Source organism: Podarcis liolepis (genome assembly GCF_965112155.1).
Source record: "Podarcis liolepis genome assembly, chromosome: 9".
In the NCBI taxonomy this organism is placed as follows: domain Eukaryota; kingdom Metazoa; phylum Chordata; class Lepidosauria; order Squamata; family Lacertidae; genus Podarcis; species Podarcis liolepis.
In genome coordinates, this window is record NC_139564.1 from 29039962 (window position 1) to 29184140 (window position 144179).

A 144179-nucleotide genomic window follows, 5' to 3' on the forward strand; every position below is an offset into this window, starting at 1 on the left:
ACCCTGGCTACCAATTTGTTTCTGAACTCAACTTAAAATGTTATTGATCCCAAAGGTTAGGCCACATAGGAACCTGCCTGAACCCTGAGATTGTCAATGCTGTCCCAGCTGTCTGACCAATTCAGCCTTTTCTGTCATAGTACTGCCAAGCCCCTCCTCTTCCAGTCCATAAATAAGCTCTGAAAACATTTTATTCAGATAAGTCATATTATTCCCTCCCCACCCTACTACTCTTCTTGTGCTGATGTACTTTTGTTTTCTTGTTTGGCTGTTTTAATTGTTCTGTAACTTTGTGAGTCACTTTGATGGGAATTTTTTTTGAAAGCAGGATATAAATTGAAACAGAAGCTATATTGCTTATTTATATTTGTTTTGTAGAACATTTCAACATTATGAATGTTTATGTCAATTTGGATGTCTAAAGGAACTTTTTTGTTTGTTTTAACAGGAAAGAAGGAGGGAAATTTGGATTTGCAGAATCTATTCCCAGCCAGAAAATAACAGCTTTTAAGATAGATCAAGCCCCAATTGATACTAATGATGTACAAGAGCAAGCTGAAGAAATAATCTCAAAAGCATTTCCACCTTCCGAAGTGTATCCTTTTTATTGCCTCACATCAGTGTGTTAGGTGATTGATGTTAAGTGCTAGAGCTATTCTTTTACAATTGAATACATTTTCACAATTCTAGTTTCAATGGCAATGCCTACACAATTTTTTATAAAAGAGTGTCCAAGAACCGCATGAAGATTCACCACAGCAGGAAAGAGCATATAGCAATCAGGGTTGTGGTTATCCCACCAAGGGAAAAGTTAACTAGATGTTGAAAAAAATCGCAAATGTCCTAAGAAGGAACCCTAGCAAAATGTTGAGGAAAAACGGTATCTGAAGCTTGTGCATCATATTGCTAACAACACACTGTGCTAAAGACTATTGTGCAAAAAGGTATCAGAGTAGGTATCACTGTTCTGTGATCCTAAGTAGCCCTGTTTAGGGAAGTTTTTAATGTTTAATGCTGTATTATGTTTTTAATATTCAGTTGGGAGCCTCCCAGAGTGGCTGGGGAAACCCAGCCAGATGGGTGGGGTATAAATAATACATAAACCCAAGCAGATGGGTGGGGTATAAATAATACATTATTATTATTATTATTATTATTATTATTATTATTATTATTATTATTATTATTCATTTATTATCTATACATTTTTGTCAAAAAATTATGGAGAATTTATACCATTGCTGCATTGCATGCAAGTGTTGAGGACAGACTGAAGCCTGTTTCTCCAAAATAAAAAGCAAAATGTGGTAAAATGTCAGGTCTATTTCTGAGTCAGAAAGCCCACCAAGTCCCTCATACTATAATGAAATCTGGATAATGTTTTGCTTAATGAACCTAGCTTGGCCAAGCCCATTTTATGGGCTTCTGGCACAGCCCAGATTGGAGAAGGACAAGAGAGTTCTTGGGGAGATTTTGAGGAATCTGAGAAGGAAGAGGAGGAAGATGAAGTCACCCCAGATGAACCAATAACTGTAGAAGACCAGAGTATGGAAACAGGAGACACTGGTGTTCGAACCAGAAATCAGAAAGGTTGGTACCTTTAGCAGCAGTGCTTCACGAAAGATCGTGGGGTAATATCAAATGGGAAAACACAGCTTAAAAGTTGTAAATTAGTGTCTGCAGATGTTTCTGCTTTAGTGCATGCTAATTATAGGTAAGCAAGAATTCTTGGCCACAACAATAGACAGTTGAATATGCAGAGGGGACAGTTTAAATATTGTCTTGAATAAAGTCTGTTTATTGCCAACCAGGCTGGGCCAGATCCTGAGCTCATTGCCCAATGTGGGCCAATTTCATAGCACCTGTCAGTCACATGATGTCACTGTGACATCTGATGACCCAGCTTCAAAATTGTACTCTTAAGCGCACCCACAGTATTCCCTTTCTTCTTTGCAGCCTGGCTTGAACTCGAGATGGGTTGCAAAAGGAAGATCCTTGCCAAAAGCACGGTTTGCAGGCTGATCAGCCGTGGTTGCAAGCCAGGATTAATTTGGGAGCTCAGGAGTCAAAACTAATCCCAGGAGAGTTTGCATTTGGTCCCAGATTTAAAAGGTCCTGCATATAAGTCCTGCTTTCCAAATAATTATTGAGAGAACACTTTGAGGCTCATGATGGTTCCTTTGCAGCTGTGTCTTTACCCACCCACCTAGTGTCACACCCATTGCTTGGCCTGTGGGCCAAAGATTTTGTCTGTTTTCTGCACTACGTTGCTGTTGAATCAGAAGAGTTAAAGTTTTAGCAAACTGATATTTTCCAATTAGTGGGACGGGCCCTTTCCTCAACTCACAATTAGTTAGAAACATGAAAGTCTTTGAAGTGGAGTTTTAGAGTTGGAAGGAGAGCAGTTGTTTTTAGGATTGTAGTTGGGGATGATGTGGCCTGGAGGGAAAATAGTTGCAGGCTGTAAGCATTGGCAAGCTGGAGAGAAAAGTGGCAGGCTGTTAAACACATCAAGCTATGCAGAGGGACATGACTGACTTCTGCTGGCATCCAAGGCTGTGGCCGTGGGAGAGGCAATAACCTTTTGGAGTGTTAATGCTTTGAACCCCTCGCATCGTATGCTCAGGTTGTATATATGTGTATATAAGTCATATATGCTAAAGGAAACAGACCCTGGGTTCTGGAACCCCTGGAATCTTATGCCACTCAGAGATTGGTGTGGCATGTAACACAATTCAGGATTAACTGTGGTGCCAACACACACATTTCAGTTGCCATCGGCCTGAAATGGCACACCCTTTCTGCACTTCTGCTACAGCGTATCGTTTACCATGTTGTTCCAGATGAAACCCATGTACCAATGAATAATTTTCTTACATTTTTAAGATGAGACAATCGTGTTGTCTGACAGTGAAGAGGAAGATGTTGTTATCCTGGAGCCAGAAATTGCACTCAGCAGGTAATCACAAGGACATTTTCCTGTTTCTATAGCTGGCTGTGTTTGACTGAGACTTACTGCTAGTATGGAAGGGGACTCAGATCAGCTTGGCTGCTTTGAACCACATGGAGCATGGTCAGGAATCCACACGTTGCTTGTGAGCAAGGCACTTAGCACTGCTCCCCACCCTGGCGGTCTTACTTCCACTAGTTTTATTGAACAGATGAGAAATTGGAGTCACTTCTGAGCAGTGTTCAAATTGCAGGACTAAATGCCCACCCTAGTCCATAGCATATCTGTAACTCAGGTGGGATATAAAATAGGGGTCAGTGAGGCATAAAAAAACTAATGGATTAAAAAAACCAAATAGCTCTGTATTCAGAGATGTTCCTTTAAGATGAACATGAAGAAAGGTAAGAGTTTGAGGCTGCAGTACCCCAAAGATACTGTATGTTGATGGAGTGGAAGCTTGCATGTACGACAGCAAATAGTTATGGGCAGGATTGCTACAGACCTACTAGGTTGCTCAAATTGTAGCTGCTTCGAAGTTGTGCCTTTGGAGGAAAGAGGCCCAAAATCCACAGAATGAATAAATGTGTTCTGTATCTAGGCCACATGATCTAAACAAAATAAGTTCATTTTAACTGAAAGTTAGCTATGGATTCAAAGAGAAGTTTTTGTATCTGACTCAGGAAAAGATATTGGTGTTCTGGATGTGTCTAAGCTTTTCCACCTTGTGAAATGTCTACTTAAAATTTTATGCTAAGGGGGAAGAAAAGGGTATATTTCTATATTTGTATGTGCTTAGCTGGAACTTGAAGTAAAAGAAATCTAAATATTGCATTATAATTGTTACCTTTTTTTTACCCATGTAATGCAAGTTAAAGGTGAATTCTGAACCCAAGGAACAAGTTCATACATCTCTTCTATAGTTCTAGACCCATACTCTTCCACTACAGAAATGTATTGGTCATAGCCAAAGTCCCATGGACATTGAATTGTCTATTGTGTATCAGCAGGTTTAAAACCTTAAGGCTGGGTAGTGCCCAATAGCAGTTTCTGAAACTGGGGGTGGTGGAGAGAGCATGCACATAAGGGTTCAGTACTGTGCAATTCTTAAGTGATGAGTGCAGCTTATTCCCTATAAACATGCCTGTGGTAAGGAGTACAGCCTTCATAGCTGTTTTCAGATACAATGCTAATCTTTTAGAGACCTGGGCTCACCCACCATTCCATTTGCCCCATTGCTTCCTTCCCCTCAGGAAAACCCAGTTCACACTGAATTGGAACAAATGGCAGTTGGATTTTTCGTGGATTGCTGTTTGTTCCATCTGAGCACCAGAGTGTGGTTTTTCCAGGGGAAAGGCAAAACCACTCTGTGGAAGTGCAAATGAGCGCATATTTTGTATAATTGAAAATTAATATAGTGTAGTTTGATGAAATGGACAGACTACTGGGTTTTGCTGTAACTTCCCTGCTTTTCTTCCCTACAGACCTGAGTCTTCCCCAAAGCAGGACATCAATAAAAAAACAGCTGGCAAAAAGAAGAAAAAAGCTGTCTGAAGTTTTATTGTTTATATTAAACTTTCTTGCTCTGTATTCTGTAACTTAGTGCGTATGTGCACATGCAAGGAATTGTCATGGTGTGTTCACTTGCCTAAGTGCAGTATCTTTTTCAAATAAAGTTTAGGCAGAACTGGACTAGGGCTCTATTCTGTGTAGCTCTTTGCTAAAGGAAAGGTTGTGAGGATCTGACCGGTTACTTGATTTCTGCTTTCTGTTCACAGGGTAATGATAAAAGATCATCTTTCCTCCTCTTTGACACCCAAACCTCTAGGTCAGTTTTAAAAGTGACATTTTTAGAAATACAGTGGTGCCTCGCAAGACGAAAATAATCCGTTCCGCGAGTCTCTTCGTCTAGCGGTTTTTTTGTCTTGCGAAGCAACCCTATTAGCGGCTATTAAAACCTTAGCGGCTTAGAAAAAGGGGGAGGAGCGAAAAAAATTGCAAGACTTGCAAGACGTTTTCGTCTTGCGAAGCAAGCCCATAGGGAAATTCGTCTTGCAAAGCGCATCGAAAAACGGAAAACCCTTTCGTCTTGCGGGGCACCACTGTAGCCCTATAAAATGGTATTGAACTTGAGAAGATCCTATGGAGCGCTTATATTGAAAATAGGTTAAGTTAACACAAAGGCAGACAAGTCCTCTTTCAGGATTTTATTGACCAGCTTCAAGATGGTTTACACGTAGGTCTTTACATGCAATTGGTTTGCTGTGAGCACATGTGAAGCAGTATTCTATCTTACAGAAAATCCTACTTAAATATGAATATAAAAGTTAGCCACCCTTACAAATATAGAAAACCTTTCAAACCAGGGCTTAGTTTGTACAGCAGACCCACTACTTCCACCCTGTATCACTACATATCACATTTGAACAGCTACCCAAGCCTAGGACCTTTGCTAGCTGCAGTTGGGTTGCAGAGCAGTATGCATGAGTTGAGATCACTGTTCAGCACTGCGACCTCTAGCACCAAATCCATGGCCTTTACGTCTAGGTTATAGTTTGGCATGCTCAAATAGGCAACACATTAAGTAGTTTCAATTTGTGACCTCAGAGTACAAGCCAAGACAGTTTTCAGACAGCAATAGCTGTCTATATAGCCTTCCTGTGACAAAAATGCTATTTCTTGCCCTTGTTTTCAAGACTCCCTTTCTGTGGGTTAGAGTGAAAATCATTAATGCAGCGTTTCATAAGCTACTGTAGCAGCATGAACTTAAGTGGCACTACTGCCACCAGCAGGCACAAACATCTAATAACCAGTCAACATTCTTAATGGCTACTCAGAACTGTAAAAAGTAGCGTCACTCTTAAATTATTGTTAAGCATTAGTTGACTTTCCCAAATATACTGTTGCAACTTAATTGTATATAGGAGTCTGAATAGACTGAACCTTCCTTCGTATTAGTATTTCAAGTATGCAGACAGACTCTATTGAATTTTCTTGATTTGACATTTAGAGTCAGAATCCCTACTTACATGCTCTTATTTTTAAAAAAGGGTCAGCAGTACTTAAGTGGTTGACCTGCATGGTTTAAGTCTGTTTCAACAGAACTTTTAAAGGCGCGTCACCTAAGTATTTAGAACAAGATTGCATGTACAAAAGTTTACATTAAAACATTATAAAAGTAGAAAACTTCACAATTTTCTATGGTAATATACCAGAGTGATTGAAGTCTAAATAAAAGTTTAAAACTGTACAGTTGCTATTACAGGTAATATACACCTTTGAGATGTCAAGTTTGATTGTTATGATAAGATTAGTGTCTCTGGCGGGTCAATGAGCGATACTGCATGGTACCTGAAAAAGATAAGTTAGACAAACACTTAACTTCTGCTCTCCAGCACAGTATTTATATTCCATCAACTGTATTTGTATAGAAAATGACAATATATTCTAATGCAGCAGCAGTCAACATGGTGCCTTCCCTGCCGATATTAAACTACAGCTTCTTTAATCCCCGACGATTGTCTGTGCTGGGTGGGGCTGTTCCGTGTTTAAGTGAACAAGATCCGAGGGCATCATGTTTGCCACCCCTGTTCTAGTGTACCCCCAACTCTTTAGACAAAAAGCATAGGAAAGAGTCTTACTTTACAGCCTTGTATTTCTCTCGTATAGACTGTTGCGTATGCTGTGCCGCTGTCTGGTAGGTCTTGTGGAGGTCCAATATACAAGGCTTAAGACTTTCAATTGTGTATCCCGTAACTTCAGCAAGAGAGTCAGTCTGCCAAGGAAATTGTCAGATGGTTATTCAACTCTGCCTTTCAGCATTATTGCTGGAACACTGTTCCTATTTTCTTAGGCTTTGTCCTGAATCTGAAATTTGGCATTATCAAAGGAAGAGTTGGGGTTGACATGGGATGAACGGTAGGGAAAGATTTTTTAAAAGCATAGTAGGGAAGACAGTTCTTTCTCTACTTTTGTGGATTTATCTCCATGGCACATAAAAGCAAATCTGATTACTAGATTAAATGGCAAAGTCTGTTGTGTTAAGAGAGCCTGAAGATGATAGTAGTCCCGTTGTTTATTGCCTAAAGAACCTAGGCATGCTATGCACGCAAGTGTCCCAGAGGAGATTATCCTTTTCAGTACCCTTAAGACCAGAATTTGCCCCGGAGAGCCTGTATGGTTGTAGACGGTGGAACGTCATTTAAATTTAATGATGAAGGAATAGCATCAATGCTAATCATGGGTCAAATACTTGTAGGTTGTACAGAAAGTGTCATACTTAGAAGTACAGAGCAGTTAGATATTATGGCCTATGAATCCTTGTGTGCACATTTTGCAGACTTTCATTTGAACCTCCCAAGTAACAACTGTGGAATTGGATCATTGAAAGTGCCCAGCAATCGTTACAGGCCACCAAGCAACATACTATATACCACTGATACTGTGTTCCTATGTGCCTCAAGGCGAAACACCTACTCATCTTCTCCAGTAATGTCAACTGAATGTCATATACTGCCCCATAACAGTTAGCTTTCAAGGCAGTTTGAAAGAGAATAGATTTCAAGATACAAGGCTGGGAAAAATCAAGGTTTTTGCCTGGTGCTGGGAAAGAATGTAGGTAACCAGGCAAGTCTTCACAATTTTCCAGGCAGGGCCCCATAACTATGGTGGCCGCCTTCCCACTTGCCTGACCTGATGGCCAGAGGATACAGAAGAGGGCATCTGATCTCAGTGTACAGGCAGGCTGAGGTGCAGGTAGACCCTTTGACGCTACAATATGTGTATTAAGGCAAGTATTATACATACCCAAGTTTTTCCAGAAATAGTATAGTTTGCTGTATGAAATGCTGCGGCAGCAATTACTGATGGCAAATATTTCAGGTATGTCTCAGCATCAATTAAACTCAGTTCTCCCAAGTACTGTAGAGAGAGAAAACATGCTTAAACCTGGCCCGCTGCATTTTTGTCATACAGAAGCTGCACTTTCAAAACAGGCAAACAAACTGTCTCTGTACATTAACAGACTAACAAGCTGTGAGTGGCATTGGCTAAACCAAGCCAGCCCCTTCCTGTCCTACACGACACAAGTACATGGAAATTGTGCCCTTCAAGTAGCACAAACGCTTCTAATAAGCACCTGGAAAATACGCCATTCAGTTGGACTCATGCTATGCCCTGTAGCCACATTAGCTGGAGAAAGTTTTACCCCCCTGCCAACGATGGTTAAGAGTTGGGATGGTTCAATCGGTACAGCATAAGACTCTTAATCATAGGGTTGATTCCTGCCTTGTAGGGGATTGGACTAGATGACCCTCGTGGTCCCATCTATGGTTCTAACACATGCCTCAAACAAAGCTCTTCCTTAAGAGAAGGCACCTGGTTCCCACAGGAACTGAAGGAAAAACCAAAACCTTATGTGCAGAACCAACACTTACCGTTGCCAGGTTTTCCACTTGGGAGCTGGCTGGCTGATGCAAGAAGTATTGAGAAAGGAACTGGTTTATAGTAGGCGCTGCCAGATCAAATGAAAGGACTTTCAGAACTAAGTGCTCCATCCTGAGGACTTGTTTCTTTGTGTAAGTGTCATCTGTGATATATACAAATTCTGCTACTTCAGGAGGGTAGATTTCTTCAAACTTTCTAGGGTAGAAAGGAAAGCACTGCTGTAAGCATCAAGCTGCATTTGTCTCCATCCCTTGTACCATTTCATCCCAAAGTATGCATTAGGATAAGCAATGTATCCAGTAAAGATGCTGTTTGTTTTTATCCTACTTTGTATATACTGTACTCTGCCCTCCAAGCACTTTGCTGCAACCAGCTTGGGAACTCTCATAAGTAGAGAAGGTCCCTGGTTTATATGGTGTATGCATCAGGCAATGGTGTAGAACACCAACAAGTTGCAATAGCATCTTAAAAAGATTTGTAGACCCAAATGTTTATAGCTCAAGATTTGTATTCAAAGAGCAATGCACTGGATTCGTGTTTTTAAGCACAGAGTGCACTCCCTCTGAAAGAGGAGGCATGCAGTTTGGAGTGCTCATTGACCAGACTTTGTCACTCAATGCTCAGGTGGCCTCAATGGCTAGGAGCACCTTTTACCACCTTCAGTTGGTAACACAGCTAATGCCATTCCCAGACTGAGACAGCTTTGCTGCTTGGCATGCTAACCTCAGGTCTGAAATACTGCAATTGACTATGTTGGGTTTCCCCTGGGCTTAACTCAGAAGCAGCAACTGGTACAGAATGCAGCAAGCAGCTAGGTTGTTGAGTGAGGTACAATAAACCCAGAACTTATCCGGGGGTTACAATCTGGGGATTATACCTAAAGCCAAAATTGTGGATAGTCAGAACACATTGGGTTCAGTGGCAGGTGAGATTGGCAGTCATCTTTATCAGAACCCCCTCCCTTTTATTTGCCATGCACGTAAAGCTGAATGCACAGAAGTTAAATATATGTATGCTGCAGGCTTACTGTATTCCACCAACACCATATAACACCTCTCCTAAGCGAGCTGCACAGGCTGCCAATATTCTACCAGAAACAGTTCAAGGTATTGCTTTTAGCATTTAAAGTCCAAAGCAACTTGAGACCAGGTAACCAAAGGGAACAACCCTCCCCATATACCCATGCCTGGCAACTGTACCACTCAGATGGGCAGCAAGAATACTGTGCCACTCCAGCTGAAATTAGACAGACACCCAGAATCATGTTTAGATGTCTATAGACTTTCCCAGAGGTGTGACAAAATGATTTATGGAACAGTAATTCTAGCAATAGCTTTTACAATTTGTATTTTATTCTTTTCTTGTACACTGCTTTAATGGCCTCAGGCTGTGAAAGAATTTACACATTTGTAAAACAATAAGCACATTTCAGCAGTACTTTGCCCAGATACATATTTCCGATATGGGTGTCAGCACTGTACCTGGGAAGTGTTGAATGATTTTACCTGTCTCTGGATTCCCAGAATTGGGAGATATTGGTTTTTATGAGACAAAACATAATATTCCAAAGTAAAACAAATATAGAATACAATGGATATTAAGTTTACTTACGATGCCAACAGCATGGCAGCAGTTCCCAGAAGTTGAAGTTTCCCTCTTAGCACTGACATTGAGGACAGAAACCTGTCAATGTAGTTTACCGCCAAGTGCAAAGTTTCATTTTGGAGCTTGTACTCTTCACCAACCTCCACTAGCCAGTCCACAAGAATAGCCCGCATATTGTTTGTGATGTCTGGCTGCTTCTTCATGTAACCTGCTTTGGGCTTGCATTTCACCTATAAAGAGGTCATTGTTAATTACTTCCTGCCACTTTTTGATGGGCTTTGGGCTGCTATGCAATTTGATTTTCTGCTGGGAGACTGCAGGCACGCTTTACAACTCTGGGGTGGGGGAGTCATCAGGTCACCACTGTTTTGCCCCAGTTTAAGATTTTGAAAAACAGGGAACCTATATTTTAAAGTCACTTGCTCACAATTGATGGGGAGCCATCTGTGTGAGCAGATAACAAATTGAAAAAGGACAGTTATCCTGTTTGGATACATTTGCTCAGAGCTCCTTTTGATATTAAAAAAGTGGTCAGACCTATTTACTATTAGATGCAAGTTTCCAAGAAATATGCTACCCAAGTAGCCTGGAGAGTCAACACATTGTGTTGTAAATCAAACTGGAACAAATATGCCTCATATCTGAATTAGCACTTCTACTTGTGCTCACAACTGATCTAGTTCCTTGCCAAGTTCATGCCAGCATGGTTTTATGACTGCAAGCCTCAATTTTTCCTTTCTACAATCAAGAGAGCTAACCAAAAGAGATAAATGTTAACACTCACAATAGTAGCTATCCATTCTCCACTTAACTGGCCCCCATCACCCACCAGCTTTTTATACAGCATCTAAGTCAATTGTCTGCAATTGCTATCACACCAGACAAGTGGCAAATTGCAAAGATAGATGCAATATTCACTTAGAATAGATTAAAGGAGTGGTGACAGGGCATACAAGCCAGAATTGTATTACATAGGGGGACTTGACATTCTTTAACCTAGTATGCATTTTACAAGGGAACCCAGCAGAATTGCGACAGCCAAACCCTTCATATGAACATCCCAAGATAATCATCTCTGTGCAGTTAGAAGGGACCCAAACTCAATTAGGTAGAATTCCTCCCTCCAAAAATAAAATGTCTAAGCTGTATTCTCACCTCCATTTCCCTAAGATACTTATAGATATCTTCAATGTAGTCTGGTACATGGTTAACATTAATTCTCTGCTCCGTTTCTTGGACTATTGACATATCCATAATACTTGGAGATCCTAAAATGCAAAATATAGGGCAATGTAAAACAATTTTCATTCTTATGAAGCAACAATTTAAGGTCAACAGTGAATGCTATAAAGCAGGCACATCCAACTCCCAAGAGACTGCGATCTACTCCCACCATAAAAAAACTGGCAGTGATCTACCCATTGGATTGATCCTTTTGGGGAGGATTGATCAGTTGTTGAGCTTCTTTTGGGGGGGGCGATCGATCAGGATCACGCGATTGCCCAGGGACCCCCTGTGATCGACCAGGAGATTGCGAGCGGCCAGTTGGACACGCCTGCTATAAAGCAACTGAAGGTTTAGTTCTTTCAAGTCCAGAGTAGTCCTTGCTTGTGTGCCGTTGTTTTATGATTTAATAAATTAACTTGCGAACATTTCAGAATAACTGTTTCCTTTTTTAAAAAAAAACAGCGGGGACAGCTGGGTCAGCACGGCATGAGACTTTTCATCTCAGGGTTGTGGGTTTGAGCCCCACATTAGGCAAAGATTCCTGAATTGTAGGGGTTTGACTAGATGACCCTTGTGGCCCCTTCCAAGTCTATGATTCTATGCCCTTAGTAGCAAATATAACCATGTCCACTACTCCTTTACTCTGGAAGACTAATCTGTGTTGGGACACCTGGAATGCACCCCCATATGACTAAAAGCCAGGATTTCTTTAAACTTTGGGCTATTCTTACCCTCACCGAAGCTCAGATCCATTGGGTTATCTATAGGTGTCAGAGGTTTCCTGATTCCCATTGAAGCGACTGCCGTCTTCAAGCCTAGGGCCTCTTCACTTGAAGACATCCTTCTTGACATCATACGTTTTTTCTGTCTGGTGACATCAGGCTCATCCATATGGATGGTAAAAGCGGGCTGCTTATTCCCCATTTTGCCCAGGGGAACATCGAGGCAGTTTTCATCATTGGTACTCCATGGAATTTGGCTGAGGGAAGCCTGTAACACGAAGTTCACTGTTAGCAATCACGCACCCAATACCTGGCAATGGCCTTTGAAAACTTTTCCACTGATAGAACTCAGTTTTCTTTTCTTTTTGAAATAAAACCCTGAGTAGTGTAGCAGTTCAAGGATAAGAGACTGAGATCCCCAGGTTCAACAGGAAAGCAGAAAACAGTGCAGTCACTATTTCCCATACTCACAGGAGAGAAGCGAAGGTTGAGTACCCTGACCTTCTTGGGGAAAGCGTGGGATATACCTGTAGCGTGAACCAAGATGCCCTGCGGGTGTGTCCCCATGATGAGAGGCCACGCTGCGGCTGCATATCGCGTCCGCCTCGGAACGAAGCGGGAGGCGATGCTCGTATGCATCGTGCACCGAAACCATCGGCGAGGGCAGGGCGGTCAGAGGCGCGCCGCCCAAATTGGCGCCCTCCCTCCAGGCGCCCTTTCTGGGACCCGCCCGCGGGGAGCGCCCCCTGCAGCTCTCCCGCCACTGAGCCCCGAAAGGAAGCTGCTCTCGCTTGCACGAGCAGCAGCAGCAGCAAGGTGGGCGCCCAGAGGTTGGGGTGGGGGACATCCCACCCCTCTCCTCCCCCCCTACCCCAAATGCAAGGAGCATCTCCGCCGCCTCCTTCTCTTTTCTGCCCCGAGCTCTAAGATGGCGGATGCGGGGTCTGGGGCAGCTGCGACCGGCCCAGGGACGCGGGAAACGGCTCCCCTTCCCCTCCGGCCCTTTACCTGCGGCTGGGCGAGGGGCTCCCGGTTGGGCCGCAGCAGCCCCAGAGCGACCCGCGTCCCCAGCGCAGCGCCCGCCAGCCGAGGGTCGCCCTTGACTCCCGGAGGCACGTTCTCCTGGTTCTCCCGAGCCAGGGAGGCGGCGGCGGCGGCGGCGGCTCCCGTCAGCATGGCGATAAGCGCGGCGGTGGCGGCGGCGACTGCAGAACCGGGGAGCCTCGAGCCGAGCTGCTCTGAACGGACGCTCGCTCGGCGGCTTCGCTCTCGTTCTCTTTCGGGCCCGCTCCGCTTTCGCCGTTCAAGTAGCCCGCGACGATTGAATCCGCCAATGGCGAAGCGGCTGCCCTCGACGTCACGTCGCGGCACGGAAGCTGGCGAGGGTCAAACAGCCGCAAGACGCGCTGGGAGGCGGGGCTTGGAAACTGCGCCCGCCGCCCGCGGAGATGCTGTTGCTGATCGACGGGACGGCCGCTCAGGGGGCGAATAAGGACACCTTCGAGCTTTAGGTTTAATTCGTACGCAGAGGATTCTGCGAAGGGTCACATCTCTCTCAACGTCCCTGATTTTAAATGTCCTCGCGTAAGATCCCTGCCTGGAAACTTGGGAGGGCAGGAACAGCACGAAACGCCTCCGCACAAGACACACGGCTATATTTATTTATTGTCTATTTATTCACCCTTAATCAAGAACTTGTGGTTGAGATTGCTTTTCCGCATCGCAGTACCTTTAGACTGAGAGCACAGACCGTGCCTGCAGCTTACGCGGAGTTAAGTTCCACCGGTCGCAGCTAAAACCAAATTCGTGCAAAATAAATCTTTTCTTTCTACCACTTGGAGGAAGACTCTCTTTTGGAGCCTCTCCCAAATAACAAACATTTGCACACCTCATTCTCATATTTGTCATGTTTAAGATTGATAAGACCCAACATGGTTTCCCTAGATTAAAATTTTGAAGCAAGCTTGTAATTTAAAAACTATGTGCACCTAAGAACATAGTCTGTGGATGCTGAAGCCAATGTAAACACAAACCCTTCAAATATTTCTAAACCTTTGAGTACATCTCTTATTCATTTATAGAGAAACTAAGATCTCTAATGCGTGGGCTCTCATGCTGGGTTATTATTATATCTACTGCCTTCTGAGCACCATTAAGTTTACGGTTTCATGTTCTGGCTTTAGGTTATAGTTTAACAACACAAATTTGATGTGCTCAGCTCTCCCTAAGGGTTCACACCCTGATTTTATTGAAGGATCCCTGAGGTGGCCGCTGTGCCCTGGGTTTCAGGTGGTGGGCCTAAGCCACCCACAAAAAGTTACAACGGTCTCACAATTTGGACTTGGAAAGACCATTTTGTCCCTTTAAATTTTTTTCCCCCAGTTGGAGATGACAAACTGGAGGGGCGTATCAGAATCCTCTCCAGGGCAAAAAGGCTTCACGGAAGCTTTGTTGCCAGGAGGAGTCCAGCTAGGGTGTTTAGAAGAGTGAGCTCCCATTTCCCTTTAATACTGGGGGGGGGGGGGTTGCTTGATAACAAGCTACACAAGGAGATACATAAACAGAGATACAAGAGAGGGACAAACAGGGAGGGGAAGAGAAAAGAATATCCTATCAGTTTTATTCAGTCAAACACTCAAGTGCCCCTCTCGGCCCTTTCTGGGCAAAACTCCAATGGATCAGACCGGAGAAGGGTAGTAGAAATCCAAAGGCAATCCCTGCCTACAACTAAAACCACAGGCAACTAGCCTGGAAACCACGGGTCTCTTAATCCGGAAAAACCATGGATCCAGAATCCACTCAGCGCTGCTCACAAAACTAATCCTAGTGCGGGGCCCTGTCTTCTTCCCGAACCTCCTGCTCTACTATCCATGACAGCCTCCTGCCTGATCTTAGAACTATGTTCAGAATTCCCTGCTGGACGCTTGCACAGTGCAATGCAGGATTGGGGTCCGAGAAGACAAAGGTTTGAAAGGAAGCAAATGACCTTGCGTTCTCACGTACACGAGTCATCCCCAACAAGGGTCATCATGCCAGAGGTACAGCTTCATTTGTTTTTAGGGTTTATTTTTTTAGGGACAGGAGAGAGATTTTCCACGACCCTTCTGGCCACGCTCCAAGAGAAGGCGTCGAGGAGAGAAAAAAAGAGATTTTCCACGATCCCTTTGGCCACGCTCCGAGTAAGGGAATCGGGAGAGAGAGAAAAGGACTTCCACGACCCTTCTGGCCATGCTCCGAGAGAAGGCGTCAAGGAGAGAAAAAAAGAAAAGTTCAGCTGTTGTGGAGATGTTATCCTTCCACCCTCCTCCCAATGTACTAATTTCAAACCATACTCAGGTCCTCGAATGTCCCTCGTGGATCCCGGGATCCTTTTCTTTGGCTGTCTTGACCTTGCCTTTGCTCCCCTGGTTGAGCTTTCTGGTGACGATTGATTACCGCCCACAAAGAGGAGGCAGGGAGAGGAAAAAAGATCCCTGGGCTAAGGTTGCCCAGTGGTGCCCGATCCCCTTTATCTCCCCCCTCACCTTCACAGGAGAACCAAGAGTCCCTGAGCATGGTCGCCAAACTGTTAACGGAGGAATCCAAGGGCTCCCTTGGGCAAAAAAACAAAGACACCAACCAGGACAATTTGGAGCAAAACAGCAGCCTGTAGGCTTGGCTTTTATTGGAAACTGTTGTAACAGGACTCCCACCAACAAGAAGATGAAGCAAAATGAAAGCCCCGAACAAAAGAAGACCCTAACTTTTATTAGTTACTAATCCCCCAAACTACACCCCTAAGACTACATCACAACTACCATATTTTTTGCTCTATAAGACGCACCAGACCACAAGACGCATCTAGTTTTAGGAAAACAAGAAAAAAAATATTCTGAATCTCAGAAGCCAGAACAGCAAGAGGGATCGCTGCACAGTGAAAGCAGCAATCCCTCTTGCTGTTCTGGTTTCTGTGAGAGCTGCGCAGCCTGCACTCACTCCATAAGACGCACACACATTTCCCCTTACTTTTTAGGAGGGAAAAAGTGAGTCTTATAGAGCAAAAAATATGGTACACCACAAAACGGAGGGGTTGAGGGAGGAGATGTGGAGGTAACCTGAGTATCTTGTCACCTGGCTGGTTCCTCCTTTCCCCCCTCCCTATGAGTACTTTCCAGGCGACAAAGGGGAGTTTGCAGTTTCCTGCCCCCAGAGGGAAGAGCTGATTATTGTCTTTTGTTCCAGTCCGTGCTGAATCCACTCCCATATGCATGTTCTTTGTGACCTTGATGGTCTTCTGTCTAGGGCCATCAGGGTTGGAATAGCAACTGGGAAGGGCTCCTGTGTATGTGCTGGTATGCTCAAGGGATTATGGCTGCCCTGTATCCCACCTTCCCCATTTTGTAGTCCTTCCTTCATGGAGTAAAATAAAAGTGGAACGGTGCAGATCTGATGTATGGTTGATTTTCTATGAATTTATAACAGAAGCGTAGCGTATTTAGTGTGTTTGAGTGTGAGAGTGTGTGTGTGTGTGTGTGTCTGTCAAGTTTGTACAAACTGAATGATTTGGGGGGGTTGTTCCTGCAACAAAAGTACAGAAGGCTGTTAACATACTGTATGCAGTGTGAATGCTTTACTTTTCCCTTTCTCTGCAGATACATATGCAACTTTCCTCAGAAACAATTTTTCCCCTGGTTATTTTGCTGGAATGAAAATCAGGTGTTTTACAAAATGTGTGTGTTGCCTGCCCAGCCCTAAGGTACCTCAAAGTTACCATTTCCCATTCCACCCTCCCCAACTACCACCCCTAGATATGGAATGTTTCTCAGAGGCTCCTCCTTAATCCAATCCATGCATTTAATTTCCTCAAGTTCAAAATCACCATTTTCAAATTTTGTTCAGCAACCAAGCTACTGAGTAAGCATTTTTGAAGCTATTACTTGATTTATCTTCCTTTGTAATACTACTACAACCTTAAAAAAATTAGATCACTCCACATCTGTCTAAAGCCCTTTGCAGAGATTCAGTTTTTAGTATGTGCAGTAAAAGTATGGCTGCAGCATCTTTGAAAAAGCACCTTTCCTCAAGGTTTTCACTGCTGCTGCTCAGATTGCACTTCCTCAGCACTGTATTTTCCATCTGGGAAATAAAGACTCTTATCCTATGGAATTCATATCCTACAAGTGCAGCTGGCATAAGGTTGCGTTCAGTTGTAACAAGCACCTATTGCTGTAATACGAATAGTAAGCAATACACCTCCACCCACAATGCAAACATAATGTGACTTTAAAACATTTTAAATGCTCATTGTATCACATCTGATGTATTTCAGAGACTTGTGCACACACGACATTTAGACATTCTATTTATCAAAATGATTATGAATTAGACTAGAGCCATTAATATAGTTTTATTTAAAATAATTTAGCAATTTCCTTCTTATATACATAATTGCATATAACGTACAACATGTACAGTACTGTACACATACACAGTGCCCAGCAATTTGTGTATTGTATGTAGGATGGGGTGAGGAGGGGAGAATTCAGGAATCAAAGATAGCCAGTTAGTCATTTCTTACTATGATCATGTCAACTAACAACAGTAAACAAAATGGGGGGGGGGAGAGACAAAAATGTGCAGGAAATAAACAATGCAACAAAGGAATAAAGGTATTATGACAAATCACTCATCCAAAAGACCACTTCCCCTCTCCATGTGAATACATGGTTTAAAAAGAGTACTTTCCAGATTTTCAATGGCTAGTTAACTCTCACAAGCTCTAACATAGATGCTCTTTTCACTCTACGCTCTCAAGGACCAGACTGACACTATACTTTGCTTGAGGACAGGTATGCCTTTCTCCTTCTCACTTTTAGTGTGGGTTTGTTGCAAAATTGTCACACTCCCTTTAGGCTTTTGGAGTAGTTAGGGATGATTTTACTCTTTAGATCAAGGTGTATGTATGCTGCCTGCTTATATTATATTTTTACTGCCTTACCCTATCATTTTCATTTCAAGTAAGCAATGTTTTTTTATTCCTCTTGGATGTTAATTTCTTGGGGCATAAAGACACATACTCATAATGGGTGCATATTGTAACCCAAAAAAATACCCTGAACTTCTGGTAGTGTGGAATACTACAAGAGCTGGATGTGCATGTGGGTTCAGACACAGACCCTGTAACCACACTTCCATGGATGCTAAAGGTATACCTCTACTTTGCGTATTTTCCTGCTTCCTCCTGTAATGGACAAGTATAAGCTACCAGGTACACCAATGTTGCAGTGGTATATATGACCTGCCAGGACAGCAGAATCATGAGATCGCTCAACTATTTACATAAAATACTGTACACAATTTCACACGGCTATATTCAAAATTTTCAAGCTTCAAAGTTTGCTCATTTAATAGCTAAAATAAATTAGAATCCAATTGTATATTATTTAAAAGCTAAGAATCTGGGAATGTTTTACATAAAACTAATTTGGACTGTATATACCTGATCTCACTGCAAATTAGCAAACTATAACAACCATTGTTCAAGAAAAAGGGGGGGCTATGATTTCATATACCGTATGTTCTTGACATCAGTCATTTTTTTTAAATAACAGGTACAAGACACTGATAAAAATCAATAAAATAAAGTATAGTAACATATATTTAAAAATGGATGTAAATGAAGATCCAATATGCATGGTCTATGTCCACTACTTTATCTTCAGATTGCTGGTCCAATTCTTCCCATTTAAGCAGCGCTATCAAAAAAGGCAATCAATGCTTTTTGATCATAACTTCCCAAAATTTCCAGGAGAAGGGGAACTTTGGTTTTCACATTAGTGCCTTTGAATTTAAATTTATCTATGAACAGATCTGTAATCATACCTGGAAGAAAAATGCAAATACTTATTATTTTGACAAATTGGTGTTTCCTTTTAAATTGAGAAAAGTAATATTTATGACAGAAGACTTTGGATATTTAGAGTCTGTGTTAATAACAAGTATTTATTTTAGAAAGCTTTGCAACACATGCAGCATGTGGTAAAATATCTAGTGATATGGAGCTGGGTGTCAGAAATCTGAGTGAAATCAAGAGTAATAGAACAAATGAAATCAATTTTTTTGTTTACTTCAAGACAAGGTGTTCTGTAGCCAATATTCCCATAGATTTATTGGTACATCTCTGTGCATCTGCAGTCCTTGCTGCATTTATTTTTATTAAAATCTATCTCAATAATCTATAATTGTGCCCCTGTAGTGCCAAAGGAGAAAAACGTATTTAAAGGAAACACACATAAATATGTGTTTCTCCTTTGGCACTACAGAGGCACAATAATACTTTTGAATTAAAATTACACACGTAATTCACTGACACAGTCATTCAGAGTCTGTGTGCAATTTGCTATCTGGGCTTTTGCAATCATTTTCATTCAGGATAAGATCCGTATATGAAATATATGCATTATAGGTGGTCTGAGTCCTCCTTAGAAATTAAAGGTAAAGGTGATTGTACTAAGATCATGTGCACATCAGAGCTTTTGCATGGGAAGTCTCTTATGTTGTACAGAACTACCACCCTAGAAACAGACCTCTCTTTTCACAAGATAAAATTTAACAAGAATGGAAAAACAATACTACAGAAAATTAGGAAAACTGTGTTAATGAACCAACCATAAAGTCTTTCAAGAGATGTAGGTTGTTTTTTGTGTTCTTTGAGCAGCTCCTCTGCCTCCTCCAAAATGCTGCGGTACTCTGGAATCAGGAAGTCTGTATTTCCTTCATGAGCCTGCAATTCCTTAAATTGATGTTCATAAAATGTTAAGACACTTACAAACCCTCTAAACCTGACAGAAAAGTTGAACATTGGGAGCTTAAAGATGCATGGCTACACAATGACATATAAAAGAGATAGGTTAGATTTTCACCAGCTTTTAGCCCAGGTGATGTTCATAATCCTTTGCTAAGAGCCTCCATCTTTAGCCACAAAGAGGATTTCCTTCTATTACTGTCCTTTGCTACAACAATTAAATAAAAATCAACTTTCCACAAAAGCATATTCAAATTCCTTTCTGTACAGTTCAATATAATTTATATCTGCATGCTATTACTTATATGGTTTCTAGTAACTGTGTGCAGGGGAAAATGTCCCATTTGGCCTCTTCTATGGGGATGGGTAACTCCCATAATCTCTGAGCACTGACCATTCTGGCTGGGGTTGATGGAAGTTGAGAATCCAATAGGTTCCCCATCCCTGATTTAGAAGTAGATTTGGTCTGCATGAGGGTGAGCAAATAGATTTCATGTTCCGATAGGACGAAAGTGCTACTGACTGGAAGTTCAGCTGATCTAAGTGTGATTATTAATCTTGGGTCCCGTAAAACCCTCCTTAATAGAGTTCAAAAGCAAACAAACATGAAAAACCACTACAGTGTCCCTTCATAGTACTTGTAATTTTGCAACTGACAAAAGACTTACTTTTAAAGCATCCAACAGTTCAACCTTTTTAGCCAACATTAGCTGATATTCTAATTTTGGGTGGATTAGCTTTAAGGTGTGGTTCACAGATACTTCATTTATATCTAAAAGATCACCACAAGAAAGCAACTCATTAGTTTGTTAACTTTTATGCATTTCTAAGTATCCCAAGAAGAAGAGAATTAAGAATTCTTACCACATGATATATTGAGATTAATTTTCCTTTTAGTGGCTTCTTTGGAGAGCACATCCTTTAGAATGGATATTGTGGATATATTGTCAGATTTGAAGTAGCCCTCACCTTTCCTATATAGAAGATGTTAGAAATTAACAAGTGGTAAAAACTGTGCCAGCCTTTACTTCTTACAAGGTTCAAACTCGTCCAGAGATATTAAAAATACACAATCCCATCTTTCTAGTTTCTCCTCATACACTTCCACTATAAATACCCTGACTTATATTTGGAGGACTGAACAGAATTATACTACCGTATTTTTCGCTCTATAACACGCATCTGACCATAACACGCACGTAGTTTTTAGAGGAGGAAAACGAGGAAAAAATATTCTAAATGAAAACAGTGGATGTATGATTTTTATGGTTCATGCTGTGGCCACAGACATGTGATCTGACAGTGAGTTTGGGGTAGCCCAATGCAAAAATCCTGAGGATCCATGTGGATCCGTGCTTTGTAACCACGTTTTAAGTGGGGAGGGAAGGAAAAGAACTCAAGGGACAAGGAGCTGTTCCGCGGGGAGGAGGGAGGGAAAGAGCACTTAAGGTATTTGCCCTGTGCCTGGGTTTTTTTTCCATTTAACAGTTTGCAGCCTTTTCCTTCCGCTCCTTGTTTTGAGGCGGAATAGATTTGACCAAGTGAGGAGGACTTGGATTGCAGGGGATTCGCCATTAGCTGTGTAAAAGTGCTCCTCCTTGCAGCCTGAATGATAAGCAGCCACCAGCAGCAATAGAATGGAGCACAAAAAAGCGGTAGGGGCACTAGGACCCAGACAATGCTCAAATCTATGCTGCCTGAAAACAAGCTGCTCCATCCCAGCCGATCAGCTGAGACGCGGGGGATTTGCGAAGTTTTCCCCTCTCCCTCCTGCCCTCCTCAGCCTTTTTTTTTACTTCCTGGTTTTCACTGCGCTGGCTCAGAGCTCGAGGTTGGTTTTATTTTGCTGCTGGTTGCTTAAATTTTATCTTTCCTGCCATCTCTCTGCAGCCTCATTGCTCTGTTTAGAGAGAGCGCAGACCTTTGCTAGCGTCTGTCCCTCCTCCCGTGTAAGCGGCTGCTGCCGGCTTTGCTGCTATGGCTCTCCTTCCCTCCCTCCTTCCTGGCTCCAGGTCGCTTTAAAGAAAGCAAAGTGAGAGCCTCGTAGAGCGTGTAAGTGGCTCCCGCTTTGCTTGACTGACGGCAGCCATGGCTCTGATCCGTGCATTCTCTCCTTAACACGCACAGGCATTTTCCCTTACTTTCTCGGAGCAAAAAAGTGCGTGTTTTGGAGCGAAATTTACGGTAATTCTAAACAGTTTAAATACAGTGGTGCCTCGCAAGACGAAAATAATCCGTTCCGCGAGTCTCTTCGTCTAGCGGTTTTTTCGTCTTGCAAAGCAACCCTATTAGCGGCTTAGCGGATTAGCGCTATTAGCGGTTTAGCGGCTATTAAAGGCTTAGCGGCTAAAAGGCTATTAGCGGCTTAGAAAAGGGGGGAAAGCGGAAAAAAATCGGAATACTCGCAAGACGTTTTCGTCTTGCGAAGCAAGCCCATAGGGAAATTCGTCTTGCGAAGCAGCTCAAAAACGGAAAACCCTTTCGTCTAGCGGGTTTTCCATCTTGCGAGGCATTCGTCTTGCGGGGCACCACTGTAATAAGCTGTTGAATTTATCTCTGGTAATTTCTGTCTTATCCTAGAAACCTTAGACAACTCTCACTCACAAAGGTAAGGAACCTGTGGCCCTCTAGATGTTGTATACTCAAAAGTTCTAGAGAATTCAAAGGGGCTTATTACCAGGTAAGTGAGATTACAATTGCAGCCTAAAGATGTTTAGGGCTAAGTTGTACATAAAAAAAGGAAATGTCTTTTCTTAAGTGAAAAGAAAAAGCTGGACATTTTTGAATGCAATGTCCTGAACAAGCATGCTCTACTGGGATCTACTTTTCAGCATTTTATATATTGCCTTTCAAATGAAACCAGCATGTTTCAGGAACTGTGTTTCATTTTACCGGTAAGTACATTCAAGTTGTGTATCCAAAAAGGTGTTCTGAAAGTAGAAGCTGACACTCTCCCCCACTGGTGTCTTGTCGGGAACTTCAGGCAAGCAAAACACCACCCAGGAGTGAACTTCAGCAAAGCTGAACTGGCCTTTGAGGGTTAGTGTATTCATGGGTCTGAATAAAAAAGAAAAAGAAGCATTTTGTTACAAAAGGGCATCTACCATCAGAAACAAATGCTACTTTCTAATGGTACAGCAAAACAATATGAGGTTTCTTTGGTTTGATCTGTGAGAGCCATAACCTTCAAGAACTAACTTGGAATGTCAATCTTTATACTTTTTGCATTTTGCTACGTTTTAGCAGGAAGATGTTCTCCCTACAAAGATAACACCCAACATCTACACAAATTCCCATTTCCAGGAGATCCATCAAATCAACCACCTCACTCCGATAGAAGAAACTCCTTAGTTTGAGAAAACTCCTCTAAATCCAGTCCCTGTATTTTCATTGTAGATGCTGCAGGTGTGCTTCTGGGTTCTACTAAGCACTGCCTGGAAATGCAATCAAATCCTCTATTCAAATTTAAACAAGCCAGTTGTTCTCAAAAATACCTGTCACGATCAATACAATGCGTCCTCTGATGAAGTGAAAGTGGCTTAATCTGATACTGCCGAACCTGACAGGTTTTTGGTTGAACTCTTGGAGTTACATATGCTTGCAGAGTCCCATACCGACCTTCAATTGATAGAATCTGTCCAAGGAAGGGGGGAAAGAAAGGGGAACTAACTTTCATTTTTGATGACTTCATAATTACAGTTCTAGCAGATGGGTACCACCTTTATCCAGCAAAACACAAAGACATTTTCAAAACATCTATTTAACCATCTGTAAAATACTAAAATTAAACCCAAAAGCAGTCCCAATGAATTCAGTGAGTTTCTTCCAGGTAGACGGTAGCCTTAACAACCATCACATCCAACTTTATCTCAGACTAACACTGGAAAAATGCCATGTAGAAGGCTTACGACTCCTATGGTGTGAGCATTTTAAAGTGTGCTTCATGTGTTTCTGTTATCTCACTGGTAGATCTGAGTGCTATTCATCTTTCCTATGCAAAAAAGAAAGCAGTCAGCAAGCCTCAAACTTCACTCCCTCTCTTCAACTAGAGGAGGGTTGAGTGAACCACAACAGCTTAAAGGTGGAGCTGCAGCCTGCATTGTCATTCATGTAAACTGTACTAAAAGAGGCTTTAGAATTTATACTGTACTTTAATGTCATCATAATCACATCTGCAATCTCCCTAAATGAAGATGTAAAACTGATTTTTTAAATTAACTGTGCTATATTCTAGTAAACCTTCTATTGATTTTGTTAAAATTTATCTTGAAATCACTGTGTTCTCAACTCCATTTTCATCTGAAATGTGAATACTGAAAACATACTCAGAACACTTTTCATTGTAACACCACTGTATTACCCATACCTTCCTGAGAAATTTAATGACCTGGGTGTCTGGCAAACAGCCATAAAGAATGATGCTACATCAGCAGCCTACACTTGGCTAATATATCTTATAAAGAACTAGTCATTTGAAAATTGCAATGTGGGAACTTTATGACAATTCACCCACGCCATTATAAAATGGGAGTACTTTCAGAGGTCATCTTGGTATCTCTCACTGCACTGAAAAGGGTTTAAACTTTTAATAATCTATTTTTAATGCATGTTCAAATTATTTTATTCTTATTACAAATTGGTTGGGGACTTTTTGTTGTGCAAAGCAATTCATACACTCAATAAACCTATCCAATGGGTTAAACCTTATTTCTAAAAATACAAATTTATTACAAACTATCCTATAGTGCAATCCAATGCATATCTACTCAGTCCTCTGGGCTTCATCTAAGTACAAGGGTACAGGATTGCATTCAAAGACTTCCATTTTATATATATCTCATTGTTTAGTAGCTTGTGACAAGTCATCATGGTAAACAATTTCTCTCCACACCACAACAGTCTATAATTGAAAATAGAAATATAATTTATGAATCAAAACAATCAATACTTGTTTCTATCTTCCTTTAAAGAGAAATATCATTAATCTCTGTTTTCACAGATGTTCCTACCCAGGATCTTTACCACCACTGTTGCTCTTTGGATAGGTTTTAAAGTTCACACACTCAACAATATGTACAATGAACATGTTTAATCATAATTTATATTTAAAATATATAAGCATTCCTATATTTTACCTTAAGCTCCAACCTTGTGGTATTTACTTGACAGCGATATGTGGCAAGGAGGAAGTTGCCATTTGGCTGTGGAACATGAAGATTGTGAAATAACATACTGAGAAACAGCAATAAAGGCTCAATTTTTTATTTTATTTACAACTAAAGCAGTTTAAGTCATTTTAGTAGTAGCTGTTTTCTACAAGAATCAGTAGAACATATTCTGTATGATTACAATACAGGCATATGTATTGCTACTCAAAAATAAATCCCACTGAGTTCAATGGATTTATTCCCATTGAGTAAAAGCTTGCAGCCTTACTTACAAATCTTAAAACTAGGAAAGTTGTTCTAAAATTTGTTTTTTTTTAAAAAAAAAACAATGCACCCTGTGCTCTATGTGAGAAAGGAAGAAAAAATAAAGTAGCGACAACAATTATCATCATCATCTTAACTCTCTGCAATATGCATTCAGGGCCAAAGCAGAAAACCTATAGCTGGATGGTCATTGAGTCAAAAAGTTACAAAAATGTTAAAATCATAAATCTGATATAATAAATTAGGTTGCAATCTTATGCAAATTTACATGGAACCAAGCACCATTTGACACAACTGGCCTTACTTCCAAGTGAACATACATAGGATTGCTTAAATCCTAGGCATGTTTATTATTTAGTAAGGGATTTTTATCCCACTCTTCCGAAACGTCCTGTTTGTCAGCTTCAACAATCAAACTTCACTAGAATACACTCCATGAAATTAAAAGCTGATATTCAGCTTAATCATTTGGAACTATGTAGAAAAGATCTGGCATTTTACATACCTCTGATTCGCAGTCAACAACACTAACAACAGCTGAATTTTTATCCACATCCTTTAGATCTATTGGAACATCACACTATGGAGAGAAACAGTAGCAGGTAATAGGAAAGGTCAATATGCGGATGTTTCAAATATACTTTCTCAATTTAAATAAGTTATCTTCCCTGAGAAATTTTACAGTAAAAATAATATTATGGTAAAAATAAGTATTAGGTAACCATACATCCCATGGAACACTTCAGAACTCAAAAACAATGCACACAGTAGTAAGGAAAAGGTGTATATGATGTAAAAGCACAAAAAGGAGCTGGTGTCAAAAAAGGAATTGACTGTCATCAAAACAAGTCCTAACCACACAGATTACTAGCAAATGCTTAGTGCAGATATAGTTTGAAATCCTAATCATATTGTTCCCTTGGAAGTAAATTGGTGGGATAAAAGCATGTATTAGTGATGCATGACTGCAGCCAAAGAGCACAATCTGAAGAAAGTTAAGTGCATCCAGATCTGATTGTTGTTAGCCGCCCTGAGCCCGGCTTTGGCTGGGGAGGGCGGGATATAAATAAAAATTATTATTATTATTATTATTATTATCTCACTGAAAAATATTTTAAACATCCTTATGGTGTACTCAACTTTCTGCACATTGCACCGATAACTTCAGCATGTATCTTTGAAAAGTTAGTGCTTGTGTTGACTTCTACATTGCCTGAAGGGAATGAGCCCATCTCACCCAGTTACAGTCATTCTGCACAAGTGCAAGTTTCAGAGAAAAGTTAGTGCATACTACTAAATGGTATTCCACTTAGTGAATTATCTAATTTAATATAAAAACAAGCTAACACATCTTTAATTTTAAAAATAAAATCAAAGTTTCCAAATACCCAAGTCTACAAAGTTATTCTAAATAATGCCTCACCTGAAGCAAGACAGTATCAATTGCTGCCTGGACTTCTAAAACAAGGCTGTAGCTTGCATCATCTCTATTTAATGTAAACTTATCATTTATGCTGAAGGTTGGGACTGCTGACACAGCAGTGCTGGACTGAGAGGACTGCTGGTATTTTTCACGCTCATGAAGTACCTTGATCTGTAGCTGTTCCAATTCATTCCTATGGCAAACAACAGAATGGTAGGCTAAAAAAGCTGCTCTAGATAACAAACTGATGCCTGGAAAACAGTTTTTCCTTGATATTTTCCATCTAGACTGAAAAAATGTTTTCAGAAATAATTCCACAAATACTGGATATAAATGAACTTCATTTTCTATATTTTCCCCCTAATACTTGTTTTCCCTTACTTCCTTACTTAGACACCATCTTTCAAAAATTGTTCAAGTCAGTGGACAGAACAAATATATTTTGGTAACATCTATTCAGTTCTACAGCTTACTAAAATTTATCTGAGGTAACATTATTTTGATTTTTTGCTTTATTTAAAAAACAGGGTCTCTTCCTATGAAATGTCACAAAGGGATCAAGAAGCCCAGTCCCAGCAGAATGTCAGTTCACAGGTCTCCACTAACTTACCAAACTGGCACTGCAACTTATATAATATCTATTTTAAGTCTGAAAAAGGCAGAAAGCATCTCTTTCAGTACATCCACATAGTAACAATTTTGCACTAGAAAGGTGAAAATTACGGGGATGCTTACAGGAAACCAAACAATGTAATTAAGTGCACATAGCTGAAACTATGATATTATTAATGAATTGCTGTACTATCACAAAGATTCTACTGGAAATTTTGTAATTTAACTGATGTATAGTTATAACCCAGCAGGTAAGGTTAGATATCTGCTCCGGATATGCACCAGCATAAGGCAAAGATTGCTATAGGATTTACTCTTTTGCATTGTAATAAAACAATTTATTACCTTAAGGACAAAACCTTGTTCTGCATTTCGTGAGTCATCTTTAAGCCATCCCCTGATCCACATTCTCTGTGGGTAGGCTCTGTAGTCAGTCCTGACACCCAACCTAAAAGGAAGATATGAACAATTATGAAAAAGTTTTCCAGATGGGTTATGAAGGTAACACTGTCAGAGGCTCTAACCAGGATCCTTAGGGTCTGAAACTGAGAACCAGCCCAGTGAACTATCATAGAAACCTGGAATAGCTCACTTGGTAGAATACGAGGCTCTTAATCTCAGGGTTGTGGGTTCGAGCCCCATGTTGGGGGAAAGATCCCTGCATTGCAGGGGGTTGGACTAGATGACCCTCGTAGTCCCTTCCAGTTCTGCAATTCTATAATTCTATGGACTCTTCATATGCAGGGATAAAAACCTCCATCAAGTTGAAAAGGACATACAACACCAGCAACTGGTATGCAGATGAAGCCCCTTCAATGGCCCCAGGCCTGGTCAGCAGAGCACTATACTATCTGATTGCTGTGCATCCAGGGCCCATATTCCCAAGTTAAGCTACTGACTTCAGGGAATATGAGCCAGAGAACACATTCTATGACTCCATTGTTATTTTTTTTTAAATTCCTGTTAAATGTATAAAAAATTCAGATATTTAGAAACATTTTAAAAAAGAACCTGAATATGTTGATGTTATGATCTCATCATAGCCCTCTTTCCCAACACAGCCACCTTGAACAGATGTGACACTTTCTGACAAGGCCTAAAAATAAGACAGAAGAAGACTTGAGGCATAATACGTGTGTTAGATTCTATTTAATCTTTAAAAATGGTATCTGTTGAGAAAAAAATATACTGTATTTTTCCGTCTATAAGATGCCCCCATGTATAAGACCATGTATCTTTTCTGGGACTCCAAATTCTCTCAAGGGACAATAAGAATAGCCTAACATGACTGTTACATGCAGAGATCTGTCCCACCTGCTTCTGACTGCATTCTTGTGAGATATAAATGCCTGGTGCACTTCCTAGAAATTTATCATTTTAACTGTCCAGGGATAGGTTCTTAGGGCACACTATACAGCTCCATTGCTGAAGATATGCAAGTCTGTGCCTGGTCAGTGCATGGGCAGAAGAGCTGGAAACCCAGGTGTCCTGCTTTAAGTTCCATGCTGGTAGAAAAGTGAAATTTAAGTGTACTAAATAAATGAAAACCACTTCCCAGCTCTTCTGTTAGCATAATAGGAAGCATCACAATGGGACTTTACATAATTCTCAGCACCACATGTGGCTCATCTCCTCTCCTGGGAATAATTTTATGACTCTGCACTGTTCAGCAGAAAGAGTGGAGGGGGAATAAGAGGAGGGTTTGAGGTTATCTCTCTAGTTAGGCAAGCTTCAGCTCTGCTGTAGTGCTGCATCACAGCCTGAATCTCTGATATTTATATATTTCTATTAGTTTCTGAAATATTACATTGGCCATCACCCTGTACCTGTGGGATCCTGGACATAGACTTGTGCAGTTCTGTCCCAGCCTCTCTATTACAGGGCTGGAAAATCTGTTGCTCTTCAGATGTTATTGGACTCCAGTTCCCATCAGTCCAAGCCAGCATGGCCAACAGATAGAAATTATAGTAGTTGTAGTACAAAATAATCTGAAGGGCCACAGGTTCTCTATCCCTTCCCTATTCTAACATTGGCATTCAGCCTTTACCGTACTTGCTAGTAACACATATGGCTCAGTATATGTGAAAGCAATATTTGACAGAATTTTGTTTATTTAAAAGAAAGTATACTAAGAAAATTCCTCCTACATAAAGTAGTCATTAATAAACTTACATATTCATATCTAAGGATGGGGCTCTTTGCATATTCAAAGTTATAGATTTCTAACATTCCATCATCGCGACCGATGATCAATTCTTTAACTCCATCTCCCAAAATGTCAAAGCTATCCATACATAAGATGCCTGAAAAAAAGGACAGGAAGCATGTATCTACATCCAACTGACTAATCATATCGCCTTGTAAATCTCACATGCAGTTTAGGAACCTAGGAAACTTTCTTAATTATACAGAGTCTGGTCATTTATCCATCTAACTCAGTACGGACTGGTAGCAGCTCTTCAGGGTTTCAGACAGGAGGCATTCCCAGGCCTACCAGGACATCCAGGGAATGAACTAAAAACCTTTTTCAAACCAAGCAGATGCTGTACCACCGAGCTATTGTCCTTCCCCTTTAACAAAATAAATAGAACTGTGTTAAGAACTATCACCCAATACAGAATGAAATCAACTGAATGTCCTCACTGGAATTACTGCATTAATACTAGGTTCTTAAAAGCAGAATGTTAAAATTTATCTATGAGAAACTATTACATATTAGGTGGGATTATTGTGTGATAGATGGGTACCGTATTTTTCGCCCTATAGGACGCACTTTTTCCCTATCAAAAATGAAGGGGAAATGTGTGTGCGTCCTATGGGGCGAATGCAGGCTCCGGGGCGCGCCCTGTGCTGATGCCCGCAAGCCTTGCGAGCCCGGCGGGAATTCCCACCGGGCTCGCAAGGCTTGTGGGCAGCAGGACCCGTTCTGGAGGCTGGGGTTGGGGGAAGCTCGGGTTCCTGGACCCCCAGCCCCGAGGCTAAAAACGAAGCCAAGACAGCTAGCGGGATCCATCCTGCTCGCTGTCATGGCTTCTTTGCTCTTTGGGGCTCGGGGGGGAAATACTTTTTTTTTCTTTATTCCCCCCCCCCAAAAAATAAGTGCGCCCTATGGGCCTGTGCGCCCTATATTGCGAAAAATACGGTATTTCACTCCAGTAATAATAAAGTACAGAATTTATAGAAACAACCCCAAAATGAATACTAACATAAGGCACTGTTTGTTGGATATACCACACCTGCCATTTGTACACTTGCACATATAGCAGGATACGTCTGCCACAAAAATGGTAAAACTAGTCACACACTATTATTATTAGTTTGAAATCTGATGTCATATTGGAATGTTTAATGTCTGCAAAGCATGGAATTGAAGTTTGGAAAAATAAACATGCTGTCCTCCAAAATAAGTCCTATTTAGAGTTCAAACCAAAGTTTCACAAGAGGGCTGAAGAACCATTTCCCAATGGTCCAAAACTGACCAGTGGGATGATCAAGAAAGCACACACCAGCCCCTTCTCATCCTCTCACTACTAACCCATGTAATTACACAATTAAGAAATACTTGCAGAAGAATTTATTTCATGTCAATGTGGTGTTTGTTGGTCATTGTTTCCATGCTGAAGTTACACAAATCTAGAGCATCAATTTATTAATCAGAATCACATTTGCATGCAGTTGTGTTAATCTGCAGCAGCTTTACCATCTCCTAGGTCGCCTGAGTGCTGTTTCTGCTTTTAAGCATCCTTCTGCATTCTTGTCCTTTCTTCCTTTCTTGTTTACTTCTCTGGTGGGAGCCCACAATCAAGAACAAGACTGATTGCATGTTAAGAACTGTAATCAGACTTGCTTCATTTGTATTTTTAATTTTCTCCCCAAATTCTAATCAAGAAATAAGTGGGGAAGCTGGCTGTAAACTTTTCCATTTGAACCAGGTGCAAGTGGACAAGGTCAACAGGCCTGGCAGATCTCATTGTTTGTAACCATGTACTTTTTGCAGTTTGAAAACCTTATTTTCCAAACACATTAGCATAGGTACATACTCTCACTCATACGCACTCACACAAAGTCCCCACTCAGCAAGTGATGAAGTGGGGAGAGCCTCTTTTCTCCCTTCAGGCGGGCATAATGTCCTTTCTCTCTGAACCAGATGCCAGCTACACTGGCACAGCCATGTCCACATTCCCCAATAAAAACATGGCCAAAATAATATATGCTATGAATGGCATGCAGGAAAAAAGGACAGATGGAGGGATTGTTTTTGGCACACCCTGATATGAGTAAAATGGAGGGGACAACATACACAGTCCAGGTAGAAAACATAAACATTGAAGTCCATGTTTGAGTTGATGGTAACCGTAATTGTTTTTGAGAGTTGACAGTGGATGTGATATTTCTTATAAGTTACTTTATACCAATGCAATATGCAAACCACAGTACTAAATGGAGCTATTTCTCACTGTGCCTGATGTGAATAACTATGATCTACCGGGAAACTCTTAAGACACCTACCACCTCTTTTTTTCTCATTTTCAATTTTCCACTTTTCTACTGGAGAAACACCAGAGATCTCTATTAGGCCAATTTTACCATCAGATGTCCCAAACAGAACTTCTTCACCAGAGTCACCTAAGAAAATAAATTAAAAGTAGGATTAGTTTTTAATAGGCTTCCATTTAACATTAGATGCAGTCCACAAAGATTCTCTGTATCACACTTGCTCAAACTGAGGTAGAGAGGGCAGGAAGGAAGAGTTGCTTTGGTATGTTCCAGCTCCAACTCTATGAATAGAGGCCCCCTTTGGCAATCTTCCAGTTTTGAGTGCTTGTTCTTGATGCTTGGGATATAATGGTGATTCTGTTGGTGTACTGCCTACCCTACTGCCCAACAGTCTCCCAATAGTAATACTAGGACTAGGTATCAAGTCCTAGGCAACATTACAGATTCTTAATTAAAATCCATGTCGTGCTTTTTATTGAAATAAAATACACCAAGAAATTCTGCTTACCACCATTTCCATTGTTCAAAGTCAGAACTGTGGGTGGACCTGGAACTTCCATTTCATACAGCAAATCTGACCCCTCAAGAAAATGAAGTAGAAACACTGTTAGTTTCAACCCTTGACTTTTTCTTTCGTTTCAATTTAGAGGGATGGGAAGGTGGTGTCTTCCCTGACAGGTGGTGTAAAAGGAAAGCTTTTAAACAAGCAGCATTATTATTATTTTTTCTGCCTTTAGGCTAGGATAAAACCGAGGGCCTAACCTATCCTATCTAAACCAAAGCCATGATCTCATTGCCAAGCCTATTAACACCACTGGAAAAAAAATGTTGTGAAAGGAAGGTTGTGTGCAGGGATAACCCACTCAAGTGATGCCGAAATAAACACATATACTAAGTGGAAGAATAAAAGCTTTACCACCCCACCCCATGCACCATCCCTACCCCACCCTCTTTCCTTCCCAACCTTATACTGCATGTAACACTAACGTCTCACAACAAATGAAACTGATCTGTAGAAAACACAACCTGAAAAAAGAGACAATGCAGTACTTTTGTAAACTGAGAAATCTTTAATAAAAATTATTTTTAAAAATATTTTAAAAACCAAGGGCATGTAAGTGTATTAATATGGAACAGAAACAGAAAATACTGGACAAACAGTCAGATATTATATAAAGTCACTAATTAAGATTCCAAACAAAGCATCAGGAATAATGCAGGAGTCCAGAGCTTCAGAAAACTAGGCTTCTGCTAAGGACAAGGGGAAAGCTGTTGGAAGGATGTAATTCCAGGGATCACAGAACTCCTAAAAGGCATATAGGAATATAGGAAGAATATAGGAAGAAGAAATTAACTGGCCCAACTCAGTCATGAAAGGAAAGAAGGACTTCCAGGTAGCCCCATAAGTGACAGTTTTGAGGCTCAGCTATGCAACTTGGAGTTTACCAGTTATCAGATGAACTGCACCAATAGGATTTTTAAATGGGATAAACCTTTGGAATAAATATCCCGAAATACAATTAAAATAATAATACACTTCTGTTTTCTCAAACAGGTATTGACAAGGTATCTACTGGCTATTTAACAACTACTATTGATAATGGCAACAATTAAATAAGGTATACCTGCAAAACTCTAACGACTCTATCTTGACATGCCAATACTGGTGTAATGCAAGACAACTTCTCTACTGGAAGGCAGAGAACATCATTGATTTTGTCTCCTGATAGGTAGTAATGCTGATCCTTACAGTCACAGTAATGGTTATAGACATAGCTTGCACCAAGAAAGAGATCTGATCCGGATATATGCCTAAAATGATAACAGCAATAATCAATACTATATTCCAATCATTGCCACCAAAAGTTACAATATTTCAACTACCATTCCTATGCACACGCTATTATATTTTGTTAAGACTGTACAGGCACTTAGGATCAAATTAAACAAATGTTTTTAAACAGTAGTCTGTTGGCCGTTTTAGAATAAGTGAAGCCCCTTCCATTGGGATCAGGAGCAAAGGCGCCATCTTTCCCCACTCAGCATCTTCAAGGCAAAACCCCAGGTCTTTAATATGTGTCTGGAAGGGGGGGAGCTGCTGAAGGAGATTAGAGACGTGGAAATGGCAAAAGGGTTAAATGTTCTCATTTTCCAATCACCCCCAACAGAAATATTTTTTCCCTATTTGAGCTACCATTATACATGGTTTCCAAATGACACATAGCTTAGCCTCCTAGGTGACTAATTCAGAAGAACAAATTTGATCTGCAATTTAAAAGGAAACTGGCAGAATAAAATGACTCTTATTTGCTTGACATCACAGTAATTTTTACTTGCTTCTGTGTAATGTTGGATCTCCTGCTGGAGAAGCACTGGTTTTGATCATATTATTATTTTATTGCTACCACATTCTAAGTGGTAATTATCTTTCAGGCATTATTTTTAGGTATTCAATCAATGCAATATTGTTTTATAAATTATATCATTCGCACATCTATACAGAGCATACATATGTTTGATTGCAATTACAGGAGCATGCTTACAAAAGAGTCTTACTGCTTTTGAAATCACTGCACTATATATAGAACCTTCTTGACAAAATTTTATTTTAAAATTCTTAGGGATATTCCGTCTCTTTGACAGCTATTGTTTAAATTCTAAGTAGCTTTGATAAGCAGCAGTAATTCAGCTGAGATATTACAAAAGGTGGATTAAGGAAAGAAAAAATAGTATTATGCACAGTATTAAGGCAAGGTTAATGACAGCTAGAGAGAGTCTGAAGTCTATAAAAGGCTGACATAGAAAAGAAAATAGAATCAAAGCATGTTTGCCACTATATCAGTACAAAACAGTAACCAGACAGGAGCATCAAATTTGATTTGGAAAACCCAGAATCAAACATCTGGTCGCTTATGATGCTCATTGTGTTACCTTTGGCAAGTCATTTTCTCCCAGCCTATTCCCATGGTCATTTGGGGGATAAAATACTGCTTTCAACTATTCAGAGGAAGGATGTAAGAATTAATAAAGCTTCTAAATATTTCTAGTTTAGTTCTGAATGTAAACTGGTACAAGTAAGAAGAATGTTTATTCAATTAGTTTATTGTAGAATACCATGATTCCAACCTATTTTTGGAGACAGATAATAGTTTTCCAGGAACTGAAAGATGCATAAAAGAAGTATCATTGTCCATGATGTGTACACCAATTCAACTGTTGGTAAACAAGCTCTGTAGCGATCCATAAACTTGCAGATCTTGTTTGACTGAATTGATATGTTTGGCCAGACAACATGTTTTTAAATGTTTTATCTTCTTACATTTCATCACTGAAGTGTAGAGTTGGAAGGGACCCTGAGGATCATCCTGCAATGAAGGAATATGCAGCTGTCCCATACGGGAATCAAACCTGCAACCTTGGCATTATAAGCACCAAGTTCTAACCTACTGAGCTCTGTGTCTCTTTGTATTCCGCCTTTCTTCCATCATGGAACTCAAGGTAGAATTCAAGGTGCCATACATGTGGCTTCTAGGAGGTCTCCCATTCAGGTACTGACCAACTCCAGAACAACTTAACTGTAGCAAGTTGGTTGTTTCATGTGCCTTCAGACCATAATGGGAAACAGAAAGACTAATAGTCCATCTGTTGACAATGACTAGCAGAAGCTCTCCTGAGTTAGGGGTAGGGGTCTCTCCCAGCCCTACCTGGAGATGTCAGGGACTGACCTTTGGACCTTTTGCATGAAAGGTATGCACTCTACCAGTGATCTAAAGCTTTCCCCAAATGGGATAGCTCAGTTGGAAGAGCATGAGACTCTTAATCTCAGGGTTGTGGGTTTGAGCCCCACATTGGGCAAAATATTCCTGCATTGCAGGGGTTGGACTAGATGACTCTTGTGGTCCCTTCAAACTCTACAATTCTATGATTCTATGAACAAACAAGGGTAACAATGCTGCTATCGTTCTTTCAACTTGCTTATAAACTATTATTTGACTCCAACTGTATAACAAAATGTATCACTTAAATTTCAATCATACGCACCAAAATTTGGTTAAAAATAAAGCAACAGATTGTACAGCACACCAGCATTTAATTAAATTATCAATACTGTATTATGTCAAACCAGCTTATGGTTTGCATCAATTACAGCATATTAAAGTAATGTGCACAACAGGTTCAGATATTACTCTGGAAAACGCAGTAAGAAGATTTGATTTGTGATTTAATTAAATTGTGGATCAGCTAAAGTGTTGCACTGTTTCAACCTTATCTTTCAATTAAACTGATTAGCTTTTAATGACTCAGCTAATTTCTGTGTTTTTTATTTTAATGACTTTCATTAAAGTCAGTGCTTGTGTATACACACCGCTGAGGGCAAAATTACTGTTGCAAAAGTGCAGGATGGAAACTAGACCTTTATACAGAGCCATACACAAATAAAATTTATGCTAAGATTCAAGGCAAATAAGGAGTATTAGAATACATAAAGTGATTGTTAAACAAGAAACTAAAATGTAACAAATATTTCTTTCATTCATTCGGATAACAATTTAGCACCTAAATGATAGTAACACATCTAAGGCTACTAATGTATTTTCCAGTATACATACATAGCTTTGATGTTCTCAGTGAGGTTGGTGTTAAATGCAAGGAACTGCTTCCCTTTCTTTGTGAAACCTCTAACCTCAGACCCTGCAGCCACAAAAATTTTCTCCTGGGGTGTATTAAGAGCACCTCCCAGTTCTAGCCTTGCAATCTTTTCCCCTGGCAAGGTCTTGAATACTGGCTAAAAAAAGAAGACAGACAATGTTCAGTGCCAATGTTCACGACAAATCATAATATGATATTAGATACAAAATATATATGTATTCCATTTTGTACGCTTTTAATTATTTTATGCTATATATATATTTCAAAAAGTTAGCTATTTGTGTGATTCTACCATGAAAAGCACAAAGTTCATAAACACAATTGCAAAATATTCCAAAATCCGGCTAATAAATGCTCACAAATAAACCCAAACAAGAGCTCATACCAAAAGGTCGGCCAAATAAGAACAGTTTGCATGTTTTCTTCAACAGACACCACAGGGTTTCATCACAAGTATTCTAAGACCAAGGTCAGAGCTGAGAATGCCCTACACTAGCATCACATAGATCAAACCTTGCTTTGTGAAGTGACCCAAAGTCTGACCTCAGTGTCTTAGCTTAATGGAAGAGGGAAAATGTATAGAGAAATCAACATAGCACAGCCATAGATTATGATGGTAGGTCCTTGTTTTCCAGTAACAAGCTCTATGTTATAATCAACATAACTGCTATTCAAAAAGACGTTTGAGGATTCTGTGGGGAGAAGCTTCTTCAAGAGAATTTAATCAAATTACTACAGTGAAACACACCTGCAGCATGCCTAGGGTGGTTGTATCATTTTATTTTGAAAATAACTAGAATAAAGCACAAACATATTTGGGGAGCATGTTTTTCCCAAGCCAGTGCATACCCTAAAGAGCTTTAAGAAGTCCATATGTTATCTGTAAATTAAGCTTCATTATCAATTAATTAATTGGGGGGAATTAATTGAAAACTACATAGAGAAGTTACCTACCACAGCTTCTCCTTTTTTCATACCAAAACAGGTAACAACACCATCATGATCTCCAATAACAACCTTAAAAGTGAAATAATAGGAAGTTATGTCTACATTAGTCATCTAAGAGTGCAAAGGAAATACATTTACAGTGGTGCCTCACAAGACGAAATTAATTCGTTCTGCGAGCGAATTTCTTGTCTTGCGAAGCAATGCACCCTGGGTATTAACGGTTTTAAGAAAAAGGAAACAAACTTGCAAGACGTTTTTGTCTTGCGAAGCAAGCCCATAGGGAAATTCGTCTTGCGAAGCAACTCAAAAAACGAAAAACTCTCTTCGTCTTGCGAGTTTTTCGTCTTGCGAGGTACCACTGTATATGTATTTCAGAAATCTATAGAAATACAGAACTATATCTCTGTAATTCATACTTTTCCTAACTCAACTCCAAATGTGAATCTGATATTTCAACTTGGATGTTTCCTTACTGTCTAAAGCTCAGTATGCCTAAGATAAATCCTTTTCTTCTCCAAGTTGCCCTCCTTTCAGTTACTCTTCACATCCATCAATATCACCATCCTGCTTGTTGTTCAAACACAAAGCTTTGGCTTCACCTTTGAATTCTGCCTCTCCTTTATTTCCCATATTCAGTCTGTCACCAAATTATGTTGCTTTCCCAATACCACAAATATCCTTTTCTTTTGGGGCTATTCTCTTTATTACCACTCTGGTTCATTTTCAAGCTATGACCTACTTAGACAACACAACCGTCTACTCTACAGCCTTCCCACATAACAACTCAATCTATGCACCTCTATCCAAAGATATGCTGCCAAATTTTATACTTCTTTTGTCATTCAGAACATGCAATACCCACCCTCAAATTCCTACAGTGATTTCTGGGTTCTCACACAAATTACTTGCCTTTAATGTCTTCATTCCCAACTCAAAAAGTATAAAAAGCTTTTGCATTCATTCTTTCCTATCTTTTTTATGTTGCGTTCTTATGTTGTCTGCTCCACCATCAACACTTACATTACAAGCTTTTGAGGAGAATGGCTCTGTGACTTAGATAAAATGGTATTTTATAAGATTTTGTCATCAGAGTACAATTTGTGTATATAATCATTCCCAGACAGAAATATTTCAAAGCAACAAATTTCTATACCTTCTGAGTGGCCTTGCGTCCTGATGCAGGGAGCAACTTCATGGTCTTCTGAGATGTCACTCCCACCTAATTGGGGGAGAAAACCATTTCATTATTAATGCTTCAACTCTTGTGGTAAAAAATGGATTGTCATGTACCACAATACAAACAATACAAAGTAGTTATTTTAACATGATTAATATGAAAAGCTGTATTAAGATTTTGTCATAAGTGTAGTGTTTCTAACAGCAAAATCAATACAAAAAAGGATCCTGTGGTAATTATGGTTGTCATAAATTGTTATAGATTATCATAAAAACACTTACTAGGGAGTAGGCTGCACCGAACACAGTGAATTTAAATTCCAGAAAGCATGGATAGGACTGTGCCACTATTGTAGCACAAGATTTCATGGACTGTCTTCACTTGCCACACAAACACATACACAGATATAGAAAAACCTGTCAATAGTGCCCAAGAATAATGAAGTGCAAGAAATACTGACTGTGACAATTCTATGTGAAGCTAAAATGCATGTGAATACAATGAAAAACAGTGGTTGTGTTATTACCAATTATTGCCCTTGTGTACAATAGCTGTGTCTATCACATATCATTTTAGCTCTATATGAAAAAGAAGCTCTAATAGTGGGGCAGGAGCATTGAAAAAAATTTCACATCTGGCAACCAACGCACCCCTTTGGTTTCAGATAGTACACGAGTAGCTGAGCCTAAAAAGCCCAAGACACAAATTTTCTCGGCCCTCTAGCAGCTGTGGTGGCTCTTTTACCACCATGTAAATGTATTTTACTTTAACTCAATTCTGACCAAACTAAGCCTTCTGATGTATATTTTACTCTAGGGGGCTTAGTTTTGTCACAATTGAGTATCCACTTCCAGGCATTTGCAATGTCTTCAGAGAAGTCATGTGAGGTTAACTGCCTTGTAAGGGCTAACCATGAATCAGGGACAGGAAGTGAATTAATACACCTTTTACTACCTTCTCCTGTTGTATTTTATGACTGTTGTGAACAGGTTTGGGAATAGTTACAGACAGGTAGCCGTGTTGATCTGCCATAGTCAAAATAAAAAAATTCCTTCCAGTAGCACCTTAAAGACCAACTATGTTAGTTCTTGGTATGAGCTTTCGTGTGCATGCACACTTCTTCAGATACCTTCTTCAGATACTTCTTCAGATATAGGAACACGCGTCAAACCATTAGTCCATCATCTAGCTTCACACTGTTGACCCTGACTGGCAGTGGCACTCCAAGGTCCCAGTATTTCCCAAGCCCTACCTGGAGATAGGGTCCATGCTGGCCCTTCTCCAACTCCCATCTAGCCTGACCCCTGGGCCTGCTGACTGCAGAAGAGGCACCCGGAGGGCCACAGGTGAGCCGGCGGCGCTCTCGGCCCTGCCTCCTCTCCCCTGCCTTCTGGTAGGGCTGCTCCTCCGCCTTTGCCGCAAGGTCATTTAATTATTCGAAACGTGAAGAAGCTCTCCACATCTCTATCTTAGTACGAGGAGGGGCGGCAGCATCACCGGTTGAATTTCCGCCTGTGAAAGGAACACGTGTCCGCAACGGCGTCGGGGGGAGGCGAAGAACGCCGCTCTCGTTCTCGCGCGAGGCGAAGCAGGGGGGTTTGTTGACTGACACGCAATCTCGCCCACCTACCCACCCACCCCCATCTACCTGCAGATAATCCACCCGGCTCAGGCCCAGGTCCATGGCGGCGAGCCTCCCGCGCTTCTAAGAAAAGCAAACCGTTATCCCTCTTCCCTCGTCCCGGCGCTGTTTTTCACCACACAAACATCACCGCGAGGCCTAAAAGCTCCCGCCAGGCCCCGCGTCACCATGGTAACGCGACCGGACTACGCGCGCGCCGATGCCGGGATTCAATTGGACACGGCGTGAAGGGAGGAGGCGGGCTCCGCTTGGAACGCGCGCCCTGTGATTGAGCAAGGAACATGCCCATCTAGTTACATAGTCATCCGCTTGCGGGATTGGTGCTAAGGATGCGGGCAAGGTGATGCCGAGGAGGAGTCGAAAGTCATCTAGGAAAGCAAGAGGATCCCCATGGCGACGCGGTGCTGCTCATCCCGCGGGGAAAGGCGAACACATCTTGCATAAAAGCAAAGGAGGTCTTGCAAAAAAAAAAGTACTGCGGGGGCCGCTGTGCTGCAATGCAGGGCAGGCGCCTCCCCGCCCTTCCCTCTGTTCCCTCCCCCGGAGGGAGCAGGGCTATCTGGGGCCGGCAGCAGAGCTGTCCCTGGGCAGGAATGTCCCTGCTCGCCCAGATAATGTTATTTATATCGCCGGCTGGACCACCCGGGTCTCTGTCCCGCCGCCGCCCCGCGCTCTGTGCTGCTGGTTGGTGCCCTAGGCAGGTGAATCTGACCAGGGAGAGACGCAGCTGGGCACCTGGAGCGCACTGCGAGGGATGGAGTTGGGCAGGTGGTGGGTCGGGCTGCTGGAGGAGGGGGAGGTCGCGATGTCGCAGGCATCTGCCACCCCAAGCAGGCGGGGTTTTTAGAAGAGCGAACGGACGTTGTGGCAGTGAGGAACACCAAAGGAGGAGGAGTAATAATAATAATAATGGTAGTATTTTATTTATATCCTGCCCTCCCCAGCCAAAGCCGAGCTCAGAGCGGCTAACAGGAGTAAAAATAGCACAGTTTACATAAAATCACAGTCAATTAATTGAAATACATTCTAAAATCAGTTCAGAATCAAATTAATGGCAACCATTGGGCTAGAGTTCTATGAGGTTTATGGAAGGAGTGGGTCAGATTGTGCCTTGGCCAACGGCCTGGTGGAACAGCTCTGTCTTGCAGGCCCTGTGGAAAGATGTCAATTAAGAGAGGGGAAGGCTTGCAGTTCCTTATTGCCGCCCACCCCCTTCTCCGAGGCTGACAGCCAGGGGGTTGGCATTGACCCACTGAGAAGAGAAGTTAAGAATCTCGGCTGCCCCCTAGATCGAGCTAAAGTTGCTGACGGAAAAGGCGCGGGAGCGGTGGGTCTGAGGAGAAGGCAGTTAGGAGTTTGCGTGTGCGTGTGCCTCTGTCTCTTACAAGATTTTGGAACTGTCCCATTCCCAGCAGCACACCTGGAAGTGGAATTTTGAAAGGGAGCCTTTGTGATGGGTAACCTTTCCCAGACTCCTAATCGAGTCTCCTTCTCCCACACACTGTTATGTTACGGGCATCAATGTGTGACATAACAAAGCATCTGAATGTACTGAACATGAGTCTTCAGGGAAAGATGCAGCACTGAACCAGCTTTTTTCATACCTCAAAGCCTTGGGGCTATCCTGAATGGGGTAACTGTGCCCCTGAAGGACCAGGTGCGCAACCTGGGAGTCATTTTGGACTCACAGCTGTCCATGGAGGCACAGGTCAAATCTGTGCCCAGGGCAGCTGTTTACCAGCTCCATCTGGTACGTAGGCTGAGACCCTATCTGCCTGCGGACTGTCTCGCCAGAGTGGTGCATGCTCTGGTTATCTCCCGCTTGGACTACTGCAATGCACTCTACGTGGGGCTACCTTTGAAGGTGACTCGGAAACTACAACTAATCCAGAATGCGGCAGCTAGACTGGTGACTGGGGGCGGCCGCCGAGACCATATAACACCGGTCTTGAAAGACCCACATTGGCTCCCAGTACGTTTCCGAGCACAATTAAAAGTGTTGGTGCTGACTTTTAAAGCCCTAAACGGCCTCGGTCCAGTATACCTGAAGGAGCGTCTCCACCCCCATCATTCTGCCCGGACGCTGAGGTCCAGCACCGAGGGCCTTCTGGCGGTTCCCTCATTGCGAGAAGCAAAGCTACAGGCAACCAGGCAGAGGGCCTTCTCGGTAGTGGCTCCCGCCCTGTGGAACGCCCTTCCAGCAGATGTCAAAGCGATAAACAACTACCTGACATTCAGAAGACATCTTAAGGCAGCCCTGTTCAGGGAAGTTTTTAACGTGTGATATTTTACTGTATTTCTGGTTTCTATGGAAGCCGCCCAGAGTGGCTGGGGGGGCCCAGCCAGATGGGCGAGGTATAAATAATAAGTAATTATTATTATTATTATTATTATTATTATTATTATTATTTGGAACAAAGCTGAAACTTTTCCAAAGGCAATTGTCACAAACACAGCCCAATGCCATACATTTTTCAGCGTTGCAGGCAATAATGAACAGTTTTCCACAGGACAATATCAGTGCGCAAGCGAGCAGGTATGCAGCAGACGTTGCATCTCCGGCCGTGGAGTTTAAACTTGGCTTTTGAAAAGGAGATCAGCCTTTTCTCCTCTCCATTCTCTGTTGACCCCAATGATGCTCCAGATCAGCTGCAGCTCGAGCTCATTGAGCTGCATTGTGACACTGAGTAAGGTCATCACCAACAGCTCTCTTGTGAACTTTTACCGCCAACTGGATAGGAGCCGGTTTCAAGAGATTTGAACATTGGCTAAGAAAATGCTGAGCTTGTTTGGCCCAACATATTTGTGTGAAAAGACATTCTCTGCTATGAACTTTAACAATTTGCATTTAATTTTAATGGTTCAAAGAATTTCAGGCAAAATGGTCGACCCTCACGCATGTTCACTTCATCAAATCTGGCTCTTTGAAAAAGGTTTGGACACCCTTGTACTAGAGGACCGCAGTTGCAGATTTGGCTGATTTTCTTTTGTTCCCATGTCCTGCATTAAACCAATTCCTCATCCCTGTAGTTCCAGGTCCTTTGCACCAATCCTCCATCCATCCATCCCCTTCCCCTCAATGTGCTTGAGCATTCCTACTCACTACTGACATAGTATTAAAAATAAAATGAGAGTCAATAAAGTATGAATATTTTATTTAACAAGTACGCATCAGAGGCATTATTTAGAACAAATGTAACAAAATATCAGCCCTGCATAGTATCTTAAATTTTAAAAAATCATCTTCACCACATGAAAATGTATATTTTGACAGTTCACATTAGTTAGAAGTAAAAAAAAAATACTTCCTATTCTGAAAGCAAATATGCAAACTTACATAGGTATAGGTAATTTTAACGGCACTATTACTATTATAGCCGCATTTTTATCTTCACTATTAAACATTCAGTTGTCCATGCCATGGCTTGTTTCTTAAGAAAGCTGATAAATCAAGGGGTGTGATCCAGTGAAAGTTAAGCACTTAAAAAGGTTAGTCCAAGTATCCATACTAGGAAGCAGCAGTGCAATCCTATACGTGTCCACTCCAAAATAAGCTCCAGTGAGTTCAGTGGAAGCATGTATAAGATTGCAATCTAAGGCCCACTAAACGTTGGGGACTTGCTTCCAAGGAAACATGCACAGGATTGTGCTGTGTTTGTTTTTTACATCAGTGTGAGAAGCGCATGCCACTGAAATCAATGGGAGTTCAACGTGCTTTAATTTTAACTGGATCATATGCAAAGTACTTTCAAGTAGTCTTTCACTGAGCTAGCTTTATTTTGGTTACTACATCTCCCATCAGCATGGTGGAGGACATATGCAGTACAATGCTAAACATGTTTACCTCCCTAGTAAACCGGTTTAGGATTGCAGCCCTAGTCTTCAGTGTTGTTTTTTCTTTGTTTGTTCAGTGCAAATGATATACATTTTATTGATAAAACTATTTGCAATGCAAGATTGTTTAGATACAATTGCACCTTATTAAATAAATGCAAAATATCCTTTATAATACACATTAAATAAACTGGGTTTTTTGCATGTAAATTCATAAAATCTTCTAAGACTGTATTTCAAATAAAGCTGTACATAAAGTTATTTAGTGCTAAAAATCTACAATACATTTTCAAGTATAAGTCACTCATAAATATTATTGCCAATACTTGTGCTCTGGTCAAAATCCAGGGATTTGAGATCATTCACATCTCGTTAAATTTGGGTTGAGTTTCTCACTGAGTTTATGGATGAGAATTGCCAACTCCTCTGTTGCTTGAGACTTGTCTTCAAGGAGTTCATAGCGAAGACTGGAAATATCTTGCTTAATTTCCTTAAGTTCACCTGTGTAATTAGTAAAAAGAAAGTTGTTGACACAGCTTACAAAGACCAAGCATTTGAAGTAGTACTGGATACTACCAGGCAGAGGGCCTTCTCAGTAGTGGCACCGACCCTGTGGAACGCCCTCCCACCAGATATCAAAGAGAAAAACAACTACCAGACTTTTAGAAGACATCTTAAGGCAGCCCTGTTTAGGGAAGCTTTTAATGTTTAACAGACCATTGTATTTTAATATTTTGTTGGAAGCCACCCAGAGTGGCTGGGGAAACCCTGCCAGATGGGCGGATTATAAATAATAAATTATTATAATATTATTATTACTTAGGTCCTGCTTGCAGGCTTACAATAGGCATCTGGTTGGCAACTGACAACAGGATGCTGGCATAGATATCCCACTGCCCTGATCCATCAGACTCTTCTTATATTCTTAGGTTTTAAACCTATGCTGATGAATTATATAAGGAGCTGCTTTACATAAGTAATTCCATTATGACTGAAGAAGTGTGCATGCACACAAAAGCTTATACCAGAACAAACTTAGTTGGTCTGTAAGGTGCTACTGGACAATTTTTTATTATTATCTATTTTTATTTCCATTATGACTGCAAGCTTTACTGAACTATTAAGTTAGATTACTGTATTTTTCGCTCTATAGGACGCAATTTTTCCCCTTCAAAAATGAAGGGGAAATGTGTGTGCATCCTATGGAGCGAAGACGCCATAGCCCCGCGACCCTCTCGCGGCTGGAGAGGTGACACGCGGCTATGGCAGGAGCCTCTTTAGCCGCATGCCACCTCTCCAGCCGGGAGAGTGCGTGTAGGGCTAAAGAAGCTCCGCTTACCCTCTCCCAGCTGGAGAGGTGACACGCGGCTATTGCAGCAGCCTCTTTAGCCGCGCACCACCTCTCCAGCCGGGAGAGTGCACGCGGGGCTAAAGAAGCCCCCCGCGACCCTCTCCCGGCTGGAGAGGTGATGCGCGGCTATGGCAGCAGCCTCTCCGCTGCGCGCCTTTCCGCTGCTCCCCAACCTGCTCTTTGGGGCTGGTGGTGGGCTTCCCCCCGCCAGCCCCAAAGAGCAGGTCGAAAGGAACCTGAAGCCTGGAGAGCGAGAGGGGTCGGTGTGCACCGACCCCTCTCGCTCTCCAGGCTTCCAAGGTAGCCGCCTGAAGGCGACTGAACGCACCTTAAACGGCACCTTGTTTTAGAGGGGGAAAACAAGAGGGGGGAAATTCTCCCCCTCTCTGCACAGTGCCTCCTGCCGCTTCACTGAAGGGGCACTGGGCAGAGAGGGGGAGAATTTTTTTTTCTTGTTCTCCCCCCTCTAAAACAATGTGCGTCCTATTGTCCGGTGTGTCCTAAGGTGCGAAAAATACGGTACTTAAAGCTTTTACTGTATTCTTCTTTGAACTGGTGTGGCTGATAACAAGCAATGATGTGTCCTCTACCTGTTTGATTGTTTAACTGCATTTTGAACACAAGACACAATCCAGCGAAAGTTAATCACTTTTACATTACTATTAATTTCAATGGTTGAAATTAATGCTTTACACACACACCCTGAAATGCTTGATGCTCCCATTTTGATCTAATGGAATTTATTGGTGCTTAGCTTTGGCGAGATCCACATGAAAAATGCATTATCAAATGGAGTACCTCTGCTATAATAATTTAGAATTCAAATTTCTGACTGGTAAATACACTGGGTTGCATCCAGACTTTGTCATGCTTAGCATACACCACCTATTGAAACCAACATCAGCTCTGAGAAGTATGACATTTGAGAAAAAGTTGAGGAATCTCAAGGTTGCGCAAAGGGAAGAATTAATACCAAAATTCAAAAGTGTCCATTCCAATCAGTCCTCAATATATATAACAGTAGACTAACAAGACATTAGAAACTGGATTGAAATAAATGTAACTGGGTCATTTTAAAGGACTGCAATTCACTTTTCTGTGTGTGTGGTCTTCATGTGATGTGTGGAAGAAATAAGCTTCAACAAAAATCTAAGTATGCTTTTATTCTCTTGACGGTCTAAGATGCAACTCTCATGCTTCTAAGCCAAAAATGACAAATAGCATTCATTGTATTTCCCATACTCTTACAAACACTTCATATTTTACAGCAGCAAAGCAACATCCTTGAGGTATTAAGGTCACATATTTTTTCTTAGCTAATTTTAGAAGAGAATTCAGCTCACGTGGATATGTTTTTAAAGGTCACTACCACTGCTATTTGGGGTTTTAAGTATTTTTAGCTGCTTTGTCTTAAACTACTTTATTTTGTCCAATTCAAAAATAAAGCCGTTCAGAGTTTACAGCTCTACAGAATTAGTTTATAGCATTCACATGCAAGTATTCATCTTCACATTTGTTGACAGAAGTTTAATTTAGCTCAAGAGATTTTACAGGGAAAACATGTGCATGTCCCCTACAATAAGCTGACAAATAAAAAGAACCCCTATGATTGCTTCCTCCATACAGATTTTCATGAGTTTGGACTGAGGCAGGTTCATGATTTTAAATATTTACCCTGGGAGCCAAAGAGGCAAGGATTTCTCTTTCGCATTCTCCAGATCTCTGGAGGGTAAGTTGGCTGCTGAAGGGTTTTTCTGCAGATCGAAACCTTCACTCAAAGTATTAATCCCCCATCACATTATCTTTCATAACTAAAGACTCTAACCTATTCCAGTTTGGAATAGGAGATGGCTATCGGCAAAGCCTTCTTAAGCTTCAGACAGATTACTTCACCTGTGCCATTTAAATAGCTTCTGAGCCTCTCTCCTATTAGGAGTGCACATTTATGAAAGGCAGAAAGGCAATTTTCAGTATGCCTGTATTAAGTTTTTAAATCAGCCAGTGGCCACATATGTACAAACGTGGATTTACAATCATATTTCAGGTTTCCTGAGGGGTTTTATATTTATATATGTCATCTGTGAGTCAATGCATTCTATTTCAAGTGCATTTTTTAGTCTCCAACCTGCCTTTTCCCCATAGTACACATTAAGAAATTACTTTTTGAAAGCATATTAACATCCTCCCTGTAAGAAAATGTGAGGGGAAAGTATTTTCAGTTCCACCAATGCAGGTTTCCTTCAAAGTCTCCCCTTCTCTGCTAGCTATTTACTTATTTATTTAAACCTTCAAGGCACCAATTAAATCAGATAAGGAAACTGTGGCACTCTAGGTGTTGTGGATCTTCAGTTCCCATCAGCTGCAGCCAGCCTGGCCGATGGTCAGGGTTAACAGGAGTTGGAATCCAACAACACTGAAAGGGCCACAGGTTCCCAATCCACGAATCTTTCCCCTATCCTGACATCATACACGAATTCAGTGCAACAGATGGCTAACATGACGCATATTTTGAAACGCCTGCTTTTAACTTGACAATTTTAATGTTTTACTTTATATTTTTGCAAACCACTTAGAGCTTTGTTTACCATCCAGTGGTATATAAAATTTGCCGAATGAATTTTAAAAAGCAAATAAATGACGCCTGCTTCAGCAGAGAGTTTATTTAAGTTTCTAGTGAACCAAGAATTAGCCTCACCTCAAAAAAATAAAAGGAAATATGTTTCTACAGTTGCTGTGTGACTTGCTCCCAATTTCTGCTAAAACATCTGGTAGTAACTACAGTTGTAGTTGTGGTATAGGTAGTGCTTTTTGTGTGTGTAATGGCAAAGGTGCCCAGTACTCATATCTTGGTAAAAGTGCTGTGGGCAGCAAAATAAGAGGTGATGATAGTCGATAAAAGGCACTAAGTGTACCAGTTACTGCACTATGATCTGACTCAGTAGTTACATTTTTGGGACAGTATTCAGAGTCTTCCTACTGTACAAGTATATTAAGAAGTCTGCAGTAGCTCTTACCCTCATTGACTTCATCATTTTCCTTGTCTACTTGTGCTTTCAGAACATAACGTTTTATAAGTCTCTTCATGATTTGCTATTGGAGAAAAACAACAACACCACAACTGTTTATCATTTCACGATGCTTTGAATGTCATAAAGGTAATAGTACAATCAATTCTTTCTCACACATACAACTCACAGAGCTACACAGACTGGAAGGGATCCCAACCCTACAAGACGCCACACAGAGCCATTTAATTCCCCTCCCCTGCCCCAACTAGACATGGATAGTACCAGATATAATACAGCACCACATGCCTGGCTGTTTCAGTAAATAGAAGGACCCTGAATATCTGTCATACACTTATTTCTCCCTGAAAATATGTAATAACAAACCTTGCAACCTTTGGGCTCCCTCTCAGGTCTGCAACCCCTGTTCACCACAAGGTGTCAGCAAAGGTTGCTCATTGAATCGCACCTTGTTAATCGTGAGGTGGGGCATTTTGTGCGGGAATGACTTCTTCAAGTCAAACCACTCCCTCAAACACAGTGCCCCTGTGGCAAGAGCCAAAGCGGCTGGACTGAGAAACAAGAGGAAGGTTATCACCATGAACAAGCATAGAGAAGAGGACAGTATACACTGACTGTGACAAAACAATTATGTTTTGGCACTGTGTCTGGGACTTTGCAAGACAAGGGTTATGTAACTGCAACTTGATTACTCTGGAAAAGCCGGGCAAGGTGGTTTTGTAGCGGCACTGGGTTTTTAAATTATTATTATTATCTACCTTATCCATTAGAGTTAATGGTTTGTAGTAAAAAGATAAGGTGTCGAGAACTAGGGCAGATGCAGGGCTCCTACTGATGAGTTGGTTTCAGCTTATAAATTGGTTATGTTTTAGGCGGCATTTTTTTGTTGTTTATTTATTACATATACTGTATAGGTCACCTTTCCTTCAAGGAGCTCAAGGTGAATGGGCATAGTTCTTCTCCCCCATTTTATCCTTACAAGTACCCTGTGAGGTAGGCGAGGCTGAGAGGCATTGGCTGGCCCAAAGTCACCTAGTGAGCTTCATGGCTGTGTGGGGATTGAATCTCTGGTCTCCCCAGTCTTAGTGCCACACTCTTAACCCCTATACCACACTGGCTCCCTATTTTTATCTTATTTAATACTGTATTTATTGTATGTGAGCCTTGTTCACTTTGGTAGAAAGTCAGCCTATGAATTCATTAAGACAGATGTTTTCAACCTTTTTTGAGTCCATGCCTCCCCTGACCAACTACATTATTTCTGTGGCACCCCTATGGGGCTCAGGAGCCAAGTTATGTCACCCCTGGCCTGCAAAGCTGGCAGCCCCTCACACCTTTTTGAACACTGTCCCTTGGGAAGTGTTCCCACAGATTCCTCTCCCCTCTCCTTGGGAGTCCTCTGGTCAGCTGCTGCTGCCACCTCTGATCTCAGAGCTGTGCCCCCTGCCCCAAAGTGAGGTACCTCCTCACACTGCCCCACAGGGGCCTGGGACTTGTCTGTCCATTCCCAACAGCAAGGGCTGGTGGACTGGCTGACAGGATGGGCTCCCTCGCCTGCTGGCATGCTTACTCCAAGGCCACTTCAGCTCCTGGCAACCAGCATCCCCTGGCCAGCCCCAGAGGCACCATTCGCCTAGCAGGCATGGCCAAACTTGGCCCTCCCATCATTCCTAGCTAACAGGACCAGTGGTCAGGGATGGTGGGAATTGTAGTCCCAAAACAGCTGGAAGGCCAAGTTTGGGGGTTTAGTAGCCAGCGCTGCTGCAACAAACAGCTTTGCAAGCCTTTGGGACGCAAGAGGGCATCAGAGGAGGGAGGGAAGAAAAGAGGGGCAGAGGCAAGTGTTGCCCGCAGCACCCCTGACCATCATTCAAGGCACCCCAGGGTGCCATGGCACTGGTTGAAAGCCACTGCATTAAGAGATCATAAGTGCCAAAAGAAGTTCCAAAAAAAGTACGTGCATACACCCCAAAAGGAGTTTAATCTCCCCAAAACAGCCCAACAAAGGCTGAGCTTGAGCCATAGAACACTGAGTGTTACTTATAAAATACTGAAAGGGAAAATGGAGGGGCAGAATGAACCACTCGAGTCTCTTACTGCTTGCAGAACTGAATTTTGGGGGAAGTCATTCGTGCCTATGTGGTTGGAACACTGGAAGCAGGAAGTAGAGCATTCATGTTATGGGATGAAGATAAACTGCCACGCCTTTCTTTCAGGTCTTACTTGTAGTGATGGCAAAGGGACAACTGACAAAGGCTTCAGCCAGAAGCAACATTATGGCAGCTTCATTGCTCTCATTGGCATGTACAATACAGAGTCAGGAGCCCGGGAAGTTGCCTTCTCAATAAATTAAATAATAAATAAGTCCCAGTATAGGGGCCAATGCAGCTAGGTCTGTACAGAGATCTTAATGGTGTTGTTGTTTCCACATGTTTCTGGCTTCATTTGTAACCCTTTTGTCCACTGGACAAATGCAAGTAAACAAAAATGTGCTCACATCACATGCCATTTCTGTGAGTGGGGAGAAATTATATTTTTTTCCCAGGATTGCTGTCAGGAATTGTAAACCTGGGCCAGCATTCATACTCCCCTCCCTTGTATGCAATCATAGCAGTCGCCGAAGAGCTGGTCTGCATTTCCAATTCAGAAAATAAAAATCCCATGTATTCTATGGCTCAAGGTCAGACTTATGTCAACAGGAGAGAGAAAGGGAGAGGGAGAGAGAGAAGGGCATGGGAAAAATCTTTCATATCACTGTATCTGAATAATATGCTTGTGTTTGTTTATGCAGATTGGTATTTAAATTATTCATGTTCCATCACTCTCCTGGATCCTTTCAATATGGTCTATCTTGCATTCTGACCTTTTGTTAGAACAGTGTTCTGTAAGCTTAGCATTCAACACAACTGGTGCTTTAAAATGATGTTGATGAATCTGTTCTTTCAGCGCTATAACTCGTTTTTCTTTGAACCCGCGGGCCCGGACTTTGAGAAAGACAGTCAAAAGCACATCCTATGCCTTAACCTTTTCAGCCTTCTGTGCCAGCTTTTGATCAGCCGAATCAAAGGTTTTACAACTGAAATTGTTCCATTCTCCATTTAATAATACAAATTCGGCTTGCAACATGATGTTGCAGCATACATAGTGTTTCTGTTTAGAATTCCAGTCAGATAAGCATGCCCCTTTTCCAGAACACACCATTCTATTCCTCACCCCCTGATTTTCCAGGGTCCACTACCACCAATAGTCAAGGGTTCAGCAGCTTCTGAGCATTATCTGTTCTCACTAAGTTAAAAAAAAAAAAATGTTTTCTTGCTACCCTTAGGGCTCCCCCCCCCAAAAAAAGCTGTTACACTGCTCCAAATGTTTATGTTCTCCCGAGCCTCCTAATACTTCCCTCTTGTATATGGGTGGTTGGTGTGTTGGCCACACTTGGAGAATCTGAAATTTTGATGGTTCTAAAGGTTTTTCATAATGCAGATATACAAAATGCACTTACTCGTGAATTAGGTCAATTAATTAAAATGAACCATTCAATTAATTAACTGAATATTCCTGAGTGAAATCACTGTGGGCTACAGTCCAGGGGTGTGCAGCTTATCAGCAATAAATTTGCTGGCACATTTCTCAGCATTTTCTCCCAGCAGTTTCTGCAACACAACCTCAGAACTCACCCAAGTTTTAATAAGTCATTTGGGGGTTTGGCATCAGAGCAGTGAAAATAGCGGCAAGCAGGAAAATGAGTCCTTCCTGCAAGCTCTGTGCTAAGCGATTAACAGATCTGTCACAAAATATTTGTTTGTGAATTGGCAGTCCAACTTCAGAGCTGCATGGAAACTTGTAATTTATTTAGATAATCATGGCTGCATGTACTGCCCAACTAACCACTCACCTGATAGCGTGTTGGCTGATTGAGAATGCTATTAAAGCTGTGTGATTCAAAAACCCTCGAGTTGGATTGAGAAAAGAGATTGAGCTAGGAAAGAATAAATCTAAAATCAGAATATTTTCCATGGAATTTGCAACTGTAATCTGGCATTGCTTTATTACTAACTGATTACAGAAATGTATATTTTTCAGCAAAAACATTCTGAAAGAAACAAGCTGATCTGTGATTCCACAAACTACTTGTGCATGTATTTATTCTCAACTTCAAGGATGTGCTCAGATAAGAATATGTATTTTACCTATTCTCTGAACTGGAATCAAGTATGGAAGACAAATTCAACATTCCACACACTTAAAGACTAGTTGCACTGGCTGCTAGCTCCCCAAGCGCTGAGATTGTGGCCAGGCTAAAGAAGATTCGAGAAGTAAAATATTATAATGTACTAATTTAAGATTAAAGGTAAAGGGACCCCTGACCATTAGGTCAAGTCGTGACCGACTCTGGGGTTGCGGCGCTCATCTCGCTTTATTGGCCTAGGGAGCCGGCGTACAGCTTCCGGGTCATGTGGCCAGCATGACTAAGCCGCTTCTGGCGAACCAGAGCAGCACACGGAAACACCGTTTACCTTCCCACCAGAGTGGTACCTATTTATCTACTTGCACTTTGATGTGCTTTTGAACTGCTAGGTGGGCAGGAGCTGGGACCGAGCAACGGGAGCTCACCCCGTCATGGGGATTCGAACTGCCGACCTCCTGGTTTAACCCACAGCGCCACCTATGTAATTTAAGATTAGCATCGTATTAAAATAAACAACAGTGCAAGGAATACTGACAAAACCGAAACCGAAGTTTCTGCCACTGCCCCTCTGCCAAAGCCTCGCATACCAGGGTCATGTGGCAGCAGGGACAGGGCGCTAGCAGGGGTGCCACCTGGCAGAATTTCACTGCCCAAGGCGGGCCAACTCTGATACACATGCATCCCTATAAACTATTCCAGAGACTGGGAATCTGGTTTTGCCAGAAATTAACCCTGGAAAGAAAAGGTATGTTGGAACTGAATGAGAGAGGATGCTTCCAATAGCCCCCCCCCCCAACACACTCGCAATAACAAGGTCTGATTCTGCTAACTCACCCAATAATGCCACAGGGATTGCATGACAAAAGGGGCTTGCTGGAAAGGGAAAAGGCTTTATTTGTTTGCAATGCCCCATATACATCTGTTTTCTTGTGGGGTACAATCAGTTTTCCATGATATAGCTTACAATTCAGCTCTCACCAGCCATCTCCCTCACATGGGGCATTTGTCTCTATGTGAGATTGCATGCAGACATACTTTGGTTATTTTTGTTATTCCATATTTTGGTTCTTTCCCTACTATGTAGAAGACTAGAGATGGGAACCTGTGGCCCTCTGGATGTTACTATACTCCAATGCCCATCAGCACAAGTCAGCATGGCTAATTGTCAAGGATGATGGGAGCTGTAGTCCAACAACATCTGGAGGGCCATCCATGGAAAAGACCCTACAATGTGATCAACAAGGCATACTTCATCTGTGCAAACCATTACTTAGAGTTCAAGAAATAGCAAAAGCTTAAAAAATAATGTTCCATGAAACAGAGTGAGTCTGATTTGCACTTACCCTGGATTTTGAGTTGCCTATTCCCAGTTCCATATCCTTCTGCAGTCTTTTCCGCCTGCACTTAAATAACTTAATGATCCTTATAAAGAAATAAACAAAAGACTTGGGACTTGGAACAAGACTGAATGGAGGCGGCAGGGTTTTCCCATCATCAAAGTATGATAACCAGAGCTTAGAGCGAGCAAATTTCCACTCCACATCACTGTCATCCTACAATGGGAACAAAGGAATGTCCATTTATTTATTTTTGAATAGTCTTACTCAACTGCACATTATTTTTACCCCATTTTTCTGTGCAGGGGCACACAAAGCGCCTTACTGGATAAAAACATGAATAACAAGCAAGCAATTTCAATTATAAAAAAGATGAGAAGAGGCAAGAAACAGAAACATCAGTGAATAACTAGTAGGAAGAACAAAAGACTACACTCCCTGCTCTGTCTCCTGGGTAAAACAAAGTTTACTGAGAAGCACGAGTGTGATCACACCACACTCTGATCTTCAGGATTACAGAGTCCTCCTCTTTCTTTACCAAAGTCCCTCAAGTCATACTTGGTCTCCAGTGACTTATATGAAGTATCCTGCAAGGAAGGGTATAGGATTTAGGCATATCCAGTAGTGCTCACACTTCAGGTGTTCTCTGGTAATGTTCAGTAAATGTTCCGGGGTGGGAGGAAGTTCTGCAGGATCTAGCACTGTAGCTCCACGTACACACCATCCTTGTTCTGAACACCCTCCACAAGTTGGAGGTCCATCTTCTGAAGTATGGAGTCTCCTGGTTATGTGCTGCTACTGCTGGCATTAAATATTCACTTTTGTTTTGTCAAAAGTTCACCTTTTCCCAATTCTCTCCGTCTCATCATAAACATCTTTACCCAGATGTACTGAATAAAATGAGACTTACTTCCTATGCTTAGGATTGCAACCTGTTTCCTCCCCCCCCCCCACTATATTCTATTACTCCAAAGTCCTTGAAGCTCGTCGTCTTCTTTTCAGTACTCTTGGGACAAAACAAGAGTATGGCTGATATCCAAAGAGTGACTTACGTACTTCCACGAATTTAGCCATGCCTAGTAGGATTTTTTTAAAACAACAACAACAACACAAGCCCCATGCCAGAACACAAATTTCTTGGGGAGATTCTTTCAGTCTGAAACTCTGTTGCTCTGAATAGAAACCCACAGTCATTCAAGAGCTGGATAATGCAATACAGAGAGCTATAATTCTAAGTAATAAAAATAAACCTATTAACAAGGCAGAGTTATTTGGACGTGTTCCCCACAGCTAAACTGAAGAAACGGTCTGAGGAGGTTCAACACTGTAAAATACCATTGTTTGCAACATATGCAGAGTCAGTGTTGTATCAATAAGAGCGATGGGCCAGGACAGTGGGGAATGGGGTTCAAAACCCCATTAAGCCACAAAGCTCACTGGATCATCACTGTCTCTCAGCCTAACCTGCTTCACAGAGTTGTGAGGATAAAATGCAGAGGAGGAGAAACATGTATAGGGCAATAAGTACCTTAGAAGAAGAGTGGGATAAAAATCTAATCAATAAAATTAAAAAGAAAGCAGTCAATTAGTCTGAAAACATACTGAACTTTCTTCGAATTTCCCAGGATGCATAACATTCTTAATTATTCGGGATACTAAAAAATAACACTACCGCGCTGGAAGATTCTCTTGAGAACCAAGATTAGTGGAGTTATTTGCCAAGCATGCCTACATCTTATTTACATGTAAAACATACTATTATCTATTTCAACTGCACTGTGTTTAGAACATAAACATCCAGGATGATATGATTAATTTTTTTAATGATGTGTTTTGCAGTCCTGCTGAATAAGGTGCTTTCTGGAATAAAAAATATGGCTATCAGTAATTGATTAAGTAATGCACATTAGCCCTCTTTGAAAACCTGACACCCTGCAGATGTTAAGTACAGCCTGGGCTGTTTTAGAATAAACACCTACGTATTTCTAATATGCACCTAGGATTAGAAGCAAGCTTTAAATATGGTAAGCAGAAAAAGATGCTTAGGTTACACACTGAATAATTAATATTTGGAAATGCAGTTTAGTCATCATAACACACTCCCAGAATGCATTTTCACCAACTCTCACCAGATATTAACCTTTTAAATAGGGGAGGGGGGGGACTGGCAAAAATTGTCTCACACCCCTTTTTGTTACCAAGACTGTCTGCTTATTAGAGATCCTTCTGTTCACAGAAATGCATGTTTTTATCCAGCCTAGTATACATGGATATATCTTCAAACTAAAATTGATACTTCCTAGATCTTAAGTAAGCTATCTACAAAAGCTTATGTTACAATAAATCAGGTTTTAAAGACCCTTTAGTATTTGTTTTCATATTAATGTAAGCAGCAGCACCACAGAGTCCTGTTGACACAGCAAAGATGACTGTGTTGATAGAATGTGACATAATTATTTATCAGAATCACAAAATTAATTATGTGAGGTGGAGGGGGGGTGTCTATGTTGTTACAGTAAATCTCCTATTTCCCGGGACTCGGGTCATAATAATTATGCAAATCAGGCACATTTGTATTTATTCAATTTTGGAAAACATGTTATGCTTACAGAGAATTTGAAAATCTAACCTTTGCTCTCACCCATCAGGGCTTCTCCTATGTTCTTATTAACACAGAGATGATGTATAATTATATTTTATGGTTTTAATTTTCACTTGTAAACTTCCCAAAGGATTTTTGTGTGATGGGGCAGTATCTAAACGCTGGAAATAAATATGTACAAAAATGGAGTGTGAAGTTACCTCACTATTAATTTTTATATGAGGGGCCTGCAGTCACAAGAGCAGCCAATCAGAATCATGCATCATGACACTGGCCTGTCTAGTCCAGCATCTTGTTCTCACAAAGACCAATTTGATGCCTAGGGGAAGCCTGCAAGCAAGACCCAAACACAAAACAACTCTCCTCCATTGAAGTATCCAGCAACTGGTATTCATAAGCAGGTAAAAAAGGTAAAGAACCCCAGGATGGTTACATCCAGTCAAAGGTGACTATGAGGTTACAGCGCTCATCTTGCCTTCTGGCCGAGGGAGCCAGCATTTGTCCACAGACAGCTTTCCGGGTCATGTGGACAGCATGACTAAACCACTTCTGGCACAATGGAACACCGTGATGGAAACCAGAGCCCACAGAAACACCCGTTTACCTTCCCGCCACAGCGATACCTATTTATCTACTTGCACTGGTGTGCTTTTGAACTGGTAGGTTGGCAGAAGCTGGGACAAAACAATGGGAGCTCACTCCATTGCGGGGATTTGAACTGCCGACCTTCTGCTCAGCAAGCCCTAGAGGCTCAGTGGCTTAGACCACTGAGTATGTATGTATGGATGGATGGATGGATGTATTCCTAAGCATACAGTTTCTGACTATCATGCCTAGTAGCCATTGATAGCTTTATCCTTATTTTTACAACACTTTATAGCTGGGGGGTGACAGTAGCTGAAGGGAGGAAGAGGAAATGGGAAGCTTTCCTTCCATGAACTTTCTTACCTTAACATACCTTAGGGTCTAAGCCAGGCATAGGCAACCTTCGGCCCTCCAGATGTTTTGGCCTACAACTCTCACAATCCCTAGCTAGCAGGACCAGTGGTCAGGATGATGGGAATTGTAGTCCAAAACATCTGGAGGGCCGAAGCTTGCCTATGCCTGGTCTAAGCAGTTATGGTAAGCTGAGAAACAGTATATACAGAACAAATCTTTGCAGGGTGGGTGGGCAAAATAAAGCAGAAAAGTACCCACCTCAATTTCTTGATAGGAGCTGTTGATCATGGCAATCAGCATGTTGAGTAAAACCACAACCATTGTTACGTTGTATATTCCATACAACACGTAGCCAATATTCTCAATGAATTTGTGGTCATATTTGAGGACAACTGACGTGACCTCCGATAAGCCAAAAATTGACCAAAATAAGGTCTTAAAGCTTTCTTCAACTCTGTATGAAAAAAGGGTACGTTAATGAATTCAAATATAAATACTTGTAAATTGTTTTGTTTAAAAGTAGATGATTCAAAGATCCTAGTGCAGACATTTAATCAAAACAAGATGCTCGCAACATAAACTGTTTTCAGATAACTTGATTCCCCTGTGGCTTTTTTGCATATTGCCAATTATGTTTGCGGCTGGTGAGCCGTATTAACAGAATTAAGTTTGACAGGGGAAAGTGGTGGTGTAGTGCCATTTTTTATATCCTTGTACACCAGGATGTTGCCTTACAACTTTGATTAGCTACTTGTTTAATAAAGTAAATGGCATCATCTCTAGAACTCCCTGCAAACTGTGCAAAAATTAAATGAAATATAGTGCAGAGGCATAGCTCAACTTGTCACAACAGACTTGCACTTTTTATATATAAAAGCACCAAATGTACATGTGTGTGCATGCACAGCTATTTCAATACAGCACAGTGTGATTCTTATAATAATTGCTCGCTTTTATGAAAAAGCATGATTATTATATGTCACTGTGTATTATAGCATGTGCAGTGGACACACATGTGCAATATTACACGCCCCAACTATAAATGCATTAGTCCATGAATGGTGTAGATTTGGAAAAAATTTTGCAGGAAAAAATCCAATTATTATATGAGTGACTGTATGGTATACCATTCTCAATCTGCTGTGCATTCATACAAATCTTCAATATCACATGCCCTGTAAGCTTCATTTTTAAAAAAAACAACAACATAAGAATGTTAAATAGTTTGTCTAACTACATAATGCACCTGGTTAAACTTATATAATAATTGCAACTCAAATACATTCAGTAACATTTACTCTCGGGATAGGCAATTATGGGCAGGAGGCGACAGAGGAGAAGCTAGAATCAGCTGAATCCATCCAAGTGAACTGAGTGACAAGTTATTGTGATGGACATGCATGTGTAAACTAACTTGTACTGTAAACTTCCAGCAGCCTCCATCACAAAGAGGATGCAAAACTTTTGTCCTTTTTTCATACGCATTACTTACGTCGTAAATGCTGCGTTTACTTTGGCTCCAAGGTAATAGGAGTACAATATGAACATCCCAATCATAAAGGCAAGGAATACCATAATAAAAAGGACCATAAACTTGAAAATGTCTTTTACGGTCCTTCCAAGGGAAATCTGCAATGGGCCAAAACTCTCATTTGCAGGCAGGATATAAGCTATCCGAGAGAAGCTAAGCACAACAGCTATTGCATAAAGACCTTCTGATATGATCTGTGGATCAGATGGAAGCCATTTATCTCGAGCTGAAAGAAAGAGACATAAACGAGAAACTGTTGCTTTATGTGTATTTTTTTTACTGCGTGTTAAAAAAATAAAATATCTGGCCGTTCTATATTCACATATCTTGATAAAGATACATATTTATAGCGCTGAATAGATATTTTTGAGTAATTTGAATTCACCACGACCTTGTAAGAGAAGTTGATTTGGAGGAAATAATTCATGACTTTGTGATGAAAAAGGCCAGAAAGCTTTAAAGTGATTTGATTTACTTATCAAATGTTTGTAGCCCTTCAAAACTTCAAAATAATAATATCTTTATTTGGATTTATTTATTTATTAAAAGTTGCAAAACAGACACCAAGCTTTGTAAGACTCTTTTTCAAGCTGGATGTTATGCTAAAACAAAAATAGGAAAAAAGGAGATAGTTGTTTGAGGGCATGATGGAAGAGATCCAACGGGGGGAGATCAAGGTATTAAATGTAATTGCAGAAGAAAAATCAAAACTTTTCTTTCATGATTTGTAAGGTCATATGCAAGGAGTAGCATCTTCAGGAGGAGGCTTGTTTTATAAGTTTGTACTGGGCTCAAAAAAGTAAAGGTAAAGGTAAAAGGTCAAGGACCCCTGGATGGTTAAGTCCAGTCAAAGGCGATTATGGGGTTGTGGTGCTCATCTCGCTTCAGGCCGAGGGAGCCGGCGTTTGTCCACAGACAGCTTTCCAGGTCATGTGGCCAGTATGACCAGACTGCTTCTGGAGCAATGAAACATTGTGTCAGAAGCCAGAGCACACGGAAACACCATTTACCTTCCAACTGCAGCAGTGCCTATTTATTGTGCTTTTGAACTGCTAGGTTGGCAGGAGCTGGGACAGAGCAACAGGAGCTCACTCCATCATGGGGATTCAAACCACCAACCATCTGATTGGCAAGCCCAAGAGGCTCAGTGGTTTAGAGACCACAGCACCACCTGCGTCCCAAGTATGCTTGGGTGGTTATATGAGGTTACAGGTGCAACTCACCCAGTGGGGCAGAGCTGCAACAAGAGCATCCTGGCAGCAGAATTGCTATTACTTACTGGGAAGGTCAATGTGGGGGCTGTGGGGCTGCGCCAGTAGAGCCAATCTACCCTGTCCCAGTAAATAATAGCAATGCGACTGCCAGGATGCTTTTGTTGCAGCTGTGCCCCACTGAGTGAGCATCTCCTGTGATAATCCTCATGCTATTTCTTTAAAAGGATGCTAGCCATTTTAATATACTAGAGACACGAAAACATTTCTTTGACTTGCCATAAGTAAAATATTCTATGTTTGGTGGAAGTGTGACTTCAGAGAGGTCAGGCTCTTGAATGAAGTTGTCCACATACTGCTGTGCTTTTGTCGCCTGCAGAAAGGCCAGCAGCCTTGCTGTGAAAGCAGCAATGAAAATAGACAACATCCCAAAATCCAGAACGTTCCACAGCTGCAAAATATATTCCCGGGGTCCTTCTGTCCAGAGCTCCTTGCACTCGGACCACATCATGCCTAAAAACCAGAAAAGCAATAAAAACACAGTGAAGACTGCAGACTGCTACACACTGACTTGGGAGCAAGCCGCTGCTCTGCGAGACTAACTTCTGAACAGAAATACATAGAATTGTACAAGTGAAAATGGTTTAGGTCTTTCTTAGCTGCTTTACACAAGGCATGTCATACTTGAAAGCCACTTCCATGCAGAAAACTGCAAGGATCTCACCTGTCACACCAGATTTATGTACAGGGTCATAGGCCTATTCTGCAATATTACTGGTGTAACAGACCTCGTGAAATGTTAGCACAAAGTAGTATACAAGCCAGTGGCGTAGCGTGGGTTGTCAGCACCCGGGGCAAGGCAAGTAATTTGCGCCCCCTAACCCGTGGATTTGCGCCCCCTAACCCTAACCCCCAGATGTTGCGCCCGGTGCGGCCGGGCCCCCCTGCACCCCCCACACTACGCCACTGATACAAGCAAGACATATAAATCTGCATAGCTAACCCAAACTCACACTCAGATTATCTGAGCTCTTATCTTGATTACCAGACTTAGGTTAGTCCTGCAGGAAAGTGAGGTAGGTAATCTTCAGCAGCTGCTTGGCGGAAGTATTCCAGCCTCCCTCCTAAGCACTACCTGTAAAAGTAACACTTCACTGGTGTTATGTAGTGTAGTTTCACCCTGGGCCAACAGGGGGATACTGTATATAGTTTTCACTCAGGTCTGTAGATAGTTTTCACTCAGGTCCGCGGCAGTTATTTTAGGCGGGAACTCTGGGCTGTTGTGGTTACAATGTTGACAGCCGGCTGCCTATAAAAACAGGCCGGCTGAGCTGTTCGCAGTTCAGTTCTATTCCAGCTTACCATAATAAAGAGCTACTTGAAGAAATCGCTGTGCCGGCTGCTATGTCAACCCACGACTTAACACTGGCGACGAAGGTGGGATTGATGGACATCAGAGCACAGCCAGATGCGGCCAGCCTCTGAACTGAGCTGAATCACTGAGCTGAATCACAGAGCGAAATCACTGAGCGAAATCACTGGGCAGAACCCATTCAGAGCTGACTGTTCTGGCTAGAGCACTGTGTTCCATCCATCGCCCTTCACGCCGGCATCGGAATCATGGCTTCACTTGTGCCTCTACCGCCGTTTGCGCCAACCTCTGAATCATGGGACTCCTACCTCGCTCGGTTCGACTGCTACCTCCAAGCCAACGAGCTGACAGCAGTACCAAAGGATCGGAAGCGGGGCCTATTCCTCAGCCTCTGTGGGCCTGAGGTGTTTGAGACGGCCCGAGCGTTGGTTGCGCCTGAAGCAGTCCAGGCAACACCATGGGACACGATCCAAGAGAAGCTCCGCAACCACTACGCACCAAAGCCGTCCAAGATTGCTGCCCGCCATGCGTTCTACCACCGGAACCAGGCAGAGGGGGAGTCAATCAACAACTACACCACCGCCCTGCGACAGGCTGCAATGCACTGTGAGTTCCGAGACTTAGACGATGCCCTGATGGATCGAATCGTCTGCGGGGTCCGGGACATCCATCTGCAACGGCGCCTCCTAGCCAAGCCAGACCTCACGCTACAGAAAGCCATTGAGGAGGCTGTGGCCTCAGAAGCTGCTGAACGCTCCGCCCAGGAGATCCGCAAGTCCAGCAGCCCGCGTCTTGCTAGGGAGCCAGTTCCGGTGCATCATGAAGAGGCCAGCAGTGAGGAGGCATCCTCCAGTGAAGACGATGACGTGCACCAGACAAAGCGGGAGCGCAGGAAGTTCCAACAGAAGTCCAAGGGCCAACCGGAATGTGCTGGCTGCGGAGGCAACCATTCCCGTGCCAAGTGTCGATTCAGAGACGCCATCTGTAGGAAGTGTTCCAGAAGGGGCCACATCGCTAAGGTCTGCCGATCGGCTCCGTCTGACACCCCCCCTTCATCGACTCGCAAGTCCAAGTCTTCACTCCAGTCTGCCAAGGAAAGTTGTTTCGCTCTCACCAACTGCCGCTGCCCGTCTGGAACCACGATTGGCCAAACCAACTCGCCTACGCGACGCAAGCTGAACGTCACGGTGCTCATTGAAGGAGCTCCATGTGACATGGAAATCGACACCGGGTCTGCCCTGTCCATCGTGTCATGGAGCACCATCAAAAGACTGGTACCCAGAGTGTCCAAAAGGCAACTCGACTCTCACCACGTACACCTGAGAGACTACCAGGGAAACGACATTCCCGTGGTAGGCGTTGGCCGGTTCCGGATCGCCTTCAAGGATTTTTCGGGCCTGCTCCGGTTGGTGGTGGTCGAAGGTCAGCGGCCAAGCCTCCTAGGGCTAGACTGGTTTGATGCCCTCGGCCTGGAAGTCACCGGCATCAACTGCATCTCTAACACAGAGACTGAGGGTCTGGTCAAAGACTTTGCCGAGGTTTTTGACGGCACCTTGGGTCAATATACAGGTACGCCCATCTCCTTTAGCCTTGATCCACAAGTCGCCCCCATCAAGCTAAAGCCACGCCGGGTTCCCTTTGCTCTCAAGGCTAAGGTGGACGAACAACTGGACAAACTGATCGCCCAAGGAGTTTTGGAGCCGGTTGACCACGCAAAGTGGGAAACCCCCATCGTCACGCCTGTCAAGCCAGATGGGTCGGTGAGAATCTGCGCTGACTACAAGTGCACGATCAACAAGGCACTTCAGCAGCACGCTTATCCGGTTCCTGTTGTCCAACACCTGCTGCATTCCCTGGGTGAGGGTAAGGTCTTCGCTAAGCTGGACCTTGCCCAAGCCTATCAACAACTGCCAGTCGATGATACCACTGCTGAAGCCCAGACGATCGTCACCCACCGGGGGGCATTCCGTTGCCGCCGGTTGCAGTTCGGGGTGAGTGTGGCTCCTGGCATCTTCCAAAGCCTTATGGAGCATCTCCTGCAAGGGCTTCCGGGCGTGGTACCATATTTTGATGACGTCTTGGTGTCTGCAGACTCACACCAGCAGCTGTTCGAGCGCCTCCGTGCCGTGCTGACCAGGTTCCAGGAGGCCGGGCTCAAGGTAAAGAGGGAGAAGTGCCAGATCGCCGTTCCACAGGTAGAGTTCCTGGGCTATCTTATCGATGCCTCCGGTCTTCATCCAACCACATCCAAGATCCGCGCTATCCAGCAGGCCCCCACCCCAAAGAACAAAACGGAGTTGCAGGCATTCCTGGGGCTGCTGAACTTTTATAACATGTTCCTGCCCCACAAAGCCACAGTGGCTGAGCCTCTTCACCGACTCCTTAGCACTAAGACGCCTTGGGCCTGGGGTCATCGGGAGACGGCGGCCTTCAACGCGGTCAAGGCTCTCCTTTCTTCAGACAGTGTGCTGGTACAGTACAGTGAATCCAGGCCGCTGGTCCTTGCCTGCGACGCCTCACCTTTTGGCATCGGTGCTGTCCTTAATCACCGTTTTCCAGATGGAAGAGAAGCACCGCTCGCCTACTTTTCCAGGACACTATCTCCGACGGAACGGAATTACAGCCAGCTCGACAAGGAGGCATTGGCACTTGTGGCTGGAGTGAAGAGGTTCCATGAATACCTCTATGGCAGGACTTTTGACCTCATCACTGACCACAAGCCACTCCTGGGCCTCCTCGCCGGTGATCGTCCAACTCCACCGGTCCTCTCACCACGCATGCTGCGATGGACTGTTTTCCTGGCTGCCTACCACTACCGGCTCATCCATCGCCCGGGGAAATCGATGGGCCATGCCGACGCCCTCAGCCGTTGCCCTCTTCCAGCATTTGTGGAAGACCCGGCTCCAGCTTCATCGCTCCTTCTGATTGAGGATCTTCCGGCAGCGCCTGTATCGGCTGCCACTGTGGCCTCCGCATCTGCCCAGGATCGCACCATCAGCCGGGTGCTCAACTGGGTGTGGAGGGGGTGGCCACAAGGGCCTTTTGCATCGGAGTTCCAGCCCTTCGCAACCAGACAACATGAACTCTCAGCTCATCGCGGCTGCCTGCTGTGGGGAGACCGCGTCGTGATTCCCCAGGGACTCCGTCAGCGCGTCCTGGAGGCTCTGCACGTTGGCCACCCGGGAATTGTCAAAATGAAGGCGTTGGCTCGGTGTTACGTCTGGTGGCCTAATATGGACGATGCCATCACTGCCTGGGTGTCCGCCTGTCAAGCGTGCCAGGAGTCGAGGCCTGCACCACCGGCAGCTAAGGGACACACCTGGGAGACGCCAAAGACACCCTGGTCGAGGGTGCACATCGATCTAGCTGGCCCCTTTCACGGCCGGACCTTTATGGTAGTGGAGGACGCCTATTCCAAATGGCTGGAGGTCGCCCTGATGCCCTCCACCACTACCGAAGCTGTCATCCGGGTGCTGCGAGGCCTGTTTGCAACGCATGGGTGTCCTGATGTCCTTGTCTCTGACAACGGACCGCAGTTCACGTCAGGCACGTTTGAGCGGTATCTTTTGGGACTGGGCATCCGCCATGCCCTAACGGCACCCTTTCATCCATCCAGCAACGGGCAAGCGGAAAGAATGGTGCGCTCGACAAAAGAGGCACTGGCGCGCCTGGACCGGGGAGACTGGCATGAGCGGGTCGCCGAATACTTGTTCGTGCAACACATCACCCCTCATGCGGCCACAGGGAGGAGTCCTGCTGAACTACTTATGGGCCGCCGCCTCAGGTCACTGCTCGACCGGCTACACCCAGACTTTGCCGTGGCTGAACCCCCAGGCTGTGCCAACGCATCACGGTCATTTGTCCCAGGAAACCAGGTCTTTGCCCGGAACTATGTGGGGGACATCCCTTGGGTGCCAGCCACAGTAGTGGGAGTCACTGGACCTCGCTCGTACCAGGTGGCACTCGAAGACGGACGCTTGTGGCGACGGCACATAGACCAGCTTAGGCGCAGGGTTGGGGACTTGGACACTACCGAGGTGCCCCCAACTGCGCTTGCGGCTCCAGAAGAGACACGTACAGATGGCGAGGCCCCACCTACACCTCCCTCGCAAACTGCCAGCGTGGAGCCGAACCAAGCCGTTTCAGAACAGACTCAGACCACTCCACTTGCGGAGGCTCCACCCACAGCAGCGGATCCAGGGGAGTTGGTTCCAACGCCACCTAGGGTCGCACCACAGCCTCAGCGAGAACTGTGTGGCCCTCTGGACTTGGCTACCAGTCCCCGGAGGTCTGGCAGAGTTTCCAAGCGCCCAACTTATTTAAAGGACTATGTTGTTGGACAGGTATCACTGTTGGTCTAAGTATGGGAAATGTAACCGATATGCTTTTGTGCTTAATTGAACCATTACGCGTAGTGCTGTATATAAGGAAACCATTACGATTGTAACTAACGCCTTATCTCGGTGGGGAGGGGTGTTATGTAGTGTAGTTTCACCCTGGGCCAACAGGGGGATACTGTATATAGTTTTCACTCAGGTCTGTAGATAGTTTTCACTCAGGTCCGCGGCAGTTATTTTAGGCGGGAACTCTGGGCTGTTGTGGTTACAATGTTGACAGCCGGCTGCCTATAAAAACAGGCCGGCTGAGCTGTTCGCAGTTCAGTTCTATTCCAGCTTACCATAATAAAGAGCTACTTGAAGAAATCGCTGTGCCGGCTGCTATGTCAACCCACGACTTAACAACTATTCTCACCTGCAGAAGAGAAACTGCTGCTCAGCACTGATGGATTTATTCCATTCATTCATCTAGCCTGGGAGCAGCCGGGTCACCTTAAGGTGACAGGGAGAAAAGGAAAGAGAAAGTATATGTGGGATGGTGGGTGTGGGTGTGTATGCACACTCATATGTCTAATGGAAGATTCAGGTGCTCTGAAATTTTCTGGCATTCTATTGTGCTAAGGGAACAGTGTTAACTTGTGGGTGAACATATCAGACGGCACAGCGATTCTTCAAACAGCTCTTGTTTATTCACAGGCCAGAACAGAACTGAACTGAAGGGTTCAGCCAGCCTGCTTATGTAGAGCACCACTAGAACACAACAGTAACCAGTTTCTGTTACTATCCAATCACTGAACGTCACTTTCAATCCCTTATTTGCATATGTGGACCTGAGTGAAAACTATCTACAGTATCCCCCTGCTGGCCCAGGGTGAGAACTTCAGTACATAACAAACAGACCTCCACAATTTTACATAGGATGTTCATTTTATATGAACTTGAAGAGGATGTTAATGAAGTTGAAAAGACATACAGGTACAGGGTAGTATTCGAATAAGACATATGCATAATAAGACAACTGGCGCAACATACAATAGACTCGTTGAAGTCAACACATTTGTCTAACACCAGTTTATTTTAACGGCTGTACTCTGAATTTGACTTGGTACAGCCCACACAGTGGCGTAGCGTGGGGGGTGCAGGGGGGGGCGCCCGCACCGGGCGCAACATCTGGGGGGGCGCGCTCGCACTCGCAGCTCTCTGCCCCTACCTGGCTTACTCACTCTCTCTCACTGCAGTGCTGGCTGTGTGAATCTGATCCGAGCCGCCGGGTCGCCGCCCACTGTGGAGGGGGGGGTGCCAGGCGTGCGGTGCAGTGCGGAGAGAGAGCGAGGGACTATCGGGTTAGCGGGCGCAAATTACTTGCCTTGCCCCGGGTGCTGACAACCCACGCTACGCCACTGAGCCCACAACTTTTAAATTATTTTTAGTCCTCTACAATAAGGTCTCCAAGAGAGCAAAATAAAAATGCCAGAGTTATTTTAAGGCTCTAGGGATCAGTGATCAAGGCTATTGACACTCCCAGGCTATGGGGAAATGCAGTGCAATCTCCAGAGTTTATTTAACTAAACTCTGAGATTTTCAGTTCAGTCTAAATTAAGAAACACAGCCATTATAGATTTGGCTAGCTGATCTATCTGCCTATCATGTTGCTTCTCTTATCTCTTTAAGTTGTAGTGAGATTTATTTATTTACTGAAGCAAGAAAGACTTCTTCCCAGATCCCTTGGGTATTCAACACATATCCTGTAATTTGCATTGAACATCTAAGGTCACTGGGAAGAAGTCTGATTTTTGCGACAAAACCTTACACCAGCTCTTTGTTTCAAAAAATATACGTTTTACAAGTAGCACTCTCTAAACCAGAGCTTTCCAAACTGTGTGTCACGACGACACGTTAGTGTGTCAGCTGCAGCGTGTAGGTGTGTCATGTGAATGCTCCCAGTGCTCCTCCCAGGGTTACAAAGGGGTTTGTTTAACCTCCAGGTTGCTAGTAAAACTGAATTACTGTGCCGCGAAATGCTGCGTGTCTAAAAGTGTGTCACCACCATGAAAAGTCTGGAAAGCCCTACTCTAAAGCATTACTACAATAGACCCTCGGGTTACTCTCGAGCAATGTAAACTTCGGGTTGCAAAAGTGGCAAACCCGGAAGTATTTTTCCGGGTTTTGCTGTTCACGTATGCACATAAGCGCTCTGTGCCCCTGGATACAGATTTTTCAGGGTGTGCACTGACCCCTGGAACGAATTAACGAATTAAATCCACTGTACAGGAGCAGCATACAATAGCTATGACAGAAAGCAGTTTTATCGAAAAATGCCACAGAAACTAATCAGGTTGACACTGAGATAGAGAGGCTATATACATACCAAGCACCCATACCATGATCAGCATCTCTGTCCAACTGAACTGAGTGGTCTTAACCCTAAAAATCTGTTTAGGGTAATCAGTAACTGTCACGTTGGGTAATACTGTGACCCCTTCAAATCTGTCTGAAGCGTTGAACACCAGCAGACCCAAAAAAATAATGAAGGAGGCTGCATGTGCCACAAACTTCATAAATGGACTTCTGAGAACTTTTCCAAGCTGAGAAAGCAAAGGAGAATATATTTGTTTTTAAGCAATGTATGCTTTCACTTTCAACAAACATGGCATGTGCCAAAAATGCATATTTAATGCTAAATTTCAATTTAGGGATACTTCTTAGCATGCAGTTTAACTATTGTAAAGCCATACTTAAGAATCCTTCGCCTAAATGACTGTTGTATATTTTTATGCTTTTGTAAACCATTTTGGAATCACATTTTGATGAAAAGTAGAACCAAATTGTTGGCAGTCCTATGCAAAAGTTGAAAAGGTTTTGATTGATACATTTTAATTGGCCTAAAGCAACCGCACACACTGTTGCAATCTCTGAGGGGCTTCTAGGGGTTCCCTCACTGCGAGGGAAGTGAGGTCACAGGGAACCAAGCAGAGGGCCTTCTTGGTAGTGGCGCCCGCCCTGTGGAATACCCTCCCATTAGATGTCAAGGAAATACACAACTATCTGACTTTTAGAAGACATCTGAAGGCAGCCCTGTTTAGGGAAGTTTTTAATGTCTGATGTTTTATTGTGTTTTTAATATTCTGTTGGGAGCCGCCCAGAGTGGCTGGGAAAACCTAGCCAGATGGCTGGGGTATAAATAATAAATTATTATTATTATCTCAAGTAAGCAGCATTAACAGGAGGCCTAGGAGGCCACCAGTATGTTGGGTAACACTGATCCTTATGGTGTGTGTGTGTGTGTGTGTGTGTTTTTCTTTTCATAAACTTATATTTTACATTTCTTCCATCATTGAGCCCGAGGGGGTATTCATGAAGTTCTCAGGCTCTTGCGTTGACCAGACCTCGTTAGCTTCAGCAAGATGATGGCCTTGTGTGCCTACAGATCATACTTGAGATAGCTTTTCTTCATAAGAGAGAAGAAGATACAGGACCTCTTCCCTAGGTCACCCAAGCAGAGCAGCCACAACTTATTTTATTTAGTTTAGAAACTTGTTATAAATTACTAATCTTTAGCATTATTTTATTTGCATAGAGTGTTACTTCCTTTTAGTATTCATGCTCCAAATTCACTCGCCCAACAGAAGTACAGGATAAGAAACTGTAAAACATTCTGGTGTAATGGAAACGAATAATGACAATTATGTTAACAATAGCAATCATTTGGTTTCAGCAAGGTATCAAGAGAAACAGGAATATAGCCTTCAGCACACGACTGGGTCTCTCACTTCAACAGAGGGCTTTCTGAAATGAAATACATTTACACACCAAAAAAGCCAAAAACAAAACCTTGTACCCTGCTACATGGTGCAATCCAGTACCCAACGGCAAGAAATGGAAGGCCCAGTGCTACCACCAGCACAACTAGACACTTGATCGCAATGGCCTGTTCCCGTAGTCCTGAGAGGTTTTCATACCAGATGGTCAACAGCTGTTGCTGACAGTTTGGATGGGCCACAAACTGTGGGGAAAACAAAAGAAAAACAAGTTACACAGATACTGAAGCACATGTAATTAATGTACTGCAGGGTTGGGTAACCTGTGCCCCTCTCCCCAATATAAGTCATTGGACTCCAACTCCCATCAGCCCCAAGCAGCATGGCAAACTGGATTGATGGAACAGCATGTGGAGGAACAAGGATTCTATTGCACCTATTGCAACAGCTCACATTTTCCATTTCTTAAGAATACAGACAATGCAAACATTAACATGTTAATAGAAGAGATATTTCAGTTGAGAGTTGAGAGAACCTTTCAGTTTCCGTCAAATCTTTATATAATGATGAATAATTTTGTATAACTATTTTGAATAACTACTGGGACACTGGATCATGTTACAAGCATATTCCTACTTAGAAACAGGAGCTGCAGGCTGGAAATCATGTTTCTCCCTCTCATTACTATACTTGGGATAAAGGCTTTATTCTTTTTATTCTAAACTAAACAGGACCACTTTCTCCATTAGGGACAAAATTTTCACATGGCGTGAGATTCTTTTGAACAAGCGATCGCCCATTTATGGTCACCCAATACAAAAACTTCATGTTTGAAAAGGAATTATACCCCAATATAGCCACTATATATATAGCTAGACGTTTTGGGCAAAGTTTCATTCATTGCTACTACGAGCTGAATAAAGAGCATGAAATTCACACTCGACTCTCAGTATATTTCACCATCCCTCCTGGCAAGTCCCCTTCTTCCAGCCTCCCACCACTGATGTGACTTTAGATCAAAAGCTGCATGCTAAATGGTGCAAGGCAGCTTTCTCTGTTCCTATGAATCCAACCCAATTTATATGACAAGAAACAAGTAGCTACAACCCCACACAGGAAACTTAGGTTTATCGATTCTACTGAAATCAATAGGCTTAAGCATGCCTTACTTTGTGTTTCATTTCCCAGTGGTATTTGGCTGGGCTGTGTTATAGCCAAAACAACTATAGACTCTGATGTCACCTTAAAGACCAAGAAATGCTAGTTGTTTGTGGACTAGAACATTATCAGATTCATTATCAATTTTTGATCATGGTCAATGTATGCCTTATGAGGAACGGCTAAGGGAGCTGGGCATGTTTAGCCTGGAGAAGAGGAGGTTAAGGGGTGATATGATAGCCATGTTCAAATATATAAAAGGATGTCACATAGAGGAGGGAGAAATGTTGTTTTCTGCTGCTCCAGAGAAGCGGACACGGAGCAATGGATCCAAACTACAAGAAAGAAGATTCCACCTAAACATTAGGAAGAACTTCCTGACAGTAAGAGCTGTTCAACAGTGGAATTTGCTGCCAAGGAGTGTGGTGGAGTCTCCTACTTTGGAGGTCTTTAAGCAGAGGCTTGACAACCATATGTCAGGAGTGCTCTGATGGTGTTTCCTGCTTGGCAGGGGGTTGGACTCGATGGCCCTTGTGGTCTCATCCAACTCTATGATTCTATGATTCTATCAAAGCAAAGTCCACCTGAAGCAAAACCACCCACCAATACAATGAGGGCAAGCAAGGCAGACAGTAACGTACCTGTCACGGGCTGCCTCTGGTCTCAGCTCACAAAAGACCAACGCCAAGCTCTTCTTATATACAAGGATGTTTATTGCAGTTCATTATTGGTTCCACAACCGAGGCGTGCAGTCCCGAGTGTCTAACGTCAGACTTTTGAAGTCCCCTCTGACTCGTCCCCGCCCCTGCACCAACTTATGAGGCTTGTGCTAGACCACCGCTTCCTGTCTTTCCTTTTCCGCAGGGTCTTTCTGCCCCCCTGGGTTCCTTCCCTCCTGCTCTCTCCCGAAGCGGATTCCTGAGATGCCTGTTCCCCCCTCCTTCGTGCTTTGGGGCTGGGCTCCTCCTCCGGGCTTTCTCCATTTCCGCGCGCCTCCACATTTGAACTTGGCGCGCGCTCGCTACCCCTGACCTTCCTTTTGACACTGACACTACTCCCTGTACTACTCTCCCCCTCTTCCGGCAGGACGTTCTCCCCAGATCTCCTTCCCCTGTCTCTTTCCTGCTCCGCTCCGTGTGTCACACTGGGAACCCCCCTCTCTTCCCTTCGTTCCTGCTGGGAAGCCGGCCCCGATCTCCCACTCCCGCTCGGGGTTTCCCTGCTGCTTCCCTGCTCCTGGCAGGTCCCCCCTGTGACCCCCCTTGTCCTGACTAGGGGCGCCCCCTCCTGAGAATCCTCCGATTCACTTGAGAGACTCATGGAAGATCTCAAGTCATTGTCATCCTCTTTCTCACTGTCCTGGGATTCTTCCTCGTCGCTCTCCGTCTCCTCCCTCACCTGTGTCTCTGTCTCTGAACCCCTGACAGTACCATTCCCAGTTTTGATTTTCCTGATAAATTACATGTGAACCGGAGGAATATTTCTAATATTATGAAAATTAGAAAGACTTCAGGCTCTCAGTATGTATCAAGCACCTGTATATACACTAAATCACATGGGAATTCTCACTGGCAAATATTTATGATTGCAAAAAAGACTCCTTCTAATTATGATGTTGCCAATATAACTCCATTAATAGTTTTTTTTAAGCTTCATTATCAGCTACTAAAATTATAATGGCAACCTATTCACATGTTGCCACTGCTCTTGAATCTGAGGCATATTTCTTAAAAATAATATTAAATTACAAGCTTCCTCGAATAAGCTATTTCAGACTTTATAAAGAAAGGCTCCTGAATGTACAGATAGTTATCACCATACAATTTTATGTTATTATTAGGTTTGTTTATTTGGCATGTTGCAGAGTTGCTAACATCACAGTAACACCTCCACAGGCTCAAATGAGATTGGAAACATGTTTTTTTTTCAGAAACTAAAAATATTAACAGTTGTTTTTTCTTGGTGCAAGTGGGAATTTCATTTTAAATGTCCCTCATATACGTGATTAATATTTTTCTGCTTAAAATGCAGTAGTTGTACATAAAGGCACAGAACAAAACGGGCAGCCCTTTGTACAATAAAGGCAGGAGGCCAATAGTTTCCTGATATGTGGGCCTGCAACAAAGCGTTGTTGTTTGAATTGCTCCTATTCAGAATGCCAACCAGCTAGCCATGTTCTCTTCCAGGATATTCCATTCCACCCAGTCCCCAATTGCCAGTCAGCATTCCACAGCCACTGAGTATGATCATGGGTAACACTTTTAAGCAATATGGTAAGCTAGGAAAACATTGTGGGTTTTTTGCATGCAAATAAGCAATAAGTGCCCAGAATTCTGAATATGAAAATGCCAGCAAAAATAGCTTTAAAGGGGATTGGTTTTTTAACTTACGTTCAGCATAGGTAAGGTTATTATTAGCCATTTACACAATATAACAAATCTTCAAGACATTTGGAAGGCATAAAGATTAGTTTTAAACTTGCTTTGATTAAGGGCTCATCCACACGTATCTGCACTTTAAAGCTCTGAGTGCCACCCCCCTTTTTCTTTGATCTGGAGCTTTGCCCATGAAAATCCACTCTTTAAAGCTGATTCATAGCAAACAGCAATTCAGGTTTTCCACAGATTGCCATTTGCTCTGATCCAGCTTTAAAGAGCAGGTTTTCATGGGGAACCTCCAGGAGAAAAAAAAAGGGGGGGAGCTCAGCCATTGTGCTTTAAGGTGAAGACCATGCCTGTGAGAAGTGAGAAGGAAAGGCAAGCATGGATAAGCCTTAAAGTAGCATTCATGAGCAAGCTAACTTGCATTCTGCTATATATACTGCTGAATTAGCTAGCATTGGCAGTTAAATTAGTAAGCATTCACAAAGTAATTAAAGAGCACCTGCACCAAAGAGAAGAAAATTATGTTAAAACTCTGAAATTACTAAATGTGCATGTTTTGTTATATAAAGCCAAAATCAGAGATGTGGCTGAGTTACACACTTGAGCACATGCATCAGTCTTTTGGGGAAATCTTTCAGCATGCGTAAATTCTTCAGCAAGTCTAAAATGACTTTAGATATCAACTTTAGAGTTTTTAACTACGGTATCTATTCTTTGCAGCTGTGATGGTGTCAGGGTAGACATCACTGGGTACCTGCCAAGATACACACCCTAGCATTCCCCATTTCCACTCCCTAGAGTCCCCTGACCCCTTTCTTACTATGACACAGCACATAATTAAACTGTGGGATTTTCTCCCTCTAGATCTAGCGATAGACACCAACCTGAATGACTTTGAAAGGAGGATTAGGGTCCACCTGGCCTAGTATCCTTTTTCGAATACTGCCTAGCCACATACATGTCAGGATGCTCTGCCAGAGACACTCTTCTTCTAATTGTGAAGGTTATGGGACAACCCAGCCAGATGGGTTGGATATAAATGACTACTACTACTACTACTACTACTGGGGATGTGGGTGGCGCTGTGGGTTAAACCACGGAGCCTAGGACTTGCCGATCAGAAGGTTGGTGGTTCGAATCCCCGCAACAGGGTGTTCTCCCATTGCTCAGTCCCTGCTCCTGCCAACTTAGCAGTTCAAAAGCACGTCAAAGTGCAAGTAGATAAATAGGTACCACTCCGGAGTGAAAGTAAACGGCATTTCTGTGTGCTGCTCTGGTTCGCCAGAAGTGGCTTAGTTATGCTGGCCACATGACCCCGAAGCTGTACGCCGGCTCCCTCGGCCAGTAAAGCGAGATGAGCGCCGCAACCCCAGAGTCGGTCACGACTTGACCTAATGGTCAGGGGTCCCTTTACCTTTACCTTACTACTACTACTATTTGCTAATTAACCTCCATTAATTTGTCTAAGAGCAACATGTTCATATCTGGAGGTTTATATTTTAGCTTAATACGCCAAGATATAAACGAGCCATTCATGGCCACTTCACTCCATCCTTTGCTAACAGACCAAGATGTTTTCCAGTTAGCTATACTTTCCCATTTCATGAACCATACCATGAAACCATGGTTAACTGCTTTGGAACATGCAAGGAGACAAAGCCATGGTTTGAAAATGGCTTCATATTCTTGCTTATTCTGAAGCCATTATTTGCTTCTATTAAAGCAAGAAACTATACCTAACTTGAATGTTTCCTGGTTGGTTGGTTTGCTGGCTTGCCTGAATGCAAGGTCAAGGCAGCTACATGTGAGGGCACAAGGCTCAAGGTTCATTCCTATCTCAGCTTATTAAACGAATATATGATCATCTGAATGCAGCTATTAATTCTAACACAGCATCTCTTAGGAGAGTGCAGAGCAACTCAGAATACTTGCTTCACAAATATGAAGAAAAATACTGGCAACAATAACTTATTTAAGTAATAAATAAAAAATAAATAAATAAATAAATTCAGACAAGGGAATTCAGCGGAAGGTTTTCGCAAAGAAGACAAGAGACATTTGTCAATGGATATTTCTCCTTGAAGCACATTAAGAGCTGATTCTAACCATTTTCCTTTCACTTCCTTATACCCCAAATCAGTACTTTTAAAATTATACTATCTCTAAAGTAGCACCATTTGCATCAATTGCTGCACTGTTGTTTTATTCCTGACTTCTTCTCCCTAAGCTTTTCAAAAGACTATGAACTAATAGTCTTCCAGTCACTACTTATTCTAATACTTACTGTAACATCTTCGGAATTTCTGTTACATTGCCTCTCACAAAAGATGCCCTCAACTAATACTGGTAAATTTCTTATCAATCTCTATGCTAAGCTTAGCACTATTCTTAAACCAGCTTCAATTTAATTCAGCATATGAACAAGGAGCAGATGCAATGAATAAGAACAAACTGGGTTTTACATAGCCACTTCCACAATACAAGAGACTTCCAACATTTTATAACCTGATAACAACCAGCTGAATTTCCCATCCAATGAACTCATTTTTCCTTTGGTCCGTAACCCGAAGACTTGAGTAAAACCGTGTTTCCATTTTATTTTCCTTTATGGTTAAATCCTGTCAAAACCTAACAGGAACTGTCCCAGCAGGCTGCATTAATATTTTGAGAAGAATATAAGCGTAATACCTGAGCAGTATCTGTATTTTCCATTTAAAACTTACAAAGAAATCAAGTGCAGAAGTCCTTATCCTTGCAAACCTGAGTTCTCCAAGTAAAAATCACTAGAAAGGCAGCTCATTTAGCAAGTTTCTGTAAATCCTCTGCAACTGCAAAGTGAAACTTGCGGTACATACATACAACAGCAATTCTGAGCAACGGTTTCTAGAACTTTCTTCCAGACTTCCAATGTACATAAAATATATAAAGCATATGTAAAATACTAAATTGTTAAGCCTAATCAAAGAAAACTAGAAAAAGCAGAAAGTAGGATAAATCAACATGATAAATAGGTGATGTCAAATGACATCACAAGATCAACATGCAGATGGAGTTTATTAGGAATGGCTAATGGGTCATTTAGAGGAGCTTGGAGGACTGAATTAGGTCCACAGCCTGGAGGTTCTCCAACGTTGCCCTAAGTTTATAAAATCAGCAGATCCTTAAAGATCCAATGTTTTTAAAAGCCCAAGAGAACCTAATCAGTTGATTTGTGTTCAAAGGGCACATGCCTAGGAAAAAGAGAAACATTTGTTTTGTTGCAGTGCAGAATAAAAACCATACTTGTGGCTTTCCAAGTTATCCAGAGAAGTTCTGCACATCAGTTTCGGGTTATGAACAATCTGCCGAGCTACCTCTCATGCTTTCAGATTCGCTGCCTACTGCAAAATCAGAATCACAATGACAAGACTCTACAGAAGGCAGGAGCCTTGTCTCTGAAGAAATGCCACAGAAGCATTCAGAAGCCAGCTGTGCACTCTGCAAAGCCTGCACTGGTCCCATAAATTAATGGCCCCCACTGGCACCGTAAACAGGTAAAGCATGAGCTCAAGATGAAGCTTCCGTGGAGTGCAGGAATCACAGACATTGCAACAACACACCTGGTCTCAAAATAGAACGCTCTTGTAACACAGAGATATACTATATAAGAACTGGATAGTGTCAGTTTCCTTAAACCCATCTCTAATTAATAAACCCTCGATTATTTTTAAAGTTTGTGATCTATATAAATGAAAATATTCAAGTATCTATTAATCAGGGATGAGTTTAAAGAAACTAACACTATCCAATTTATGCACTGCAGTCTTATTTAGTAGGTTGGCTTTAACAAGTGGCTCACTATAACACAATGTGATTTATAACAGAAGCTGTGAAAAAGCTTGCTGTTACTGGCAGCATGGCCGCCAAGGCAGACCTATTCAGATGTAAATAAATGTAGGTGTCACTTCCTTTCCGTAGTCCTCTAGCATTTGTGTTTTATTACTTCTCAGAGGTGATGACCCAAGGTGATTGTCCATAAACGTTAAGACCCAGAAAGCACTGGCCTGGAAGTTTTATAATGGCTGTTTTCTATATAAATAAACTGCCCTTGGAACAGAGTTTGCTTCTGTGGCTATTTTAAAGACTTTTGTCAGCAGAACCCCCTAGAATATACTGTACATCTATCATATCTCACATCATAGCAGATTCCTATGTAGGAACCAAACATTATCGTTCCAAGCTTAAAATATGCTTCTCAGAGGCGGAGCTAGCTGCTGTGCCCTTGGGGGCGAGGCTAGGGGCTAGTGTCCCGGGGGGGGTGCGGTGGCGGCGAGTGTCCCCGGGGGGGGCGCCGCCAGCAGCAATGTCACCCCCCCCCCAGGGATGATACCCAGGGTGGGGGGCACCCCCCCTTTCTCTGCCAGTGATGCTTCTAAAAGGAACCAACAAGGCCTGTTTCTGTGCGGATGTGATACATCACTTCCGATCTGCAAGCAACTGCCTGTTGCGGCTATTAGTTGTAAGAGCAGTAACAGCTTTCAAAAGGTGAGTGCCATTTTTAATGTACTCTGGTGCATCTACCTCCCATTACACTGACACTACACACAATCCAGACAAAGTGAAGTACTTTTAAGTGCTGTTAATTTAAAAGGAAGACACAAAATCAATGGGACACAGAAGAGCTTAACTGTGGCTGGATCATGGTCAGCGGGGGAGAAGGTTGAGTGGAATGGCAGTACAGTTAAGAACAACATAATGATATAACATCATTTCTATTTACAGAATGATTTCTCCAGTCTTTTTATTTATGCTGAAGACGGATCAAGACGTGGCTGTTTGTCTCTGGATGTTTTAATGGATAACATGCACATGCGTGAGAACACTGCATCACAATAATTGACTTGTGTATGACAGTCCCTATTATTTTCATTGAAAAATGCCAATCTCTCTGCTGCCTTATTGTGAAATCAGTTTGACATTAGTGAATTATTCCTGTCCAGAGGACAGGACCCATAAAGTGTTTACAATACAGCCCTGTTATAGTGCTTAAGGTTCTTGACGCAGGCAGTTTATGATGCAATGCATCCAGTATCATACTGTCTAAAAGAGACAGTCACTTACCTTTTTGACTTCATACTTAATTGCCAGTTTGACACGACTCAACGAAGCTCTGTGCCTTTGTGTTTCAACTGGCTCAGCCTCCAAATCTCCATTTAGAATGGATTCTACCTCTTCAGAGTCTCGGCAGAGATCAAGGACGCCAACCACAAAATCCTTGCATTGCATAGACAGCTTGCGATAGTCATTCTAAAAAGCAGACAATAGTTATTGAGTCACATCAATTCATGTGGAACTGATTTAGTAATGCGCATTTATTTAGCATATGTACATTCTGCAGATGACTGTCTAGGCTGGATTGCACATTTCTGCCCTCTTTTTCGTACATGGTATTCAAACCTCAAATGAGTATATTATTAATTGTTCTGATTTATTCTATTTACTGTGGCTTTCCACAAAAGCTGCATCAAAACGGCTTACAGATCCATTAAATAAACAAGGCTTGAAAACATTTAAAAAACAAATACATGAAATAACAGTTTATCTAAAAAGTGCTCGTGCAGCAATGAACCTAACCCCACCCAACTGAAAGATGAGCAGGTCAAAAATCACACTGTGTTATAATCCAAATTAATCCACCAAAAGCCTAGGTAAACAGGAATTTCTTAGCCTGGCATCTGAAAGCTGACAGTGATGGCACCAGGAATGTTCTTCTGGGGAGAGCATTCTATCAATGGGGAGCAACCACTGAACAAGCCAGTTCTTACCACCCTCCACACATTTCTCAGAAGGGGCACACAGAGGGGCCTCTGATGACGATCACCAAGATCCCGGTAGGTTCACAGGAGGAGTGTACAGTAAGGGCTGCTCTCATATTTGGTTTTGGTCCAAGAGGACCAAAGTAATCAAGAGCGGCAATTCACGGGGCAGGATGCTAGAGTATTCCATATGATGGGTACAAGTCAATCACTTTATTATCTCACCTCTCCCTTCTGTTACTCCAATTGTTAGTCATTTGTCTCTTACATTCCACGGCTCTCTGTAAATCTGTTATTAATGTCTGTCACCTCTGAAAAATGGTCCTTGTGTTCAGAAACTCCTTAGCACACCAATCTCATGGAATTCTTTTCAGCACCGTTAATTTTAGTATGTAAGTCTTGAGCCTGGTTGCTTTCACTACAGAAGTGCTGAATACATTGATAATGTACCTCTCTCTTCCCTGCCCCATTTTAGAACTTGGCTTTGAATATGTCCCAACTTCCTCCTTATTCTCCCTTATTTCAGAAAAGCACTTAGGGTTGCTATACTATGCCACTTACATGGGAGTAAGTTCTGTTGGAAGCAACGGAGCTTACTTAGGAATACACCGTAAAACTCAGAGTTGCCAGCATCACTATGGCTACACCTATGATTTCAGAAATCATTATCTTCCTGTCCTAAGATTACAAAAAGGTGAAGACTCTAAAATTAAGGAGCTGATTTCATTTGTTTCCTGCCTTCTTAGTTGTGACTTCTTAGTCCCTCGAAAGCCTTAGCTACAATACATAATTGTGGTTCGAGGACCCGACCCCCGTGTGGTGAAATAAAGACACAAGGACACGTGATATATGGTTAATGGGCAAGAAAAGGCCACAACTTTATTGGTTACAGCAATGAAAAGGTATTGGCTTAGGCATTGGATCGAAGCAAGTGGGTTATTCACCAGTAGGTGGAGCCTGTCGATGCTAATCCGACTCTAAGCTCACCCCTGTTGTCACCGAGGGTCGTGCTAAGGCCTCCCGCCAAGCAGGCATCGGACGGAATACACGACCCCCAGATTCCTTTAACGGAATACCCCTAAAACATTGAAGGCATAGGCGATGGCCAAACCTAGCACTTCGACACACCACAACACATTATTCCAATGCCTAACCTACCCACCAATACCACAAAAGTTGTGACGATTGCTACGAGGTAGGCGAAAAAAACCAAATAGCCTAGTGCCAATTGGGAAAAACTCCTACCAGGCCCCCCAGGCAACCGGGGCGACCAACCTAAGGTCCATAGCAAGGCCAAGAACCTAAGCCCTAACTAAAAGGGGAGTGGAGGGTGGGTATTTCCGAAGAGGCGACGATGAAGAAATGAGGCCGGGGAAAGGCTGTCGCTGCAGCAAAAAGCTGCTGAACACGCCCCCTCAGCAGCACCTGGTTGGGTGGCCACCGAGGGGGCGTGAGCGCCAGCCAGGTGAGCTGAAGGCAGGGGGCTACGCCCCCTGCTAGGCGGAGCTCGGGCTCCCGACCACAACCCCTCCCCTCTCTTTCAGGGAGGAGAGTCTTTAACATTTTTAAAAAACCACATGATCAACTTGGGTTGTTAAAAATGTGGGCCAAGTAGATCCATGCAAAGTTCAGAAGGTCTGAAGCAACCTCGTGTATTAGACTGCAATCCTACACTCACTTACCTGGGAGTACGTCCAACTGAACTCAATGGGACTTACTCCTTCAGAGTGGACATACATAGGATTGTGCTGTAAATCACTAGTGGTACCTCAACACACACCACCTCAAATCTGGCAAAAGGAGACCTGGCAGCAGCAGGTCAGTATACGTGGGTCAGTGTGCAAGCTCAGCACATGCTAAAGTGACATGGTTGACTCCATCCAGGTAGTCATAAGAAGTGGTTCTGCTTAATTGCTTGCAGGACCTGAAGCTTTTAGCAGGGGCGGCGGGGGGGGGGGGGGGCGGAGCAATGACACCTGTGATAAAATTATGAGATGAGACCACTATCTTTCTCATCTTCCCAGCTGCCTCTTGCACAATACCCATGGAACTACTACTCCATTGCAAAAGCAGAGAAGCCTCTTTCAACCAGTGTCGTAGCACGGTCAGGTGATACCCGGTGTGGAAAATTTCTTGTCACCCCCCCCCATTGAAATTATTAAAAGAAGGAAAAATAAGATACTTACAGTTGCAAGTGTTATTTTCTGGTTAATTTACTTAACATGAGCATAAGCACTTAAAACCTTTCCCCCCACCCAACTTTGTTCTCTGCAAATTTTGAAATTTAGTCATCAAAATCAATTCCTTTCACTACTTTTTATTTCAATTGACAAGATGGCTAAGCCAGAGAGCTGAGCTTGACTCATGGTAGACCTAAGACAACTCTTGATAGAGCATTTTATCCTTACTGCAACAACCTTGTGAGGGAGCGGCCTGAGGGGTCCATCGAAAAGGGAGACGAAGCTAATCAGCACCTGAGCATTTAAGCAGCTCTTTTGTGTCAAGACTTGGAGCACCACGCTTGCAACCCGCCCACCCGCCTGTCAGAGGAGGGGAGCTGTCCTTCGAAGCCTGCCTGTCAGGGAGCTAGCAGAGAAAGTTGGCTGGCTTCAGCTGTGCCTGGGGGAGTCTCCCCACCTTCCTCTACGGAAAGGCAGCGGCGGGGGAGTCTGCCTGCCTCCTCCAACTCAGCCGCCCTACAGCTGGGACGGAGGCAGCGGGCGGACTGTTTGCGGTAGCGTGGAGCCTGAAGAAGAAGAAGAGTTTGGATTTGATATCCCGCTTTATCACTAGCCTAAGGGGTCTCAAAGTGGCTAGCAATCTCCTTTCCCTTCCTCCCCCACAACAAACACTGTAAGGTGAGTGAGGCTGAGAGACTTCAAAGAAGTGTGACTGGCCCAAGGTCATCCAGCAGCTGCATGTGGAGGAGCGGAGACGCGAACCCGGTTCACCAGATTACGAGTCCACCGCTCTTAAGCACTACACCACACTGGCTCTCTAGGAGAGACGCATGGCTTGGGCCCGCTGCAGGGCCCGCGGTGAGTGCCGCCAGGCATTTTGTCACCCCCCTCAGTGGTGACACCCGGGGCGGAGTGCCCCTACCTCCGCCCCTGCTTTCAACACAACACAAAATCACACACACATTTAATCCAGGAAGAACCATAGCAGCACTGTACTATATTTCTTTTTCTTACTACCACATATGTCAAATCTAACTGTGAGAGAGTGAGTGTTGTGTGTGTGTGTGTGTGTGTGTGTGTGTGTGTGTGTGTGTGTGTTAAAGGTGTGCTTTTGAGTCTAGTGCCACCCACTGCTGGAATATACCTCGCCCCCAGACAACTTTCCACCAAGTTAATGTTGTCCTCGAGCAGAAAAAGGTTTTCCACCCCATGAGCTAAAGAGAGATCAGGACTGAGAGAGAGAATTTCAAAGAGAAGCAGCTATGTCCCTGGGTCAGGGGGCGGGGAGCACTTCAGTTTCTTTTTCGACCCGGCTGCTGGTCTCTCTTTTGTATGCTTGATTTATTATAAAGCTTAGTACCAAGTCTCAACTAAGCAATTACACAAACCTCGGAGTGCAAATGGTATTATCCATTCTTGGGCAAGGTGATTGAGCGTGTGGTTGCTGAACAACTCCAGGCACGCCTGGAGGATGCGGACCATTTGGATCCCTTCCAATCAGGGTTCAGGCCTCATCATGGGACTGAAACTGCCTTGGTCGCACTGGTTGATGATCTCCGGCGAGCTAGGGACAAAGGTGAGAGTTGTTTCCTAGTTCTGCTGGATCTCTCAGCGGCCTTTGATACAATCGACCATAACATCCTTCTGGACCGTCTAGAGGGGTTGGGAGCTGGGGGCACTGTTATACAGTGGTTTCGCTCCTTTCTCCTGGGCCGTGTTCAGAAAGTGGTGGTGGGGGATGAGTGTTCAGACCCTTGGGCCCTCACTTGTGGGGTGCCTCAGGGTTCCGTCCTCTCCCCCATGCTTTTTAACATCTATATGAAGCCGCTGGGAGAGATCATCAGGGGGTTTGGACTGGGTGTCCATCAATATGCAGATGATACCCAGCTCTACCTTTCTTTCAAATCAGAACCAGTGAAGGCGGTGAAGGTCCTGTGTGAGTGCCTGGAGGCGGTTGGAGGATGGATGGCGGCTAATGGATTGAAGTTGAATCCTGACAAGACAGAAGTACTGTTTTTGGGGGACAGGGGGCGGGCTGGTGTGGAGGACTCCCTGGTCCTGAATGGGGTAACTGTGCCCCTGAAGGACCAGGTGCGTAGCCTGGGAGTCATTTTGGACTCACAGCTGTCCATGGAGGCACAGGTCAATTCTGTATCCAGGGCAGCTGTCTACCAACTCCACCTGGTACGCAGGCTGAGACCCTACCTGCCCGCTGACTGTCTGGCCAGAGTGGTGCATGCTCTAGTTATCTCCCGCTTGGACTACTGCAATGCGCTCTACGTGGGGCTACCTTTGAAGGTGACTCGGAAACTACAACTAATCCAGAATGCGGCAGCTAGACTGGTGACTGGGGGCGGCCGCCGAGACCACATAACACCGGTCTTGAAAGACCTACATTGGCTCCCAGTACGTTTCCGAGCACAATTCAAAGTGTTGGTGTTGACCTTTAAAGCCCTAAACGGCTTCGGCCCAGTATACCTGAAGGAGCGTCTCCACCCCCATCGTTCTGCCCGGACACTGAGGTCCAGCGCCGAGGGCCTTCTGGCGGTTCCCTCATTGCGAGAAGCGAAGCTACAGGGAACCAGGCAGAGGGCCTTTTCGGTGGTGGCGCCCGCCCTGTGGAATGCCCTCCCATCGGATGTCAAGGTGATGGACAACTACCTGACAGTCAGAAAACATCTTAAGGCGGCCCTATTCAGGGAAGCTTTTAATGTATGATATTTTAGTGTTTTTTGGTTTCTGTGGAAGCCGCCCAGAGTGGCTGGGGAAACCCAGCCAGATGGGCGGGGTACAAATAATAAATTATTATTATTATTATTATCTGCAAAGCGTCTAACACATTTTAAACTTGCTCTGCAAATAAGAATGCAATTATGACAACTAGCTGCGATCTCCCTAGAGAACCGTCCTAAAGGGCGGTTGAAATTAGGGCAGCTTGCTCACTTTTTAGTGACACTGATCTTCTTGTCAGATTTTTGCCGTTGTTCACTTTCTTCCATAGGAGTTGCATCTGGAAACCCAGGCTTCTCCTTTGCCTGGGAAGCTGCTTGAAAGCACCCCTGGCTTCTTCTTAAAACCTTTGCTACCAAGTTAGAGCTGCTCTAACTCATATGTATAAGAATAGACATTCTTGGGCAGAGCATGGGTCAATAATCACAGCAAAAGCAGCATGGCATGAGGAAAGACCATAGCTCAGTAGCAGAGTGTCTGCTTTGGATCTCTAAATAGGGGTAGGAATGAAACCCCAGGGAGCTTCTACCAGTCAGTTCAGACAATACTGAGCTAGATAGAGCATGGATCTGCCTAAATATAAGGCAGCTTCCTTATGTGCCTTACATATTCATTTTAGCAAAAGGGAAGATAATTTAGTGTTCAATCTATCCAGATATGTTTGTTTCTGATTTTTCTAGAAAAAGTCTTCAGCTCTAGCTGGTAGAATTATTATTATTTTAAAGCCATTGTTTTAATGTGTGTGTGTGTGTGTGTGTGTGTGTGTGTGTGTGTGTGTGTGCACATTGCTATCTTTGACAAGGATACAGTAGTGAAAGTGGAAGGACTGATGCAAGTCATGAAAAAAAAATCTCAGTGTGTTGGTATTGCTCCCTAATCACTCAAGATTTTTTCAGCATTATTCAAGTCCAACCAATCATGCCAACGCATTTATAAAAGAATAATGCCAGCTAGATCTCCTTGACAAGAGATAATCTAATGAGCAAGAACTGCTGTTCTTTTAACAAATTAGAAGTTTTAAATTTTTGCAAAGTTGCAATATCCTTAATAGAATGAGCATTTCCTCACAGTTGCCAACAGTCCTAAGTTAAGAGCCCTGGAATTCATCTATGCCAGGCGTGTGGGGATATTCAGCGTGAGAAGGCAAAAACCTATTGCATTTGCTCTGCCTCAAACGGTAATGAATGGCTGCATGATTCAAGTGATAAGCCTGATCCATTATAGAATGGAAAATCCTTCTCTGTCCCATTTTAGCCATAGACTCTGTTGAAGAAAGCAACCTCCTGGACAATCAGGTGAACCAAGACAACCAATTAAAACCCGTGATTCTATGCTTTCTCGCTGTCTCTCGCTTTGCTTTCAGAAGTGTCAGAAGGTATGCTCTGTTCAAAGCTTGTGGCTTTCCGATAGCTTTGAACAGGCATTTCTATCTCAAATCCTGTAGGCAAGGTATTATCTCATACTTGATTCTCCTCTCAGCACAGGACAGGGTAAGCAGCAGCAGACAATTTCATTCTCACTTCCATTCAGTTTCCCCTACTGAAGCCAAAATCAGTTCTATATTAGACCAATTGCATTGCTTCAGACAACAACATTTCAGTGCCATAGTTCTTCCTAGTGTCATGGTTTCAAATTCTTTCCTCATACTGGTCCACCCCACCTATCTCCGTCTGCCACCACCAGACTTTACATTTCAAAGCCTTTCCCCACTAGTTATGAGGCAACGAATGACTGTGCGCTTCAAGCAGCCACAACACAGTAGTCCCTTCTCTATCTTAACATTTGCAAATAATGCATATCCCAGACACATTGCACGAGAAAGTTTTGAGACCTTCTGATAAAAGCCCTCCAAAATCCTTAAGGATACGTATTGCATGGCCAGGTTGGCATTGTTTGTTGCAAACAAACGTAAGAGATGTTTGAAAACTTCCCAAAAAGTTATAAAGAAGACTGGAGTTTTGCGAACGGGCCCTCTAAATATGATAGTGGTTGATGACTCCTCCTTGTTGCTGATTAGATTGCTTTGTCAAGTTTGGACGCTGATAGGTACTGGTGTCCCATTCAAAATAAAAGGATTAAGTTCTGCTTTAAAAAAATTTAATCTTTATTTACTTACTAATTTTTTTATCCAGCCCTTCCTCCAAGGAGTTCAGGATTTCCCTGGCCTGCAGCACAGTTCGTCAAGGCACACTAGTTAAATGGGTTGACAACAGGCAACCAATATTAGTGGTGGAACTGGGTTTCATAAATAAAGCAGTAAGATGCCTTGAGGGGCTGGGTTCTCGTAGTATAATGCAATCCATCAGTGTAATGGAGCAACAAAGACAAACAAACCCCACAAAAACCTACAAAGTAACATTAACACCAAAGCCTGAAAAGAAAAACCAATCTGCCCCATATGTATATACATTAGTGGCTTACAAAGTAGGCCTAGCATTAGGGGATGGCAAATGATCCCATTCTAATGCTCACATTCTCCATCCTTGAACAAGCACAACAAGCTCTTGAATCTGTGCCTTGAATCTTGAATCTGTTAAAGACAGATCTATTTCTTTCTTCTGGAATGGATGGGAGAGTCCATCACCAGCTTTACTTAGCTTTTAATCGACAGTGGAACTTCCAAAGGTTTCCTGTGCCTTCAAATTATAATGCACTGGAGGTGTGTGTGTGTGTGTGTGTGTGTGTGTGTGTGTGTGGATTTTACTTTTTCTAACCTATCTTGAAGACTTTTCCCAAACAAATTTACGTTAAAGAATACAGTCGTACCTTGGTTTTTGAGCAGCTTGGTTCTCAAACATTTTGGCTCCCGAACTCCACAAACTGGGATGGTTCCGGTTTGCGAACTATTTTTGGAAGTTGAACGTCTGACGGGGCTTCGAATTGGCTGCAAGAGCTTCCTGCAGCCAATCAGAAGCTGCGCTTTGGTTTCCGAACATTTTGGAAGTTGAATGGACTTCCAGAATGGATTCCATTTGACTTCCAAGGTACGACTGCATGTCATTTAAAGACTATGACATGCAGTTACGGTCTTAATTTGCTACTGTATGGGCTGGAATCATTTGATCTGTTGGTACATAGTACAAGAACGGTATAAGAACAAACACAGGTAAATGCTGCTGTTTCTGAGTGCAAGTCAAAGCTGACACCTTAGTATTTAGGTGCTGCCACTGTTTGCTTGGGTCTATATCTCTCCCAGTCTTTGCCAGAAACTTTTGTTCTATTAATAATATGATCTATGATCAGTTACAGTCAGTAAACTACAATGTCACGCTTCGATTAACTGCATGCTTTATGAGAAGCTGGGATAGTAGAGCCAAGCCTTGAAAGAGTTTATTATGGCCTGTAAAAGCTGCATGTTCAACTTCCAGGATTATAGTCTTGCTTCAATCAATATTTTTGTAACTTCAATAAGTCAATTTTATCTGGATACAGAAGATCTAGATACAGAAAATAAAAAGTAAGGAAGAAATGTACAGTGGTGCCCCGCAAGACGAACGCCTCGGAAGACGAAAAACTCGCTAGACGAAGGAGTTTTTCATTTTCTTAGCCGCTTCACAAGACGCATTTCCCTATGGGCTTGCTTCGCAAAACGAAGCTTGCCCCGCAATCTCCGGGGACAGAGGGGAAGGCGCGCGCGCCTTCCCCTCTCTCCCCGGACCCCTTTTGAACCAAGGGGCGGCAACGGGGAGAAGCGATCTTCTCCCCTCCGCCCCTTGCTTCAAAAGAGGGGACAGAGGGGAAGGCGCGCGTGCCTTCCCCTCTCTCCCCGGACCCCTTTTGAACCAAGGGGCGGCAACGGGGAGAAGCGATTCTCCCCGCTGCCCCTTCCCTTGCTTTAAAACAGGTCCGGGGACAGAGGGGAAGGCGCGCGGTGCTTCCCCTCTGTCCCCGGACGGTCTCCATAGGAACGCATTGATTGATTTCCAATGCATTCCTATGGGAAACCGTGCTTCGCAAGACGAAAAACTCGCAAGAAGAAAAAACTTGCGGAACGAATTAATTTCGTCTTGCGAGGCACCACTGTATTTCTGCACTACACAACAATGCATCAAATGTATTATACACTACACAACAAGGAATCATCTTAGAGTTTCAGTACAATGTATAAAATAAAGATTCACAAATCTACAATTTAATAAATTGCTGTGTTGCAGGATGCATTGGAACAAGATGAGGTGCTTTCCTTGGTATGAGGTTGTAATACAAAACTGTGTACATGAACAGAATGATGAAGAAATTACGTATTTAACTATTCAAATCCAAATCTAATGCCATGCTTACAAAATATGCAACTTGCAAAAAGGCAAAGTTTAATTTTTCACCACACTTCCATCTACAATGGAAGGGCCACTGAAGGAGCTGAAATGTGCCGTAGCAGATATTAAGTTGTACATTATGTCTGGCACTGCAGTGTTAAATATCCACATAACCATATACCATCACCGCCAGCCCATGCTGCCCACCCACATTTAGCTCTTTAAAACTCTCTCTGCTCGGAACAGGCCTCGCAGATTAATATGTCTTTTGCCTCCTCACAATAATTTAGGGAAAAGTTAATTAGAGAAGCGGAATCCAACACTGACCCAGAAGGACCCCATTAAAATGTTTGCTGCAGCTGGATAAAATTGCCATTTGTAGAACCAATTTTGTTTACAATCTGCATCAACCATCCCACTTTCTTTTTTCAGAAAGACCTACTTCAGGATAGGGCTATCCTCTGTAACTTTATCAGGCATTTTAAGAACATGGGCATCATAAAGGGGCAGAGTAGAGTAATGCTTATCAGAGTCCAATTAATGAAAAATCTGGAAAAAGAGAGACTAGTCGGCATGCTACGACTCCATTATATGTATAGATGATCATCAGACAGAAAGATGGGACATCTGGATAGATTTTAACAGCTGGCTCTTGGCACACTAATACATTTCTGGCAGATGAATGAGCGGTGTCCTTCTGAGAGGGAAATGACAAATGTGCATAGCTTTTATAACTTGTAAACAACAATCTAGAGGTGTGAATAGAAACAGGAATACTCATTTAGGACCTAGCACTTGCTTTTTGTTCTGGTAGCTCAGATGACATTATTTCAACAGAGTGCACTTTAATAAAAACAATTATGTTCTGTTACAGTGAACAAACCTGTTTTCATCTATTCCAAGGGGTGTATTGCATTTTTTCTTATTACACCCGGCGCTTATGAAGTATTTTCATTTAAAGCAAAATGGTGTTTTCAAAAAACATCCAGACATTGCAGCAGCAATATTAACAGGAAGAGATAAAGTGAGGGGGAAATAAATGTGAAGTGTTTTAATCCACCAAAGCCAAGGCAGCACGCAGAGAAGGCACGGAAAAAAGAAGAAGTCTTACCTTGAATTCTTTTTCAATATTAGCCAGTTTAGCAAGCTCATTACTGAGTTCTAGAGCAGTGAGAACCGGGTCTTCGCTGGACAGGGACAGGTAGGCAGGACTTGCCAGTCCCTTGTATGCATTTATCCTTGACCTGGAATGGCTGAAAGAATCATGCTTTTGTTTCTCAGTACAATCGTTGCACTTGCAGAAATAATCGTGAGGTCTCTCTATCCTCGCCCCTTTCATTAACAGCATGTGCACCACCTCATACTTCTGACAATGGGCTGCTAAAATGATGGGTGTGATGTCTGGGGAGAATCGGGTGCCGTCTTCATCGTAAGAATAAAAGTCATCGTCCTGGAGCTCCTGCTCACACGGGCTCAGAGTCAGCCGCTTGCTAGCTGCAAACCCGGGATGATTCAAGATCGCTTCCACAATCCGGACATACCCTTTGCTAATTGCAAGCAGCAGGGCATCTCCGATCCGTGCCAGGTTCTCCTTCTTCAACAGAAGTTCTGTCACTTCCAAATGTTCATTCCCCACAGCGAGCTGCAAGGCATTTTGGCCCATGTAGTCGACACAGTTGACATTCAAAGTTTTTGACTCTTCCAGCATTTTGCGGACCACAGGGATGTTCCCATACTCTGCCGCATCCAGAAAGCGTTCTTCCTCTGCCGTAAGGCTTGTGCCCCTCTCGTTGAACATAAAAGCTGGACCTCTGATTGCTTGCCGCCTTCCCTTTTCCCTCATCACAGTCATGCGTCTCAAAGAAGGGCTTCCGTCAATGGTCCTAATGAGCAGAAACAAGACATTTGGAATATTTTTATAGCTGTCATTGTCTTGGAAGAGCCTCTCTAGAAATCTACACTCTTGGGCTAGAGTGGCCCAAGTTAAATATGCATACAATAGGTGAAGACAGGTCAATCTCAAAAAAAAAAAGAATCCACACTGCACACCTGGATTAATTGATAATGACCGCTCCCCACTTCAAACGGGGGGGGGGTGCTTTTTGTATGGCCGCGCACAGCCCCCTGATCCCACACGATTCCCGGCAATTTGGCCTGGCTTCACCTTCCCAAGCTGGATACCTGGAGGTTCCCGCCCAACCTCAGACAGTAAACCAATCCCAGCTGGGGAGGTGTTGCCAGGGGAGTCAACCAGGTAGGGTTGGGACCGCCTTGCACACACAATAGAGCAGGCTTCCTCAACCTCGGCCCTCCAGATGTTTAGAGACTACAATTCCCATCATTCCTGACCACTGGTCCTGCTAGCTAGGGATCATGGGAGTTGTAGGCCAAAAACATCTGGGGGGCCAAGGTTGAGGAAACCTGCAATAGAGGGTGGAACTTACCTGGGAGTTGGTCTCCCTACATCTGAAAGTTTAATAAAGTTGTGGCCAATTTTAATCCCATAACACGTCATGAGTCATTATTCCACCCGGGGGTCGCCTGGGGTCGGGGGGTCTCCACCCGGCCCACAATAAGAATTTAACAACCACCTACAGAGCAAAACCATTACAGCTCACTTAGAACAGCAGGCAGTCATAGCAATATCCCTTGCAGTCCCGAAGAGGCAAAGCTTCTTACAGGCCACCTTCCGTGTTTTCCATTTTCACAGACGCAAGCACAAGTTTCTGGACCACTGACCACTATCATCCCTGACTGCTAGTCATGTTGGCTGGAGCCGATGGAGGTGGAGTCCAACTGCATCTGAAAGGCTACAACTCCCTCATACTTACAAGGCCATGCAGAAAACTTTGAAACCACAGGCTTTCATTTCCTTCTTCCCTTGCACCCTAGTACCCACCTCACTCGGGATGGAGAAGAATAATAAATTCAGCAAATGAAACTCAGTTTTTATAGGGCGAGAACATTCTTCTAAATGTACAGTGTTTTGTCAGCGGAGATAAATAGCCCAATAAATATATTGTGACAATGTCATATATTTGATGTGCCCGATATGTCTTCCCAAAAGAAATTACTATTAGAAAGTAGCTTGTATTTCTTGCCTGGCATTTGAAAAAGGATTTTTCTTTTCTGTGGTCCTGCATATCCAGATAGCTAGCTAAAGGGAACATATATAATCAAATAAAATAAGGAACCAAGATGCACTGTAATTCCTGCACAACCAAATTGGCTATTGAAGTTTGAGAATTTAATGCCGATGTGTTTTTTTAATCTGCTTACTGTGTAATGGCGGTTGCTTGTGATAAATTTTCTGGCAGGAGATTGCATGGGGGTGGAATTTACTGTGATAAATGTTAGTTATTATTGAAGTATGTTTTAAATATATGGTTACTAGGAAAGTAGTCCTGAGACCTTCAGGAATAATGCCATGTTTAAATAAAATAGCAATTATAATAATAATCAATGTTAATGAAAATATTGTTGCTGTAACAGTTCAAGAATTAGACACCAAAACTCACTATGCCACAGTTAAGCACTTTACAGTCCAATCAATTTCAAAGGGGGAGAACACTTAACAGTCCTCCTGAAATCAATGAAACAAAAAAGTTATTAATTGTAGCAGACACTAGGTTAATTACTCTATCCTGTTTGTCCTTATCAACTGAGAGCATGGAAAACTAGCCCCCAACAGCCTGTGCAAAAAAAGCCATACTCAAATGGTCATACACTTGTTAACTCAAAACCAACAGGTAAGGTAGAAAGCAGAGGTGCAACCACAGCCAGCATGGCCAATGGTCAGCGATGATGGGAGTTGTAGTTCAAAGTACCTGGAGGACACCAAGGTTGAGAATGGTAGAGTGCAAACACTGGGTAGCAGGCAAACTCAGTTATTTTGCTTTGAAAATTACAGCTAGCATGTTTTACAATAATGGTATTTCAATCAATCTAAATTTTAAACATAGTGGAAATCACAAAAGATGCAAGAGTGTTTGTTTCCCATGAAAATGTGATAAAAAAAATTATCCTAGCATGTTTTGAGTATCATAAGGTCTTCAACAGGGGGGAAAGAATCTAAAGTGCTCATTAACAGATCATATTACAAAACGCTTTCTAAAAACACCTGCCACTAACAGACTGAGTAGCACACTCTCTGAGAATTTGTGAATGGGTGCAGTCCTCTTTTTCTACCCACCTCTAACTGGACCAAGTTCTAAACTAACTGCAGTAATTAAAAAAAAGTTAAAAACCAAATTTGCTCCTAATGATTTCCTGTCAGACTTAATATCTATTATTAAAAACATTGTGTCCAGTTCTGGGCACGACAGTTCAAGAAGGACACTGACAAACTGGAACGTGTCCAGAGGAGGGCAACCAAAATGGTCAAAGGCCTGGAAACGATGCCTTATGAGGAACGGCTAAGGGAGCTGGGCATGTTTAGCCTGGAGAAGAGGAGGTTAAGGGGTGATATGATAGCCATGTTCAAATATATAAAAGGATGTCACATAGAGGAGGGAGAAAGGTTGTTTTCTGCTGCTCCAGAGAAGCGGACACGGAGCAATGGATCCAAACTACAAGAAAGAAGATTCCACCTAAACATTAGGAAGAACTTCCTGACAGTAAGAGCTGTTTGACAGTGGAATTTGCTGCCAAGGAGTGTGGTGGAGTCTCCTTCTTTGGAGTTCTTTAAGCAGAGGCTTGACAACCATATGTCAGGAGTGCTCTGATGGTGTTTCCTGCTTGGCAGGGGGTTGGACTCGATGGCCCTTGTGGTCTCTTCCAACTCTATGATTCTATGATTTGCTAGAAGGGCAATTATTAAAAAATAACTTGTAGAAATGGGGGATTTTCTGGAAGTCTTCTAGAGAAGTGGTTCATGTTAGCATGAAAGGATGGAGTCCTGGCATGTTAGTGTGAGACCATGATGGGAATTTTTTCATCACTGGGTAGGTACATATTCTTTTTCAATACAGTGGTACCTCTGGTTACGAACTTAATTCGTTCCAGAGGTCCGTTCGTAACCTGAAACTGTTCTTAACCTGAAGCACCACTTTAGCTAATGGGGCCTCCCGCTGCTGCCGTGCCACCAGCACACAATTTCTGCATCTCATCCTGAGGTAAAGTTCTTAACCCGAGGTACTATTTCCAGTTTAGCGGAGTCTGTAACCCAAAGTGTTTGTAACCCGAGGTACCACTGTATTCCCATTCATGTTTCACAAAGGGACACACAAACAATTTATACAGTGGAACCTCGGGTTGCGGACGTAATCCATGACGGAGGCACATTTGCAACCTGCAGCGTTCACATCCTGAAGTGCCGCGTCTGCGCAGACACCGGTGCGATCTGGCGCTCCTGTGCATGCGGCAAAACTCAGTAGTAACCCGTTCCGGTACTTCCGGGTTTCCCGCCGTCCGCAACCCGAAAGCACGTAACCTGAAGCAGCTGTAACATGAGGTATGACAGTATTTCCCATTTACCGTATTTTTCGCTCTATAAGACACACTTTTTCCCTCCTAAAAAGTAAGGCAAAATGTGTGTGCGTCTTATGGAGCAAATGCAGGCTGTGCAGCTATCGCTGAAGCCAGAAGAGCAAGAGGGATCAGTGCACAGCGATCCCTCTTGCTCTTCTGGCTTCAGGGATAGCCACGCAAAGCCTCTTGAGCACAGCCGGAGCGTTCCTGCCTCTTTGCCCAAGAGGCTTTGTGTTGCTTTCTTGTTTCTTGTTTTCCTCCTCTAAAAACTAGGTGCGTCTTATGGTTGGGTGCGTCTTATAGAGCGAAAAATGCGGTATCTCACCCCAGTCTTTCTTCCCCTCCCCCCCCCAACAAATACTGAACTGCCGGAAAAGTTGGAGGGAAAATTTTTAATCTTAGAATATGTTTATAATTTGAAACATTTTGTAAAGAACATCCACTGTGACGCACTGCAGCAAACTGAGACAAAGTATACAATACTAGAAGCGCCAGCCCTGCCATTAGACAGGGGGCAAATGCCACCTAAGGCAGCAGATACTGGGAAGTGGGTAGTAGCAGCAAGTTGTTGGGATGAGAGAGCAGTGTGAGCCAAAAAGCCTGTCCTGAGCCCTCTAAAACAGCCTTAAGGGGATGCTGTTCCATAATCAGTGCTGAAACAAGGTTTGAATGGCCTGCCTTGCAAGCTTCTGCAGATGGGACTGGGGAGATGTGGCGCCATCTTATCCTTCACTCAAGGCAACAACATGACTCAGGTTGGCCCTGAAGACTCGTATGAATAAGCAGCAATATTGCCTGAATTAAAAAATGCACACCATTAGCAGCCATTATTATTTTTTACCTAAATATTCTGTTTTAAATTTAAAGGCTATAGGGTGCTGTTTAAAAACAACCTTCTCTCTCAAACTTTAATTAATGGAATTTGAAAGCATTTGCTACTTACAAAGCTAAACCCAGCAAAACATTACCAGAATATATAGCTAAAAATGGCAGCTGTAGTTCTTGAATGTGCAAACTGAAAGGCTCTTAAGCTCTCTTCTGCCACCATCCAAATTCAGAATTGTGTCTTGAATTAATAACCTTTGGCAAATGCATACAACAGATGCTGAATTTGTTTGATAGTCCAAAGAGGGACCTAGCAAATCAGGAGTTAATTATTCACCTTTTATTTGCAGCTAGTGTGACAATAGCAAAGCTGTGGAATGGTTTTAAGTGCACTGATGTAGACGATTGGTATTGTTAAGATTTGGCATATAGCCCTGTTAGAAAAGCTTTCGCATAAATGGCAAGTTATTAGGGGGCAAATAGAGAGAGATCAATTTGCAACCATATGGTTCCTTTTTATTGAATACACTTACATACAGGAGCACAGCAGAGCTGTTCCAGCACTACATAAGTCAGTAGGGCTCTTATGGGGAGCTCTAGGTAATGGAAACAGACTTTGTCTTGGGTCCACTGGGGTCTCCAATTTCTGTTCAACGAAACAAAAGGAATGTACTTTCTTTCTCTTTGATTACCTGTGCACGTTGTTAAGATCTTGATAATACTATATCCACTTAAATTGAGGGTGATTTTTGATGTTTTCCCCCCAACCTGGTCTTCCTTTTACTCTGTGAGGTGGGTGAATAGTGTTGCTTGTTTGGGGTTGTACTGAGGGGGACAGGAGTTCCTTCCTCTGTCTATTCACATTTTAGAAGAAAAAAAAGTATAAAGAACTATATTATTAAAAAGTTGATGCATACAACTGAGGTGGAAACCGAAGCGTAGAACCATTTGCCACATTTGCTGGCACCTGGCTCTTTAATTAGGCCCAGATACAAGCAAGTATGCACTAACCAGGCAATGAGGAGACCACATCTGGACATTGCCTGGAGATTCCACCTGTGGGAGAAAGGTGGGGTGCTCTCCATCAGCAGGTTGATGGCAGTGAAGGAGCTCATCTTCTGTGCCTTAGGCAGAAAGGAGGGGAGGCAGGAATGATATATAAAGACAGAGAGAAGAAGTTGGAAAAGCCCAATGGAGACATAGGGAGCAGGTTGGTCAAGCTGGAAGCCTAAATAAGGTGCTTCCACAGAGACTGGGGGGGGGGGAGAGTTCTTACTTCCCTGTTGAAAGGTCTTCTTCAGACTGTTCCACCAAGCTCTATTGGGCATGGCCTAAGAACAGAGTACGCTTTCTCTTGAAAGGCCTGCACTGGCTCCCAGTACGTTTCCGAGCACAATTCAAAGTTTTGGTGCTGACCTTTAAAGCCCTAAACGACCTCGGTCCAGTATACCTGAAGGAGCGTCTCCACCCCCACTGTTCTACCCGGACACTGAGGTCCAGCGCCAAGGGCCTTCTGGCGGTTCCCTTGCTGCAATAAGCCATGTTACAAGGAACCATGCAGAGGGCCTTCTTAGTAGTGGCATCCGCCCTGTGGATCGCCCTCCCACCAGATTTCAAAGAGAAAAACAACTACCAGACTTTGAGAAGACATCTGAAGGCAGCCCTGTTTAGGGAAGCTTTTAATGTTTAATAGATTATTTTATTTTATTTTAGTGTACTGTTGGAAGCTACCCAGAGTGGCTGGGGAAACTCAGCCAGATGGGCGGGGTATAAATAAATTATTATTATTATTATTATTATTATTATTATTATTATTATTATTATTACAGCCTGGATTTAACCCTGCTAAAGTCACTGAGGCACAAGACCCTTGTTTTCCTTGTGGAAGAAACTTTCCTGGAACTTGGAAGCATCTCTGGAAGGAACTGACTGTCCCTACTGTTTGGGACAAATCATAACTTGAATGAAGTCTGATATAGAGCTGACCTGATGAGACTTGGTGCCATTCTTTTGACATTTTTGGAACATGCCCCCTTGCTTTTGACTGCTCCTTCCTCAGGGGTAGGGCACCCAAGTGAATACAGGGAAGAGCCCCTGTTCCTTTCAGGGCATTTACTGTTCTCTAAACTTGCTCTGGTGTCATATTCACGCCCTAGTGATATAAACAAATGTACAGTGAAATCCTGTACATATCTGTTCAGATGTAAGTGCGGCGGAATTTAATTGGGTTTACTCTCAGGTAAGTGGGTAGAGTGTGGAAGCTGTAATTCTGGAAGTGAGTTGATGCAACTGTCATAATAAATCCACTTAGGGGAAAACTATGTTCCTAGTGCAGGTGAAAGTGGCAGGGAAACCTTTTAAATAAATTAATAATATCTACATAATGTTGGCAATGGGAGCCTTACTGGGATTTGTGCCAGCTGAAAGCCTTCCTGCACTGAGAGATGTTTTCAGGAAACTTTCTGCAGCAATACCAGGGAATTACTCCCAGAATAGCAATGCTCACTTACAGCCTCAGAATTTTTTTTCTTTTAGGTATTTGCATGGATCAGAACACATCAGTACACATCAGAATCAGGAGGGCTTTTATTGCAAGTTAATTAGTACTGGATTTTGGATTACCTTTAGCCACACTTGCTTCATTAGCACATGCTTCACACTGCGGAGCATATGAGCTTCAAATTAAAATGCAATTCAAGAGGAAAGTACCTACTTTCTAACAAAAACAGGGCTGCTGGCTTCTGTGTACCCCAGTGCACAGTGGCTGTGAAATACCGTATGACGAAGTCTGCTTGTACAGTGGTAACTCAGGTTACATACGCTTCAGGTTACAGACTCCGCTAACCCAGAAATAGTACCTCAGGTTAAGAACTTTGCTTCAGGATGAGAATAGAAATCGTGTTTCGGCAGTGCGGCGGCAACGGGAGGCCCCATTAGCTAAAGTGGTGCTTCAAGTTAAGAACAGTTTCAGGTTAAGAACGGACCTCCGGAATGAATTAAGTACTTAACCCAAGGTACCACTGTATATAGCTACACTTGGGAAAAGTTAAGCAACTTTCTTCTACAATAATTTATAGAGGGGCAGAATGAGAGCAAGGAACACTTTAAACCAGGAATGTGCACACGCCCACATGTCCCTTGGTCTCTGGTGTCCTGTTGCTTAAGCATGTCCTGTTAGGTTGATTGATTGAGCTCTAGGAACAGCATAGAGCAGAGTTACATCTGCTGCTATGGCAGCTGGGTGGGACAGACTGCAGAAAATGCATTCCAGTCAGCAACCTCCAACATGCAGAGGCCGAGGGCGGAATGAAAATGATGCTAGTGTTATTCATTCCATAGGGCTCTTAATGGCAGTCCTCCTCTACTCAAGCCATCTTAGAGAGTCGCATTATTGTCCATCCAGATAATTATAATTACAATTACTATTATATCATCTAGACAGCATCTTAAAAAGCAGAGACATCACCTTGCCAACAAAGGTCCGTATAGTTAAAGCTATAGTGTTCCCAGTAGTGATGTATGGAAGTGAGAGCTGGACCAAAAAGAAGGCCGATTGCCGAAGAATCGATGCTTTTGAATTATGGTGCTGGAGGAGACTCTTGAGAGTCCCATGGACTGCAAGAAGACCAAACCTATCCATTCTGAAGGAAATCAGCCCTGAGTGCTCACTGGAAGGACAGATCCTGAAGCTGAGGCTCCAATACTTTGGCCACCTCATGAGAAGAGAAGACTCCCTGGAAAATACCGTGATGTTGGGAAGGATGGAGGGCACAAGGAGAAGGGGACGACAGAGGACGAGATGGTTGGACAGTGTTCTCAAAGCTATCAACATGAGTTTGACCAAACTACGGGAGGCAGTGGAAGACAGGAGTGCCTGGCGTGCTCTGATCCATGGGGTCACGAAGAGTCGGACATGACTAAACAACAACAAATGTTTCTGAGCACAATTCAAAATGTTGATGCTGGCCTTTAAAGCCCTAAATGGCTTTGACCCTGTATACTTGAAGGAGCATCTCCACCCCCATCATTCAGCCCAGACATGGAGATCCAGATCAGAGGACCTTCTGGTGGTTCCCTCATTGAGAGAAGTGAAGTTACAGGGAACCAGGCAGAGGGCCTTCTCAGTAGTTGTGTTCTCAAAGCTACCAGCATGAGTTTGACCAAACTGCGGGAGGCAGTGGAAGACAGGAGTGCCTGGCGTGCTCTGGTCCATGGGATCACGAAGAGTCGGACACGACTAAACGACTAAACAACAACAATTATATCATCAGTCCACAGCCTCAGTGGGGAAAAAAAACCCTCAGGATGACATTGTAACATGTTCTGTGAACCACCCTGATTCCGGGTATAGGGCAGTATATAAATTTAATAACATAATAACATAAAACATAGCATAATCAGGGGTGGGAAACCTTTGGTCCCAAGCATGCTGTTGGACTCCAACTCCCATCAACACAGCAAATAATGAAGGATGATGGGAAATAATGAAGGATGATGGGAGCTGGAATCCAGCCTCACTTGGAGGGCCACAGGTTCTTCATATCAGACATGTATCATGCTCTAGGATGTTCAAAGCACTACACACATATTATCTCAGGAAGCTTTGCGGCAACTTTTCTAAAACTTGCCAGAATTGCTACCCTCAGTGTTATCATCATAACATTACATATGGAGGACTAAAGTTGAGACAAGAGTGGCTTGGTGTGGTTTTAGGCAAGACTCACAGCTGAGTGATAATGTAATCTGGACCATCCAAGTGACAGCCATTGTTTTGGCCACTATGCTGCCCCAGAATGCCAAAGGTAAATGCTTCAACTCTTAAACTGGGTTTTGCATGTTCCCTTCCTACTGCTTTAGGACAGAAGAAATAGGTTGCAACTTGCAAATCTTAGTATCTCTAAGAGAGGAAGCAATGTACAGCACAATGACCTAGCACCAACATCGCCTTGCAGGCACGCAGATCCCAGGAGAGAGCAACTGAACTAGTTGGCCTGATTCTATTTGGATCTGGTGGCTGGGAGCCTGAGCGCAGTGCAGATCCCACAAGGCTGTATAGGCATGAAGCCAGGGCATGGCAAGGAGATTCACAACTGCACTGAACAATTGCAGTGTGTCAAAGGGTCTCTTCTGCCAAGCATTGTCACAGTTGCTGTTCCCAGAGACAGAGGAACTATGTTAGAAGATGCCTGACCTACCTACTGCGTAAGAGTATTTAACTGGGAATTGCAAAAATTAAACAGGCAGCCTCTTACACATTAAACTACATGTCCTACCACAGAGCGCTGGGCCTTCCTCTTCACTATCTTCCTACTTATTTCTAGCCCAGTTTCTTTCCTCCCCTCCCCCCATATGTAATGTGGAAGCCACTCTCATTCATTCATTCATTCATTCATTCATACAAACATACACACCGATACACATTCAGAAGGAAGGGCGGGATACAAATTCAATGAACAGTGGTGCCCCGCAAGACGAATGCCTCGCAAGACAAAAAACTCGCTAGACGAAAGGTTTTTTCATTCGCGATTTGCCTCGCAAGACGAATTCCCCTATGGGCTTGCTTCGCAAGACGAAAACGTCTCGCGAGTTTGTTAAACCGTTTAAACCGTGCTTCGCAAGAAGAAAAATTCGCTAGACGGCAAAAATTGCGGAACGAATTAATTTCGTCTTGCGGGGCACCACTGAATAAAAATAATTCCTATGCACACACTTTCCTGCTAACTCCACAGAACTTGTAGCATCCCATGATGCTCATGCTGAGCCGGTCTGAACTCTAGGTTCCGTAGCGGTGCCATTGTCCAAGGTATTTGTGGCTTCAGTTGTTGTTGTTGTTACAGAGAACGAGCCATAACCATATGGAGAGGATATGCAGGGCCCAGGGTTATAAATCAGCCAAATACAGAGAAGATGGACCACAGCTCTGTTGTATAGCACATGTACTGCACTCAGAAGGTCCCAGGCTCAACCCTTCACATTCCCAGCTAACATGATCAGGTGTTTGTGACCTGAAGAGCCACTGCCAGAGTGGACAAAACTGGGCTGGATGGACAAATGATGCTAATTGGTATAAGGCACCTTCTTATGCTGTACCAATGTGGTACAAAGACCAATGTGAAGAGCTGCCATACCAGGTTTCAGAGACCAATGTATTATTTAAATAATAATTTTATTTTTCTGTTACCTAAACTCACTGGGAGCTGCATAAACTACATACAGGAGATTTACTTCCCTGTATGCGGGTGGTGCTGTGGGTTAAACCACAGAGCCTAGGACTTGCCGATCAGAAGGTTGATGGTTCAAATCCCCGTGACAGGGTGAGCTCCCATTGCTCGGTCCCTGCTCCTACCAACCTAGCAGTTCAAAAGCACGTCAAAGTGCAAGTAGATAAATAGGTATCACTCCAGCGCGAAGGTAAACGGCATTTCCGTGTGCTGCTCTGGTTTGCCAGAAGCGGCTTATTCATGCTGGCCACATGACCCGGAAGCTGTACGCCGGCTCTCTCGGCCAATAAAGCGAGATGAGCGCCACAACCCAAGAGTCAGCCACGACTGGACCTAATAGTCAGGGGTCCCCTTTACCTTTACCTATGTAGGGAAGAGGAGAGTGCAAAATATGTTCTGAAGCTCAACATCCAAAAAACTAAGATCATGGCCACTGGTCCAATCACCTCCTGGGAAATAGAAGGGGAAGAAATGGAGGCAGTGAGAGATTTTACTTTCTTGGGTTCCATGATCACTGCAGATGGTGACAGCAGTCACGAAATTAAAAGACACCTGCTTCTTGGGAGAAAAGCAATGACAAACCTAGACAGCATCTTAAAAAGCAGAGATATCACCTTGCCAACAAAGGTCCGTATAGTTAAAGCTATGGTTTTCCCAGTAGTAATCTATGGAAGTGAGAGCTGGACCATAAAGAAGGCTGATCGCCGAAGAATTGATGCTTTTGAATTATGGTGCTGGAGAGTCCCATGGACTGCAAGAAGATCAAACCTATCCATTCTGAAAGAAATCAGCCCTGAGTGCTCACTGGAAGGACAGATCCTGAAGCTGAGGCTCCAATACTTTGGCCACCTCATGAGAAGAGAAGACTCCCTGGAAAAGACCCTGATGTTGGAAAAGATTGAGGGCACAAGGAGAAGGGATGACAGAGGACAAGATGGTTGGACAGTGTTCTCGAAGCTACCAGCATGAGTTTGACCAAGCTGCGGGAGGCAGTGGAAGACAGGAGTGCCTGGCGTGCTCTGGTCCATGGGGTCACAAAGAGTCGGAAATGACTAAATGACAACAAAACACGCTTAAAATTGGGCTCCATATTTCTTGTGGATTCCACTGCACAGTACGGTAATTATGATGGAGCATGGGGTGGAATCAGAACTGCTTGTATGAATCAATTTTAAGTTATAATTGGGGAGATTCAAACAGCTTTCTTTCTTGACTTAAGGAGGTGCACAGTGATGTCCACCACCCAAAAAACCCCCACCTAATTTTATATTCTGGGTTTGCCGCCAGCCTCAGTTTAATTAATTGCCTCTTTAGAAACACTGTATTTTATAACTCAAAACAAAGATCTCATAACAGAAGCTTTTCATAAAGTGTACATTGAAACAGAGTTATCCCCGAAGACTAAAATACTGAAAAGTGAAAGCAGGCTATGTCCCACCATAAACAGAAAAGATAATTCTCTGAGGCAAAAATTTATTCTAACTCAAGGCATTTTATTGCTTTTTTAAAAAAAAACCATTGGGAAGAAATGTATTATTGCTCCACAAACAGGAAAAGAAAATGAATTGCTGGCATACATTTAATCATAATCTTTATCTCCCCTGGGTATGAAACGGCAGGGCACAGGAAGTGGTTGGAGTGGGTGTTTGAGAGAATAGGCCATTATGGGAAAGGAACAAGAGCAAACAACAGTTGGAATTAGGGAGGGGGATATAAATGGGAATGTGGTTAGTAGGAAACCTTGCACTGCTCCTTTTATGCTGATAGATGAGGAGTTAGAAATGAATATGCTTCTTTCTTTACTTCCATTTCCCCTCTTTTGCCATCTCATGTCTTATTTCACTTATGGTATCTCCATACACTAATTGTTGGAGAACTGGAATTGCTATGGTAGGCCGTCCATACTTTCTCCCTGTAATTCTACAGGGATAGTCTGGAAAATCTATCATAACATAACACACTTACATCTGCAATAAAATAAAATAGTACAAGGGCAAAAAACAAAAAAAAACCCAACACCAAGTACATTTCATGGCTTACTGTTGGGTGCATTCTAATAGTGCTAGCAGACAGTAGTGTTGCTCTAAACAGTGTTAGAAATTCATTTTCTGTGACTGGCACGCGTCCAGTTGCCACCACATGGAGATTTCTGGATGCCAGATTGGCAGATGACATCTCCGTCTGCCTGGCCCCGCCAGCTTTCTTGAGCAGGTACGTGGAAGAGCTTATTTATTGCATTTATATCCCACCTTTTCATAAAGTGTACATGGTTCACCCCGTCCTCAGTTAATCCCTACAACAACCTAGGAGACTGTGGCTGGCCCAAGGTTACCAGTGAAATTCATGACAGAATGGGGTTCAAACCACAACCCTGAGGTTAAGAGTCTCATGCCCTACCAACTGAGGTATCCCAGATCATGGACCGTTGGTCTGACTTCCCAAGTTCTATGATACCACAAACATAGTCCTTCACAGAGGCACTGCTAGAATGTTCTGGCAAAGGACTCCCCCTAAACAAAACATAAAAAGGTAAAGGTACCCCTGCCCATGCGGGCCAGTTGTGTCCGACTCTAGGGTTGCGTGCTCATCTCGCTCTAGAGGCCGTAAGCCGGCGCCGTCCGAAGACACTTCCAGGTCACGTGGCCAGCGTGACGAAGCTGCAGCTGGCAAGCCAGACCAGCGCAGCACACGGAAACGCCGTTTACCTTCCCGCTATAAAGCGGTACCTATTTATCTACTTGCACTTAAGAGTGCTTTCGAACTGCTAGGTGGGCAGGAGCTGGGACCGAATGACGGGAGCTCACCCCGCCGTGGGGATTCGAACCGCTCATACGATCGGCAAGTCCTAGGCACTGAGGTTTTACCCACAGCGCCACCCACGTCCCCAGGAAAACAAAACATAGAAAGGCCTTTATACTGTGAGTCCCTTGGGGATACTTTGTACAAGATAGGCCAGAAGTCTAAATAAAAAAATATTGAAAGCCATCCTTCCCTGTTTGTACATTTAGTAAAGACCATACAGAGACTACCACTTAAAAATAAGCTCCAGACGATAGCAAAAACTTCCAAATTAGAATCTTCTTTTAAGTGTCCTCCATCTCTTTTCTTTTCCCAATGTGACATTCTTCACTTTGACAAATTTGTTTGGCCATGTGAAAATACAAAAAAAAAGTTCGGAGGAAAGGTAATTTATTTTTTTACTGGCAGCAGAACAGAACGGCTGCAAGAACTGAACTGAACTGACACAGGAAGTGGAGCTTCTCAGGAGCTATTCTAGCGGTCTGAGAAAAACACCCCTGACTCATCTGGGTCTATTAAACAAATGCTTTCAATGTCAATTAAATGTATTCAGCAGGATATTAAAGCATGCTAGACTGAGCCGCTGTCTCACATTTTCATAAACTCTTCTCGCTTGGACATTTAAAATGTTCCTTTCTGTTAGGATTTTATATCTATTTAATGCAAATATTAATAAAAGCTTTCTTGAGAATGCATGAAATCAGAGAGAGAAAGGAATGTTTTAGGTTTTGTAAAGAGGTCAGTGATTGCTAAGCTTCTGTACCCAACAGAAACTGCCCAGAATGTTCCCAATTCTATGACCGACTTCTGGGGGAAAAATGTTGTTGTGTTTTTTTTTTAAAGGCAGGAAAGTAGCTCAGCAGCAACTTTGTAGGGAGTGCTATGGCTTTGTGAGACTGTGAAGGACAGACACCAGGGGGTGCTGAAGAATATTTCTTCCAATAGGAACATAGGAACCGACTTGTTGTTCCATGTAGCTTAGTATTGGCTGCACTGACTTGCACCAGCTTTTCAGGGATTCAAGGAGGAGTTTCTTCCAGCCCTATTTGGAGATGCTGGGGTATGAGACACATACACATGCCAAGCAGCTGTTCTACCAGTGAGCTATGTGCTTCCCCCATGTTCCATGGGGGTTGGTGGGCTGTGGGGTTTAAGAATTTATGCATGGCCTTTTCTAAATTCTGCCTTTTGTCTTCTGCTCAGGATATCAAGACAAACTGAAAAAGGAAAAGGGCTACCATAAACTTTTGCTGCACAGTTATTTAGGAAGTCAAAAATTTACTTCTGGGTAGACATGAATAGGACTTCCATTGTAACAATTTCCAGCAGGGTTATAAACAACTGTGTTGTAAATTTCCATATATATATATATATATATATATATATATATATATATATATGGGGCAGGGGGACAGAAAACAATTAGGTCTGTGAGGTCAGAAGGAAATGACTTGCAGAAAATACAGGTGTTAATACAGTGGTACCTCGGGTTACATACGCTTTGGGTTACATACGCTTCAGGTTACAGACTCCGCTAACCCAGAAATAGAACCTCGGGTTAAGAACTTTGCTTCAGAATGAGAACAGAAATCATGCTCCGGCGGCGCGGCGGCAGCAGGAGGCCCCATTAGCTAAAGCGGTGCTTCAGGTTAAGAACAGTTTCAGGTTAAGAACGGACCTCTGGAACGAATTAAATTCTTAACCCGAGGTACCACTGTAATTATACTATCAGCCTATGTTAAGTTTATCTCCCTATGTACTGTCTGCATTTCACTCTTCCTCCGACCACACTGTTGACAATCCTGCCTCTTCCATATATATCTAGAAATCAGGATAACACTTCATACATCAAGCTTAACATGAGTCAACAGTGAAGTGAAGCAGCAAAAAAAGCTAACGCTATTCTAGGCTGCATCAACAGAAGTATTATGTCCAGATCAAGGGAAGTAATAGTCCAGCTCTATTCCGCCTTGGTCGGACCACACCTGGAATACTGTGTCCAGTTCTGGGTGCCACAATTTAAGGATACTAACAAGCTGGAACATGTGCAGAGGAGGGTGACCAAAATCAGGGTCTGGAAATCAAGCCTCATGAGGAATGGTTGATGGAGTTGGGTATGTTTAGCTTGGATAAAAGGAAACTGAAGAGATATGATAGCCATATTCAAATATCTAATGGGATATCACATGAAAGATGGAGCAAGCTTGTTTTCTTCTGCTCCAGAGAGTAAGACACAAACTAATGGATTCAAGTTACAAGAAAGGAGATTCCAACTAAACATCAGGAAGAACCTTCTGACAGTAAGAGCTGGTCTCTCCTTCTTTGGAGGTTTGTAAACAAAAGTTGGATGGTTACTTGTCATGGATGCTTTGGCTGAGATTCCTCCATTTCAGTGGGTTGGACTAGATGATCCTCTGGGTCCTTCCAACTCTACAGTTCTATGATTCTATGATAAAGTGGACTGTAGTCGACTAAAGCTTATGCTACAATGTATTAGTTAGTTGTTGGTTGTTAAGACGCCACAAGACTCTTGGTCGTCTGTGAGTCGGACTGTCAAGACTTCTACATAGTACATTCAAATAAGAGAACATGCATCTATCAGTGGCTAGTTCCTGAAGACCACCTGCCCAGAATCCACTTTCTATGGCTTGAAATAAAATCCAAGGTCTGTGGTAACCAGTTGTGGTTGCACGGTAGTGAGGGGAAAGGCACTGTGTCCTTTTTCAATTATTGAGGAACTCTCAATTGTTATTTCACATTTTCCAGGCTTCACTGAGCCCTGGCTCAAATTAAGCTTGGCACCTGTGCTTACTGCATGCCAACCATCTCTGACCTCAATATTTTTCCAGCTCCACATTAGCTCTGGTGAAACAGAAATCCATTTTTCATTCCACCAAGAGACATTTTCTAACCTCGCATGTCAACTCTCAAGCACTAACAGAAATGATCCCATGTACAATTATTCCAGCATCTTTTCTGCCTGAGCCATTTTCTCAGCTGTATCCTTCACTTTCCAGTCCCTGACATCTATATTCCGTGGGTGTGCATCCAGACCTGCAATTTTTCACTATGCAACATTAAGAGACAGGAAATCACACAAGAAGGTGACTAGTCTGTACTAACCACTGCACTCCGTAAATCTTGGCTCCTGTTTAGAGCTCCATTTCTCAGTTGTCCTACTCGTCGTTCGTCACAGAGCTCGTCGTTCGTTCCTTTGGCCGGTCCAGCAATATTTGCAGATACAACATTTGTACATTATGTGAGTTCTCAAGCAGGGCATAAGAAACGGAGGCCGCGCAAGCCATTTTGCTGCCTGGGACAAAGGTCAAGATGGTGCCCTTGTCCATTACAGTGGTACCTTGGGTTACATACGCTTCAGGTTACAAACTCCGCTAACCCAGAAATAGTGCTTCAGGTTAAGAACTTTGCTTCAGGATGAGAACAGAAATCGTGCTCCGGCGGCGCAGCGGCAGCAGGAGGCCCCATTAGCTAAAGTGGTGCTTCAGGTTAAGAACAGTTTCAGGTTAAGAACGGACCTCCGGAATGAATTAAGTACTTAACCCAAGGTACCACTGTATTTAAAAATATTTATATGTTGCTTTCCAGGCAAAGTGTGCCTAAAGCAGCTTAAAACAATAACAACTATAACTTTAAATATCAATATTGCTAAAATAAAAGCTAAGCTAGGATAAATCATTCCTTGTTCAGAAGCCAACTGGACTGGCAATTGCATCTTATATCAACACAGGCAATGGGACAGCATCTTCCACCACAGCCAAGGACAGCAGGCTAGTTTGGCAGCTGCAGGCCAAATTGCACAGCACACACACAGCTTCATCCACCCCACAGCCCTAAGCATCTGCCACCTGAGGCAGCCGTCTCACTCTGCTAATGGTATGGCCGGTCCTGTTATATACCCTCAGTACATACAGAGAGTGTGCTCCCCCCATGTGAATGCCTGGGGAATCCAGAATGACTAGCAAAATCCATGGGCAGGGGGCAATGACCATGGTGCTAAATTAGCTGCCATAGTTACAACCACCCTTGCAAACCAAGAAGAAGAGGAGGAGGAGTTTGGATTTGATATCCCGCTTTATCACTACCTGAAGGAGTCTCAAAGCAGCTAACATTCTCCTTTCCCTTCCTCCCCCACAACAAACACTCTGTGAGGTGAGTGGGGCTGAGAGACTTCAAAGAAGTGTGACTGGCCCAAGGTCACCCAGCAGCTGCATGCGGAGGAGTGGGGACGTGAACCCAGTTCACCAGATTACGAGTCTGCCACTCTTAACACTACACCACACTGGCTCTCCAACCAAGCACCCACTTCATTTCATTTTTTTTTTTTTTTACAACTTTATAACCCACCCTTTTAGAAAGTTCTTTGACTGGTTGGGGACAGCTTATCTGAAAGTGCCCCAGATCTTGAGAATCTTCCTTATTCTTGGCAATTGTCCCTCCCTTTCTCCTTCACAAAGGTCACTTCCCCATTGCTGTACGGTGAATTTGAACCCATGCAAGGAGCGGCTTTTGCTCATTTAACCTTCTAAATTCTTTCAGAAGAAACGAAGCACAGAGGCTTCCATGGTCTCTCTCAAGGTTCTCTTTCCACACACGTGTTCCACCTCCCCCCTTAGCAAATTGCAGCAAATTGGGGGGTAGGAATAAGATGACTTAACGTAAAGAATGGTCCTACTAGATCAGGCCAGCGACTCATCTAGTACAGCTTCCTATTCTCATAGTGACCAACCAGATGTTCATGGGAGGCCTGCAAGTGGGACCTGAGAACAACTGCAATCTCTCCTCCTGTGGTTTCCAGCTACTACTATTCAGAAGCATCCTATCTCTGAACAAGAAGGCAGCTGTATAGCCACCATGGCTAGTTGTGAAGGACAGAATTATCCTCCAATAATTTGTCTTTCAAAGCCATCCATGTTGGTGGCCGCCGCTGCTTCTCGTACATGCGAATTATTGAACAAGTTAGTTTTTGCTCTGGGTGATACCTTTAAAATGGAGTCAGCAATTCTGTAAAGAAAAAAAGTGCATATTGACGGAAAATGCAGAAAGATTCATTTTCGGGGACAAAAGTGGATTGGAACCAGAGTGCTGCAGGTACAGACACACTCAGTCCGACTCCAAATGCAAACTGCAAGAGCAATCAGTGGAGTGGATCAGGACTACACTCCAGAATGCAGAGAACACAGAATCCCAACAAACAGTAGTAGCAACTAACAACTATGGCAGGCAGGAATTCCTGCACCCACCCACACCTGATGTCTATCCTTTCTTGTTGAATAAAATAGTTCACTTTCCAACTCAGACAGGTATTTATTATGGCATCGCTTTTTGCAGCACCTATGCAAATAATTGGTGCCGAAATGCCAGCCCATATCCTCACCCCCATTTAATGTGGATTTACCCTTTCTAGGGAAATTCAGTTATTATTATTACTATTATTTTTAAAAAAACACCTGTTGTCAAATTCAATGACTCCATTGTGATAACCCATTTACAACATGGAGCCCCCATGTAAAAACACCCTGCCCAGTCTTATGATGAGACAACTCTTGGCAGCCTTATTTTCTCTCTCCGCTGCTAGCCTTTTAAGCGTTTCGACCTGGAGCCCAACCAAATGGGATCCCCTTTAACCAGATCCTCCCTCGACGGCAGTCAACAGTTCCTGGTCCTGTTGCCTTGCCACCGTCTCCTCGGGAGTAGGAGGAAGAGCCCCTCGCTCTCATAAACCCAGGAAAGCTGATCCGGGTCGCTTTGTTGCCCAGGAGCCAGAGGTAGAGAAATCCCAATACTTTGATCCCCAAACCTCCGACGGAGATCAACCGCGGATCCCTTCCCGCCCATAACTGGGGGCGCTCCCCGCCCCCCGAATCCCTCGTTGACCTAACCCACGGGGAGGACGGCTAGGGTAGCTGGGGGGGGGGGGCGTCGGACTTACATGCTGCCCAGCATCGGCGAGGGCGGGTAGCAGCCGTAGGTTTCCCGGTGGGTTTTCACCGCCTGCTGCTGCTGCTGGAGGGGCTCCAGCCCCCCATTGACTCCCCTCCAGCCCCGGCTGGAGCGCTGCTGCTCCGCTTCGGGCGCCCCCTCGTCCTCCCCGTCGTCGCCTCCTTGCTGCTGCTGCTGCTGGAGGGGGAAGGTCACTCGGCTGCCCTGCTCCTTGGTCCTCTTGCCCTTGCTGGACATGCTGGCGTGGACCCGCGGCCGCCGCGATGCTGCTCTGCAGGCGCCGGCGCCGCCCGCCCGCCCTTTCGGGAGCTACTTACTGGCTGGTGCCGGGCAAAGGAAGAGGGCGGGCGGCAGGCAAGCGCTGGCCAGCCAGGGAACACCCGCGCAGCTCGAAGGGGCGGCGGAGCTCTTCGCCAATCAAGGCGAGAGGCTCCCTCCCGCCTTCCCTCGCCAGGCTGCTGCCCTGGATGCTGCTGCTGCTGCTGCTAGTCGAAGAGGCAAGCATCTGAGCGTGGACCGAGGGAAGGCACTCCAAGCGGCGGAAGCCGGCCGGCCGCTCTGCCTCCTCTCTCCTTTTCATTATCTCGTGCTAGGACAGGCTCATTACTCAGGCAGGCAGGCAAGGAGGGAGGGACGGAGGGAGAGGGAGGGAGGCAAGTCAGCAACCATCTGAGAGCATCAGTCCTTTAGCAAGCAGAGCAGAGGGAGGAGGGAAGGGGGAAAGGAGGAGAAGAAGTGTAGCCACTTTGTTGACAGGCCAAAAAGGAGGAGGGGGAGCACATTTCTCGCCCCCAGTTGATGCTAGGGCGTTTGAGATCCACAGGGCGCTGCTCTAAGAGATGCAACTGCAGGTGCATCTCGGCTGCTCTAGGTTAAGTGCTCTCCTCCAAGTGGAGCAAAACTCACTCCGAGGCTTTAATGAGTGTTAATGGGAACAGATCACCCGCGTGCTTATCGAGGATGCCAACTTCCAGGGCGATATAAATACGCCGTCATCTGCTGCCAACAGCAAGGTCCTTCTTCTGCATTCTGCTCGGGACGGAAGAATAAGTGGGCAGAAATCTGACCTCAGAAATGGCAGTATTCAAAAATATAAAAATAAAGTGGGATATCATTTTAGTCTCCCCACAGCAGTGCGCTACTACTGATCATAGATGACCATTCTTAACAAAGGAGCTTCAAAGGGAAACGTCAGCATGAAACTGGAACTGAAGAAGTTCCAGTGCTTTTTCCTAAAAAAAAAATTATGGGTACTCTCGTTTTGACTCAGGAAAATCACCATTTTATAGTTTAAATCGGGAAAAATACAGTAAATGGATAAAAGTACAAAGATTTACAAAATGCGTCCCTCCAGGAAAAAAAGCACTGAGAAGTTCATTCCATCATTTTTGGCCAGAATAGCAATAATTGTGTTTTGTTTTATTCCACAGCATGTGTGAATTAGCTTACCAATGCTGGGGTGTGAATATACCTTAGTGAATATCCATTGTAATTCTTGTACATACATTTTAGCTTTAATGTTATAGTAGTCACAATGTGTACTTTTTGCATTGCATTTCCCTTCTAAGTTATTGCTTACAGTTCCTCCCTTCCGCAACTCTCATAGATACGGATATATCTATCTCAAACCTTTATTGGCATACATACAAGATTCCAGTAGGGTTCGGTAGAATGCAGCCACTCATCAAAAACCTGAATCTAACACTTAGGTTAATGTTGTATAACACTCACGAATCCTCATTGCGTGTTGTGGAAACCTGGCTGCTATCTCCATCTTATCCCCATGACCAATTTAGTGTAACATTTCATACATCTGAGTGAAGTGCACTCTAATCTACAAAATCTGATGCCATAATCTGTGTTAGTCTTTAAGGGGCCATATCCCTGTTGTTTTTACTGTTTACACAGTGTGTAGAAGGCAATAATAATAATGGCTTTTGTGCGTAATGGCTAATTTAAGCGTGATTCACAAGAAATCTCTCAGGCTTGTCGTTAAAAGGCTCTCCGAGCCTGTATTTTAAGCGGGTGCTCATGAGAACATTAGAAACGTAAGACAGAAAGTGGGAAAATGCGGTTCTAACCAGAGAGAAAGAAAGAGCATGAGTGGGCCAGTGTTGTGCAATGGTTTGAGGATCAGACAAGGACCTGGGAGACTAAGGGTCAGCTCTCCCCTTGTCCATGAAGCCACCTTGAGTTCCTTGGAGAAAAAAGTGGGTATATAGGGGTTTATATGTATAATTATGTATATGGATATCACAAATTATTCAAAACAGAATCTTCAAAGTTTCCACTCATGGAATAGTCCAAATGCCTTCACTTTGTGGAGCAGCAGCGCCACCACTGCATCCGCAACTTGGCTGCTCATGGTGACTATGGCAGGGTGGGGCAGTGGGCGGAGGACTATCGGGTCTGATCTCTATGGCAGCTCCACATTGGCAGAGTGATTGGGTCCAGATTAGGCCCAATGCCGAAATGTGATGCAATGAGAACAGCTAGGGAGCTTGTGGATCCTCAGACAGCTCATCCCACCCTCTGGTGGGCCTCTGGTGGTGAAGAACCCACCAGCCTGCTACCAACCCAGATAGACATTTCCAGTGAATTTCTCTCTCTCTCCATCACACACACACCAGCTTGTCACAGGGGGCGTTTGGACTGCTCTGTATTTTATTACTTAACGTTATAATAAGTAATATTGGGTTTCCCCGCATATTTACTTGTCTTTGACAAAATTACAACCAAAGACTACATTTATAAACTATGGAAAATTGAAAGGGTAAAGCTGAAAACCATGATAATACAATAGTCATCTTCCTCCTGTTTGAAAAGCTCATTGTGCTGTATTGTACAAGATTATGAGCAAAAAATTCTTGTAATTGTAACAAGAACTGAATGTTTTCATCTGCCATTGTTCCCAATGCTCACTGCTACAGTCCTCCTGAAGGCAGTGGAGGGCTGACTAAAGGCAAATCTCTTGCTGAATCCCCAACTGATTTCAAAAAGATATATATTGTATTTACATCTTGTTATAGTTGATCACAGAACCCATAACAAATGCATACGCAGCCTTCTGGTTCATTCCTTCATGTAGTTAGCCCCCAAAGTTCACATTACTGTACTATACTGTATGGCTTTCCTTGATGCAGTGGTTCCTAGTCTCTTTTTCCAAGCAAATCACAGCCTTATGGTCACGCTTGGGAATCCAAAGGGTCCACTTCCTGAGACGGAAGAGCACACAATCTCCAACAACTGACAGAGAGAACAATTATATGTGCTTGTTTTTCAATAATTATTCATAATATGAGAATGAGTAAGCAAATGAATTGCTTACTTCCATGGGATCTGATGACCCGATACATCATTAAACAACAGACTGAAGTTCTGGCTCCAAAACACATATTCTCGTATATCTGGCTGTTAATACTTGCATAAATGTTCAGAATGTCAGCATACTAGCAAGATGGTGAAAGGGGAAAGGTGATAAGTTCAGTAGCAGTGAAAATATTTTCCATGCAAAAAGCCCCAGGTTTACTCCCCGGCATCTGCAGGTAGCTCTGGAAGACACCCCTGTATGAAACCCTGGAGAACCACTGTCAGAGTAGACCAGTGTTGAGTGAAGCTCCATCCTGTGGGTATAATGAGGTCAAATGGACATCATACATGACATCTGTCATGAACTGGCAGAACAGTGTTGAGGGGTGTAGCTAGGACTGGGACACACCTATGCAAGCTGGGGATGGGGACGGAGAGATTGGTGTAGGAAGCACTTACAGTAACATAGGAGGATGACAATATGGGGTCAGTACACAGAACTAGAGCTGCAGGACCCATCTCCAGAGCCCAAGGAGTCCCTGTCTCCATGAACATGGCAGGCTCTGAGGCATAGGGAGCAGCAGGAGAGGTGCTCTAAGAGGCTGAGGCAGATAAGGGCCCACAGCCCAGCTCCCTAGCTTGCTAGATAGGGCTCCCTAGTGCTGGGAGGAGGTATTTGATGTCTCAGCTGAAGTAGGCTTAGAACAGGTGGGGGTCACATGCCTTGTCAAGCCCAGATGCTGCAATCAGCATGCAAAGGACAAAAGGGAAGCAGAGGTTTGGGTCTGTGTTTACTCAGCAGTCCATGTTGATGAGCCTTGACTTGGTCTTTCCTTTGGCTTCCAATCCCTTGCATTAGCACAAAACATTTGAACTGCAGTCCAGGACATATCTGAAATGGGGGAACAGCATTCTAAAGCCAGAATAAATTTGTCATTCTGCAAAAGGACGAAAACAACCAAGGAACAGGGGAAAAACTATCCCAGATCATCTGGCAAATCATTCTCAGTGTGCTTTTAAGAGGTGTGTAATTGGTAGTACCTTAGAATATACCAGCAGTGCAGACTAGATCCACAAATCTAGAACAGGATGCTGAAGATGATAAAATAATTATTAGTCCTCACCATACTCCACTTTGCTTATACATTAATTTTACTTTTTCTATGTTCTACTTCCCTGTTTCAAATACCAGAGGAGAAAAATCTAACTTATCCTTCAAAACAGCTGCTTAAAACTAGAATAGTATATGCACTTACTTGGAACTAAATCCTACTAGAGTTAGTGAAACTTACTTCTGAGTGAGTATGATTTGGATTTTACAGAGTACTTCCAACTTTCAGTGCTCCCCCAAACCCACAAAATTGGTTCACTGCATAACTCTAACTCTTGGCACCAAGTCAGCTCCGGAAATATCCAGCATTTTGTAGCCAGTGTTTACAGAACATTTTTTACAAGCAATATCCTGGATGAGTTTGAAGATGTGCTTCCAATCTGCACAATGTGAAATGTGCTAAGAAAAAGTACAATAGGGTGGATGAACAGACAGCTCAAGGGATTAGTGCTAGGATACGTGGGCGCATGAATCTTTCTTCTTTATACCTCCCATATCCCCACTGTGATATCTGAGTGGCCATCAGGTCAACCATGGGCTAGGCCAGTTATTGTTTTTCTGCTGGCTTTTTAAGGACTTCAGAGAAATGATTCTACCATGGTGGTTATGCAGTGTCACAATGACAGGTACCCACTTTGTTGTAGCCAACTTTTCCAGAAACTGCTAAGTATTGTATGCTATGAAAACAATGCCTCAGGAATACTTGGGTTCTACATATTCCATCCTGTACTATCAAGATGGCACTTTTCAGAAATATAAAGATAATATACAAAAAACAGTCTATGGGTTTTCTTTTCAGCTGAGCAACATCTTGTTCACCTGATCATTGCTTAGATAAGAAAGACAGATGTTGCTGTACAGAATTCCCTGAGTAATAACAAATGAGATAGTTGGCATAAATAATGGGGCCTGATAGACTTAATTGCCAAAGCTGCTGTTAGAGTAATCTTTCAACAGGCATACTTATTTTGGGTAGGTTTTAAGCCATGAGTAATTTATGTCTCAGCAGGAACAGCAGTTTTAAAAGAATCTCTCTCTCTCTTATCAGCAAAGCAGCTGTATCAGAGACAAGTATAGTTTGGTAAAACTGGATTAACAAAAAAGAGGTTGTTTATAGAAAACCACCACTTCTGGTGGAATTGTTCTCCCCCTTAAACTAAGAGAACTATAGTCAGTCACGCTGACATTTCCTACTGAGGCAACTTATCTGACAAATGACAACCCTGAAATGGAGAGAGGCTGCTGAAGATAAAGCAATAGCAACTTTGCTGGAATTCTGGTCAAAAACAAGGATCTCAGTTTTATCTATCTATTTCCTTTTTCAGTTTCTATAAGCAATTCAGCAATTGAAAGAGCTATATACCATTTCAGCTGAAATATGAATTTCATGTTGCCTATGGCATGAGGCATTCAGGTAGGGCTGGTCCAAGGAACTTTGTTGCTTGAGGCAAACGAGAAGCTGCACCTCTCCCCATTCAGTTCACAGAAGCTGACTAGATTGGTGGTTGAATCGGGTCATACCTGCACCATAAGTTTTAAATCACTATGATACCAGTTTAGCCAAAGAATCATAGGAACCGTAATTTGTTAAGGGTGCTGAGAGTTGTTCAGAGAACCATATTCCCTTCATAGTGACAATCTGAGTAGCTTAACAATCAAACCTTTTTCCTAGGGAATTTTTGGAATTGTAGCTATTTGAGGGAAATGTGGGTCTTCTAATATCTCTCGAAGTGTTTAAAAAACTGCAGATGCCAAGATTCTTTGGGGGGAAGCCATGACTATTAAGGTGATATAATAGTGTTTTGATTGTATGATGGCACTATGTCAACAATGGCATTGGGATAGTGTCTTACAATGCATCTGAGGACAGTGGGCTAATTTAAGGGGCATATGAGAGGCCTGCAGGCACTTACCGGTAGTTTTGATACCTAACAGCAGGAAATGGTTAGGGGTTGCTCAGAAGGAGCAACAGCTTCCGCTGCCCCCCACCAAGCATTTGCGGTAATTGCCTCACTCTGCCTAATGGTAGGGCTGACTGTTCACTCAGCCGTTCTGAAAACCAGAGACCCTTAAGTTACAAATTAAATTCAAAGTCATGATGAATAAATGAGGAATGTTGCAAAGCATATAAAGCTTTAGCCAATTAGTAATGATTTTCCTCCACAGCAAACAACTCAGCCCAAATAAATTTGCAGAAGGTTTAATCACACCGTAATTGGGAAGTCAGACATTGAGTTAGAGAGAGATGCACAACGGAATGGATACAGTGGTGACAATAAATTAATAACAGTAATTAAAGACTGCTTATTATGCAAGGAAAATCAAAACACAGTGTTCTCTCTTCATAATGATCAGTATTTTGTTTTAGCTATGTACAAATTGCTATCATTGTATGTTTTAACTTAGGCATGCACATTGCCTGCAATACAGTGAATGCTTTAAGAAATTGGGCGTTAGCCAGTGAAAATTAAGATGAATAATACACATCATACATTGTGACATATTGTCACAAATAGCCACAAATTATAGGAGTTAATGTGATAAATATAGTGAGAGTGGCGGAGAGAGAGAGCACAATCTCTTACTAATTTTCTAACACAGGTTAAAAATTAAAATGGGGATTGTTTTAATCTACTTTATGAAATAAAGGTGATTTCCTGGTTGGTACCTCAGTAAATGAGCTGCTTGCAAATTGGGCACTACAGGTTTTCCCAAAAGAAGTAGCTCTAGTCAGATCAAATTAGACACAGTTAATCATCTAGAAGACTCTGACCATCCTAAATGTTTGAATGATAATTAGGAGTTAGAGTCTCCTGTAAAGACTTTGACATACATTGATTCAATTTCATTTCTTACCTATTTCAAGGGCTCATATAAGTTATAAACCTACTGTAATCTGACAAGAGTTCATAAAACTATCCTCTCCTTCCAAAATAATCCACCTAGAAATGATAATGGTGCATTGCTTTGGATTATGTGGATTATTCATAATGGGGATAATTCATCCTTTTATTTGTTTCATGGCAAAAATAGTGCTTTAGCAAGGGCAATATGCTGCGCTATTCTCTAACCATTCTCTGCCATTGTTTTCCCAATATAGTTTGTAGTCTTTTCATCCATTTACTTTGTACTGTGTCTCCTTCTTGGAAATAGTTACACGGGCGATCCCAACCAATAAGGGATCCCACAGTGAACCAAATGGTGTCACAACAGATATGTAGGGCTACGTGCTGACATCACTGACAGCAAACAAAGCAGCCATTAGGAAACATTGCCTTAATTCTTAATAGCCAAACACCTTTGCATTCTTTTGATGCAGCGCCCTGAAAAATGGCTCAGAGGAGCATGCTTTGTAATGCTGCCAGAAATGCATGCCAAAAAAATTCCTCCCTTTTGACTCAACTCTAATATTGGCTACAGTGCATTCTCTCAGTAGCTGATGCAAACAGAAAAGTCTGGCATTACTGAAAGGTTCACAATCACATGTTATGTGAGGGGAAAATCCTGGCTGCACTCAGAAGCTTTCAGAAATTAAGCATGGAGTTAATATCATTCACGAGTAATTTATCACCTATCCAATGCAAAATAAAAAAATTCCTTCCAGTAGCTACCTATCTGTAACTATCCAAAGCAATATTTCTTATGAAATGTCCAACCGCAGAACCATTATCTTCACAAATTAAGTCATTGGCCATCGGACTGGAGAATTCTTTTTTCTTTTCTTCTTAGAGTCATACTTTACACGAGCCATCAAATAAGCCTTTGAGAAATCTATTTTCAGTCTCCCGTGGTACTAATTCCTATGTAGCAAACCTTTTTGTGTGAGGGAAGGTGCTGTGTCATCTGTTCTGATGCACAGAAATGGAAAGGATTAATTGCAAATGACACTGTCTCTGGGGAGCTCTTGTCGGATAAGTGTGCTCTCTCCGTCATGATTTTGGCTTCTCTTTTCTCTGTCTTTCCCCAATCTCAAGTGTAATTACAATACTTGCAGGAGATTAAAAAAAAAACACCCACAGAGATTCACTTTTTATTACAAAGAAGCCTCCATGAAAATGGTGTGCTAAATGCACATATTGTCAGGAAATAAAAAACCAGGCCCTAGAATTTAAAAGCTCGTATACATTAATATTTAAACTCCTGTGAAATACAACCAGAATTAGAGTTTTTTCTCACTGTGTGTACTCAGCCAGATACCTTTGCAAATACATTTCGGCTAATTACCCTGATTTATTCTTCATGACGTTGCTTGAGAAGCTCGCTTGGAAGACAAGTGTATAAAATGGCAGTTCATATTTTCCTGCTTAATTACGGGGGGTGAGAGCTGTCCAGAAAACAAGGTGGAAATGACACAAATGTGAGAATTTGACAAGAGTCAAGAGTGAGATGAGCTCCTGTGTTGCTTAAACTCAAGAACAAGCCTTCATTGAAAACTTTGATGGGGTACCCAGCCTTTGCTATAAACCTATCCTGTCCTGTGTTTAAGAGAAGCTTGCAGATCCAGTGGGTAATCCAGCAGCTGGATCACCCCTGACCATTGGCTACAGATATTTATGGTCATGGTAGCACACAGTTTGACATTACCCTGGCTCAAAACCATCTATGGGCTCAAATACTGACATTAACAAAGATAGGTGAACAATTAAGAACCTGAACTGTGAAGGCCATGGAGGTAGTTCTAGAAAAACTTTTAAAAGATGGGCTTATTTATATAATTTTTACCCAACTCTTCAGCCAAGAAAAGGTACTCAGAGCAGCTCCCAGTTCATTAAAAAAAAAGAGTCAGGCTTACAACTTAAAAATGCATGTCACAAAAGCAACGTGGGTTGTTAGGTAGTTGCAGGGGGGAAATGAACAAACTCAAGTGTAGGTTATTAATGAACTTGCCACATGACCTATTCTGTTATATGTTTAAGAGGATTCTGTGGATCTGCCTGGATCACATGCAGTTCCTTTTTGGGGGATCATCTTTGACCACTGACTACAGATCTCTAAAGTACCACACAGGCTGACATTGCCTAAGCCCTTGATTACTCTACTTGTAGATGTTAATCAGTCATGAAATGAGTTATCCTATTAGCATAGAGCCAGTGCTCTGTAGTTCTAGTCTCCTTCCTTTTATATACCAGTACTCATATACAGTGGTACCGTGGGTTACAGACGCTTCAGGTTACAGACTCCACTAACCCAGAAATAGTACCCCGGGTTAAGATATTTGCTTCAGGATGAGAATAGACACTGCGCGGCAGCAGCATGGCAGCAGCGGGAGGTCTCATTAGCTAAAGTGGTGCTTCAGGTTAAGAACAGTTTCAGGTTAAGAACGGATCTCCAGAACGAATTAAGTTCTTAACCCCAGGAACCACTGTATACCAAAAACTCATACAAGAATACAACATGAACATTCATTCATTCATTCCCATAAAACATCCTGTTGATGCCATGGTCAATGGTTTCAAAAGCCGCTAAAAGATCACGTAAGAAACTGGGTCACACACACCCCGGCTTTTTTTTTATAAAGCTCATCCATGAGGGGGACTGACGCCAATTCAGTTCCCTAGCTGAGCCTAAACCCAGACTGAAATGGGTCAAGGTATTCTTACCAGTGGCAAAAGAGAGTCCAATATGGCAATAAGTAATACATATTACAGTTTTGAAAGAAGGCTCCTACTTCACACAAGAAGATTTCAACAAAGTCTGCTAAAAACTGGAAGGGCTAATTTATAAACATCACCCGTCCCTTTGAGCCCTCAGATAAGCTGTACTTTTGCTATTCACTGTAATTCTTAAACTAATGTTATTCTGGAGCTACTGCTGTTCGAATTGCAGGGTGAATCACCAACATGTCACTTTAAAGGACCACAACATTTGCCTGCTCAGGCTGACACCAAGATAACCTGTAATTTGCTGAGGCAACCTGTACTAAAGAGAGCAGGGAAACTCCACATCCATCTCCTGTAATTTGCTATGGCAACCCACAGTAAAGGGGGGGGGAGAGACTCCATTCATTTGTTTGTTTTAAACTCTATTAAGCATGTTTGGAAATATTCCAGCTTTTCTCTTGCTGGTTTTGGTTTACCCCCGGTTATGCCATGCTTCATCACGCAAGTGATCCATCATGTGCAACATCCTCTACTCTAGCGGTTGCAGCCTGCTTAAAGAGCTATAAAGATAACAGTCAGGGTTAGAACCTGCATATTTTGGTGCAACCAGTGTATTCTGGTGTTAACCCATAGAAGCCTGGATCTGTGTCTCCTGCTCCTCTTTACACGCCAGTCAATGTGTAATTAAAAAAGAGAAAGAGGGTGATTTGCAATCAAATGTTGACCTGTGGAGTGTTCCCTTTCAGGATTCCAGTCAGCCCATTGCACCCACTTCCAGGATACTCTATTCCATTCCTACCTCCTTGCCAGTTTCCTATCCCTAACCCTTGCCAGCATTCTATGGCCACTGTTTTTGTCCTCCTCCCTTAAGGTCCCCCCCCCCCAAAAAACCTTGTTTTTATGTACTTTTGCAAACCTTCTCCCAAGCTGGCTGGTACAGGTACATCCCCCCTCCGTATGTGGATTGGACCATTATGGCTACTCTAGGACAGGCACTCAGATTTGAGAGTGCCATTGGTATATAAATAAGATTCAACAGTTGCGCTTATCCATTTACGAATACCTTTTTGTTTGTTTCTAAAAATCCCTGGGCAGCACGGGGCACTCCCTGCTAGTGGATATATAAATAAGATTGCATGGGAGCAGAAATTGCTGGTGTTGGCTTATTTGTCCCATGTCCAGAATGGAAATCAGTTCAACGATGCCATCAGTATTTGCTGTTGCTTTCAGTCTGCAAGTTATATGTAACTATATGTATCCGGAGACATGATTTCCCTCTAATTTGCACTGTGTTTCCTTTGCATTGAAATGAATGGTATAGAATAGTGTAATGATAATGTATTAGAGGGCATAATTAATAACATAGAATGTTGACATAGCAGACAGAAACAGCACTGCTTGCAGCAAATACAATGTGGAAGAGAAATTAAAGTCTTCTTACATACCCCATCACACAGTAAGTTTCCCTGTTCAGTTCCACTTCATAATTCCTTCCTCCTTGCATAAATGGCTACAAGCTTAATCCATGTGTTGCGGTTTGGAGCATCTTCAACTTATGCCATAGCTATGTAGGTTGAAATCTTCTTCTCATCCCAATTTGAGCACTTGAATACTGGCTTTAGGTCCAATATGCTGTCTTGATCCACCAGCTGTTTGAAACACTCCACATTCTCCACAAAGGGATGCCTCTGAGAACTGTGACTTACCTTGTGAATCTAATCTTTTACAGATTGGGTCCAGATAGCAGATTTGAATATTAGACGGGTATTGAATTCTGAGACGGTAAAATCCACTGGGCATGGAAAGCTGATGGGTACGGCTCTCCGAAATCCATCAAAATAAAGAATTTTTAAAATGTAAACTTCCTGATGTTATGAACAGCTTTCAGCATGGTTTACCATGAAAAACCGGCATGCATATAAACAGTGGTGGTGGTGGTGATATTGCAACAATGTATTGTGGAAAATGTAGTTTGATTAGAAATAATTTGTCAACGTAATACTCAAGTTGCATATCAAAGTACCGTATTTTTCGCCCCATAGGACGCACTTTTTCCCCTCCAAAAATGAAGGGGAAATCTGGGTGCGTCCTATGGGGCGAATGCAGGCTTTCGCTGAAGCCTGGAGAGCGAGAGGCAACGGTGCGCACCGACCCCTCTTGCTCTCCAGGCTTCAGGAAGCTATCCGCAAGCCTTGCAAGCCCGGTGGGAGTACCCATGGGCTCACAAGGCTTGCGGGCAGCGGCCTGCAGCCCCCGCAAGTGTCCGCAAGCCTTGCGCGCCCGGCAGGAGGTCCCGCTGGGTGCGCGAGGCTTGGGGCGGCAGCCTGTCGCCCGAAGCATGGGGAGCCCTCCGGAGGGCTTCCCCTGCTTCGGGCAGGTGAGCGCAAGGCTTGGGGCGGCAGCCAGGGCTGGGGGGGGGGAAATAATTTTTTTAAATTCATTTCCCCCCCCAAAAAATGAGGTGCGTCCTATGGGCCGGTGCGCCTTATAGGACGAAAAATACGGTATACAGTATTTATCTAGCTGGCAAGTCTCACTGAACTTAAGAGTCCACTGAGTTGCAGTGGTTAGAGCACTGGACCAATATTGAGAAGACCCAGGTTCAAATCCTCACTCAGCCATGGAACTTACTGGGTCAGTTGTTCTTTCTCGGGGTTGTTGAGAGGATAAAGTAGGGGTGGGCACAGAGAACCTGTAACCTAGAGCTATTTGGAGGAAAAGTGGGATAGAAATAAATGCAGTATGTACGTAATGCTGCAGAACTTCCTCCCGAATGCTCAAGACAAAGATCAATCGAATCAACACTTTCATCCGTTTTAAAATGCAGTTAACTTGTGAGTGGGCAGGGTGGCAGTGGATTGGATCTACTCTTTGCATGATATTAAATTGTGACTTCTTAGCTTGTCAAGTACTGAAGGCTTATCTTTTTCGGTGTCATTTTAAACACATCATCATCAGCATTGCATATGTTTTGAGCGCCTTGCGTGGGCATTGTTAGGGCACTTGACAGCTTCCCTTGCTTGCCACACAGTAAGGCACTGCTAGAGAGAGCATGTTAACAGCACGACATGAAGAGCTAAGCCTGGGGGCAAAACCCCTCTACACCCTCACACACCTGATAAGAATATGACAATCTAAATGTTTCAGTTCCCCAGTAAGCAAAACAGCACAGTGCCATTGCAAATGAGCCACAGTCGGAAGATAAATTCCAGTATCAGGCACAAATACAGCGGCTAGCAGCTATGTGCTGTGAGGAAATACATACAGTGGTACCTCAGGTTACAGACGCTTCAGGTTACAGACTCCGCTAACCCAGAAATAGTACTTCAAGTTAAAAACTTTGCTTCAGGATGAGAACAGAAATCGTGCTCCAGCGGCGCAGCAGCAGCAGGAGGCCCCATTAGCTAAAGTGGTGCTTCAGGTTAAGAACAGTTTCAGGTTAAGTATGGACCTCCAGAATGAATTAAGTACTTAACCTGAGGTACCACTGTAGTTAAATAGGGATAGTTTGAAATCCCTGTGATTCTATGAGTCCTAGGGGAAGGGCTGTAGCTCAGTGATACAGCATCTACATTGTACAGAAAGGTGCCAGATTCAGTCCCTGGCCTCTCCAGATAGGACTGGGAGAAACCCCTGGAGAGCAACTGCCAGTCAGTGCAGACAGTATTAAGCTAGGTAGACCCATGGTCTGACTCAGAACAAGGCAGAGATTCCTATGTTCCTACGAACTGCTAAACAGACTTGTGAAATATTTCTAAACTCAGGTGTGTGGGAGCAGTTTCTGAGCTTCAGATTTTAATCCTGCTGTGCAGCCTTATACAGTGCAATGCTACAGGGGTCTACTAAGAAGTAAGTCCCGTTGAACTCAATAGGGTTTCTCAACTGGAACATTGAACAAGAGCACTTCTCACGGCAATGTTTTCTTGCAGATCCCATTTGTCTAATCATATTAGTAGGTCATTAGCTGTTGCTGGAAAACCAAAAATGGCATGTTTTCCTAAGATAACCACTCTTGCAAACCCTGCTACATGTAATATTCTGTGCAACATCCTCTAGAAAGCAGATGTAATGCTTTGACAGCGAGATACTCTACAAATAACTTATAGTGCTTAGTATCTGCAGGATTCAGATTATCCTTTTCAAGTAGGAATAGTTGCCATTGTTTTAGTTCTTTTATTGATGCTATGAACACATTTTCCAGGAGAGATGTACTGTTCAATCAGCATTTTAATACTGTTATTATAGCTCAGATCCATTTTTAAAATGTGCTCATTGGTGCAAATGTGTGCACAGATGAATGGTCTTACATTTCTGCCTACAATTCCTAAAACAATACTTCCACCAAAGTCGCCTGAGCCTTAAGCTTTTATGACTACTATCTATTTTTTGAAGTTACTACTCTTTAAGATACCACAAAATGCTTAGCTTTCCCCCTCTTAAAACGGATTATTTAAAATGTATTAATTTTTTCTTCCCTGTGTTTTTAGCAGAATATGAAAAATAGATGTTTCGTATATCATAAAACTCATTCTAAAACGTTTATTTGCAATTAAATGCATTTTTTAAAAATGGCTTTCCAAAGCCTTCTTAGAATTTTCAGATGAGCACTGTATTGTAAAATAGGGCAAGACCAAAAGGTATGCCACTGTGAGAGATCAGAAGGATAGAGACTGGTGGTGATAAGCCTGAAAACTATAAAGAAAAGGAAAATGGCTGTTCTCTCCGATTGGTGTGATCTGCCAAGAGCTGAATTTTCAAAGAGGGCACCAATTTATAAACTTGTCTCCTGCTGAGATCAAAAGATGACAAACAGGGCTGAATAAAATAAGAGGGGACTGATTGCAAAGCAAACCCAAAAGGTACATTATGACATTCTGGGGCTCAGGCTGTGTCCATATGGGGCTTTTATCTCACACAATGAAAACTCAGCTCCAATTTATGTATGCGCGCACATTGGTGTAAGCATGTTCAGATGAGCACTCTAAAGTTTCCGTCTCCAGTTCTTAAAACAGTATTTCCTATTCACCCTAATGGGTGGTCCTTGATGGGATGGAGCCACACAGTGTGTGTCTTCCCCTCATTTTTTTACAAAACCACCTGACGATACCTCCATTACATTATTTTTTTTCAAGCTGGGCAAGAGTGCAGTCTTTTCTTTACCAATGCAAACACACCTTTTTAAAATATATATTTTTAAAAAACCAAGATGTGCTTAAGAGCTAATGCTAGTAGTGTGTATTGTTGTTGGCACCCATGTGTCCCATGAAACAATGGAGTGTACCTCCAGGGGTGAAGTCAAATCACTGCATTAGCAGCAGTGAAGTGACTGCTTCACTGGGGCACAAGCCTGGGCAGTGTGGACCGAGGTTCTAGGCTGCCCAGGTGACAAGTCTCCTCTCTCAGCCTCACTGATGTGGTTCAAAAGAAAGCAGAGCAATATGCTTGGTACCAGCTTGGCTGCAGGAGTCGCTGGAAGGAGGTGCACAAGGCACCATCCAACTGTCTTAGGGACTCCACTCTGTATTTGTGTAGGGCTTACTCCTTAGCCTTTTCATCTTCTGAAGATATCCTGCAAGGCAGTGGAGCTTTAGGATCAGAGTTTTCCTTCTTCTAGATGGGCTACCTTTCCAGGTTGATGAACCTCACCTGCCCCTCACTTCCCTCTATGGCATGTGCAGAAATCTCCTCCTTGACCATTGGACTTATTCTTCGTCTCATCTGCTCAATCTACTGGTGCCTGTCTTCGCATGCAGGGAATTCACTGAGTCCCTAATTCACTGAGGGTTTGAGACCCATCAGTTACCATCACCTGGTTTAGCTGGCCAGTCCAAGCCATTTCCCAGGGTGTAGTCAGTGTCATATGTTGACAGCTTCTAGGAGCCACAGGTGAGAGTTGAGTGCAGGGTGGGGACCAAAGATGGACAAACTACCCCAGAAGGAGCATGGCCTATTGGGGCATAATATGGCAGAAATAGGGAGCCAGGGAGTACAGCTTGTGAATTTAATTTAGGGCCCCCTACTTTCCCCTCATAATTCAAACACTGGCAATAATCCAGAAGTAATATGAATTTTGAACATCTTCAGTATAAATACCTTCTCATACACTTATCATTTGAAAATACCTAATGGATAAGCACTAAGTAGACTAAGCTACAGTTTAGTTTAGAATAAGATTTCGTATCAGCCTCTACTGAGCTTGTTTCATAGTTTTGCTTCATGTTGCTGGGTTGCATTAATCCAGAAAAAATATCTCTTTAATATTAGCAGCTTTAACTGCCGAGGATGAATTCAATAACCTTTTAAGCCTGGGTATCTCATTGTTAACTTTTTTATATTCAGTAATAACTTTATTTTGTCTGCAAATAAACTAAACAGGATGACATATTGCTTATCAACGTTTTATGAGGTAGGTGCAAGGAAGAAACTGCCTGGTTAACAATTAATTAGACCAAGATCAAGATGACCTATTTACTGAGCATTCATCGTGATTTGTTTTCACAAGGTTTGTGTGGAAATTATACAACACCTGCTGTTAATTGAACATTCATTCTGACTTGTTTGCGTGGAGGTTTTACAACACCAAACGAAATGCCTGCCATCCCAAACTTTTCAGTGCAATTTCCCATCACTTTGCTTACCTCAAAAAATCTGGGGCAGGAAGATGAGTGCAAAAGCACCAAACCTACTTGAATTGGGTAGTGTAAAATTGCTTATATACGGATCCAACCAACAAAAAAGCAACAGTCTGGAAGCAGCCCAAAATAAATAATCAGAACATTCAATAGTATTTTTTGTGAAAGGACTATATATGGTGAAAAGGCTATATTTGAATCAGACTTAATAGCATGTCAAAAAAGAGTTATTGTCAAGATGACCCTAATGGAAATAACTCGAAATGGGAAAGAACAAACCCTAAAACACCATAGCATGTCTGGGACCAGACCTTTACAAAAAGCCCAGCAGTTTTTCCTTGTATTAAATTGAAAGAAAATATTACAATAATATTGGTACCTTACTATGAGTGATCTTTATGCTCAGGAACAGCTCTCCGCTCCCTAATGGCAGTTCTCCTGATGTCTATGTCTGGAAATCTCCTCCTGGGGGAACTAATGTGGCAATTGCAGCAATATTTATCCCATGTGGGGAGTCTGTCTCCATTCATTTGTGCTCTGTGCAGTTTTGTTCTGATCCTGCAAGAAAGAATGAGTCATGAATGTACCAAAGGCTACAATAGGTACCAACTGGCTGTAACAACAGATGGAGCTGAGAGTTCTCCATAGTGCAGGATGTAAGGAGAAAACACTATGGCCATGGATATTTGAGTGCTCTGAACATGCTGTGGTGAAGAGTCTCTGAGAGCTCCATTTTAAGGTATAGTTTGCCTGTCTTGCAGCCCCATGTCTTGTGACTCCAGCTGCAGCTGTGTGAAGCTTGGTTTGCCAATGGAGGCTCAAATTCGAAGTCCTGAGATTAGCAACTGTGGGAATTCTGAGAAGAACAAGTGTTAGCAATAAGGGATGGGTGAGCAGCAGGCTGTTTATCCTGGAAATGCAATGCTTGTAAAATCATAGTTGTTGGTGACTAATTTCTTTGTCTGTTCCATTTTCACACCAACACTGCTAATAAATTTTACAGATAGCGTTGGCCAAAACACTAGCATAATAGGTCCTTGAAAGATCTTCCAAGTTAATTACATCACTTGAAAAGACATTCATCGCTTGTTTCTCCAATTCTGGGCATTAATTTTGCACTAAAAAAATATTATGTACTACAAAGCTTTTTTAAAAAAAAGAGGGAGAAAGAAGAAAGAAATGAAACATTGCAGTCATTACTTCTGTTTCTTGGAACAATTATATTAGGAAGGAAATCTTCAGATAATACCCTAATGATGCAAATACTTCCACCCAGTTCTCAAAAGCATTAAGCATAATGACTACAATATAATGTTTCATAAGGCATTAGCTTATTTACACGTAGCACAAAGAAAAGAATGGAAAATTTAGGTAAGTGAAAACCATTTCTTTTAAATTCTAAAAACTAAACTAAAAACTAAAGACCATATAGAATGTACATGGAAGAATGGAAACAGATCTTCTGATACATTCAAAAGAAATGAGATATTTTTTTAAAAAATACTTTTTTAAAAAGCTTCTCTAGACCAAGCCTATCATTGAGTTTTTGTGTACCTGTTCCCTGTAATGTGTAGTAGTAGTAGTAGTAGTAGTAGTAGTAGTAATAATAATAATAATAATAATGTATCATTTGTGTATCAAAGAATATGTAGAATTGATGGTAAGCCCACAGCATAGGCACAACTGGTAGCATAGGCAGTGCCATACCTGAGAAGAACGGGAGGACCGATGTCCCTGGCTATATGAATTTTATATATGTATACACACACACATACACACACACATACAGCGGTACCTCGGGTTACATACGCTTCAGGTTACATTCGCTTCTGGTTACAGACTCCGCTAACCCAGAAATAGTACCTCGGGTTAAGAACTTTGCTTCAGGTTGAGAACAGAAATTGTGCTCCGGTGGTGCAGCGGCAGCAGGAGGCCCCATTAGCTAAAGTGGTGCTTCAGGTCAGGTTAAGAACAGTTTCAGGTTAAGAACGGACCTCCGGAACGAATTAAGTACTTAACCTGAGGTACCACTGTGTGTGTGTGTGTGTGTGTGTGTGTGTGTGTGTGTGTGTGTATGTATATATATTTTAATTTTCACATTTAAACATTATCATATACACCATAACAAACAAATACAATTAAAATAAACATTTTCCATTCTTTTTTATATTTGTTGTCTTCTTGATTTCTTAGTCTTCCAGTTACCGTAATTTAGCCATTCCATATAGCCTGGCTATATGAATTGATCCTTCCGACACAACAGCTGCAAGGCTTGAATTTACCCGCAAGCCAGAGGAGCTGTCCAGCAGGGCAAAAGTCAGATTTCGGAGATAGAAGAGGAGCTGTCTACCCAAGTAACTGGACAGCAATAGTAAAACAAGATGTGGATTGTACACCCAATCCCTCATCTCTGCAGATTATCCTGGTTGAGCATCTCACAGGTTTGGTATTGCAGAGCGCCCTCTGGGATATGTCACCTCTTCCTGCCCTTGTAGCTACTGTGACCTGAAGTGAAGGAATCCTCTACAGCCAAGGTCTCCATGGGTCTGCAGCAGCCCTGATGACTCAGTATCTTCCTCTAGGGATGTCCCTTTTGGGTCAGGTTGTGGTCAGTAAGATATGACACTATGACAGTCAGACTTTTATTCTTGCCTCCTTTTGTAGCTCTGTAAGGGCAATAGTCTCCTAACAACTTTCAGAACACTTAACAAACTAGTTTCCAGGATTCTCTGGGGCAAGCCATGACTCTTTAAAGTGAGATAAGAGTACTTTAAATGTATAGTGCAGATGAGTCCTAAGGCAAGAAATCAGCATAGTAATAATAATAATAATAATAATTTATTATTTGTATCCTTCCCATCTGGCTGGGTTTCCCCAGGCACTCTGGGCGGCTTCCAACAAAGATTCAAAATACATTAAAATGTCACACATTAAAAACTTCCCTGAACAGAGCTGCCTTCAGATGACTTCTAAATGTCAGGTACAGTGGTACCTCGGGTTACATATGCTTCAGGTTACATACACTTCAGGTTACAGACTCCGCTAACCCAGAAATATTACCTCGGGTTAAGAACTTTGCTTCAGGATGAGAACAGAAATCGTGCTCCGGCGGTGCGGCAGCAGCAGGAGGCCCCATTAGCTAAAGTAGTGCTTCAGGTTAAGAACAGTTTCAGGTTAAGAACGGACCTCTGGAATGAATTACGTATGTAACCAGAGGTACCACTTTTGTTTTTTATCTGTTTGACATCTGATGGGAGGGCGTTCCACAGTGCAGGTGCCACTACCAAGAAGGCCCTCTGCAGTGAGGGAACTTTTCACAGTGAGGGAACTGCCAGAAGGCCCTTGGCACTGGATCTCAGCATCTGGGCAGAATGATGGGGGTGGAGACAGGAATTCTTACATTAGCAGCATTCTATCACTGTTATAACTACTTTGGAGGGTTATAAGCCAACAACTGCATTTCCTTCCAACCCCATTTGCACCAAGAGGAGCACTTGTACCCACTTTCCCCAAATTAATGTGCTCGAATGTGTGGCTTTTATTAATTTGCTTGCTTCCCCTTCCTCTGGTTATAAGAACACCCTAAAATGCGGGCCTGGGGCCATTATCACTTTGACTCTTATTTCTACTGGCTATAGATGTTGCATTAATTTAAGCACTTAGACTTGTTGTGGGAAGAAGCATACAAGAAAATAGTGGGCTGTGCATTTTCATTAAACTATTATATGCTTGAGCATTTTCCAGGAGTTAGGACATTACATAGTTAAACTCTGATAGCATTTTTTTAAAAAACAGCAACTTTTTAGATTTATAGCTGAAAATTGCCAGTGTTGTCCGTTCTAAAGGCCGATGTGCTGCATTTCGTCCTCACAAAATTGGACATCTGTTAAACATGGTTAAATCTATTACACCGTCATTGTAATGTTCAAAGCCAAGGAACAGATTATTTTAGACATCCCATTAACTTAAACTGAGCATGCAAGGTATGACCTAAACTATTAATGCATTTTAGGGAAACTGCTTAGGATATGAGGCAGGTTTTTATCACAGAAACTCAGGCTTTCTTTTGAAGTGTATGGCCAAGTATTCCACCTGCTGCTCTTCAAATGCACAGAGAAATAACTCGGCAATAAAAGCACAGCTGCTTGTTTATTAAGTAGTACTCCTCTTGTATCAGTTTTTTTAAAAGAAAAACAAGAGCCGTGTCTTTTATTGTATTCATAAGATGACTGACCATTACACCTTCTTCAGAACTGTTTTATTTCTGCTGCCCTGTGTCTCAGCCACGACTGGAAGCACAGTTTAAAAACAAAAATGCAACAGTTTGAGAGCCGGTGTGGTGGTGAGACTATTGGAACAGGGCTTGAGAGACCAGTGTTCAAATCCGCAATTACCCATGAAAATCACTAGGTGACCTTGGGTCAGTCACTGTCTCAGCCTAATCTACCTCACAGGGTTTCTATGGTAATAAAATGGAGGAACACATGTGCCACCTTTAACTCCTTGGAGGAAAGGCAAGATATCAAAGTAATAATAAACAAATAATAGTTTGTAGTCCTACCTACCAAAGTAACTAATTCTTGGGCTCATGCAAAGGAAGGCATGAAAGAAACGGAGGTACCCACACCTGAAATTGAAGCCTTTGCAAAGACAGTGCAAGACCAGGGCGAACAGCTCCCTCATAATCTTCCAAGCATGTTTGTACCAAAGTACATGTTGTGGTGTCCTGCATGAATGTTAAGGAGTCTGTAATGGAACCATGCAGTTCCACCTCCCCTGATAACTCACCTGGTGTAGTTTAGTTCCTCTGAATTATCATTTGTTCCATCTCGGTGTATGTTTTGGAAGATGTGGGAGGTTATGTGAGCTGCCTAGTTTTGCTGAAAGGCAGGGCAGAATCCGAGATTTGGGAGAAGAAACAATGGAAGAGGACTGGAAAAAATTTAAAGACTACTTACAAAAATATTATAAGTTGTATGAATGTTAAGAATTTGCACGATTTGGAAATTTTAGCTTCAGCAACTAGATTTGGTGAAACAGGAAACTAAGTTATAAGTAAGAAAAAGTTGAAACCTAAAGTAATATTACATTTAATTCAAGGTATAAGAAATTGATAAAAAGTATTTTAAATTTAAAAATATAATATTTGAAAGGTACAAAATAAGACATGAAACAAGGTAATAATTTGCTGATATTTTTATTGTAAAGAATGCAGGGTGTGGGAGATGTGGGGAAGTCCAGTTGGTGGTATAAGAAAGTTTTGGAAAGTTGGATTTTTTCTTTTTTTTTTCTTTCTTTTTCTTGTTTTTTTCTCATATTTCTGACTTTGTATCTGAAAAATGTAATAAAAATATTTAAAAAAAAAAGTTTTGCTGAAAGGCAGATATGTCTCCAGGTGCTGTTCTTAAATGAAAGGAAACTGCTTATGAGACTTCCTGTCTCTGTTGGGTGTTGACCTAAGAGCAGAAAATATTGGGATCTAGAGGCAGAGAATATTATACTTCTATAAGGTTCCTCCACACAAGGTGAACCCAAATTTGATTAGGAACCCTACCACCCAATCACGGGTACAAACTCTAGAATCACAGGGTCCTTTCTCATGCTGGACAAATGTGCAAATACCAGATATTGTGGTCAAGTGACTTGAGAGACTGCTTTATCCCTTATATAGCCAGTAGGCCACTGCAGTCTGTGGAAGTGTTTCTATGTTCCAAAGATATGAAAGTAACTCAGAATTTTTGTGTGACTGCCACTGGTCTGTTGGACAGCATTCCTGTTGAGAAATGACAGATACCCACTATTCACAACACATTTAGAGCACAGGGCTTACCCCATGGAATTCTGGGATCAGGAGTTTAAGGGTTCTGGGAACTGTAGCTCTGTGAGGAGGAAACTACAGTTCCCAAGATACAGTGGTACCTCAGGTTACATATGCTTCAGGTTACATACGCTTCAGGTTACAGACTCCGCTAACCCAGAAATAGTGTTTCAGGTTAAGAACTTTGCTTCAAGATGAGAAGAGAAATCGTGTTCCTGCGGCGCGGCGGCAGCAGGAGGCCCCATTAGCTAAAGTGGTGCTTCAGGTTAAGAACAGTTTCATGTTAAGAACGGACCTCCGGAATGAATTAAGTACTTAACCCGAGGTACCACTGTATGGGGGGGGGGGAGTCATGTGCTTTAAATGTATACTGAAGATGCTTCAAATGTATGGGTGTTGATCATCTGCCCAGGTCTTTGTTGTCAGTGTCTATTTTGTATTGTTTTTAAAATTATCTGTTGTTATATTCTGTGGTGCAACTGCTTTTAGGTATTTTCATTATATTGTGTATATCACTTTGAGACGTATATCTGGAAGGTTATTATTATCAATAATTGGCAGCACAGGATCAGAGCTGAAAGGGATGATGCTACTCTCCATCTTAGCTGTCAACTTTTCCCTTTTTTAAGGGACATTACCTTATTCCGAATAGGATTCCTCGCAAGAAAAGGGAAAAGTTGATAGCTATGCTCTCCATCTCAGCACGCAAAGAGAGACCTAAGGATGACTCAAGTGGGTCAACCGGCGTCTTAGTTTGGTAAAGCAAAGTGAAACATGATAATGGTATATTTGGGCTGCACTTTCAGAGGACGGAAAATACAGAAGGTAGAAGATGGTAGAAGGTAAAAAGAAGGTAGAAGGTAAAAAGAAACAAACTCATAACTAAGGATTAGATAAATACATCCCAGAAGCCTCTTTCAGCTCTCAGGCTGCGCTTGTCCTCATTAAGAACAGCTAATTTAAAATCTTCTCCCTCATGTTGCAGGAAACACAGAGGGACATCAGTACACTCCACCTCTTTCCCAGTGAACAAATCTCTTCCAAACGAAATAAAAAAATGGAATAACAAGAAGGGATTTGCGACACTGAATGTCAAAAGCAACTACCCTGTTTAAGTAACATGTTTTCCTTACTAATAACTGTAGCATTCGATTTGGATTGCACAAAAGGATTCTGCAGGCAATGGGGATGCGGCAAAATGGGATAATCTCTGTCAGAATTAGATACACAGCTCTTCTGACAACAAAGTTCATGTTAATTTCAGACTTAAATTTCAAAATTGGGATTTAGAATGAAATATACATGAACTTCATTTTGCTTCTTGGCATAAATGGCACACCTTGCATATGAGAAATAGTTCTACTTTTGATAATATTTTTAGCTAGCTAATGTGGAAGCGAAAATTTTGCAATGATGTGGGGTTCCTCCCCCATAAAGCGGGGACTGTCAGTATGGCTTATAACCAATGCCTGAAGTTTACTTTTAATATTTTTTAAAGTAAAATCACTGTGGCAGTAAATGCCACTATCCTTAGTTGAGAATTTCAGGCTACATTTAATTTCATGGAAGAACTAATTCACTGTCTTGTGAAATATCTATGGAAAGACTTTAAACAGAGGTGTTTTGATCATTATTTTAATATTTTCATAAGATTAAAAATGTGTGGCACCTACTATAGTACAAAATATTAATATTTCTTGTAAACCACTTAGAGGTTTTGTTACAATCAAGCTGTGTATAGAATCTTGTTAAATAAAAACTAGGTCAGCTAGAAATTACACATTACATCTTATTTATTAATAGATTGTGTTCTACCTTTCAGGGCAATATCCTACCAAGGTGGATTAATTCAGTTAAATTATTTACATCAGAACAGAACTTTAGATTTGAACCTACACTTTTTGGGGGGATTCAGACATCAGCTAAAGACATTTATTTAACTAGGCATTTTTAGTTCCATTTGGTAATGTTTGTTCTGAACAGTAAAGTGTGTTTTTAATGAATGTTATATTCAGTCAAAACTGTTCAACTATATTGATCTTATAGTCAGATATTGGTTTTTAATACCAAGTTCAGTGGTAGCCATAATTTTCTCTAACTGTAATAGCTAACTGTGCACCACAATATCAGACAAGACTGAGACAGGGCAATTTTGTCCTGCAGCACCATACAGATCAAAACTGGATGAGATCTGGACACCTATTGATAATATGACAGCGCAGGGGAGATTCTATGTAGCTATAACAGAATTCTTTATTACGAATATTGATTCTACCATATAGAATTAGAACTACTGTCTGTGGCAATAGAATTGCCATGCTTTCCAAGTTCCCAGTATATAATTCAGACAAGAATAATCATTTGTGGCAAAGTCGCTGAGCAATTATTATTGGTTTACCAAGCACTGAAGTTTAATATATATATATATATATTGGTAAAATCGTATTCTAAGATTCTTTAATGAAACGAAGAAAGTGCTTTAGTTTAATGTATTTGGTAATTGCACATCAGGAATGCATCCCCCTCCCATTGCAATTATATGCATATAACTTAGCTGCAATTTTCCTTTAAGTTTTGCTTCCTTGCTCTCATTTCTTCTTAAATAAAGTGAGTTTCAAACTAAATCAGAATGCACATTAGTTTACTTAATAACTTGTGCCAAAGTAGGGAGTGATTTCATCAGGACAGCAGTGCATAGGGAAGAGAGGTTTCACACTTCCCTCGCCAGCTGGAATCCTGATGAAAATCACCTGGTGTGCTGCTGTTAGTCTTGGTAAAAATCTTTTATTAACACTTTCCATCTCTAAAATAGAATGATTCTAAAGAGACTTTGCAATGTACCAAGTTGCCAATAGTCAGTGGCGTAGCGCTGTTTGCCAGCGCCCAGGGTGGGAGCATGTGGATGTGTAGGGTGCTCTTCACCTTTCACAGGGCCGTCTTAAGTATATCCGGCGCTGTGGTGCAAAGATCCCTCCGGCGCCCTGCCCCCCCCCATTTCCCAGAGTTGCTGACCTTTTTACAGAGCTGCCCGCAGCTTTGTGGGGCTGGAGGAGGCGGGCAGCAGCTGGAGGGCGGCTCCTCCAGTGGGGAAGAGGCGGAGGCTCTGGGCGCGAAGCTGCTTCAGCAAGGTGGGCGAGGGCGGCGAGCTGATGCCGGGAGACGCTGCATCCAGCTTCCGCCTCTTCCCTGGCACCCTCCAGAACTTGGCGCCCTGGAACCCCACGCCACTTTCCTCTATGGGCAAGACGCCCCTGACCCTCCATGCCTTGATCCCACATGGTGCACGAGTCCCCAATATCAGCTTATGCCACCAGTCTTACATAGACAATTAAGAAAACAAATTTCCATAATGGTTAGTTGATCATCTTTGATTTAAAATTTTATTGTGGGTTTTTTTTAGTATAGAGACATAGTTGTAAACGATGTATATATTTATGGTATAGTGTTGTGGGGGTGTAGATAAATAAATAGATAGATCTGAGACTGAATGGTGGCAGAGGCATGAGCTGAAGAGAACCATTTGAATGGAAGTTGGGTTTTGTTATTATAGTGTAAGTAAATACTCCCCTCTGCACAGAAGTATGCAGATCTTGTCAACTGTGATGAGATGAGCAATAGTAGCAAATGCGGAAATGGTCTGTTCAAAATGCAAACTCCCACAATTCAGAAATCCATTTCCCATTTTGAAGGCTTAGTTGTGGGTCATAATGCTGATCTCATATTTGAGAGGGGAAATATACTGTAGTTTTCCATGTATAAGACAATGTTTTTTTATTTAAAAATAATATTAAAAATTGGGGGTTGTCTTATACATAGATAGTGCAGGGGGGGTGGGCAATTGGTTGCAGCCATGACAGGAGATTGTCAGCGGCGATCGGGCAAGTGATTAGTGGCTATGGCAAGGCCTGCTGTTGATTTGCTGCCTATGTGGCAATTAGGTGGGCAACACCCCCCCCAAAAAAGCTCAACAACTGTGGGCAATCTCCCCCCATTTTCTTAATTTGGAGTCCCCAAAAATAGCGGTCGTCTTATACATGGGGGGGGTGTTATACATGGAAAAATACGGTATGTAGCCAAGGTTTTCAAGGAAATACAAAGTTCAACAACTTTTCTAATGCTGATTATCCTTTCTTTATTTTGTAATGATTCATGGTTGTTTCAAGTGTACCTTGTAAGGTGCATTTTTATATCTAATTAACATTGGGTTGTAGAAGATCAGTTAGCTGTTAGGTGTGTGATTTGTACGTTGTACGTTGTGATTTGTACACTGCAATATTGCATATTGTGATTCATAATATTTTAGTGTTCATACTTTTACAGTGGTCCTGATTTGACTTGATATAGCTGCTGCCATTTTACAGAGAGAACCTGACATTTTGAAGTCAGCAAAGCTTACCGGTAATTGCTCTGTTTAACTCTCTTAGGTAATAAAGAATCTTCCCTCCTGGAATTCTCCAATTTAGATGCTAATCAATATTTTTGCCAGGTAGGTGAACTTTTGCTGGCTAAGCCTTATGGGTTTGGATCAGGGATCTAAAACCTTTTTCAGCCTGAGGGACATTCAGGGCAACCTTCTGCCGGCCACTTGTCAGTGGTGATGGGGGTGGGAGACAAAAGAGCACAGAGCAACAAATGTGAATTTTACCCTTATACAATAGGCTAGTCTCTACCCATACTCACACAGCCCTCTCTATCCACCATCCAGGAAGACAAGAAGCATTATCAGAGTTCAAGGACATATTCCTCCTACCAGGCAAAAACATTTGAGGAAGCTGCAAAACAGAGCCAGTGACGGATACGGACTAGGGAGAGTGGATGGAGGGGGCAGTGTGTGGCCTGGGGGAAAGTCTCTAGGCCACATTTGGCTCACAGTCCTGAAGTTCACCATCCCAGACATTCCAAGTGTGCCTATTTTCCAGAGACAGTCCCAGATTTACAGAAGCTATCCCTGTTTTTTATTTGATCCCAGAATGTTCCATTTTTCCTTACGACATCCCTATTTTCATTGGAGAAATGTTGGAGTTATGTGACCCCTGAGCCAAGGAGATAAGCAACTACATATACAACCTTTAGAAGACATCTGAAGACAGCCCTGTATAGGGAAGTTTTTTTTAATGTTTTATTTTGTTTTTATATAATTTGGAACTTGCCCAGAATGACTGGGGCAACCCAGCCAGATGGGCGGGGTATAAATTATTATTGTTGTTGTTGTTGTAATAATAATAATAATAATAATAATAATAATAATAATAATAATAATAATAATAGAAGAAGATGTCCCTATTTTCACCACAGAAATGCTGGCAGGCATGTCATCTCTGGTATAGATTACTGAAAAGGCATGGGGAACCGCAATCCCGGTCTCTTTCTCCCCTTTTCTTCATTGTTTTGGAGAGGCACTGGGAAATCTGGATTTAAACCCTGTGGGCCTACTTTCACTTAAGTTATTGGTTGTTCAATATAATACCGGTAAACAGGTAGTTTTGTTTGATGTGAGAAACTGAGGCATCCCTAAAGGGCTATTGAGTAAACAGGAAATTGTTAAATGCCTTTTAGAAGAGGTGATGGCTGGCAATTATCATTTTTGTGAGTCCTTGATTGCTGACTAGGAAACCAGCTGAGAATACAAGTCTAGAAGTCTGATAAAACCCAGCTCGACTCCAGGTCTCCCACAGGTATTGCTGCAGTTTCAGTAGTTACCTTAATGAGCTATTTATTTCCCTCTTTTCTGTCACGGAGAGAGAAACCGCAAATCCAAATGATGAGTCCCAAACACAACAGCCTAAACATATTAATAACACTTCATAAACATGACTAAAGCAAAAGTGAATGTAAGAGGAGCTAGATCAGACCAAAGGCTCATCTAGTCCAGCAATCTGTTCCCAGAGTGGACAACCAGATCCCTATGGGAAGCTTGCTAGCTGGACATCAGTACAAAAGCACACTGCTCATTTGCAATTCACAGCAAAATTCAGAGAAATACTGCCTCCAACATGTGGTATATAAGACCCTGAAGTGAAAAGAGCTTGGATAAAGTCAAGTAAAGTCCAAAACAATATGTACGAGGTGGTGTGTTGCTTCTCCTCTTGAATGTTTCTGTACATTTATTCCTCTTTCTCTCTGGAAGTATATTTAGCCAAGAGTACATGCTGGCATGAATTAGATACAGAAACACATGACTGGTCATATAAACAAGGCTGCTTAACTAGTCCAGGCTTTGGCATGAGATAAGACTGGTGGTTGTGCTTACTGCAGGCCACCCAAAAGATGCAAGAAAACATGTCCTTAAAGTGATCCCTTTGCTTTTGAATAATACAACAAGCTTTGTTATTGGAAAGGGTCATGGGAAACTTCCAGCTTCGGAATAGAGTCACACAGGCAAAACAACCCCCTGACAACCCCCTACAAAACTGGATAGCAATAAATGTTGCCAAATAGACAGCAGCCCACAATGCAGTTTCAAATAATTTATTCCATTGCATGATTATATACAATTTTGTTTACATTCAGAAAACTGGCATTAAACTGCCAAGTTTTACAATTAGAAAATGCTCATTTTGTAAGTATCCAAATGCTTTGTGGAAATCTTTCTGTGCATATCTAGGAAGGTTCAATTTTTGATGAACACTGAATTTAAATTTGAGTTTCCAGAATTTTGAAAATCAGAAAGAATTGAATTGGAGAAAAGCAGCTCCCAGGTTTTGGAACTCCTCTCCTAGAGAAGTTAGGCTGGCTCTCTCCTTGTTGTCCATCCACCAGCCAATAAAGACCTTTCTATTACAATAGGACTTTAGGAACTTACTGGAAAGTACTAGTGCTATGATAGTTTTCATCTTTTGTTATAATTTGTACTTTTAGATAGAGCTGTTTATATTGTTTTTGTTCTATTAGTGTTGTCATTAAAAAGTTAACCTACTCTGTTTTTAGGGTTTTTTAGCTGTATCTGCCTTTAGTCCTTGCCTGGGGAAAATATGGAATATAAATAAATACATACAATTTACTCCCCCCCCCTTTGAAATAGTCCTGAAACAGAGGAGGCAAAGGAACATACTGCTTATTCTTGGGAAGCTGGTATTCCCATTGACATGAGGATTTCCCCAAAAAGCAAATAGCTGCTGTACAGGAATTTCCCTCAGGACTGCAACATGGAGTGAACAGGTTAGTTTCCCCCTCCACAACTGCTGCAGTCCAATAATTACCAGCCTACTCTGCAACTGATTGGATTTGCAAAGGTGCATTTAACACAGGAATGGAGACGCTGAAACCCTCCAGATGTTGGGCCCTCAACTCACATCACCTCGAGCCAGCCTGGCCAGTGGTCAGGGATGACAGGAGATGTAATCCAGCTGGGGTGGGCAGAAATCTTTCATCTCTGATTTAAAATCGCATAATTTGGCTCAAAAATGAACACAAAAGCCATGCCAGTTGCCTATCCATTTTATCATAAGATGCTGTTGTAAATTCATTTCCCTAACTCAGTGTTCATTAGGGAACGCTGGTGTAAGATTACTTCTTAGTATAGAAGGCTATATTTGGCAAGGAATTTAAGACATCGGCTTCAGAAGTTAATACTCTAGAGCCAAATACATTTTCCTCTGATACTTCAAATATTCTCTAAAAGTCATATTTGGGGGTCCACAATGGTGCTCACCAATGTTGATTATGTGTTTAGTACACAATTTGAGGGGACAACAAAATGAGAGATCAGCAGGGACTGATTTCTGAACTCGGTCTGAGTAGCTGCTGCTGCTGCTGCTGCTGCTGCTGCTTCTTCTTCTTCTTCTTCTTCTTCTTCTTCTTCTTCTTCTTCTTCTTCTTCTTCTTCTTCTTCTTCTAGCTCCTGGTCATTTCTGAAGCATAATACAGCTTCACAGATAAGATCTCTTCCTTCCCATTTTTTATGGGATGAATAGCGTGGATGGTGACAACAATTTCTGGCCGGGTACCAAGGCTACATTTCTGTCAACACGCCGTTCTATACTGCAACTCAAAATGAGGTTTCTCTAGCATTGCTGTGGTTCAGAAGCGGATGTAACATTAATGTCCTCTGTATTCCTTCTGATTATATTTAAGCAGAGGAATGTAGAGGAAGCCTTTGTTCTGAGAAACAGGATAAAGGAGATGTTAACCTTCAAAGACTTTGCTGATTGCAAATGACAAAAGAGGTGTGACAAGACTTCATTATATTAATGCGGAGAACATAAAAGCAATGTACTTGTGACAACAACTATTAACGTAATAGCACCTTGACCATACTGGGCAGTAAAAAGACACACAGACAAAAAGGACAAAACCAAGCATAGCCCTCAGTGCTGACCCATGGACAGGGAAAATGGGGTGTTTTACTCAATGTACAGCTGCCTGCTTTACAGTGGCCATTTTCATAACAAGGAAAAAACAGTCAGATGCTGAGCTTTAGGCGTTTTTAGGGCATCTATAAAGTTTTTGGGGATAAAGGGATGATGCTTCCAATAAGTTACCTGAACCAGTGGGGAGTGACAGAAAGTCAACCTGTTCTTCCTTCTCAATGATTCTTTCTCTTTAAGGAACTACCTGTGTATTGGTAAAGTACATCACTTCCTTTCAGGTTTTAGTCCATTTTCTCCAACTTAGCATATGCTAGTGTTTAGTTCTTGGCTCCACTTTGGCCGCATGTAAAACCTAGGCAATGGTAATTAACTTGAATGAGGAATATCAATACCCAACTGACAAGGAAATGATCTTATTTGCCGCTGAAAAGACACACAAGTTGATGAAGAGAAGGATGAACAAATTATTTGTGTGTTAGGTGAGAGTGATGATGACCAACCCAGTTTTCAGTGGGTGGGTGGTATGTGTGAGAATGGACATGTGTCAGTGTTGTGTGTAGATATATATCATAGAATCATAGAATCATAGAGTTGGAGTAGACCACAAGGGCCTTCGAGTCCAACCCCCTGCCAAGCAGGAAACACCATCAGAGCACTCCTGACATATGGTTGTCAAGCCTCTGCTTAAAGACCTCCAAAAAAGGAGACTCCACCACACTCCTTGGCAGCAAATTCCACTGTCGAACAGCTCTTACTGTCAGGAAGTTCTTCCTAATGTTTAGGTGGAACCTGTTTAGGTTTTCTGCTGCTCCGTGTCCGCTTCTCTGGAGCAGCAGAAAACAACTTTTCTCCCTCCTCTATATGACATCCTTTTATATATTTGAACATGGCTATCATATCACCCCTTAACCTCCTCTTCTCCAGGCTAAACATGCCCAGCTCCCTTAGCCGTTCCTCGTAAGGCATCGTTTCCAGGCCTTTGACAATTTTGGTTGCCCTCCTCTGGACACGTTCCAGTTTGTCAGTGTCCTTCTTGAACTGTGGTGCCCAAAACTGGACACAGTACTCCAGGTGAGGTCTGACCAGAGCAGAATACAGTGGCACTATTACCTCCCTTGATCTAGATGCTATACTCTTATTGATGCAGCCCAGAATTGCATTGGCTTTTTTAGCTGCCGCATCACACTGTTGGCTCATGTCAAGTTTGTGGTCAACCAAGACTCCTAGATCCTTTTCACATGTACTGCTCTCAAGCCAGGTGTCACCCATCTTTTATTTGTGCCTCTCATTTTTTTTGCCCAAGTGCAATACTTTACATTTCTCCCTGTTAAAGTTCATCTTGTTTGTTTTGGCCCAGTTCTCTAATCTGTCAAGGTCGTTTTGAAGTGTGATCCTGTCCTCTGGGTGTTAGCCACCCCTCCCAGTTTGGTGTCATCTGCAAATTTGATCAGGATGCCCTTGAGTCCATCATCCAAGTCGTTGATAAAGATGTTGAATAAGACCGGGCCCAAGACAGAACCTGTGGCACCCCACAAGTCACTCTTCTCCAGGATGAAGAGGAACCATTGATGAGCACCCTTTGGGTTCAGTCAGTCAGCCAGTTACAAATCCACTGAGTGGTAGCATAGTCAAGACCGCATTTTACCAGCTTCTTTACAAGAATATCATGGGGCACCTTGTCAAATGCCTTGCTGAAATCAAGGTAGGCTACATCCACTGCGTTCCCTTCATCTACCAGGCTTGTAATTCTGTCAAAAAATGAGATCAGGTTAGTCTGACATGACTTATTTTTCAGAAATCCATGCTGACTATTGGTGATCCTTTCTAGGTGCTCACAGACTGTTTGCTTAATGATCTGCTCCAGAATCTTCCCTGGTATTGATGTCAGACTGACTGGGCGGTAATTATTTGGGTCCTCTCTTTTCCCCTTTTTGAAAATAGGGACAACATTTGCCCTCCTCCAGTCTTCCGGGACTTCGCCTGTTCTCCAGGAATTCTCAAAGATGACTGCCAGTGGTTCTGAGATCACATCTGCCAGTTCTTTTAATACTCTTGGATGCAGTTCATCTGGCCCTGGAGACTTGAATACATCTAAACTAGCCAAGTATTCTTGTACTATCTCCTTCGTTATTCTGGGCTGTGTTTCCTTTGCTGAATCATTTGCTCCAAATTCTTCAGGTCAGGCATTGTTTTCTTTATCGGAGAAGACTGAGGCAAAGAAGGCATTGAGGAGTTCAGCCCTTTCTGTGTCCCCTTTTTGCATTTCACCATCTTCTCCTCTGAGTGACCCCACTGTTTCTTTGTTCTTCCTTTTGCTATGGACATACCCATAAAAGCCTTTTTTGTTGCTTTTAATCTCTCTAGCAAGCCTGAGTTCATTCTGTGCTTTAGCTTTTCTGACTTTGTGTCTACATGTGCTGGCTATTTGTTTGAATTCCTCTTTGGTGGTTTCCTCCCTTTTCCATTTTTTGTGCACATCCTTTTTTAATCTTAACTCAGTTAAAAGTTCTTTAGATAGCCTCCCTGGCTTCTTTAGGCACCTTCCATGTTTCCGTCTCATTTGTATTGCCTGAAGTTGTGCTTTTACTATCTCCCTCTTAACAAACTCCCAGCCATCATGAACTCCCTTTCCTTTTAGTATTACTGTCCATGGGATCTCACCCAGCACTTCCCTAAGTTTTATGAAGTCGGCTTTCTTAAAGTCAAGAAATTGAGTCCTAGTATGCTTGGCTGCTCCTTTCCGCTGTATAGTAAACTTCAGAAGAGCATGATCACTCACTTCTACCCCACTAACCAGGTCATCAACATTGGTTAGGACCAGATCTAAAATGGCTGTTCCTCTTGTTGCTTCTCCCACTTTCTGGACAATGAAGTTGTCTGCAAGGCCAGTGAGGAATCTGTTTGACCTTATGCTCTTGGCTGAGTTTGACATCCAACAAATATCCGGGTAATTGAAGTCCCCCATTACTACTATCTCCCTTCCTTTTGCATGCTTGGCCATCTGTTCCAGGAAGGCATCATCTATGTCCTCCGTTTGGCTTGGGGATCTATAGTAAACTCCCATATGAATGGGTATGTGTGAATAGGTGAGTGTGGTGGCTCTATGCACTTTGTGTTGGCCCTTCCAACCACTGCATATGGCCCCAGGAAGGTTACCTGCAAGGGAATGTGCCCCCAAGCTGAAAAATGTTCTCCGTCACTGTGTTATTGCCATTGTATATCTACACACACACATAAACACACACACACACACACACACAGAGAGAGAGAGAGAGAGAGAGAGAGAGAGAGTTTAGTTCAAAACAATTAGCATATTCCAGCAATTTAAATCCCACTGATTTCACTGGGAGATTTTAAACTTGAGTTAGAATGAGTTATAATTTTTGTTTTGCTTTGGTGTGGTTTATGGGTTTATTCCCCCCCCCCCCATCTCCATATCTAAGAATGGTTTCAAATTACTAAACATGTTAGACAATAGTAGCCATATGGAGATGGATCACCATAAACCTCAGCAGAGCCCTGTTTATCTCTCCCCGCCTCTTCCAGGCCATGTATGCAGGTGAAGATGTGAGCCACTGGGTATTACAGTGAATGGAAGATCTGTGCATACCTCTTGGATGAATCAAGATGCTTATTTAAAAATACTGTTTCTTGAGTCAAAGTAGCTTACATCTGAATTATTCAACACAAACAAATCATGTTATGAGAATGCAAAACTAAATCAAAACACATGGCTCACCAGAAAAAATCTCAGGAAAAAATGCTTTATCCCCAGGAATCTGACCTATTTGTAAAATTAGCTGTAGGACAGGTCATTTACAAGATGCTGACAATCTTGGCTGAATTACTTGAAAGGATACACATCAATATCCAAGTTCCATCCTTGGATCTTCCCTACCATAATACTTCACAGCAGGTTACTGTTTAGCAGTGCTATTGCTGTCATTCAGAAGAATTTATTCGGCTTTTGCACTTTGATCACATTGGCTCAGTCAAGAGATCAAGCAGCTACTCAGTTTAGTCTTTGT

The 144179-nt window shown here is 42.8% G+C and overlaps 4 protein-coding genes across 7 annotated transcripts in view; 1 reads left to right on the forward strand and 3 right to left on the reverse strand.

Moving 5' to 3' along the window:
• Window positions 1-4639, forward strand: part of EXOSC9 (exosome component 9) — an 11707-nt gene extending 7068 nt beyond the window's left edge. The window contains exons 9-12 of one of the 2 annotated variants that reach the window (XR_014515983.1): window positions 449-595; window positions 1400-1631; window positions 2887-2959; window positions 4432-4639. Coding sequence is in view for 1 of the 2 variants with exons in the window: in XM_083460346.1 (XP_083316472.1) it covers window positions 449-595; window positions 1400-1590; window positions 2887-2959; window positions 4432-4501 (481 nt within the window). In the remaining variant the exon portion in view is untranslated. The remainder of the gene's footprint in view (window positions 1-448; window positions 596-1399; window positions 1632-2886; window positions 2960-4431) is intronic. The other variant, XM_083460346.1, reaches the window with a different exon arrangement.
• A 500-nt stretch (window positions 4640-5139) lies between these two features.
• On the reverse strand, window positions 5140-13302 carry CCNA2 (cyclin A2). Its single transcript, XM_083460348.1, has 8 exons — window positions 12955-13302; window positions 11956-12214; window positions 11153-11265; window positions 10004-10227; window positions 8383-8587; window positions 7754-7867; window positions 6589-6722; window positions 5140-6298 (listed from the first exon to the last, which is right to left on the reverse strand). Exons 1-8 carry the CDS (start codon window positions 13120-13122, stop codon window positions 6247-6249), a joined length of 1269 nt encoding a protein of 422 aa, XP_083316474.1. The 5' UTR covers window positions 13123-13302; the 3' UTR covers window positions 5140-6246.
• Window positions 13303-17317: 4015 nt separating this feature from the next.
• Window positions 17318-40304, reverse strand: BBS7 (Bardet-Biedl syndrome 7). 3 transcript variants are annotated; one of them, XM_083460340.1, is made up of 20 exons: window positions 40117-40304; window positions 38445-38510; window positions 37298-37360; window positions 36304-36479; window positions 34625-34690; window positions 33319-33505; window positions 32202-32274; window positions 31706-31822; window positions 29369-29499; window positions 28208-28292; window positions 27542-27644; window positions 26585-26777; window positions 25667-25741; window positions 24865-24930; window positions 23224-23363; window positions 22622-22786; window positions 20594-20703; window positions 20398-20501; window positions 19594-19717; window positions 17318-18807 (listed from the first exon to the last, which is right to left on the reverse strand). In XM_083460340.1, the coding sequence occupies exons 5-20, from the start codon at window positions 34663-34665 to the stop codon at window positions 18671-18673; spliced, it is 1851 nt and encodes a 616-aa protein (XP_083316466.1). In that variant the 5' UTR covers window positions 34666-34690; window positions 36304-36479; window positions 37298-37360; window positions 38445-38510; window positions 40117-40304; the 3' UTR covers window positions 17318-18670. The 3 variants fall into 3 exon arrangements, with proteins under 3 accessions (XP_083316466.1, XP_083316464.1, XP_083316465.1); XM_083460338.1 differs by lacking the exon at window positions 34625-34690; XM_083460339.1 differs by lacking the exons at window positions 22622-22786; window positions 34625-34690.
• A 2944-nt stretch (window positions 40305-43248) lies between these two features.
• TRPC3 (transient receptor potential cation channel subfamily C member 3) lies at window positions 43249-110047 on the reverse strand. Its single transcript, XM_083460335.1, has 12 exons — window positions 109362-110047; window positions 89209-89980; window positions 78237-78422; window positions 69675-69839; window positions 68205-68421; window positions 60407-60640; window positions 58878-59142; window positions 57644-57839; window positions 53851-54060; window positions 52214-52297; window positions 48310-48385; window positions 43249-44445 (listed from the first exon to the last, which is right to left on the reverse strand). Exons 1-12 carry the CDS (start codon window positions 109607-109609, stop codon window positions 44303-44305), a joined length of 2796 nt encoding a protein of 931 aa, XP_083316461.1. The 5' UTR covers window positions 109610-110047; the 3' UTR covers window positions 43249-44302.
• Between the last annotated feature and the right edge of the window lie 34132 nt (window positions 110048-144179).

Excerpts from the sequence above, each read along its gene's own strand:
- CCNA2 (XM_083460348.1), bottom strand. The coding sequence starts at position 13,122 with ATGCTGACGGGAGCCGCCGCCGCCGCCGCCGCCTCCCTGGCTCGGGAG. Across the intron at positions 12,215-12,954 it reads AGCCCCTCGCCCAGCCGCAG|GCTTCCCTCAGCCAAATTCC; the intron begins GTAAAGGGCCGG and ends TTCGTGTTACAG. Across the intron at positions 8,588-10,003 it reads GCTGCCATGCTGTTGGCATC|AAAGTTTGAAGAAATCTACC; the intron begins GTAAGTAAACTT and ends TTTCTACCCTAG.
- BBS7 (XM_083460338.1), bottom strand. The coding sequence starts at position 40,152 with ATGGACCTGGGCCTGAGCCGGGTGGATTATCTGCAG. Across the intron at positions 27,645-28,207 it reads CATAACATCAACATATTCAG|GTTGGGTGTCAGGACTGACT; the intron begins GTTCTTTTTTAA and ends TCTTCCTTTTAG. Across the intron at positions 18,808-19,593 it reads ATCTCTTGAAAGACTTTATG|GTATGATTACAGATCTGTTC; the intron begins GTTGGTTCATTA and ends TTTTTCTTCCAG.
- TRPC3 (XM_083460335.1), bottom strand. The coding sequence starts at position 109,609 with ATGTCCAGCAAGGGCAAGAGGACCAAGGAGCAGGGCAGCCGAGTGACC. Across the intron at positions 78,423-89,208 it reads ATATTGAAAAAGAATTCAAG|AATGACTATCGCAAGCTGTC; the intron begins GTAAGACTTCTT and ends TCTGCTTTTTAG. Across the intron at positions 48,386-52,213 it reads ATCAGCCAACACGCTATCAG|CAAATCATGAAGAGACTTAT; the intron begins GTGAGTGGTTAG and ends TTTCTCCAATAG.